The sequence below is a fragment of the Callithrix jacchus genome, chromosome 7, assembly GCF_049354715.1.
Source record: "Callithrix jacchus isolate 240 chromosome 7, calJac240_pri, whole genome shotgun sequence".
NCBI classification, from domain to species: Eukaryota; Metazoa; Chordata; class Mammalia; order Primates; family Cebidae; genus Callithrix; species Callithrix jacchus.
Genome location: NC_133508.1, coordinates 129,485,595 through 129,612,170, shown reverse-complemented (window position 1 = coordinate 129,612,170; position 126,576 = coordinate 129,485,595). Strand labels below are relative to the sequence as shown.

General features: G+C 44.7%; 1 protein-coding gene and 1 non-coding gene across 10 annotated transcripts; one reads left to right on the top strand and one right to left on the bottom strand.

Moving 5' to 3' along the window:
• The first annotated feature begins 15,256 nt into the window (after window positions 1-15,256).
• Window positions 15,257-118,422, top strand: LOC144577046 (von Willebrand factor-like). Of its 9 annotated transcripts, none has more exons than XR_013520262.1 (6): window positions 15,545-15,952; window positions 79,470-99,145; window positions 99,347-99,443; window positions 100,325-104,231; window positions 104,439-104,555; window positions 117,798-118,422. XR_013520262.1 is itself a non-coding variant. In XM_078332418.1 (5 exons), exons 2-5 carry the CDS (start codon window positions 104,175-104,177, stop codon window positions 117,803-117,805), a joined length of 324 nt encoding a protein of 107 aa, XP_078188544.1. In that variant the 5' UTR covers window positions 15,545-15,952; window positions 79,470-104,174; the 3' UTR covers window positions 117,806-118,422. The 9 variants fall into 9 exon arrangements, 1 of the variants encoding a protein (XP_078188544.1); XR_013520261.1 differs by having other exon boundaries at window positions 79,470-99,443; window positions 100,325-100,413; window positions 100,493-104,231; XR_013520255.1 differs by having other exon boundaries at window positions 15,545-15,733; window positions 15,866-15,952; window positions 79,470-104,231.
• On the bottom strand, window positions 89,364-89,464 carry LOC118143535 (small nucleolar RNA U13). The gene has a single exon (XR_004727733.1). It is a non-coding gene; the product is annotated as a small nucleolar RNA U13 (small nucleolar RNA).
• Window positions 118,423-126,576: the final 8,154 nt, after the last annotated feature.

Sequence of the window (126,576 nt, the reverse complement as noted above, 5' to 3'; positions counted from 1 at the left end):
CCCGGGAAGCAAGACTTACTCCAGCCCCCTAACTTCAGCGAGTTGGACCCCTTTCACCAAGCCGGCCCCCCGGAGAGCCCAGCTCTGTTTAAGGGGCCACCAGACCTCCCAGCTACTAAGGGCTTTGACCATTATTCGCATAAAGCTAGTGAGTCCCCCAAGCTCTCCTACCCCCAGAGAGCCCTTATCTCTCTGGTTTCTTTTCCCATTGCCCTTAGCAAAGGATTCCAGGGAGTGGAGTTCATGGGGTGGGGTGGGGGACTGTAAGTTCCCAGCATTCTGAGGGCCAGGGAAGTGAAGCAATAAGCTGGTATGAATTGAGGGATCCTCTGTGCCTAGCCTTGCACCCAACATGGTGCCACGCTGCTTTGAACTTTGCTGCTGCTAATCCATTTAATACAACTCAGAGGTAGAGTCTCATTGTCCCCTTTTTGCAGGGAAGGAAACCGAGGCACAGAGAGGTTAAAGTTTGCACAGCCGGTGGGTTGTGAAAAGGGGAGTAAAAAGACAGCGAAGAATTGGAGAGGCCACATCTGCGAAACTTCAAATTTCCTCTGGGGTTAGATAGGACCAGCAGACCTGCTGAGACAAATATAACAGATCAAGCTGGGCATGGTGGCTCTTGCCTGTCATCCCAGCACCTAGGAGGCTGAGGCAGGAGGATTGCTTGAGGCCAGGAGTCGGAGACCAGCGTGGGCAACATAGCGAGACCCCCATCTCTAAAACATAAAAAAAATTAGCCAGGCCAGGTGAGGCGGCTTATGCCTGTAATCCCAGCACTCTGGGAGGCCAAGGTGGGAAGAGTGATTGAGCCTAGGAGTTCAAAGGTTCGGTGAGCTTTGATTGTGCCACTGCAGCCTGGGCAACAGAGTGAGACTCAGTCTCTAAAACATAAATTAATTAATAACTAAAAAAATAAAAAATAAATCACACATCAAGACTACCACCGGAACAAGCTTCGGAGTCAAATAAGCCTGGGTCAGAGTCAGCTCTGCTACTTCCCATTTGTGTGGCCCTGAGGGAGGCAGATCCCCTCTTGGTGCCTCAGTCTGCTGTTCTCTGAAATGGGGACAGTACGGCCTATGTCCTAGAGTTGTTATAAGGATTAACTGACAGTCCGTGCCTAGCAATGATTATGGACCCCAGGTCTCCTAGATGCCAGGACCCACTCCCTGGGTTCAAATCCCAGCCCTTCCACTTATCAGCTGGGTAAAATCAGCCAAGTTACTCAACCTCTGGTCTTCAGCTGCTTTGTCTGCAAATCAATATGATAATTGCATCTACCTAGGGTCGTTGTCAGGATGAAAGGAGTTGAGAATTATTAGGTATTCCAAAGAGTGCTTGGCACATTTTTGTGTAAATGTTAAAGTTCCAAAAAGTTGCCTGACCCCCTGGGCAGGTGAGCTGGGGACTTCTGCCTTCTACCATCCTACACGTCCTCCTGGTGTTCCCTCAGGTCTGGAACCATGTTCCCGGACAGGACAGTTGATAGCTACCATAACCTGGCGTTTTCCAAAACATACCATGTAGACTCTTGGATACACAAGGTAATTTTAGGGCCACATTAGGATGAACCTTTTAAAAGTCATGCATTGATTTTTATGTTTCCCCACTGGCTGTGTTATAGAACAATTTCGTAAGTAACACGTATTTGCTTTAGTGTGTTGAATAAGCACCGGCATTCCTAGTGTGAGATTTTCTGCTCATCCATCCTCTTCTACTCCATGCTTGTAGGCTCTAAAGAATGTTCTTCAGGCTGGGCACAGTGGCTCAAGCCTGTAATCCCAGCACTGTGGGAGGCCGAGGCTGGTGGATCACGAGGTCAAGAGATCCAGACCATCCTGGTCAACATGGTGAAACCCCGTCTCTACTAAAAATACAAAATATTAGCTGGGCATGATGGCGCGTGCCTGTAATCCCAGCTACTCAGGAGGCTGAGGCAGGAGAATTGCCTGAACCCAGGAGGTGGAGGTTGCGGTGAGCCAAGATCGCGCCGTTGCACTCCAGCCTGGGTAACAGGAGTGAAACTCCGTCTCAAAATAAATAAATAATTAATTAATTAATTAAAAAAAGAATGTTCTTCAGAGTTCATTCCTTCTTCTGCCATTGTGTTAATTTTTACATTATCACCCACCCCCAACCCAGGGGTTCATAAACTTAAAGAGCCGAGCGGCCCATAGTACTTGAGGTTTTGTCAGCCACGCAGGCTTCCTTCCAAACACTCAGCTCTGCTACTGCAGCATGAGCACAGTAGTCACAACCATAGGCAACAGTCATAACTGTGTTTCTTTCTTACTTTTTGAGATGCAGTTCCACATTTGTCACCCAGGCTGGAGTGCAATGGCATGATCTCAGCTCACTGCAATCTCCACTTCCTGGGTTCAAGTGATTTTCCTGCCTCAGCCTCCCAAATAGCTGGGATTACAGGTACCCACCACCACACCTTGTTATTTTTTGTATTTTTAGTGGAGATGGGGTTTCACCATGTTGGCCAGGCTGATCTCCAATTCCTGACCTGTGTTTGGGCCAAGCAGGGCCAGTAGGACCCAGAACCTGATGTGGACCAGTAAGGCCAGAGCCTCTCTAGGTTGCTCAAAAAATCTGTGTTCAGGTCCTTGGTCTGCAGGGAGGACCAAATTCCCATCAATGACCGCATGAAAACAGAGTTAGGGAACCCACAGTGTGAAACAGCTTGAGAAATAGAATCTGTGTCATATCCAACATTATTCACACTCATGATTGCGGGACTGGGCCACCTGAACAGGAGGAACGAGAAGAGTACCCTCTTCACCTGCGTATCCAGGTCCCCTTTGGGTCACTGAGGGCATGGGGTGTCTGGGATAGGGGCAGGCTATGGTAAGGGGCAGTGGAGCTGGTGGGCACTGGGCAGTGGGGGTAGTGGTGGTAGTGAAAGGTCTGGGGCAGGGCAGAGATCAGGAGGAACAGCATTCCAGCAGGGTTCAGAGACAGTCAGTAGGTCGGCAGACGCAGGAACAGGTGGCCTGGGACTCAGAGGAGCAGTTGGTGTTGGAGGAGAAGGGCTCTGTTTTCCTCCAGTCTTCCTCTGTTTGGTGCTGCATTAGTACCCCACTGCACCCCCAACCACTGTCTCTCCCCTGCCCTTACTCCTGAGTCTTAGAACCCCTTCCTTATCTTCAGTACATACCCCCCCCTTTTTTTTCTTCAGTCAGAGACTCACTTTTGCCCAGGCCGGAGTGCTATAGTGCAATCTAAGCTCACTGCAACTTCAACCTCCCAGGTTCGAGCGACTCTCCTGCCTCAGCCTCCCAAGTAGTTGGGATTAGTGGCACATACCACCACGCCTGGCTAATTGTTGTAATTTTAGTAGAGACGGGGTTTCATCATGTTGGCCAGGCTGGTCTCCAACTCCTGACCTCAGGTGATCCACCCGCCTTGGCCTCCCAGAGTGCTGGGATTACAGGTATGAGCCACCATGCTGGCTGCAGCATGCACCTTCCTATTCAAGCTATTGCCATGCCTCAGCCTCCTGAGTAGCTGGGATTACAGACATGAACCACCACATCTGGCTAATTTTTGTATTTTTAGTAGACACGGGGTTTCACTGTGTTGGCCAGACTGGCCTTGAACTCTTGACTACAAGAGATTCACCTGCCTTGTCCTCCTAAAGTGCTGGGATTACAGGCATGAGACACTGCACCCAGCCCATTGATTTTTAAAAAATATTTATTTGTTTATTCAGGGTTTTGTGCTGAAAAAATATATATATTTATTTGTAATGTATTGAGGGTGTATAAGTGCGAGTTTCTCACATGCCTGTGTCGCATAGTGGTGAAGCCTGGGTAGTTCATTGATGTGTGTTATCAGAAACCTGTGTTCAAGAGGGCTCCTTAGCGTTTTTTCCATAATAGGCAAATTTGGGGGCAGGGCTCAGTGGCTCATGGCTGTAATCCCAGCACTTTGGGAGGCTGAGGCTGGTGGATCATGAGGTCAGGAACTCAAGACCAGCCTGGCCAACATGATGAAGCCCTGTCTATACTGCCACCAATTAGCTGGGCATGGTGGCAGGCACCTGTAGCCCCAGCTACTTTGGAGGCTAAGGCAGAAGAATCGCTTGAACCCAGAAGGCAGAGGTTGCAGTAGAGTAGGTGTTCAGCCTAGGTGACAGAGCAAGACGCTGTCTCAAAAAAAAAGAAAAACAAGAAAAAGAAAACTTGGACTATTGCTGATTACGAATTTTTTTTAGTAGAATTCAAAATGGTAACTGTGGATGATGGAAACAGTAGTTATGACAAGAACTGATGAAAGTTCCCAATTCACAAGAAAATTTAATTTCTTATTTTCTGTGCAGTATTTTAAGACAGTAACCGAAATCATGACTGACAGCATCACATCAGGACTACCAGACCATTTTTTTTTTACTTAATTTAATTTAATTTAATTTATTTTTTTATTGCATTTTAGGTTTTGGGGTACATGTGCAGAACATGCAAGATAGTTGCATAGGTACACGCATGGCAGTGTGTTCTGCTGCCTTCCTTTCCTTCACCCACATTTGACATTTCTCCCCAGGCTATCCCTCCCAAGCTCCCCTCTCCCGCTGTCCCTCCCCTATTCCCCCCAATAGACCCCAGTGTGTAGTACTCCCTTCCCTGTGTCCATGTATTCTCATTTTTCATCACCCGCCTATGAGTGAGAATATGCGGTATTTCATTTTCTGCTCTTGTGTCAGTTTGCTGAGAATGATGTTCTCCAGATTCAACCATGTCCCTACAAAGGACACAAACTCATTGTTTTTGATGGCTGCATAATATTCCATGGTGTATATGTGCCACATTTTCCCTGTCCAGTCTATCATCGATGGGTATTTTGGTTGGTTCCAGGTCTTTGCTAGTGTAAACTGCGCTGCAATGAACATTCGTGTGCATGTGTCCTTATAGTAGAATGGTTTATAATCCTTTGGATATATACCCAGTAATGGGATTGCTGGGTCAAATGGAATTTCTATTTCTAAGGCCTTGAGGAATCGCCACACTGTCTTCCACAATGGTTGAACTAATTTACACTCCCACCAGCAGTGTAAAAGTGTTCCTATTTCTCCACATCCTCTCCAGCATCTGTTGTCCCCAGATTTTTTAATGATCGCCATTCTAACTGGCGTGAGATGGTATCTCAATGTGGTTTTGATTTGCATCTGTCTAATGACCAGTGATGATGAGCATTTTTTCATATGATTGTTGGCCTCATGTATGTCTTCTTTTGTAAAGTGTCTGTTCATATCCTTTGCCCATTTTTGAATGGGCTTGTTTGTTTTTTTCCTGTAAATCTGTTTGAGTTCTTTGTAAATTCTGGATATCAGCCCTTTGTCAGATGGGTAAACTGCAAAAATTTTTTCCCATTCTGTTGGTTGCCGATTCACTCTAGTGACTGTTTCTTTTGCCATGCAGAAGCTGTGGAGTTTCATTAGGTCCCATTTGTCTATTTTGGCTTTTGTTGCCAATGCTTTTGGTGTTTTGGTCATGAATTCCTTGCCTACGCCTATGTCCTAAATGGTTTTGCCTAGATTTTCTTCTAGGGTTTTTATGGTACCAGGTCTTATGTTTAAGTCTTTAATCCATCTGGAGTTAATTTTAGTGTAAGGTGTCAGGAAGGGGTCCAGTTTCTGCTTTCTGCACATGGCTAGCCAGTTTTCCCAACACCATTTATTAAACAGGAAATCCTTTCCCCATTGCTTGTATTTGTCAGGTTTATCAAAGATTGTATGGTTGTAGATATGTTGTGTTGCCTCTGATGCCTCTGTTTTGTTCCATTGGTCTATATCTCTGTTTTGGTACCAGTACCATGCTGTTTTGATTACTGTAGCCTTGTAGTATAGTTTGATGTCCGGTAGTGTGATGCCTCCCACTGTGTTCGTTTTGCTTAGAATTTACTTAGCTATGTGGGCTCTCTTTTGGTTCCATATGAAGTTCATGGTGGTTTTTTCCAGTTCTGTGAAGTAGGTCATTGGTAGCTTGATGGGGATAGCGTTGATTCTGTAAATTACTTTGGGCAGTATAGCCATTTTCACGATATTGATTCTTCCTAACCATGAACATGGAATGTTTCTCCATCTGTTTGTGTCCTCTCTTTTTCCGTTGAGCAGTGGTTTGTAGTTTTCCTTGAAAAGGTCCCTTATGTTCCTTGTAAGTTGTATTCCTAGGTATTTTATTCTTTTTGTAGCAATTGTGAATGGCAGTTAGTCCTTGATTTGACTCTCTTTAAGTCTGTTATTGGTGTATAGGAATGCTTGTGATTTTTGCACATCGATTTTATATCCTGAGACTTTGCTGAAGTTGCTTATCAGTTTCAGGAGTTTTTGGGCTGAGACGATGGGGTCTTCTAGTTATACTATCACGTCGTCTGCAAATAGAGACAATTTGGCTTCCAACTTTCCTATTTGAATACCCTTTATTTTTTTTTCTTGCCTGATTGCTCTGGCTAGAACTTCCAGCACTATATTGAATAGGAGTGGTGAAAGAGGGCATCCTTGTCTATTACCAGATTTCAAAGGGAATGCTTCCAGTTTTTGCCCATTCAGTATGATACTGGCTGTCGGTTTGTCATAAATAGCTTTTATTACTTTGAGATACATTTTATCAATACCGACTTTATTGAGGGTTTTAGCATAAAGGGCTGTTGAATATTGTCAAATGCCTTCTCTGCGTCAATAGATAATCATGTGGTTTTGTTTTTGGTTCTGTTTATGTGGTGAATTACATTACAACTTGCATGTGTTGAACCAGCCTTGCATCCCCAGGATGAATCCTACTTGATTATGATGGATAAGTTTTTTGATTTGCTGTTGCAATCGGCTTGTCAGTATTTTATTGAAGATTTTTGCATCTATGTTCATCATGGATATTGGCCTGAAGTTTTCTTTTCTTGTTGGGTCTCTGCCAGGTTTTGGTATCAGGATGATGTTGGTCTCATAAAATGATTTGGGAAGGATTCCCACTTTTTGGATTATTTGGAATAGTTTCAGAAGGAACGGTAACAGTTCCTCTTTGTGTGTCTGGTAGAATTCGGCTGTGAACCCATCTGGACCTGGGCTGTTTTTGAATGGTAGGCTCTTAATTGCTGCCTCGACTTCAGACCTTGTTATTGGTCTATTCATAGTTTCGGCTTCCTCCTGGTTTAGGCTTGGGAGGACACAGGAGCCCAGGAATTTATCCATTTCTTCCAGGTTTACTAGTTTATGTGCATAGAGTTGTTTGTAATATTCTCTGATGATGGTTTGAATTTCTGTGGAATCTGTGATTTCCCCTTTATCATTTTTTATTGCATCTATTTGGTTGTTCTCTCTTTTCTTTTTTATCAGTCTGGCTAGAGGTCTGTCTATTTTGTTGATTTTTTCAAAAAACCAGCTCTTGGATTTATTGATTTTTTGAAGGGTTTTTCGTGTCTCTATCTTCTTCAGTTCTGCTCTGCTCTTAGTTATTTCTTGTCTTCTGCTAGGTTTTGAGTTTTTTGATCTTGCTCCTCTAGCTCTTTCAATTTTGACGATAGGGTGTCAATTTTGGATCTCTCCATTCTCCTCATATGGGCAATTATTGCTGTATATTTTCCTCTGGAGACTGCTTTAAATGTGTCCCAGAGATTCTGGTATGTTGTGTCTTTGTTCTCATTGGTTTCAAAAAACTTCTTTATTTCTGCCTTCATTTCATTGTTTATCCAGTCAACATTCAAGAGCCAGTTGTTCAGTTTCCATGAAGCTGTGCGGTTCTGAGTTAGTTTCTGAATTCTGAGTTCTAGTTTGATTGCACTATGGTCTGAGAGACTGTTTGTTATGATTTCAGTTGTTTTGCATTTGCTGAGGAGTGCTTTACTTCCAATTATGTGGTCAATTTTAGAGTAGGTGTGATGTGGTGCTGAGAAGAATGTATATTCTGTGGATTTGGGGTGGAGAGTTCTGTAAATGTCTATCAAGTTTGCTTGTTCCAGGTCTGAGTTCAAGTCCTGGATATCCTTGTTAATTTTCTGTTTGGTTGATCTATCTAATATTGACAGTGGAGTGTTAAAGTCTCCCACTATTATTGTGTGGGAGTCTATGTCTCTTTGTAAGTCATTAAGAACTTGCCTTATGTATCTGGGTGCTCCTGTATTCGGTCCATATATATTTAGGATTGTTAGCTTTTCTTGTTGTATCGATCCTTTTACCATTATGTAATGACCTTCTTTGTCTCTTTTGATCTCTGTTGCTTTAAAGTCTATTTTATCAGAAATGAGAATTGCAACTCCTGCTTTTTTTTTTTTTGCTGTCCATTTGCTTGGTAAATCTTCCTCCATCCGTTTATTTTAAGCCTTTGTGTATCCTTGCCTGTGAAATGGGTTTCCTGGATACAGCACATCAATGGGTTTTGGTTTTTTATCCAATTATCCAGCCTGTGTCTTTTGATTGGTGCCTTTAGCCCATTTACATTTAGGGTTAATATTGTTATGTGTGAATTTGATACTGCCATTTTGATGCTAGCTGGCTGATTTGCCCGTTAGTTGATGCAGATTCTTCATTTTGTTGATGCTCTTTAGCATTTGGTATATTTTTCGAATGGCTGGTACTGGTTGTTCCTTTCTATGTGTAGTGCCTCTTTCAGGAGCTCTTGTAAAGCAGGCCTGGTGGTGACAAAATCTCGGAGTACTTGCTTGTTTGCCAAGGATTTTATTTTTCCTTTACTTATGAAGCTCAGTTTGGCTGGATATAAAATTCTGGGTTGAAAGTTCTTTTCTTTAAGGATGTTGAATATTGGCCCCCACTCTCTTCTGGCTTGTAGAGTTTCTGCCAAGAGATCTGCTGTGAGTCTGATGGGCTTCCCTTTGTGGGTGACCCGACCTTTCTCTCTGGCTGCCCTTCGTATTTTCTTTTTCATTTCAACCCTGGTGAATCTGACAATTATGTGCCTTGGGGTTGCTCTTCTTGCGGAATATCTTTGAGGTGTTCTCTGTATTTCCTGAACTTGACTATTGGCCTGCCTTGCTAGATTGCGGAAATTTTACTGAATAATATCCTGAAGAGTATTTTCCAGCTTGGATTCATTCTCTTCATCACATTCTGGTACACCTATCAAACATAGGTTAGGTCTCTTTACATAGTCCCACATTTCTTGGAGACTTTGTTAATTTCTTTTTGTGCTTTTTTCTCTAATCTTGGTTTCTCGTTTTATTTCATTGAGTTGATCTTCGACTTCTGATATTCTTTCTTCTGCTTGGTCAATTCGGCTGTTGAAACTTGTGCATGCTTCGCGAAGTTCTTGTGTTGTGTTTTTCAGCTTCTTCAATTCATTCATATTCCTCTCTAAGTTATTCATTCTTGTTATCATTTCCTCAAATCATTTTTCAAGGTTCTTAGTTTCTTTGCATTGATTTAGAACATGTTCTTTTAGCTCACAGAAGTTTCTCATTACCCACCTTCTGAAGTCTCACACTCATTCTCTGTCCAGTTTTTTTCCCTTGCTGGTGAGGAGTTTTGGTTTTTTGTAGGAGGCAAGGTGTTTTGGTTTTGGGTGTTTTCCTCCTTTTTGCGCTGGTTTCTTTCTCTCTTTGTGGGTTTATCCACCTGTCATCTGCGTAGTTACTGACTTTTTGATTGGGTCTCTGAGTGGACACCCAGATTGTTGATGATGAAGTATTTCTGTTACTTAATTTTTCTTCTAACAGTGTAGCCCCTCTGCTGTAGGACTGCTGAGGTCTACTCCAGGCCCTGCTTGTCTGGGGTACACCTGTAGCAGCTGCAGAACAGTGAGGGGTGCTACCAGTTTCTTCTTCTGCTGTCTTTGTCCCAGAATGATGCCCACCAAATGTCAGTCTGATTAGTCCTTTTTGAGGTGACTCTTTGGATATACAGGGGTCAGGGAGCTGCTTGAGGAGGTGGTCTGTACTTTATAGGAGCTCAAGTGCTGAGCTATGAGCTCCGTTGATCATTCAGGGTGGTTAGGCCAGTACGTTTAAGTCTGCTGCAGCAGAACTCATAAAACCCCTTTTTTTCCTCAGATGTTCTGTCTCAGGGAGTTAAGGCTTTCTTTGTGAGTATCCGTTGCACCTTCCTGCCCGGCTAGCAGGCAGTCTAGTCACTATTTGCCTGTTGAGGCTCTGCCCTGCTGCTGCAGGCTCCACCTTGTTGGAGGAGTCTTTCTGTTATGGCAGGTTGCCTCGGCAACGGCAGGCTGTGTCAGCAATGGGAGTGTACCTCAGTAGGGGCGGTATGCCTCGGTAATGGCGGACGCCCCTCCCCCACCGAGCTGCACCGTCTCGAGCTGCACCAAAAAGAATCACTGCTGCCATGTTAACCTAGAGGAAAACAACCAGACAAGTGCCCAACAATACATAAAAATGTTATTTATTTATTTATTTGAGACAGAGTCTTGCTCTCTTGTCCAGGCTGGAGTGCAATGATGCGATCTTGGCTCACTGCAGCCTATGTCTCCTGAGTCCAAACAATTCTCCTGTCTCAGCCTCCCAGGTAGCTGGAACTATAAGCATGTGCCACCACACCTGGCTAATTTTTGTATTTTTAGTAGAGATGGGTTTTGCCATGTTAGCCAAGCCGGTATTGAACTCTTGACCTCAGGCAATCCTCCTGCCTCATCCTTCCTCCCAAAGGTCTGGGATAACAGGGGTGAGCCACTGTGCTTGGCCTAAAGGTAACTTATTTTCCTGCAAAATTTAGGCTGGGTGTGGTGGCTCATGCTTATAATCCCAGCATGTTGGGAGGCAGAGGTGGGTGGATCACTTGACGTTAGGAGTTCAAGACCAGCCTGACCAGTATGGCAAACCTTGTCTCTACTAAAAATATAAAAATTAGCCAGGCATGGTGGTGCATGCCTGCAATCCCAGCTAGTCAGGATGCAGAGACAGGAGAATTGCTTGGACCCAGGAGGCAGAGGTTGCAATGAGCTGAGATTGTGCCACTGCACTCCAGCCCGGACACAGAGCAAGACTCTGTCAAAAAAAAAAAAAAAAAAAAAAAAGACAACAACAAAACTATCCTGCAAAATTTGAAAAGAAAACAAATCAGCAGCTTCTAAACTATTTTTAACATGACTCATAATAAATAAATTCTATATTACATATATATGTTCTTTATTTCTCAATAAAAGACAACAAAGTCATATTTACAACATGTAACACATATTTTTTATTCTTTTTTTTTTTGAGACAGAGTTTCGCTCTTGTTACCCAGGCTGGAGTGCAATGGCGCGATCTCGGCTCACCGCAACCTCTGCCTCCTGGGTTCAGGCAATTCTCCTGCCTCAGCCTCCTGAGTAGCTGGGATTACAGGCACACACCACCATGCCCAGCTAATTTGTTATATTTTTAGTAGAGACGGGGTTTCACCATGTTGACCAGGATGGTCTGGATCTCTTGACCTCGTGATCCACCCACCTCAGCCTCCCAAAGTCCTGGGATTACAGGCTTGAGCCACCGTGCCTGGCTTTTTTATTCTACTTTATTTGTTTTGAATGCTCTTTGCAGTCTACAAAAAGTTCAATAGTAGTAATTAAATTGCTCATTAAATTGAGCATTATCTTGCCATTTAGAATGATAATCTCAAAAATCATCTTTTGTTTTTGAGCTAAGAATATTTCAACAATATACTATTTCAGAGAAAAACACTGGCTATGAAAGAATATAAATAGTTTATTATTTTTCGAGACAGAGTCTCACTTTGTCACTCAGGCTGAAGTGCAGTGTTGTGATCTCAGCTCACTGCCACTGTTGCCTCCCTGGGTTCAAGTGATTCTCCTACCTCAGCCTCCTGAGTAGCTGGCATTACAGGTGCACACCACCATGCCTGGCTAACTTTTGTATTTTATAGTAGAGACAGGATTTCACTGTATTGGCCAGACTGATCTTGAACTTCTAACCTCATGATCCACACACCATGGCCTCCCAAAGTGCTGGGATTGCAGGTGTGAGCCACTGTGTCTGGCCCATAGTTTTATCCTATTTGTTTAAAAGTAAAGATTGAAAGAATACATATGCAAATAATTTACATTTCTCTTTTTATAATACTTTGCTGCACTGTCTGGGTATTGGCAGTCAATATGCATTCTGAAGCTACATGGCTAATGGCAAGTACTCACTGTGTGTGCCAGGCTCTGGGCTCAATGCTCTACATGCATTTTTTATTTCTTTTAATTCTCTCCACAACCTGAGATAATATAGCCAACCCATTTTATAGAGTTGAAACTGAGGCTCAGTGACTGAAAGTTAAATGCCTGAGGTTGCAGTTAATAAGAGGCAGAGCTGGAACTGAAATTTACATGTGTCTTACAACCAGCTTATGTTCTGATGGTAGGCTAGTCTGCTTCACAAAGCATGGAATAGCTGGTGCGTGCCTGCTAGGTTGGACCAGGTATCACTGTAGGTAATAAACAGCCCAAAACAATGGAAATTTACAACATTGAAGGCTCTTTGTCTGCTTGTGCTGCATGTCCTCCATGGCTCTCCTGGGCCCTGTGCTCCACATTTCCTCATCTGCCACCAGAATAAAGGAGCAGCCTCCATATCAGACCTGTCAGTGGCTCTAAGTGATGAAGGAAAGGGTGGCCAGTCTCAATGGCTCCCAACTCTTTTGCCTTGAGGTGACACACTTCACTTCCACTCACATCTCCTGAGTCAAAGCAAATCCCATAACTACCTCCACCTTCAAGGGGCCCAGAGGAGAACCTGAAATACTCGGTGGACTCCATTAAGCCCACCATATGGTGTCAGCCTGTGCAGAAGACTGTGGAGGGGCAGAGGAGGAGAGTGGGAATTGATGGGAAATGACAGTAGGACTGAGTCACTGTGCATTTGCTTTATCCTCAACCAGGTGGAGTTTGTCCCAGAGCTGCACAAAATCATCAGCAGCATGATCAAACAGGGTCAACTTCAGAAAAAGTTTGTTCAGATGTGATCAGCAGTGAACTCAGAAACTGGGTGGCATCAAGTCTGTAAATCTCTGACTACCTCAGTTACCCCATATGACAGTGGTGAAGATGGGAGCATTGAGAGAGTTGATTTTGAAGGATATCAGGAGTGTGAACATTCAACATTTTAGTTCCTTTAGATTAAATCCAGGCACTATCTTTCCTGCAAGTCTCCTGTTTCTTCCAGATTGCACAGGTGAGAGTGCTCAGATTGGGGCTGGAGGTCATAAAATATTGGCTCCCACAGCAGAAGTTCCCCTGTGTCATGCATGGATTCTGTGCATTTTTCTGTGCTAGCCACGGTCCCAAAACATCGTGGGGCCTGATTATTCCTCCTTGTTCCAGTGGCCCAGGGTGACTCAAGTGCCCATTCGATGACCAGGACACAGAGGTCTTAGAGGGATGCTCCATGAGGCCCGAGGTGCCAGCTGCTGCCCTGTCAAAGTGTGAGGCAAGGGACAGGGCATCGTCTGTGGGGGCAGTGGTCAGCCAGACTTGGTGACTATTTGGTGGACAGATGATCGTACACCTGCCACCTCCGATGGATCCATGGCCTCTGTGCCTGTTTGTCCTGCTGATGCTCCAGTGGCTACCCCAGCATTCCAGCCTAGGCCCAGTGACTCTGAAGACAGACCTGGCCCCTGGTGACCCAGGAGACTTACAGGACTCACTGAGCTGTCCCCAGGAGTCCCCAGACCCTCATTCTTATCAAGGACCTAGGAACCCTACCCTCTGGCCCTCCCTCAAAAGCTGTAAATGATGATTTACTGCTGTTATCATCATTACTGTCTTTAGTGGCCAAGGACCTTCTAAGATGCCAGCTCTGGAAGGAAAGATGTCCTTGGGAGGTGATGACACTCGGTACATAGGTGTTCAACATGTTGCTTCCTCCTATCCTCAGACAGTCTTTGACACAGCCATTGACAATCCCATTGTGTGGAAGGAAACCAGCCCAGAGTCACACAGCTGGTAAGCAGCACAGCTGGTCTCAAACCTAAGGTGCCTGGCCCTGCCTCCATGAGGGACCTCCCTGCAAAGGAGGTTGATCTTGGCTTTGGGGAGTCTTTCCTCAGCTGCATGAATCACCTCCCTGGCTGGAGGTGCAAAACTCTGCTCACATCTCCTTCCTTGCACTGTCTCTGCTCGGGCTATAATCAAGGTGACCCCAGCAACCCTTCATGGACATCATGGTACTCTCTGCCATTCACTTTTGGGCTAATCTGACTTTGACATCCACTTACATGGTCTCTCCTTTTACAACCAAGACAACTCAAATCTGGGGCTCTTTGTGCAGCTGACAGCATGTGAATAGAATTGAATGCCACAGTTGTGTTATCCCTGTTTTGTTTTTGTTTTCCTTGTGTCGCAGGGTTGTTTTTTATTTACGGTAAAGGCATTGGCCTTCCATTTGTAGCATGAATAGGATATTTGCAGTTTACAATAACTTTATGCCATAGTAAATTGTAAGGAGATTTAAAGCAGTGGTTTTCAGCTGTGAGAGGCCTGAGTATGTTTAAGCACACTCTGTGTGACTAGGCAGAAGCAGGCCTTTGGGAAGTGTAGCTGAGGATGGGTCCACAAAAGATAATGGACAATGGGGGTCTGACCTGGTCAGCAAACCCCTGGGTCCTGCTCACCAGCTTGGCACTCCCTAGCTATCATTCATGATGCTTCCAAACCCTCTGGGTATTGTGGCCAAATCCCCCAGGAGAGAGGCTGATGAACTTTGTCTCTTGAAATGCAGATTCCTTGGACATCCCTGGGAGCTCAACCATGACAGTCAACTTGGTTTTCTCCCCATCATTAGGGGAGAATTAAAAGTCCACCTTCACAGTAAGATAATATAAATAAGTGACACCATCACCCTGTTTCAGATGTTAATCTGTCCAGGTGTGTTAGGGGTGACTTACAACCTTGTGCCACATGATGGAATTCCCGGACCAGAGAGAGACATTGGATTGCCATGTTATGATCTCACTGAGTGTAAAGCCAGTCTTGTTTCACTTTGGATTCTTTCTTCTGTTGATATCTTATAAGGGCACTTTGAATTTCCAAGCATATAATAATTTTTGGTTAGCTTTTATTCTTTGATTTCTAGCACAATTCTGTGATCAGAAACCTCTGTGTGATTGGATTTGTCTGAAATATATTGAGATTTGCTTGATGAACAAAATAAGTTCATCAACAGATGGCTCTATGGAGGTGATGAAGGTGGTTACTATTGAAACTTTCCATATTCTTCTGATGTTTTGTTGCTTAGAATATAAATGGCTGAGAGGGGGCTGTGGAGCGCCCACTCTGCTTGTGTGTGAGGTTCTTCCTGCCATCCTGCCGTCATTTCTTTCTTATGTTTTGCAGACAAGACTGACCATGAGAAATCCTGGGAGCTCAGGAAGGAAGGAGCCGCCCAGAAGCAGGAACAGGGAGTTGGTGGGGAAGACCAGAAATCAGGTCTGTGAAGGTTCCAGAGAGCCTTGGCAGGTGCGTGGGGGGCTGAGATGGGGGAGGGGCATTGGAGGAAGTGGGTGCTCTGTGGAATGTCCACTGTGATGTACCATGTTCCAGGGCTGGGGATTGGTGGAGAGGGAGTATAAAGCCCCAGGGTTGCTTAGGCAGCGCCCAGGCAGGAGAAGGTGTGCTGGAAACCAGAGCCCTGGTCTCTGTCTAATTGCTCCTGTGCCTCCCACTTTCTGGCCCTGAGTGTCCTGTGGCTTCCCTGATAGACTTTCTCCCTGACTTGTAGCTGAACCTCCCACTCGCCCTTGAAGGCTTGGTTTGAACCAGATATTTTCGCAGACCCCCTCCTCCAGGTGCCCAACATATCCTGTTTCCCTCCCTCCCTTTCCCTCCCATCCTCCTCCCCAACTCAGAACCCACCCCATCCCCATCCCCTTCCCTCCCCCAGCCCTAAGCCACCCCCACCTCTGTCCTGGCCACCTCAGGGCACCCTGTGAGGACCAGGACATGCGGGTACAGTGGCTGCTCTTTTGGCTCCTCCTGCTGAAGTTTTCAGCCATCAATCCACCCATGTGAGTAGACGCTGGACCCGTGGGGTTTCTTCCTTGTTATTGGGCGTGTCACATGGCAGAGTACACAGTGCAGGCCTGTAATATCAGTGCTTTGGGGGATTAAGGTGGGCAGAGCACCTGAGTCCAGGAGTTTAAGACTAGCCTGGACATCAGAGACAAACCCCATCGCTACAAAAGATTCCAAAAAAGATTAAGTGGATGCCCACTCTTGTCTCAAACAGAATAAACCGAAACAAAGTGAAATATCATTTGAGTTTTGTGTCATCTGGTTTGATGACCTTTTAGGAACTTCTGAGTCATCCGTGTCTTCTGCTTTTGGGGGCTGCCTCTAGGGAGTCTGTGTCCAGTCAGTGTGGTGGGAGTTGAGAAGCCCATCAGATGGAGAGGAAAGGGCTGCACCTGCTGGGAGGTTTGCAATATGGGAGTCACTAGGAGTGACATGACCAGAATGTGAAAGAGGGCTGTATTGTCCTTTGTTTTGTAAAGTGTGTATGGTGCAGATCATTGATTGACCCAAAGGAGAAAGGGTCTTAAAGTCCTTATGTTATCCAAATATAAAGAAGTGACAGGCCAGGCGTGGTGGCTTATGCCTGTAATTGGGAGGCTGAGGCCGGCAGATCAGTTGAGTTCAGGAGTTCCAGACCAGCCTGACCAACATGGTGAAACCCTGTCTCTACTAAAAATATACAAAATAGCCAGGCATGGTGGCAGGCACCTGTAATACCAGCTACTCAGGAGGCTGAGGCAAAAGAATGGCTTGAACCCACGTGGCAGAGGTTGCAATGAGCCAAGATTGCACCACTGCACTCTAGCCTGGGCAACTGAGCAGGACACTCTCAAAAAGAAAGAAAGAAAAGAATATTTTTGTAATTTTTTTTTTGAAACAAAATTCTCCTGTTGTCTCCCAGGCTGAAGGGCAATGGCATGATCTCGAATCACTGCAACCTCCACCTCCCTCATTCAATCGATTCTTCTGCCTCAGCCTCCTGAGTAGCTGGGATTCCAGGTGCCTGCCACCACACCTAATTTTTGTATTTTTGGTAGAAAAGAGGTTTCACCATGTTGGCCAGGCTGGTCTGGAACTCCTGATCTCAGGTGATCTGTAGCTTCAGCCTCCCAAAGTGCTGGGATTACAGAATGAGCCACTGTGCTCGGCCTTTTTGTGATTTGTTTAGATATCAGCTATTGATAGTGTTAATGTATTTTATGTGTGGCCTAAGACAAGTTTTCTTCTTTTAATATTGCCCAGGGGAGCCAAAAAATTGGATATGTGGATATGCCTGTTTACGTCAAAAAAAAAAAAAGACTGTACATTTGGAATGCCTAAAAGCACTACCAGCCATGCAGAAAACATGAGACTGGTAACTTCCAATCTTTTTGAAGCAGTGGAATCCCCTGGTGATATCTGAGGGGTGTGATACCTCTTGGAGGGGGTTGATGATTTCTAAAGATTATCATTTTTACTGAAATATTGTAAATGTCACTGACCTTTTCATTATTTCAACTATTATCATTCCAGGTGATCATTTTTCCACCTGATTATTTGTATCCCGGGCCTGACTTTCTTGGCATTCTGTGGATGCTTATCACTATTGTGTTTCTGGGAGTTTCTACAGTTGGTCTTTTCCTCTGAAAAATTAGCCTGTGTGAGAGTATACTAACTTCCTGTAGAGTCATACTTATAATCACACATAAGCAGAAATTATTTAAAACAATTCATGGGTCTGGACTTCATTATGGACATTGGGTTTTACCAAAAAAACAAAAAAAAAAACAGAGAAATGTTTATTAGCATAAGAATTATAAAAATGAGAGGGGGGACTCAAGATGGCGCTGTGAGAACAACCCAGGATTGGAGCTCGCGTTGAATCCGCAAACGGTGAGTCAGAGCTGCATTTCCAGACTGATCTTTGTTGCCCACAGAACGGGGAAACTCCCAAGTATAAAAAGACATGGGACGCCAGGCAGTAGGTCTGCTTGGCGAAGCCGGCAGCCGGGGCGGCGGCGGCCGGCCCTACCCAGCAATCCCCACAGGGAGCACTTGTCCGGGTGCCTTGTTGAACCGGCAACCTGAGACTTGAGAGGGCTGGACTTGAGACTGAACAAGACTTGGACAGTAGCCCAGCCCAGGGGATTGCAGGGACAGATCGTTTGGGATACCCAGTGGGACGAACAAAACCGCGATTTCAAACTATCCCGAGCAGATGTTCCGAGACGCTCTGTGGGGGAGGGGCGTCCACCACTACCGAGGCAACCCGCCCCAACTGAGATACACGCCCACCGCTGACGCAGCCAGCCATTGCCGAGGCAACCCATCCCTACTGAGATACACGCCCACTGCTGACGCAGCCTGCCCTTGCTGAGGCAACACGCTACAACAAAGAGACTCCGACGCAGGGCGTGGCGGAGACCACAGCAGAGCCTGCAGGAACAGGGCGAATCACACAACAGCAGGGCGGAGCCTCGGCAACCAAACAGTGGCTAGTCTGCCTTCTAGCTGGGCAGGACACCTCATCGAACATCCAAAAATAAAGCCCAAACCCCTCAACACAGAGCATTTGAGAAAAAAAAAAGGGGGGGGTTTTAATGAGCTCTGTTGCAGCAGAATCAAACATAGCAGCCTAACAGCCCTGAAGGAACAACAGAGTGCACAGCTCAGCAATTAAACCCCTATAAAGTACAAACTGTCTCCTCAAGCAGCTCCCTGACCCCTCTATATCCAAAAGACTGACATTAGGCAGGCATCATCCTGGGACAAAGATAGCAGAAAAAGAAACTGGTAGCATCCCTCGCTGTGCCACAGCTGCTAGAGGTGCACCCACGACAAGCAGGGTCTGGAGCAGACCTCAGCAGTCGTACAGCGAAGGGGCTAGACTGGTAGAAGGAAAACCAAGCAACAGAAATTCTTCATCATCAACATTCTGGGTGTCCACTCAGAGACCCAATCGAAAAGTCAGCAACTACGCAGACAACCAGCGGACAAATCCACAAAGATGGGAAGAAACCAGCGCAAAAAGGAGGAAAACACCCGAAACCAGAACACCTCACCTCCTAGAAAGGACCAAAACTCACCAGCAAGGGAACAAAGCTGGACAGAGAATGACTGTGACGAAATGATGGAATTAGACTTCAGAAGATGGATAATGAGAAACTTTTGTGAGCTAAAAGATCATGTATTAAATCAATGCAAAGAAACTAAGAACCTTGAAAAAAGATTTGAAAAAAGATTTGAGGAAATGATAACAAGAATGGATAACTTAGAGAGGAATATGAATGAATTAAAGGAGCTGAAAAACACAATACGAGAACTTCGCGAAGCAAACACTAGTTTCAGTAGCCGAATTGACCAAGCAGAAGAAAGAATATCTGAAGTCGAAGACCAACTCAATGAAATAAAACGAGAAACCAAGATCAGAGAAAAAAGCGCAAAAAGGAATGAACAAAGTCTCCAAGAAATGTGGGATTATGTGAAAAGACCTAACCTACGTTTGATAGGTGTACCAGAAGGGGACGAAGAGAATGAATCCAAGCTGGAAAATACTCTTCAGGACATCATCCAGGAAAATTTCCCCCACCTAGCAAGACAGGCCAACACTCAATTGCAGGAAATACAGAGAACACCACAAAGATGTTCCGCAAGAAGAGCAACCCCAAGGCACATAATCGTCAGATTCAACAGGGTTGAAATAAAGGAGAGAATACTAAGGGCAGCCAGAGAGAAAGGTCGGGTCACACACAAAGGGAAGCCCATCAGACTCACAGCAGATCTCTCGGCAGAAACACTACAAGCCAGAAGAGAGTGGGGGCCAATATTCAACATTCTTAAAGAAAAGAACTTTCAACCCAGAATTTCATATCCAGCCAAACTGAGCTTCAGAAGTGAAGGAAAAATAAAATCCTTTGCGAACAAGCAAGTACTCAGAGATTTTGTCACCACCAGGCCTGCTTTACAAGAGCTCCTAAAAGAGGCACTACACATAGAAAGGATCAACCAGTACCAGCCATTCCAAAATCACACTGAATGCTAAAGAGCTTCAACATAATGAAGAATCTACAACAACTAACAGGCAAAAGAGCCACTTAGCATCAAAATGGCAGTATCAAATTCACACATAACAATATTAACCCTAAATGTAAATGGACTAAATGCACCAATCAAAAGACACAGACTGGCAAATTGGATAAAAATCCAAAACCCATCAGTGTGCTGTATCCAGGAAACCCATCTCACATGCAAGGATACACAAAGGCTCAAAATAAAGGGATGGAGGAAGATTTACCAAGCTAATGGAAAGCAAAAAAAAAGCAGGAGTTGCAATTCTCATCTCTGATAAAATAGACTTTAAAGCAACAAAGATCAAAAGAGACAAGGCCATTACATAATGGTAAAAGGATCAATACAACAAGAGGAGCTAACGATCCTAAACATATATGGACCCAATGCAGGATCACCCAGATACATAAGGCAAGTTCTTAATGACTTACAAAAGGACTTAGACTCCCACACAATAATAGTGGGAGACTTTAACACTCCACTGTCAATACTAGACAGATAAACCAGACAGAAAATCAACAAGGATATCCAGGGCTTGAACTCAGACCTGGAGCAAGCAAACCTGATAGACATTTACAGAACTCTCCACCCCAAATCCACAGAATACACATTCTTCTCAGCACCACATCACACCTACTCTAAAATTGACCACATAATTGGAAGTAAAGCACTGCTCAACAAATGCAAAACAACTGAAATCATAACAAACAGCCTCTCAGACCATAGTGCAATCAAGTTGGAACTCAGAATTCAGAAACCGACCCAGAACCGCACAGCTTCATGGAAACTGAACAACTGGCTCTTGAATGTTGACTGGGTAAACAACGAAATGAAGGCAGAAATAAAGAAGTTCTTCGAAACCAATGAGAATGAAGACACAACGTGCCAGAACCTCTGGGACACATTTAAAGCAGTCTCTAGAGGAAAGTATATAGCAATAAGTGCCCATATGAGGAGAATGGAGAGATCCAAAATTGACACCCTATCGTCAAAATTGAAAGAGCTAGAGGAGCAAGATCAAAAACCTCAAAACCTAGCAGAAGACAAGAAATAACTAAGATCAGAGCTGAGCTGAAGGAGATTGAGACACGAAAAACCCTTCAAAAAATCAATAAATCCAAGAGCTGGTTTTTTGAAAAGATCAACAAAATAGACAGACCACTAGCCAGATTGATTAAAAATAAAAGAGAGAACAACCAAATAGATGCAATAAAAAATGATAAAGGGGAAATCACCACAGATTCCACAGAAATTCAAACCATCATCAGAGAATATTACAAACAACTCTATGCACATAAACTAGTAAACCTGGAAGAAATGGATAAATTCCTGGACTTCTGTGTCCTCCCAAGCCTAAACCAGGAGGAAGCTGAAACTATGAATAGACCAATAACAAGGTCTGAAGTTGAGGCAGCAATTAAGAGCCTACCTCACAAAAAAAGCCCAGGTCCAGACGGGTTCACAGCCGAATTCTACCAGACACACAAAGAGGAGCTGGTACCATTCCTTCTAAAACTATTTCAAACAATCCAAAAAGTGGGAATCCTTCCCAAATCATTTTATGAGACCAACATCATCCTGATACCAAAACCCGGCAGAGACCCAACGAGAAAAGAAAACTTCAGGCCAATATCCATGATGAACATAGATGCAAAAATCTTCAATAAAATATTGGCAAGCCGATTGCAACAGCAAATCAAAAAACTTATTCATCATGATCAAGTAGGATTCATCCCAGGGATGCAAGGCTGGTTCAACATACGCAAGTCTATCAACGTAATTCACCACATAAACAGAACCAAAAACAAAACCACATGATAATCTCAATTGATGCAGAGAAGGCATTTGACAAAATTCAACAGCCCTTTATGCTAAAAACCCTCAATAAACTCGGTATCGATGGAACGTATCTCAAAGTAATAAAAGCTATTTATGACAAACCAACAGCCAATATCATACTGAATGGGCAAAAACTGGAAGCATTCCCTTTAAAATCTGGCACTAGACAAGGATGCCCTCTCTCACCACTCCTATTCAATATAGTACTGGAAGTTCTAGCCAGAGCAATCAGGCAAGAAAAAAATAAAGGGTATTCAAATAGGAAAGGTGGAAGCCAAATTGTCTCTATTTGCAGACGACATGATAGTATACCTAGAAGACCCCATTGCCTCAGCCCAAAAACTCCTGAAACTGATAAGCAACTTCAGCAAAGTCTCAGGATATAAAATCAATGTGCAAAAATCACAAGCATTTGTCTACACCAACAACAGACTTAAAGAAAGCCAAATCAAGAGCGAACTGCCATTCGCAATTGCTACAAAAAGAATAAAATACCTTGGAATACAACTCACAAGGAACGTAAGAGACCTCTTCAAGGAGAACTACAAACCACTGCTCAACAAAATCAGAGAGGACACAAACAGATGGAGAAACATTCCTTGTTCATGGTTAGGAAGAATCAATATCGTGAAAATGGCTATACTGCCCAAAGTAATTTACAGAATCAATGCTATCCCCATCAAGCTACCACTGACTTTCTTCACAGAACTGGAAAAAACCACCATGAACTTCATATGGAACCAAAAGAGAGCCCGCATAGCCAAGTCAATTCTAAGCAAAAAGAACACAGCGGGGGGCATCACACTACCGGATTTCAAACTATACTACAAGGCTACAGTAATCAAAACAGCATGGTACTGGTACCAAAACAGAGATATAGACCAATGGAACAAAACAGAGGCACCGGAGGCAACACAACATACATACAACTATACAATCTTTGATAAACCTGACAAAAACAAGCAATGGGGAAAGGATTCCATGTTTAACAAATGGTGTTGGGAAAACTGGCTAGCCATGTGCAGAAAGCAGAAACTGGACCCCTTCCTGACACCTTACACTAAAATTAACTCCAGATGGATTAAAGACTTAAACATAAGACCTGGCACCATAAAAACCCTAGAAGGAAATCTAGGCAAAACTATCCAGGACATAGGAGTAGGCAAGGACTTTATGAACAAAACACCAAAAGCCAAAATAGACAAATGGGACCTAATCAAACTCCACAGCTTCTGCACGGCAAAAGAAACAGTCACTAGAGTGGATCGGCAACCAACAGAATGGGAAAAAATTTTCGCAGTCTACCCATCTGACAAAGGGCTGATATCCAGAATTTACAAAGAACTCAAACAGATTTACAGGAAAAAAACAAACAAGCCCATTCAAAAGTGGTCAAAGGATATGAACAGACACTTTATGAAAGAAGACATATATGAGGCCAACAATCATATGAAAAAATGCTCATCGTCACTGGTCATCAGAGAGATGCAAATCAAAACCACATTGAGATACCATCTCACGCCAGTTAGAATGGCGATCATTAAAAAATCTGGAGACAACAGATGCTGGAGAGGATGTGGAGAAAAAGGAACACTTTTACACTGTTGGTGGGAGTGTAAATTAGTTCAACCATTGTGGAAGACAGTGTGGCGATTCCTCAAGGCCTTAGAAATAGAAATTCCATTTGACCCAGCAATCCCATTACTGGGTATATATCCAAAAGACTATAAATCGTTCTACTATAAGGACACATGTACACGAATGTTCATTGCAGCACTGTTTACAATAGCAAAGACCTGGAATCAACCCAAATGCCCATTGATAATAGACTGGATTGGAAAAATGTGGCACATATACACCGTGGAATTTTATGCAGCAATCAGAAATGATGAGTTTGTGTCGTTTGTAGGGACATGGATGAATCTGGAGAACGTCATCCTCAGCAAACTGACACAAGTACAGAAAATGAAACACCGCATATTCTCACTCATAGGTGGGTGATGAAAAATGAGAACACATGGACACAGAAAGGGGAGTACTAAACACTGGGGTCTATTGGGGGGAAAAGGGGAGGGCCAGTGGGAGGGGGAGGTGGGGAGGGATAGCCTGGGGAGAAATGCCAAATGTGGGTGAAGGGGAGAAGAAAAGCAAAGCACACTGCCATGTGTGTACCTACGCAACTGTCTTGCATGCTCTGCTCATGTACCCCAAAACCTAAAATCCAATAAAAAATTAAAAAAAAAAAAAAAAGAATTATAAAAATATCTGCCATTTACATGATGAAAATTAAATAGGTTGGTGTTTGTTTAATAGCATGTCAACAGAGCTTTGGGTCAAAAACAAGTTTGTTTTAACTTTTGTGCTCTTTATCAGAAATAGAGCATGAAGTTTTGGCACTTAAATGGGAAATTCTGTCTAAACTTTTCTGCTTTATAATTCTATTGTATGGCTGGAAGGAAAGCTTTCACTTCCCTCTCTAAAGGTTCACTGCAGAAATGAACCAACAACAGCTTAACAGGAGAAGAAAAACATAGAACAGGCGTAAACATGGGAGCCAGCTGAAAAATGAGACTGCAAGAAGGGTCAGATGGTTGATGCTTAAACAGTGCTGTCTTTTCAGGAGAGAGGGAGATGGAGATGGAGGCAACTTAGAGGGGGAGTAAGTGATTTTTTTGGGGAAATGAAAGAGCCCAAGGAACAAACAGTTGGCCTGAGATGAAGTTTCTCTGAGATCACAGGGAAGAGGTGACAAACTGCAGGAAGGTGAAGGGCAGAGCTGCACTGCCTCTCATGATGCAGAGAAAGCCCCAGAGAATATGTTAGAACCGCCCTTCAGAGAATCAATGAAGAGTGTGTCTGGGCAGGGTAATTTCGAATGATGTCACTCAAAGTGCATGTTCTTGGTTGTAAGTGGAGAGAGATCAGTATGTCCTGTACTTAATAGGAATTTGGCTGCTAAGTTTTGTCATCATTTGAGCCTTTTTGTCCATTGGGTAAATTGAGCGGTACATTTTCTTTTGCTATTCATGAAAGTAAAAATGTGGTTGTCTGGAGGCTGACCCTCCTTCTGAACAATGATCCAAGAAAAAAGCCTTAATCCCACAATGCTGTTTTATATTCAAGGGAAGAGGAAATATGTTTTATTTTTACAACCTAGATAATTACCCACCATTTGGGACTGCCTTTCAAGATATGTAGAAAACAGAAAATAGATGACGTATGAAGAATCTAGGCACATTTAACAGTCTCTCCTTTTTTTTTTTTGAAATGGAGTCTCACTCTCTGGCAAGCGGGAGGAGGAAAAAGAGGGTGGTGAGCAGGGAACAGGGGGTTGAGCAGGAGGGAGAGAAGATTTGCAAAAACACAGTTGGAAGAAAAGAAAGACAGGGAAAGAAGATGGTGGTTAAAACGATTTTGGGTAGATGGAGGTGGCGGGGAAGAGAGTGGCAAGTGGGAGGAGAAAAAGGGGTGCAGAGAGGGAGGGGGAAGAGAGTGGTGAGCAGGAGGGAGAGATGATTTTGTGAAAAGATGAGGAGAAACATTTTTAAGTAGATGGAGGGGGAAAAGAGTGTGCCAAGCGGGAGAAGGATAAAGGTGACGAGCGGGAGTGGGGAAAGAGGGTTGGGAAAAAGATGATGGGGAAAATAGTTTGGGGTATCTGGAGGACAAATAGGGTGGCAAGCAGGAGGAGAAGGGTTTGTGAAAAGAGGATGGGTAAATGTTTTGGGGTAGATTAGGTGGCAAGGAGGGAAGGGGAAAAGACGGTGGGGAAAACAGTTTTTGGTATATGAAGGGGAAAAAGAGGTGGTGAGAAGCAGGAGTGGGGAGAAGGCTTTGAGGAAAGATGGGGGAAGTGTTTTTGTGTAGATGAAGGAGCAAAAGAGGGTGATGAGAGCAGGAGGGGAAAGAAGGTGGCCAGGGAAAGAAAGAAAAGATGGTGGGGAAAACCAGGGAAGAAAAGTTTTTGGGTAGATGAATGGTGAAAACAGTAGTGAGCGGGAGCATAGAGAAGGCTTTTCAAGATGACAGTGGGGGAAAATGGTGAAAAGTTTTGGGGTAAATGGAGGAAGTAAAAGGGTGGTAAGAGGGAGCAGGCCAAAGGCAGTTGGGAAAAGAAGATGGGGAAATAACAGTGGGGAACAAAGGTTTTGGATAAATCTTTTTCTGATTTTTAAATCAGATTATTTGTATTTTTGCTTTTGAGTAGTTTGAGTTCATTATATATTTTGTGTATTAACTGCTTGCCTCATGCATAGTTTGCAAATACTTTCTTCCATTTTCTGGATTGTTTCTTCATGCTACTGATTGCTTCCTCTGCTTTGCAGAAACTTTTACATTTAATGTAATTGTATTTGTCTATTTTTGCTTTCGTCGATTGTGTTTTTGATGTCTATTTGAAAATCTCTTGTCCTAACCAATTACATGAAGCATTTATTCTATTTTTTCTTTGGTAGTTTCGCAGTTTCAGGTCCTACATTTAAATCTTTATTTTGAGTAGATTTTTGTGTAGTAAGATAACAAGTCTAGATTTATTCTTCTACATGTGAGTGTTGTGTTTTCCTGGCAGTTTATTGAAGAGACTATCCTTCCTGAAGGTTTCTTCTTGGTGCCTTTGTTAAAAATGAGTAAACAGTAAATGCGTGAATTTATTTCTGAGTTCTCTATTCTGTTTAATTTGTCTATGTCTGTCTGTCATTTGTCTATCTCTATCTATCTCTGTTTCTCCCTGGCCCTTGTTTTGTGCCAGTTCCGTGCTGTTTTGGTTACTATAGGTTTGTAGTGTATTTTGAAATTAGGTAGTGTGATGTTTCCAGCTTTTTTCATTTTATGCAAGATTCTTTTGTCTGTGGTATTTTGCATGTCCATGTACATTTTAAGATTTTTTTCTATTTCTATGAAGAATGTCTTTTGTAATTTAACAGGAATGTCCTCATTCTGTAGATCCCACTGGGTGATATAGATATTTTAACAATATTCTTTTAGTGCTTGGACATGGGATATGTTTCCATTGACATGTATCTGCTTTAATAGCTTTTATCTATGTTTTATAGTTTTCATTGTGGGATCTTTCACCTTTTGGTTACGTTCATCTCTAGGTATCATTTTTGGTGGAGGTAGTAGCTACTGTAATGAAGTAGCTTTCTTGATTTCTTTCGTAGGTGTTTCACTATTGGCACATGGGTGTGCTACTCATTTTTGTATATTTCTATTGTGTCTTTCAACTTTAGTAAATTTATTTATTATTTCTAGTAGGGTTTTTTTGTAGAATCTTTAGGGTTTTCTCTATATATGTATGTGATCATTTCACCTGCAAACAGAAAATTTGACTTTCTTTTTTTCCAATTTGGGTGCCTTTTATTGCATTCTCCTGTCTAATTGCTCTTCCAGTACTGTTGTACTGGCGTGAGCATAGAAAGTCAACACCAAGACAAAAGTATGACAAATTTCAGGGTCTTTATTGCTGGCGGCCATGGAGGACTCGTGTTTCTTCAACTTGTGGCACCGAAAGGAGGGTGTCAAGACCTTTTATACCCGTAAAACCACCTCTGGAGTGAGGGTGAGGGGCAGGGGTGGGGGTGAGGGGCTCTGGACATTCCAGTGGATTCCTGGGTGAAGATGAGGGTGAGGGGCTCTGTACTCTAAGAGGGCCAGGGGACTTTTTGACATTCTGATTGTTACTTAAGTGGTTCACAAAAGTCAAGATTAGCATTTGTTTACACATTGTCTGGGTAGGGTGGCGATTACAGTCCTTAATTACTTATTCATATTTGGGTTATAGATAGCAGTTTCAACAGAAAGCGGAGGTATGGTTGAGGTATGCAGTTTCATGGGGCTTTTACCATGTCACAGTACTATGATGAATAAAAGTGGTAAAAGTAGCCACACTTGTTCCAGATCTTAGAGGAAGAGCTTTTTTTTTTTTTTTGAGACGGAGTTTCGCTGTTGTTACCCAGACTGGAGTGCAATGGCACGATCTCGGCTCACTGCAACCTCCGCCTTCTGGGTTCAAGCAATTCTCCTGCCTCAGCCTCCCGAGTAGCTGGGATTACAGGCATGCACCACCATGCCCAGCTGATTTTTGCATTTTTAGTAGAGACGGGGTCTCACCTCGTTGACCAAGATGGTCTTGATCTCTTGACCTAGTGATCCACCCGCCTCGGCCTCCCAAAGTGCTGGGATTATAGGCGTGAGCCACCGCGCCCGCTGAGGAAGAGCTTTTTAACTTTCCCCATTGTTTATGATGTGTTTTTGTCATATATGGCCCTAACAGCGGAGATGGTTTTAGTTATGGGTTTGGCATAGAGGCTGATTGCGGTGTTAACAAAAATTCCCATCCCTAGTTTGTTGGGTGTTTTTATGATGAAATGGTGTTGACTTTGTGGAAAGTACTGTCTGCATCTATGGAGATGAGTAACTGGGTTTCTTCGTTCTGCGTAGTTGATGTTTATTTGCAGGGATGGCTTTAGTATGCAAAAACCAGCTTGATTTTCTGAGAAAAAAATGAAGTGATCATGGTCTGTAATCCTTCAAATATGTCTTAGTATCAAATTATGATGATTTTGTTAAGCATTATTAATTGTATAATTATGCTAGACATTCATCTATGCCTTTCTGTTCTTGTGATTTCATTTCCTAGTGTAATTTAGTATTAAATTGGGGATGGGATTGCCTATAGGTTGGTTTTGTATTTAGAGTATTAAGGGTTAGAAGTTTGGAGGATAAAATTTAGCAGAAATGGGACATACCTGAGGGATTGTGGGGAAGAGTGGCATGAGGTCAGGGTCTGTCAGGGTTTAGGGTTAGCAAGAGAGTGCCTGTAGCTTTCATCAACAGTAAACTTTATCAGTCCTTTTAATCCTGCAAACCAGGCAGGCAAAGATACTTCAGTGTTTTAATTAGCACTTCCTTGAGTTCCTTGTTGAGACTCAAACTCGGCAGGAGTACCTGGAAAGAAATTAGAACACAGAAGTGAGAAGGGGGGCCGGGCGCGGTGGCTCAAGCCTGTAATCCCAGCACTTTGGGAGGCCGAGGTGGGTGGATCACGAGGTCAAGAGATCAAGACCATCCTGGTCAACATGGTGAAACCCCGTCTCTACTAAAAATACAAAAAAGTTAGCTGAACGTGGTGGCGCATGCCTGTAATCCCAGCTACTCAGGAGGCTGAGGCAGGAGAATTGTCTGAACCCAGGAGGTGGAGGTTGCAGTGATCCCTGTCCAACCTACCCTCTGCGGGAAGACTGAGCTCGTTCGGAAAAAACCGGACCGTAGGCTAGAGGAAATTCCTTAAGTTCAGGCTTTATTGAGAGGAAAGAGCCTCCGGGCGGACCAGCCGGGACGAAAAGGAAAAATGGCTGCGCCGCTCAGAGGGGCAGGGTTGTTTTATAGGGGGCTGAAGAAGCCGAAAGCCGAGGTGGTGGGCAACTGTTGGTCAGTTTGAACTGCTGGGCGGGAAGCTGGGCTGCGGGAAGCTGGGCAGCGGGAGGGCTAGGGCCGGTATGTAAAGTGAGAGATAAGGGAGCCTCTTTGTGGGGGAGGGAAAGAGAGAGAGAGAGAGAGAGAGAGCTTTCGCGGTAGGGGCAGAGTTTTCCAAACAATCCCAGATTGTGCCATTGCACTCCAGCCTGGGTAACAAGAGCAAAACTCCATCTCAAAAAAAAAAAAAAAAAAAAAAAAATAGAAGTGAGAAGGTTGGAGTGCAGCTTTGCAACAATGCATCAGCCAGTGACTGAGCTGCAGAGGTTCGAATTATTTCAAATTTTGATGAAAAGTAACATGCTTTATAATGTTATCACACAGAGAAACTGGACTTTTTCAAATTTATATGGTTAATTTTATATATTTTTGGGTTAGAGAATATAATCTTCTAGCTTTCCCTAATATTTCCCTAATATTTTGCCAACCACCCTGAGTAAATAAATCCCAGCACATGGTGAAAACCACATTTGGAGTATTTCAGCTGCTGGCTGTGTAGAAAATCACCTTCACCCCCAACTTTCAGCTATAAAAAGACAAGTATTTATACTGAAGAGCACAGAATTTTGTGACTATGATAAAAGATAATACGTGAGACTCCTGGCAAAATTTGACTTATGAAAATGCTCATATGTAGATTGCAGACAAATATATGCACATGTTAATGGAAGTGCCAGTCACAGGTTGGATCTTGTAATCAAGAGGCCCTCATCACACCCTGTGAACGTGAGAACCTAGTTCCAATTCAGCTATTGCCAACAAAGCTTGGGTCATGCATGTGCTTGGTCACAGCCTCTGCTAGCCTCATAGTCTTTGTTTTGTCTTTTTATTTTTATTTTTGAGACGGAATCTTGCTCCGTTGCCCAGGCTGGAGTGCAGTGGCGCGATCTTGGCTCACTGCAACTTCCACCTCCCGGGTATTGAAAATGTGTGCTTTGAATGAAGAGACCCCCCCCAAACAGGTTTTGTGTGAGCAACATGGCTGTTTGTTTACCTGGGTGCAGGTCAGCTAAGGCCGAAAAGGGTATTAGCAAAGGGCAGTGGGATAGGAGTTGGTTTTATAGGTTTGGGGTGGGCAGTGGAAAGTTACAGAGAGTAAGATCAGTTACAATGGTGGGGGTAGGGGCAAGGAGTATACATGACCATAAGTTTAGTTACAATGGCGGCTGTGGGAGCAGTTAAGATGACAGGATAGGTCAGAAGTATTCACATTATCATAAGAACAGTTAAGATGGCAGGGTTGGGTGAGGGGCTTGTCCAGGGAAGCTCTGCTGGGTGATCAGGGACAATGGTGAATGCAGGTGGGGGGGGAGTGGGAGAGAATCAGGAAGCAAGCAGGACTTCAGACTTTCAGGCATCAGGTTTGCATATGGAGACCTGACACCGGGTTCAAGCAATTCTGTGCCTCAGCCTCCTGAATAACTGGGATTATAGGTACTAGCCACCACACCTGCCTAATTTTTGTGTTTTTAGTAGAGACAGTGTTTCACCATCTTGGCCAAGCTGGCCTTGAACTTCTGACCTCATGATCCACCTGCCTCAGTCTCCCAGAGTGCTGGGATTATAGGTGTGAGCCACCATGCCTAACCACCTCATAATCTTTGTCTGAAATACAGGGGCAGAGGTATTCTTCCCAGGGCTGTCCAGGATTCAGTGAGATGAGTTATGCAGGTCTATTAGCAGAGTGACTTGGACAAGGGAGAGGCTCCATAGTTATCTTCTTTTATTTTTTATTTTTTGAGATAGAATTTCATTCTTGTTACCCAGGCTGGAGTGCAATGGTGCAATCTCGGCTCACTGCAACCTCCACCTCCTGGGTTCAGGCAATTCTCCTGCCTCAGCCTCCTGAGTAGCTGGGATTACAGGCACGCACCACATGCCCAGCTAATTTTTTGTATTTTTAGTAGAGACGGGGTTTCACCATGTTGACCAGGATGGTCTGGATCTCTTGACCTTGTGATCCACCCACCTTGGCCTCCCAAAGTGCTGGGATTACAGGCTTGAGCCACCGTGCCCGGCCTTTTTTTTTTTTTTTTTTTAAAGATCGGGTTTCACCATGATTGCCAGTCTGGTCTTGAACACCTGACCTCAGGTGATCCACCCACCTCAGCCTCCCGAAGTGCTAGGATTACAGGCGTTAGCCACCGCACCTGGCCCTAGCTGTCTTCTTTCCACAGTTGCTCAGAGCGATTGTGAGTGAGACTGGAAAGTAGCCCACGTGGGAGAGTGGGGGTGTGCAGGCAGGAGGTGACCTGGTAAGGAAAGAGACCCAAGCATTTAAAATCACCTCCCCCTTGACTTTCACACTGCATTTCAATAGAAGTAAAGGCGGCCAACTGGGCGCCACCTTAATCGCCGTCCTATAGATCACAGGCATGGTGTGTGGGAATCTTTCCAGAAGGCATTGTTTTAACTTAAACAAGTTCAAACCCCCACCCCATGCCTACTCCATGGGCCAAGACCCTTTCACATGTGATTTCTACAACTGTAAACCCAAGACCCTTTCACGTGTAATATCTTGAGTTGTAAGCCTATATAAAGGTGGGGCTTCTGTTTGTTAGAGGAGCTTGGCTATTAGGCAGTTATGCCATCTTGCTCCAGCGCGCCCTCTGCTGGTGGCTGGGGGCACTGCAGAGCCCTCGCGCTCAAAGTGCTGGTGAAAGATGCGCGCCCTCTGGTGGCCGTCCCGCTGCATCACTTAAAGTCGGAGTACAGAGTGTTCAGTGCCATCATTCTGGAAAGGCAAACTCACACGGAGCCCCGTAGCTCTGTGTTTCTAAAAAGGAAGAAGGGAAAATTAATTGGAAACCATAGAAATGAAATAAACATGGATGCACATTTTACAACTTATGGAAAAATTCACTCAACATAGTCTTCACACTTAAAATGCAAAACTGTCAGAGGCTTCTTAACCACAAGACTTTATTTTAAATAAAAGCTTTAGAAAAAGTTAAATTTGGGCATGATGCAGCACTCATGAGTGTAATCCCAGCCCTCTGGAAGGCCAAGGTGGGAGGATCACTTGAGATCAGGAGTTCAAGACCAGCCTGGGAAAATAGTGAGACCCTCATGTCTACAAAAAATATAAAAATTAGCTGGCATGGTGGCATGTGCCATGGTCCCAGCTACCCAGGAGGCTGAGATGGGAGGATCGCTTGAGCCCAGGAGTTTGAGACTGCAATGAGCCAGCTATGATCGCACAACTGCACTCAAACCTGGGGGAGACAGAGTGAGACACTGTCACACACACACACGCACACACACACACACACGTTAAATTTGTTGGATTATATTTTTAGGGGTTAAACACCTTTGGTTATAAAATATTTATGGTTTCAGGAACAAGTTAATAACTAAATAAAGACCCAAAACTTATAAAAATGTACCAGTACTTTAAGCAAAAAGCATTCTTAATTTAGGTACTTTTATGAGCCCCTTTAATCTCTAAATTAACGGTATTTAACCAGATTGTCAATAAAATTAATTTTAGCTGTAAATTCTGATGATCTTGTGTGATTTCCTAAAACAAGCACAGGATTATTCAAGTATTGGACTCTGATAAAAAATGTGCAATGGCTTCCAATTTCCCTGGGGTTTAGACTGGCATTTAAATATATTTGACTGATTTTCCCCCGGTCTTCTATTCTAGCTTACTTCCTACCATTTCTCAATACAAATCCTCCACTGATTCAGTCTCCTAGTTATACCACAAACAACTTGTTTGCTTCTCTTTTCATCCTGTGTGCTTTCTCCTTCTTTCGATAATGCTCATTTTCTTATCCAAACACTACACAGTATTTTTATTTTAGAGCCACGTTAATCTTTTTGCTCTTTAAGAAGACTGGGACTTCCCAAAGTGAGAGGATCTTTAGTAGCTTAGCCACTTTGGACCAGTTATTTACAACTTCTGTAGGCTTTAATTTCTTCAAAAAGGGGCTCAGGCCGGGTGTGGTGGCTCATGCCTCTAATCCAAGCACTTTGGAGGCCAAGGCAGGTGGATCACCTGAGGTCAGGAGTTCAAGACCAGCCTGACCAACATGGTGAAACCCCATCTTTAAAAAAAAAATGAAAAAGAAAAAGGGGGCTCGTAAAAGTACCTGGATCATAAAGATCTTGTGAGGTTGCCTCAAAAGCACTTAACATGTTGGCACACAGTAAACATTCAGTGGATGATGGTGTTGAGAAAGATGATGAATATTGGCTTATACAATTGTGTATTTGGTCTTTGTCAGGATAGACATGGCTTATGTTCTAATTCATATCAGTGGGAAAGATCTGGGGGTCCACTATATTGTTAAATTTTTCTTCCTATACACCACTGTGTGATTTTTTTTTTTAATTTCCAAATGTCACCTTCCACCTTTGTGAGAAAAATAAGCTAACTCTATGAGAAAGGAACCCTCTTAGTGTTTGAGAGAAAGCAGCCAATTTCAGAACTGCAACTTCTCTGGCTGTCTCCTTAGCTGTGCTTTATTTCTCAGAGTTTTTAGTCCATTCCACTTTCTCTTCAATCCTCCCTGGCTCCCAGTAGTAAACTGAAGCATACTTTATATTAAAGTAAAATGAAATAATTATATCATGCTTCTTACCTGCAAGCACATGAGTTTTGATGCCTTTCAAAAGGAATATATTAGATGGGCAGCTGGTTGGTAATCAGCATACTCTGTCTCATTGGGTGACATTTAAATAATCACACTCAAATCTGCAGTAACTAGAGAGGAGCATTTCAAGTGAATTATTGAGTATTTACTTTATACTACAGTTTAGTGATTAGGCATACAGTTAAATAAGGGAATATTTTCATGACATCTATACTATTGAATGCAGTGACCATCTAGAATGCAACTTGATTTCTAAAAATTCCTACAGCTACCAGTGAATAAAAAGAATACATGTGAATGAGGAAAACGTCAATTCTTTTTCAGGTTTAAGTTTTCTTGCACCTTATTTTTAGAGATATGTAGAACACTGAAATAATCGATGATTCATAGGAAAATTCTTTTTTGACTTGGTAATTATGTCCACAATAACTGTTTGTAGAGTTAAAAAAAAATTAACCTGGACTACTAGAATATTTTCCCTGAAGATCTCTCAGTAGAATGGGGCAGACATTTTTATTTTTAGTAATTATTTATGTGGGTTCTATTAATATTCACCACATTAAAAATTAATACTGAGAAGTGTTTAAAATATGTATATAGTTATCTTAATGTAATTTATATTTTAACAGTTTCTATGAAAAATCATTTTATTTATTTATTTATTTTTTATTGCATTTTAGGTTTTGGGGTACATGTGCAGAACATGCAAGATAGTTGCATAGGTACACACAAGGCAGTGTGTTTTGCTGCCTTCCTCCCCTTCACCCACATTTGGCATTTCTCCCCAGGCTATCCCTCCCCATCTCCCCCCCGTGCTGTCCCTCCCCTATTCCCTCCAATAGAGCCCAGTGTGTAGTACCGCCTTCCCCATGTCCATGTGTTCTCATTTTTCCTCACCCACCTATGAGTGAGAATATGTGGTATTTCATTTTCTGTTCATGTGTCAGTTTGCTGAGAATGATGTTCTCCAGATTCATCCATGTCCCTACCAAGGACATGAACTCATCATTTTTGATTCCTGCATAATATTCCATGGTGTATATGTGCCACATTTTCCCAGTCCAGTCTATCATCGATGGGCATTTGGGTTGGTTCCAGGTCTTTGCTATTGTAAACAGTGCTGCAATGAACATTTGTGTGCATGTGTCCTTATAGTAGAACGATTTATAGTCCTTTGGATATATACCCAGTAATGGGATTGCTGGGTCAAATGGAAGTTCTATTTCTAGGGCCTTGAGGAATCGCCACACTGTCTTCCACAATGGTTGAACTAATTTACACTCCCACCAACAGTGTAAAAGTGTTCCTATTTCTCCACATCCTCTCCAGCATCTGTTGTCTCCAGATTTTTTAATGATCGCCATTCTAACTGGCGTGAGATGGTATCTCAATGTGGTTTTGATTTGCATCTGTCTAATGACCAGTGATGATGAACATTTTTTCATATGTTTGTTGGCCGCATGTATGTCTTCTTTTGTAAAGTGTCTGTTCATATCCTTTGCCCATTTTTGAATGGGCTTGTTTGTTTTTTTCCTGTAAATCTGTTTGAGTTCTTTGTAAATTCTGGATATCAACCCTTTGTCAGATGGGTAAACTGCAAAAATTTTTTCCCATTCTGTTGGTTGCCGATTCACTCTAGTGACTGTTTCTTCTGCTGTGCAGAAGCTGTGGAGTTTGATTAGGTCCAATTTGTCTATTTTGGCTTTTGTTGCCAATGCTTTTGGTGTTTTGGTCATGAAGTCCTTGCCTACTCCTATGTCCTGAATGGTTTTGCCTAGATTTTCTTCTAGGGTTTTTATGGTGCCAGGTCTTATGTTTAAGTCTTTAATCCATCTGGAGTTAATTTTGGTGTAAGGTGTCAGGAAGGGGTCCAGTTTCTGCTTTCTGCACATGGCTAGTCAGTTTTCCCAACACCATTTATTAAACAGGGAATCCTTTCCCCATTGCTTGTTTTTGTCAGGTTTATCAAAGATTGTATGGTTGTAGATATGTTGTGTTGCCTCCGATGCCTCTGTTCTGAAAAATAATTTTATTTTTTAGTAATAATGATTAGTAATATTTTTATTGCATAAATATAAGGTGTACAACATGTTTTCGTGTACATCTCCATGGTGAAGTGCTTATAACAGTCAAATACATTAATAAATTACTATACTATCTTCCATAGTTACCTTTCCTTTTTGCATTTGTGTGTGTGTGTGTGTGTGTGTGTGTGTGTGGTAAGAGAATCTAAAATTTATTGTTTTAACAAATTTCCAGTATATACAATGCAATATCATCAACTATGGTGCTTATGCTGTATCACGTATTCATCCTGTGTAAATAAAATATTCATACACTTTGGCCTACATCTCCCATTTCTCCTGTACCTTTCCCAACTACTATTCTACTCTGCTGCTTTGTGTTTATTATATGTTTTTAAGATTCTACATATAAGTTAATTCATGTAGTATTTGTCTTCCTATATCTGGCTTCTTTTACTGAACATAATGTCATGTAGGTTCATCCATGTTGCTGAAAATGGCAGGATCTTCTTTTTAAAGGCCAGATAGTATTCTGTTGTATATGTATTTCATGGTTTCTTTATCCATTCCTCTATCAGTAGACACTTAGGTTGTTTACCTACCTTGGCTCTTGAGAATAATTCTACAATAAGCCTGGACATGCAAGTATCCTTATAAGGTGGTGATTTCATTTCCTTTGGGGATATATCCAGAAGAGGGATTACTAGGTCATATGGTAGTTCTGCGTTGAATCTGTTTTAAGAAGCTCTGTGAAGTTTTCCAAAGTGGCTACATAAATCTGCATTCCTATCAACAGTTTAACAAGTGTTTCCTTTTCTCTACACCCTCACCACCACTTATCTCTTGTCTTTTTCATAATAAGCATTTCAACAGATGTTAGGGGAAAAATTGTGTTTTTGATTTGAATTTCCCTGATGACTAGTGATGTTGAGCACCTTTTCATATACTTGTGGGTCATTTTTATGTCTTCTCTGGAGATAAGTCTGTTCAGGTCCTTTACCTATTTTTAAATCAGGCTATTATTTTGTTTTGCTATTGGGTTGTTTGAATTTCTTACATATTTTAGGTATTAAACTTTTAAGAGAGACTATAGTTGGTAAATCTATTCTCACAGTATTTAAGTTGTCTCTTCAGCCTCTTTACCATTGTTTCATGACAGAAACAGTGTTGAGACAGGGATAAATCCAACTTGGTCATTATGTGCCATTTTTTTGATGTGTTCTTTAGTTCATTTTGCTGGTGTTCTAGTGTTGATTTTTCCATCTATGTTCATCTTAGATAGTGGCCTGCAGTTTTCTTATTGTATCTGGCTTTGACCTAGGAATGATGCTGGCCCCAAAAATGGGTTTTACAGTATTCCCTCTAGTTCTAAACTTTAGAAAAGTTTAAGAAGAATTTGAGATATGTTCCATCAATATCTAGTTTATTGCGCATTTTTAACATGAAGCGATGTTAAATTTTATCAAAGGATTTTTCTACATGTATTGAGATAGATAATCATGTGGTTTTTCTCCTTGGTTCTGTTTATGTGGTATGTTTATTGATTTGCATATGTTGAACCAGCCTTGCATCCCAGGGATGAAGCCAACTTGATCATGGTGGATAAACTTTTTGATGTGCCTCTGGATTCAGTTTGCCAATATTTTAGTGAGGATTTTTACATTGATGTTCATCAGGGATATTGGCCTGAAATTTTGTATTTTTTGTTGTGTGTCTGCCACATTTTGGTATCAGGATGATGCTGGCCTCATAGAATGAGTTAAAAAGAAGTCTCTCCTTTTCAGTTGTTTGAAATAGTTTCAGAAGGAATGGTACAGGCTCCTCTTTGTACCTCTGGTAGAATTGGTCAGTGAATCTGTCTGGTCCTGAGTTTTTTTTGGTTGGTAGGCTATTAATTACTGCCTCAATTTCAGAACTTGTTATTGGTCTATTCAGGGATTTGAGTTTTTCCTGGTTTATTCTTGGGAGGGTGTGTGTGTCCAGGAATTTATCCATTTCTTCTAGATTTTCTAGTTTATTGGCATAGAGGTAATATAGTATTCTCTGAGTTTGTATTTCTGTGGGTTCAGTGGTGATATCTCCTTTAATAATTTTTTACTGTGTCTGATTCTTTTCTTTTTTCTTCATTATTAGTCTAGCTAGGGTTTATCTATTTTGTTATTTATTTATTTATTCAAAAAACCAGCTTCTGGATTCATTGACTTTTTTGGAGAGTTTTTTATGTCTCTATCTTTTTCAATTCTTGTCTGATCTTAGTTATTTCTTGTCTCCTGCTAGCTTTTGGATTAGTTTACTCTTGCCTCTCTAGTTATTTTAGTTGTGATGTTGGGTTGTCGATTTGAGATCTTTCTAACTTTCTTATGTGGGCATTTAGTGCTGTAAATTTCCTCTTAACACTACTTTAGCTGTATCCCAGAAATTCTGGTATGTTTTCTCTTTGTTCTTGTTGGTTTCAAAGAACTTCCTTATTTCTGCCTTAATTTCATCATTTACCCAGGAGTCATTCTGGAACAAGTTGTTCAATTTCCATGAAACGGTTTTTTTTAGTGAGTTTCTTAATCCTAAATTTTAATTTGATGACACTGTGGTCTGAGAGACTGTTATAATTTCAGTTCTTTTGCATTTGCTGAGAAGTGGTTTAATTCAATTATGTGGTTGATCTAAGAATAAGTGTCATGTGGCACTGAGAAGAATGTATATTCTGTTGATTTGGGGTAGAGAGTTCTGTAGACGTCTACTAGGTCCACTTGATCCAGAGCTGAGTTTAGTCCTGAATATCCTTGTTAATTTCTGTCTCATTGATCTGTCTAATCTTGACAGTGGGATGTTGAAGTCTCCCATTGTTATTGTATGGGAGCCTAAGTGTCTGTGTACGTCTTAGGCTCAAGAACTTGTTTTATAAATCTGGATGCTTCTGTTTTGGGTCCATATATATTCAGAATACTTAGCTATTCTTGTTGAATTGTTTCCTTTAGCATGATGTGATGCCCTTCTTTGTCTTTTTGATCTGTGTTTAAAGTCTGTTTCATCAGAGACCAGGAACTGCAATCCCTACTTTTAATTTTTTAAATTGGCTTTCTATTTGCTTCATAAATTTTTCTCCATCCCTTGGTTTTGAGCCTATGTGTGTCTTTGCATGGAACATATCTCAAAATTGTAAGAGCTATTTATGACAAACCCACGGCCAACATCATACTGAATGGGCAAAAGCTGGAAGCATTTCCTTTGAAAACTGGTACAAGATAAGGATGCTCTCTATCACCACTCCTATTCAACATGGTGTTGGAAGTTCTGGCCAGGACAATCAGGGAAGAGGAAGAAATAAAGGTATTTAAATAGGAAGAGAAGAACTCAAGTTGTCTCTGTTTGCAGATGACATGATTTTATATTTAGAAAACTCCATTGTCTAAGCCCCAAAACTTCTTGATCTGATAAACAACTTCAGCAAAGTCTCAGGATACAAAATCAGTGTACAAAAATCACAAGCCTTCCTTTATACCAATGATAGGCAAGCAGAGAGCAAAATCTTGAATGAACGCCCATTCACAATTGCTACAAAGAGAGTATCTAGGAATACAGCTCACTAGGGATGTGAAGGACCTCTTCAAGGAGAACTACAAATGGCCACTCAAGGAAATAACAGAGGACACCAACAAATGCATAAACATTCCATCCTCATGGATAGGAAAAGTCAATATCATGAAAATACCATACTGCCCAAAGTAATTTTTAGATTCAATGCTATTCTCATCAAACTACCATAGACATTTTTCACAGAATTAGAAAAAAAACTATTTTAAAATTCATATGGAATCAAAGAAGATCCTGTATAGCCAAGATAATCCTAAGCAAAAAGAAAGCTGGAGGCATCATGCTGCAGCAAGCATGGCTGCGGGAAAAGGATCTCTCAAACACCAGATAAAGGAGGGAAGAGTTTATTCGGCCAGGAGACCAGGCAGTAATTTGTCGAAAGCCCAGCTCATTTAACAAAGGAAGATTCTGCCTTTATATAGGCTTATACTTTAGATGTTACACATGGGAGAATCTTAGGTTTATAGCTTTAGAAATCACATATGAAAGGGTTCCAGTTTACAGTTTTAGGACTCACATGTGAAAAGGTCTCTGGCTTGATCTTGTTTTAAGTAAAAATAGTGTCTTCCAGAGAGTTTCCCCAAGACCAAACATGTTATTTTCAGGAAGGAGATTCAGGAGGCGCCAGCTGGCCTGCTCTCTCTTTTATTGAGCTGCACAGTAGATGACAGATGGGGAGGGAATTCCAGATGCCTGGGTCTCCTTTCTCAATGCTACCTGACTTCAAACTGTACTGTAAGGCTATGGTAACCAAAACAGCATGATACTGTTACCAAAACAGACCCACAGACTAACGGAGAAGAGAGGCCTCAGAAATAACACCACACACCTACAACCATCTGATCTTTGACAAACCTGACAAAAACAAGCAATCGGAAAAGGATCTCCTAATCAGTAAATGGTTGCTACTTCAACTTTGTTTGTTAATGGTTTGTTGAATCTTTTTGTTTCTTCTTGATTCAATCTTACTAGGTTGTGTGTTGCTAGAAATTTATGCATTTTCTCTAGCATATTTAATGTTGGCATATGACTGTTTATAATAGTCCCATGTGATCCTTTTCATTTCTGAGGCATCTGTTGTAAGGTCTCCTCTCTAATTTGTGGTTTTTTTTTTTTTTTTTGAGACTGAGTCTCTCATTGTTGCCCAAGTTGGAGTGCAGTGTTGCCATCTTGGCTCACTGCAACCGCCGCCTCCCAGGTTCAAGCAATTCTCCTGCCTCACCATCCTTAGTAGCTGGGACTCCAGGGTGCACCACTACACCTAGCTAATTTTTTTTATTTTTAGTGGAGGTGGGGTTTCACCATGTTAGCCAGGATGGTCTTGATCTCCTGACTTCAATACCGCCCACCTCGGCCTCCCAAAGTGCTGGGATTAGAGGCGTGAACCACAGCACCTGGCCCATTTATTTGAATCTTCTGTCTGCCTTAGTTGGTCTAGCTAAGGGTTTTTCATTTTTGTTTATTCTTGCAAAAAAAAAAACCTGCCTCTTTGTTTTATTGATATTTTTCCTACAGTTTTTCTATTCTCATTTGATATGTTTCTGCTCTGATACTTACTGTTTCCTTCCTTCTGCTAATTTTGGGCTTAGTTTGTTGTTCTTTTTCTAGTTCCTTTATGTGTAATGTTGAGGTGTTTATTTGTGATCTTTGTTCTTTTAGATGTACTTGTTTATTGCTATAAACTTTGGTTTTACAACTGCTTCTGCTGTGTATCATAAATTTTGGTAAGTTTTGTTTCCACTTTTATCTCTATATATTTAAAATTTTTCCTTATGATTTCTTTCTTTTTTGGGGGGCACATTAGCTGTTCAGATGCATGGTTTTTAATTTCTTTTATTTGAGAATATTTCAGGTCTTTTTTTCCTGTTATTAATTTCTACTTTTATACCATTGTAGTCAGAAAAGATTTTGATATATTTTTAATCTTAAATTTGTTAAACTTGTTTTGTGATCTAACATATGATCTATCCTGGGGAATGTTTCATGTAGGCTTGAGGAAAATATGTATCCTGTGACTGTTCTACATATATCTTTTAGGTCCATTTGATTGAAAGTATAGGTGAACAAAATGTATAGGTGAAGTCCAACAATTTTCTTATTAATTTTCTCCTGGATCATCTTCCTATTGCTGAAAGTGTGATATTGATATCTCTACAATTATTGTATTGCTGTCTATCTCTCCCTTCAGATCTGTTAATATTTGTTTTATACATTTAGGTACTCTGATGTTGGGTAGTGCATATGTATTTATAATTGTTATATATATTTTTTACAGTTTTGAATATAAAGGGTATTTTATCTGATAAATACCTACTCCTGCTCTATTTTGATTTCCATTTGTATGGGAATTGTTATATTTTCTTTTTTTACTGTTTTGAATATACAGGCTATTTTATCTGGTAAATAGCTACTCCTCTATTTTCATTTCCATTTGTATAGGATATCTATTTTCATCATTTCATTTTCAGTCTATGTGTTTCTTTACAAGTGAAATGAGTCTTTTTTAGAAGGCATGTAGTTTGGTACTGTTTTAAATTTATGTAGCTGCTCTGTTTATTTTATTAATTTTAGACCATTTACATTTAAAGTAATTCTTGATAGGGAAAGATTTACTATAGATATTTTATTTATTGTTGGCTGGATATTTTGTAGATTATTCCTTTCTTTCTTGCAGACTTTCTCTGTAATTATGTAATTTTCTGTAGTAGTATGCTTTATTTTCTTTTTCTCTATTGTGTATCTACTATAGATGTTTGCCTTGGGGTTACCATGAGGCTTATGTGAAACTTCTCATAGTTATATCCAACTTAACTTGACTCACATAGAAGAGGTGGGAATTTCTAAATGAAGCTTACAACTGGGACATCGGGTGTTTGTGTTTTAGAAATCTTCAAATTTATGAGATCTCTAGAGCTGTAGGTGCCACTGTAATGAGCTGAAAGGATTCATTTCCTGCCAAAGGGTAGCTAAATCATCTCTTACAGGACCCAACGGTAACTCAAACATTCAATCATTTCTCTGGTCGTTCATTTACAAAAGATTCATTAAACTACTGGGTGTCAGATACTGCTCCATGGCTTAGTGATACCAGTGTAAACAAAGCACATTTGCTCCAATTGTAGCAGTTGTATGGTGGTATAAAAGCCAAACATGATATTGGAAGCTTTTCAGAATTAAAACTGTGTGATCTTGGGCAAGTCCAAACCTCTCTGCTATTAGTATCCTCAACTATAAATCTGGATAATATCCATCCCAAATAAATTGTCTTTAGATGATCATATATGCTAATGCATGCTAATGCATGTGGTTAGGAACATAGAAGTGGGGGGAAATATGTAAATTAAATTTTTACTTTTTAATGGAAATTTTTTTCAATTTGCTTTTTTAAAAAAAAAAAAAACATGGACAACTGGTTAAATAACATTTCTTCTCAAGTGTGCAACTTGGTAGAGAACCATAATGACCAGAATGTGAAAGGGTTGCACATGTCTTATGAGTTTTAAAACTAGATTCACCACTAGAACTGTTGCCAAAAGAAAGCACAATGACAATACTGAATTTAAGATCTGTCAAAACACAAGTGATAAAAAATTCATCTTCACATTTTTAATGCTCTTAGTAGGAACTTTTATTTTTCCCAAATGAAACATGGTTTTACATCTTTATAACTGTCTAACTTTTAATATTATCCAGCATGTTTCTGAATTTAACAGGTTTTAATTTCTAAGTTACTCTCTACCTTTCCATGTATTGCAACCTGGAAGCAAATATGAAATCCATGAATACACAGTAATATTTTCAGCTATTTATTTGTTTCCTGACTAACTTGTTCTCTCACTGGTAACATATTAAAGTAATATATTTAAAAATACTTGTACAGCTTGGTAAATGAAGGAGTATGAATAGATCTGACCCTAGGGATATTCTTGCAAATGTCCAGTAGAATAGGAAGAAATATGCTGGCAGAAAAGTATGCTGGCATAATGTATCTGGTGATAAGTTATTACAACCTTCTTGTCTGGATTAATTATTGTGTGAATAAATTTTAAAATGTCACATAAGTAATGTGTCATGATGAACTGGTATAATTAAAATGTAGTTTACCAGTTCCTTTTCTCAGATTATAAATTATTGACATTGTGATTGTATTAGTGCAACTTTGTTAATTTCTCTCATGTTTAATGTCTGCCCACAGGAATAGATTTGCTTATAATATTAAGGAACAAAAAGATGGATGGTGAGAGTTCATTGCCATGGTTGATCTGATTTGTAAAAGGCTAATACGGTTATGTGAGTTCAATGTTATGTTTATTTCTCTGTTCTGTATCATCATCTAGTAGCTAAACAGAGTGGAAGTCCCTTTTGGGGTCAGTGCTCCCATAGAATAGCAAAGCTGTAAATCAGTCATGCATTGAGATTAAAATGGAGTGGTTAGGAACATAGAAGTGGGGGGAAATATGTAAACAGAAAGAGTATGAAAGAGTGGAAACAGTTAGTCACATGAAATCAGTTTTGGAAGAAGGTTTCAGGAAGATATGGCATTTGCGTAGGTGAGATCCTGCCACTTCCCAGGGTTAGCCGATCTCATAGTTATCATATCCATGCCTAACTGACTGGGTTATATTGTATGTGTGCTTTTAATTTATAAGAATGAAAGTATAAACGGCCAACAGGTCTATGAGAAAAATGCTCAGCATCACTAATCATCAGGTTGTCATCTTTCCCAGTTAGGAGAGCTATTACTAAAAAGACAATAAATGCTTGCAAGGATCCAGAGAAAAGGAAACTCTTACATACTGTTAATGGGAGTGTAATTTAGTACAGCTATGAAGGTAAAGAGCATAAAGATTTCTCAAACAACTAAAAATGGAACTACCATATGATCCAGAAATCCCACTCCTGGGTATTTATCCAAAGAAAAGGGAATCAGTGTATCAAAGGGAGACCTGCAACCCCGTGTTTATTGCAACACTGTTCATAATAGCTAGAATATTGAGTCAACCTGTGTGTCCATCAGCAGATGAATGGTAAAGAAAATGTGGTATATATACACAAGGGAATTCTATTCAGCCAGAAGAGAGAATAAAAATCCTTTCATTTGCAGCAATATGGATGAAACTGGAGGCCATTAAAGTAAGAGAAATAAGGCAGACCCTGACAAATACCACATGTTCTCACTCATATGTTGGAGCTAAAAAATGCTGACCTCATGAAGGTAGAGTGTAAAATGCTGGGGTCCTAGAGACTGGAATGGGTTTATGTGTGTGGGAGGGGATAAAAAGAGGTTAATCTAATGGTTGCAAATATTAGTTAGAACAAATAAATACCCATGTTCGATAGCACAGTAGGGTGATGATAATTAACAATATGTATTTCAAAATAGAAGATTTGAAACGTACCCAACACAAATAAATGATAAATATTTGAGGTGATGAACATCCTAAAAACCTGATCAACAACCTGATTTGATCATTATACATTCCATGAATGTATCAAAGTATCACATGTATGCCATAAAAACATACAAATATTGGTCAAAAAAATTACAAAGAATTATGTATAATGACCAACAAAAATAAAAGATCAAGGAAAAGTAATTCTTTAAATCATGCAGGGGAATCTTCCAGTGAGTTCCTTCAATGAACAGGAATGGCCTTTCCCTCATGCCTTTTAAAGTGTCAGCATCTTGCTAAGTGAAGTGGAATTTTGTATTTAAACACAGCACTGATTTGAATAATGTATTACCTTAAATGAAAGCCAAACACTTCATAGTGATTCATTCAAATGCTGGAGAAAAAAAACAGCAATGAGGCATTTTTGAGATACATTTCCTTTTTTCTTATCTGGTAAGATTTGCAAGAGTATTATCAGTGACCTATATTTTTATCTTCACCTGATAGACTAAGGTTAGAACCTAACCCAGGAGTAAGCTGTGACTCCATTGCATTCTCCATTAAGAAGAAATAAAATTTACCCAGGCCAAGGAGTCTAAGGCAGATACTGGACACTGCTAGATACTGCAGGACTAGGCAGCAGCTGCCTCAAGTCAGAAGAGCTAATAAAGAGGCAAGTGCATCCAGGGTGGTAGACAGGTTTCAGAGATAAAAAAAAAACAGTGGGTAGGAAAGTACAGCTACTGGGATTTCAGCCTTAAAAACAGATTCCAGAGATGAAGAGATGAGTAAATAAAGGGAGAAGAAAACCAGAAAGACAGGCTAGTAAATGGTATTACAATCTGATCAGAGTACAGAAGTCACTTGATTTCTGATATTTTGGATCAATCTCATGTTATATGCCAATTAAGTACAATTAACATTTTAGCCATTTCTTTGCTTCAGATACCAAAATATTTTATTCCATAATCAAATTTTCTTTTTTTCTGTTTGTCTTAACATTGTTTGGCCATGTTAAACATGTATTTATATTGGAGGAATCAAAGATGTCTTATATATTTTAAAATAATTTTGTATAGTACAGCTCTTGTTAGGGTATAAACACATTTGATTGAAGAATTTATTTTGCTCTTAGAAGAAGTAAGAGAAAAAATACTGCAAAACTATACAAAAAAATTATGGCCCAAGTAAAATAGCAATATTAACTTTTTGCTGTTGGTATGCCAGGGATACTTAAAATTTGTTGTAGATTGTCTACCACAGAAAACAGACTCAGATGGAAATGAATGTGAAGAATGTTTCTTAGGGAGTGGACTTGGGCTCAGCACTTGGGGTGTGGGGAAAGGAAAGAATTAGGGTTGGGCATAGGAAGAACTGGGGCTGTGATGCTTCACAACAGGATGCAGCTGACTCCAAAGGGAGCCCTGAAGCTTGGGTAGCTTCACAGAGTTGTTCCTCTTTGGGGAGAGGAGCTGGTTGTTTATCCCCAGTACTTGGGTAGGGATTCACTGGAGAAGAGGTAATTTCTTTCAGTGAAGTCATACCCAGCTAGGGGTATATGTCCTTGCATCTTGAAGAGAATAGGGCAGAGAGATCTGGGCACTGCAGTATTTATAACAATTCCTCCATATTTCTGTGGCTGTTTAACTCATATAAGTTCTCAGGGTGGCTCCTTTAGGACTCTGGTGGGACTTTCTCTTTGGAGAAACTTGTAAGGTTATAAGGGAAAAGGTTAGTAGACAAATTGCAACCCCAGCTGCTACTGTGGAGGCAGAGCTCTAGGCTAAACTCTGACTCATTCTAGAGCCCTTTACCTTAGTTCTTATAGTGGTAGAAGGATGCTAACTTTGTGGATAGCCCACACCTTCCTTCCTGTGGGGACCAAGTTTATGTTTACTTTTCTTAGGCTATGGCTATGGCAACTATGGGTTTATGATTAAAATTAGATGATGGAATACTAAGGTATGCCAACCACCTTGGTGTTAAGCTGATTGCTCACTTCTCAAATGTGTAATAGCAGCTTTCCTCCTGATGATTAGGCCATGTACCTTTTCCAGGATGGCAATTATCCCTAATCCATTTTTTTGTTGTTGTTGGCCCTGGACACAAGGTGCCCAAAATGTTGAAGTGGCAGCTGTATTTTCTATCTGCTGGTAGGAGAGTTCTCTACACCCGTGGTGCCCAGATTGTGGAAATGGAAAGCGTGCATTCCCGAAGTGGGTTCCTGGGGGAGATAGTAACAGGAGCCATTGTGGCTTCCATGCCTTCATTCTGAGACCCATATATTTTTTCTGTCGGGGATAGTGCATCAAATAATGGTCATTGATTTAGCGTGCACATTGTATACTGGAGGATGGTGCCCCATTGTTAATTTCTAATAATGTTTAGAAATTTTACAAATGTTTCTAAACATAATTAGAAATTAATGTCAATGCCACTCAGTTTGTGAACACTGCTCTATGTACATATCATCTAATGGAAGAACGCTAGGAAAAATTCCCGAGAGTATAAACATCTTAAACAGAACTTGCCATTGTGTATAAAAGACTCTGTTAATGATGTAGTTTCCCAGTACAAAAAATACATATGATTTGTCCTCAACCTTTCAATCTGGGTTTGCTCTACAGTAGAATTAGAATTTAAAACACCATGTCAGCCAACTCAGTGAAGTTCAATTGTAAGTAGAATTTCTGCTTCTGAATTCTTATAGTTTAAACAATGGCCTGTGTGTTGTAAGCTCCAGAAACTTCTTTGAAAACGTGTGGGCAAAAAATGTTCCTCTAATAGCTATTGAAAGAATGCAGTCTTACTAAAGGGAATTAGACTAGGGGATATAGATTTAACTTCACTCACTTTGATTTAAAGCAAAATACAGTAAGAATTTGATAAATTTATGAACCCAAACTAACCAGAATCCTCAATTAACTTAATTTTTGTTGTTGTTGTTGCTATGAGTAGAAACTAGTTCACACTCAAGATTTGTGTCCCTCCAAAAATCATGAGTCCTATACAGATTCAGTCCAATGCATGAGTCCTATATAGATTCAATCCAATGTTGACATCACATGTTTACAATTCCTGTGCAGAGGTAATGATGTTTAAAATAATGACTCAGAAATATTGCAAAATGTAAAATGATCAAAGGAAAATTCAGTAATGTTCTGGAGACTGTGCCTATTTGGGAAAGAAAATTTGCCTATGTACTTTAAAAAATCACACACATACAACTGAATAGACTGACAAGTGTTTCAGATTAACTCAGAGTTAATCAAATAATCAATTTCCAAAGCATTCTACTCACCAATAGTCCTACTCTGTTTGATTTAACCCTCACTTGGTGGCATCTATGTCCTCAGTAGTTTAGGCAATTTTTTCTCAAAGCCCCATGTCATCAGCAGTGCAAGGTTAGAGGTGTCCTTGTTCATATGTGTGTGTCTTTCCACATGTCGGACTTCTATTGAAGAAGAACTCATCCTAATTCTCTGAGTTCTTCAGAGAATTTCTAATCACAAAAGCCATGCATGAGCTACATGGAGTTCCCAAGGAGACAGTTCTCCTTAGCATTTCCCATTTACTCTGTAATCAGAGCCATGGGCAACACAGACTCAATCCATTTAACAAGTCAGTCTATACTGCATACCATACATAATAATATATAAATATTATAGGTTAAATATTCCACAAAAAACAAGGTAGCACTTAACATCAAGAGGAGAAAGAGATAGGAGAAAGGGCAACTGATCAAGTCCCAGTGCGAGTGAAGAAGACAAAAGGATTCCTGGTCTGGTCCATTGGTCTCCGACGGAGGAGTCTTTGATGTGACAGAGGCTTTAGAGGTGGATGCCAACTGCTTATCATGGCTGACTGCAAGAATGGGTTGATTAAGGCAGCTGTTTGGAGAGGCTGAAGTCTGCCTTTTTTTTTTTAATAGTCACAGAGTCCTCTGGTGAGAACCTGTAGTAAAAGAGTGTGCTTGTTATGTCCTTACCTGGTTGGATGCAATCTTCACATTTTTATTTGTTTGTTAAGCAAAATATCCTTGTTGGCAAAGTCCCATATGAAATACAAAATGCAGTATTTTTCTAAGATGGAGTTTAATGAAGGGGTGCTCTATAAACCTCAATTTCATAGTTTTGGGGTATTTCTGGATTTACTTCCTCAGAGTTTACTCTCCTATTTCTGGGGGACTTTTCAATTTCTGTTGCTACCTGGTTGCCAAATATTACTTTTTTCCAGAATTCATTAAAAAAGTATAATCCAGCAAAAATATAAAGATTTTTGTGGGTTTTGAAAGAAAAGTCATATTACAAAAAGAGTCAATGGAAATCTTCTTGGCCTAGTATAATTTCCACCCTTCCTCTTGTGGCCATTCTTCATCCAAAACATTCTGGGCTTCTAGCAAAGTGTCTCTCCCCAGTGAGTGCAGCCCCTGGGTCTTAGAAAGGAGTGATTCCCTGAAGCTGATGATAATTTTTAGCTCTCTCTTGGTCTCCTCTCCCTGTGTCCCATTGAATTCTAATAAATAATATTCACATCACATTAAATTTTTATTTCCTATGAAATTGTTCCAAATTGCCATCTTGTCTCCCAGTCCTTAAAGAATAAATAGCCCTTCATCTTGCAGATCCAACAATCTTAATTCAGTTCAGCTGCCACATTTGATAGATGAGGAAACTAAAGCTCAGAGAATGGAAGTGATTTACCAAAAAATATTGGGGTTATTTGGAAGCAGAGCTGAAGCCGTAACTCTGGTCTTCTTCCTCTTAGGCCAGTGCCCATAACTACTTGTGTCATTTTTTGCTGTATTCCAGGTTGGGAAGATTGTAACAATAAAAGACGAAAGGGTTGCTTATGCACCTTGTATTCTTGTCTATTATAACTATAAACCTGAATATATGTTTCCCAGAATAGTTAATTATTGAATAGAAGAAGATAGTGTGATTTCTTGTCCTGTAAATCATGAAAAAACACCTCCTGTATCTTCTATTAATGTTTGGTATATTGTTTTTCAGGCCATAAGGAATTGGCCTCAGTGTAATTGTGTATAAATACTGCCTGTTGGTCTCTCCTTATTAGAGGCTGACATTACTAGGTAATCATTGGTTATACTGTATTAGGAGAATAACAGTTTATAACAATATTACTTGCCAATAAACTTCATACTTTCTTTTCCTATTCAGTAAAGCAATTGTTTGGCTTTATGACTACATAGACAGTTTTTCTTTCATAGCTAAGTTTATTTTAGTCATAAGGCAATCAGGTGGCACAAATGTATTAAAAACTACAGGAAACCAAGATCTAGCAAATAAATTTGAAGATTATGTTCACCCTGAATAAACAAGTGCCTTAAAAAAAATTCTTCCAACTTTTGGCCGGGCACGGTGGCTCACGCCTATAATCCCAGCACTTTGGGAGGCCAAGGCGGGTGGATCACAAGGTCAAGAGATCAAGACCATCTTGGTCAACATGGTGAAACCCTGTCTCTTCTAAAAATACAAAAATTAGCTGGGCATGGTGGTGTGCACCTGTAGTCCCAGCTACTCAGGAGGCTGAGGCAGGAGACTTGCTTGAACCCAGGAGGCGGAGGTTGCGGTGAGCTGAGATCCTGCCATTGCACTCCAGTCTGGGTAACAAGAGCAAAACTCTGTCTCAAAAAAAAAAAAAAAAAAAAAAAATTCTTCCAACTTTCAACTTCAAACACAGAAAAGTTGAAAACGAAGTACCGTAAAGACACATGTGCCCTTTATTTAGATTCACAAATTCTTAACATTTTCTGTGATTGGCATTGTGTGTCTCTATGTCTCTTTTCCTCTTCACATACACACTCATTTTCTCTCTTACACACATGTACACATACATGCACACACTCACATTTTGGGGAGCTCTGAATGGCTTGAAAGCAAACTGCAGACATCAAGATTATACAAAAATGCTTAAGGGATTTTTCCAAAATTATCACATTCTTTCATATTACTACAATAACAATCACAAGACATTTGCTACTGATAATTAATATTATGTAGTATACAGTCTAAATTTCAATGTCTTTACTTGCTTTCAAACATTCTTTATATTAGTCAGGGATCATATATTGGATTTTCTTTTGTCATGTTTCTTATTTTCATCAGTCTAGAATATTGCTTCCCCTCCACCCTTTTCCCTCATCTTTTACAACCTTGACATTTTTGAAGAGTCCAGACTAATTGTCTCATGGAATGTTTCTCAAACTGGATTCATCTAACTGTTCTTCTGGATTAGATAAAATGTTTAGGCAAGTATTATGTTTCCCACTGCATTACATCGGGAAGTATAATGTCACTGTATCTCAATATTTGTGAAGCTAAGTTGCATCTCTTTATTTTAAATTCTGTACTTAATAAACATTTGAGTAATAGAGATATATGAATGTCCTTTTCCTAACAATATGTTAGTGTATAGTGTTAGGAGTAATTTCATGCCAGAATCTCATATTACATTGGTGGTATTTGAAAAACGGTGATTTTAAAATTCAGGCATTTTTCTAGATCAGGGGGCCAGTATATTTTTTTAGTAAATAGCCACATTCTGAGTATTTTAGACTTTGTGGGCCACATATGGTCTCTGTTACATATTCTATTTCTTCTTTAGCTGTGTAAAAATTATTAGCTCATGGACTGCAGGAAAATAGTCTGCAGCAGGATTTGGGCCATAAGTAGTAGTTTGTCAAAGTCCTGTTCTGTGTTATAAAGAAGAGCTTTCCTTTTCCTTGTAACGTGTGTGTGTGTGTGTGTGTGTGTGTGTGTGTGTGTCAGAGGGAGAGAATGAGATTCTTTAATAACTTTAATTTTTTATAGAGTTGGTCTGTTTAAGCTTTTTTTTTTAAATAAATACTCTTGGATTTAAGTTTAGTAAGTAACATTGTCTTAAGAAAATTTCAATTTCATCTTCTATGCTTTCTGACACAACACCCACTAGCTGCATGAGACTATTCAAATTTAAATGAATTATAATGAAATTATAATTAGAAATTAAATAAATTAATAATTAGAAAAAATTCCGTTTCTCAGTCACATGAGCCACATTTAAGTGTATAGGTATTCACTCAACACACATAGCTAGTGGCTACATATTGAACAGTGCAGATGTAGGGCATTTTTATGATTTAGAAGTTGTATTGGATAGTAATCAATGTGGATTTCAAATGTATTTGCATAGAGTTGTGCAAAATAGTCAGTTATAATTAGAGTTAACAAAATTTTTTTCTAGTCTTTTTGGCTTTTATGCTTATTTCCTTTCTTACTAATTTGCCTATTTCCTTTTTTACAAGATACCAAAGTATTTATTATATCTACTATTTTTCTGTTTTTATCTCACATTTTCCTTTCCTTCTGCTTTCTTTTGATTTATCAGTTTTTTTTTTTTTTAACTTTTATTTTAGGTTCAGAGGTACCTGTGCAGGTTTATTATATAGTTGTCACTGGGGATTTGTGTACAGATTATTTAGTCACCTATGTGGTAGGCACATTACCTGCTAGGTAGTTTTTCAGTCCTGACCATCCTCCTTCCCTCCATCCTCAAATAGTCCCGGTGTCTGTTGTGTCCATGTGTACGCAATGTTGAGCTTCTACTTGTGAGAATATGTAGTATGTGGTTTTCTGTTCCTCTGTTCATGAAAGATCATGGCTTTAACCTTCATCGATGTGGCTGCAAAGGACATGACCTCATTCTGTTTTATGGCTCCATCATATTCCATGGTGTATATGTACCACATTTTCTTTATCAGTCTGCCATCGATGGACATTTAAGTTGGTTTTGGTTCTTTGCTATTGGGAATCATGCTGCAGTGAGCATATGCATACACATATCTTTTTCTTTTCTCTCTTATCTTCCCTCCCTCCCTCCCTCCTTCCTTCCTTCCTTTTTTCTCTTCCTTTCTTCTCTTTCTTTCTCTTTTATCTTCCTTCTATTCTCTCTTTTCTTTTTCTTTCTTCCTTTCTTTCTCTTTGTCTTTCTTTTTATCTTCCTCCCTCCCTATCTCCTTCCTTCCTTTCCTCCCTCCTTCCTTCCTCTCTTTCTTTCTCCCTTCCTTTTTTCTCTTTCTCTCTTCCTCTTTCTTTCCTTCCTTTTTTTCTCTCTTATATTCCTTCCTTTCTCTCTCCTTTTCTTTCTTTCTCTTTCTCTTTTTTTCTTCCTCCCTCCCTCCCTGCCTCCTTCCTTCCTTCCTTCCTTCCTTCCTTCCTTCCTTTTTTCCTTCCCTCCCTCTCTCCTTCTCTCTGCTTCTGTCACCCAGGCTGGAGTGCAGTGGCACCATCTTGCCTTATTGCAAGCTCCACCTCCCAGGTTCAATGATTCTCCTTCCTTAGCCTCCCAAGTAGCTGGGACCACAAGCGCCCACCACCAGATCCAGCTAATTTTTGTATTTTTTATTAAAGGCTGGGTTTCTCCATGTTGCTCAGGTTATCAGTCTGGTCTTGAACTCCTGACCAAAGGTTATCTGCTCACCTTGGACTCCCAAAGTGCTGGGATTACAGGCATGAGCCATCACACCCGGCCTCCCCCCTCCCTTTTGTATCCCCCAACTCACACCTTGCCCATGCCACTCATGGATACCCCCTGACTTGCCCCACAGTCATTTGTGAGTCCTGCACTAAATGGCCTTCAGTCCAGAAACCAGACATCAGACAGCAATCTGGACCTCTTCCTTGATTGGAGTTGAGATCTCCAAAAGAGGAAAACGCCTGCTTTGGAGCCTGCAGGCTGAACACAGTGACTCTCTGGGCAAACAGCTAGAACAGAACAGAGTAAAATCTCCAGCCAGAAAGAAAACTTCACAGTCAACTCTTCCCTGACCCCATTTTACAGATGGAAACACTAAGGCTCAGAGGAGAGGAAACAGAGCAGACATTGGAACCATAGACTCCTGGCTCCAAAGCCAAGTCCTGTCCCCCCAGTTAGGCTCCATCCTTCCTTCTATAAATGTTTATAAAAGTATGTGCTGGGCACTCTTGTTAGGATCTTTTACACATATCACTAAGTCTGCTTTTACCATTCATTTGACAAGTGTTTATTGAGCTCCTACTGTGTGCAGGAGCTGGACTCAATACTAAGGACATCTTGGTAGAAAACTCAGGCAACGTTTACCCACTTGGGGTTCTAACAAGACCAAGAGAGGGTTGGCACCATGGGAAAGACTGTGAAGGCAATGAATGAAATGCTGGGGTCAGACAGGAAGGGTGGTCAGGGATGCTCTCTGCATGGAAGGGGCATCTTCTTGGCTTTGAGACCCAAATGCCAAAATACCTGTGAGCAACAGGCCATGCCCACTCAGTAACAGAGCTGAGCCACAACCCTCCATAGATGCCAAACCAAACACCAGATCAGGCCAGCAATGAGGGACAGAGACCATGGCCTGGAAGGTTTTGCCACCTGAGCTCACAAGGGGATTTTTGTTATGCTTCTTCTTTTATTATTATGGTGGGGTTGGGGGTCCTTAGAGCACAAGAAACACTTTAGGAACCATAAGTCAAGGTCTAGGCTCCAATCGCTGCTCTGCCCTTGCTGTGTGACCTCAGGCTGCTATCGTCACCTCTCAGAGTCTCAGCCTTTTTCCCCTTCTGTAAAACGGAGAGTCTAATAATACCCCCCTGGCAAGGAGGTCCAGGGAAGTCACTGAGCTTCTTCATGTAAAGAGCTGATGTCTGCATGTGGCCCCAGGTTACAGATTTGTAAGGGGGATTGAAATTACTGACAAGTGGCCAGGCATGTTGGCTCACACCTGTAATCCCAGCACTTTGGGAGGCCGAGGCAGGTGGACCACCTGAGGTCAGGAGTTTAAAACCAGCCTGGACAGTGTGGCGAAACCCCATCTCTAATAAAAATACAAAAATTGGGGATGGTGGTGTGTCCCAGCTCCTTGGGAGGCTGAGGCAGGAGAATCGCTGGAACCCAGGAGATGAAGGTTGCAGTGAGCTGAGATCATGCCACTGCATTCCAGCCTGGGCAACAATAGTGAAACTTTGTCTCAAAAGAGCAAGCGAGCAAGCAAGTAATTACTGACAACCTCACAGATTGTCAGAGACACACAAGGGACTCAGAGGGGGGAACCACACCCATCCTCTCACACACAGAGAGGGGAGCAGTCTACCTACCCAAGACCACACAGTGACTGACCGTCTGCAGCTGCATTGCCCCAGCCTCTCCATTATTGCCCCTGGCTTCTGACCTGCCCTGGATGGGCCCTTGGCCTCCCCCTACCACCTCCTCTCCCTTCCTCACTTTAGCTCTTCTCTGTGGTCCCTGATTATGGCCAAAGCGTGGGGATCTTATGAGTTTGAGGCAGGCTGAGCATCTGTCTGTGCTTTCACTGAGAGCCAGAGCACCAGGCACCATGCACATTATCTATGATTCTCCATCAGTTCAAAACCACCTAAGGGCTGGCTGGTTATGTGGGGCATGGGGTAGGGGGGGGATGCTGTTCTTCCATCAGGTTGACAACATGATAGATTGAAAAGTACCTAGGAGGCTGGGTGCAGTGGCTCACGCCTGTAATCCCAGCACTTTGGGAGGCTGAGGCGGGTGGATCACCTGAGGTAGGAGTTCAAAACCAGCCTGGCTGACATGGTGAAACCCCATCTCCTAAACATACAAAAATTAGCTGCGTGTTGTAGCATTTGCCTGTAATCTTAGCTACTCAGGAGGTTGAGGTGGGAGAATCTCTTGAATCCAGGAAGCAGAGGTTGTAGTGAGCCGAGATCACACCACTACACTGCAGCCTGGGTGACAGAGTGAGACTTTGTCTCAAAAAAAAAGAGAAGAAAAGCACATGGGCTCTGGAGGCAGAGAGATGGAACTGAATCTCAGCTTTTACTTCTCAGCTGTGTGCCCTTGGACAAGTTCGCTTCCCTAAGCCTCAGTTTTCTCATCTGTGAAATGGGAACAACATTTGGCTTGCTGGGGGTCTTAGGATGACTGGGGAGTGCCTGGCACATAGTAGGTGCTCAATGTGTGTGCTTTCGCATGGCCATCTAAGAGGCCTCAGGGCTGCCTTCCTGCCCCTCCCCCACAACTCCTGTGACTGCCTCTTAAATGGGTACTCAGGGTAATAAGGAGGAACAGGTGAGGGAGCCAGGCTGGATCCACACCCACTCATGCCCATTGTTAGGAAAACAAGCTTTTAATGCCTGGTCCTTCTGGTGGCTGAGAGTATAAAATGGGACCCAGAGCCAACTTCTCCTTTCCTCTAAGGCACACAAAGCCAATAGTGTATAAAAGGAAAGGAGGCTGTGGCATGGAGGCTCCAGAGACTGAGCTCTTCCTATGGCAAGAAGGGAGCCAGTGGGGCCCACTGATGAGGGCCATCTGGCAGGTGTTCCATTCTACCTTCCTCCTGGGGCACACAGCCTGTTCATCAGTGATGTCTTCAGGTTCACTGTCCGCAAGCTGCTTAGGTGAGTCCAGACTTCAGGTTCTCTGCTAAGGCTGGTGGTCTCTTAATGGCATCCCTTCAGGGTCAGGGGCTTCAGCTCTCCTGCCTCTGCCTATAGATCTGGTGCTCCTGACACTGGGGAATGGGTGAGAAGGATACTGAGAAAGGGAAATGATTAATGAGAAAGTGACTGTCCCCCACAAAGGCAAGTAAGCAAGCTCTTACCTGACTGCATCAATTAGCTTTTGCTGTAAAATGTCCCAAAAGTGAGTGGCTTAATATTACAAGCATTCATTTATTCAGATCATGGTAATGTGGGCCAGTAACGTGGGCTGGGCTCAGCTGGGTGGTTCTTTTCTTGGCTGGGTTTTCTCACGTGTCTGCAATTGTGTGTCTGAAGCTGAGATGGCTTTCTGTTCCATGTGGGTTCCCATCCTCCAAAAAGTTAGCTCAGACTTGTTCATGTGGCTGCTTGGGAGGGTTCTAAGCAATAGGCCAAAAACTGCATTTTCTATTGAGGCTCAGAGCTGGCATAGCTTTACCTCCACTCTACTCTGTTGGTCACAGGTGGTTTTGTGGCCAGCCCAGATTCAAGTGGCATCTGCTCAGCTGCCATAACAGAGCATCACAGACTGTGTAGCTTCAATGACAGAAATGTATTTTTCTTATGATTCTGGAGGCTGGAAGTTCTAGATCAGGTATCTGTAAGTTTGTTCCATCTGAGACCTCTGCCCTCGGCATGCAGTTGGCCACCTCCTTCCTGTGTCCTCATATGGTCTTTCCTCTATGTGTGCCCTGGTGCCTGTGTGTCTACATTTCTCCTCTATAAGGACCCCAGTCAGACTGGATGAGGGCCCAGCCTTTAACTTTATGGCCTTTTTAAAGGCCCTATTTCCAAATACAGTCACACTCAGAGGTACTGGGGGTTGGGGCTTTGACATACAAATTTTGTGAGGACACAATTTAGCTCATAACAAGGGGGGACAAAACACCATTTCTTGATCTTGAGGAGCTGCAGTCAGATTGAAAAGAAGCATGGACAGTGGGAGAAATAACCAAGATCATGATTGTGAAAAAGTCAAGCATGCTGACTGATCCTCTACACCTGGCCTGGTTTGGGCAAAGGCAACACACATGGGCACCTCCTCTCACCAGCTCTACCTTCTCCCTCCTTCCTCTGTAAGCCTTTTCCTGGAGTTTGTGGGTGATCCCAAGCCTCCAGCCTGGAAGGGCTACCTCCTTGCCATGCTGATGTTTCTCTCAACCTACCTGCAAATGCTGTTTGAGCAGCAGAACACGTACCAGCTCAAGGTGCTGCAGATAAGGCTGCAGTCAGCCATCACTGGCCTGGTGTACAGAAAGGTGAGCCCCAAGGGACAAGTGCAGGTCTTCCCAGTTGGGAAAAGCAACATCACTGAGCCGATTGGTAGTAATGCTATCAGCAGCTGAGAACACGTTCAGTCCTTATGTATTAGAGTCACTCACGATATATTCTCACTTCCTCTGTTATTTCTCTTTATTTGTATGTATTTATTTTTTTGAGAAAGTCTTGCTCTGTTGCCCAGGCTGGAGTGCAATGCTGTACTCTCAGCTCACTGCAACCTCTGCTTCCTAGGTTCAAGCGATTCTCCTGCCTCAGCCTCCTGAGTAGTTGAGATTACAGGCATCTGCCACCACACCTGGCTCATTTTTTGTATTTTTAGTAGACAGGGTTTCACCATGTTGGCCAGACTGGTCTGGAACTCCTGGCCTCAGGTGATCTGCCCATCTAGGCCTCCCAGAGTGCTGGGATTACAGGTGTAAGACACCTCACCTGGCTCTTGTAAAGTGTTTTAATCATCCTGTTTTACTCTTTTGGAGCTGGGGTTGTGATCTCAGCCCTGCTTCTCTCCGCTCCTGCTAAGGGAGTCCAGACCCCACCTCTATCCAGGAGACAGCACACCTGGAAGTGAAGTTGGGTCAGTCCTGCCCCAGTGCTGCTGCTCTTTTAGGTAAATATCCTATGGGGTCAAGAAAGAAAATCCCAAGTGTACCTATGGAAGACCATGGGCATCCCCCAACTCAGGACAGTGGGAGATGGGGTGTTGGAGGGAAAGTGAACCTGGAAGCCACTTAGCCCAGCTCTGTCCCCTGCCCTGACTTTTTTTTTTTTTTTTTTTTTTTTGAGATGGAGTCTTGCTCTGTCACCCAGGCTGGAGTGCAATGATGCGATCTTGGCTCACTGCAACCTCCACCTCCCAGGTTCAAGCGATTCTCCTGCCTCATCCTCCTCAGTAGCTGGGACTGCAGGTGAGTGCTACCACATCTGGCTAATTTTTGCATTTTTAGTAGAGCTGGGGTTTCACCATGTTGGCCAGGCTGATCTCCAACTCCTGACCCTAGGCGATCTACACACCTCGGCCTCCCAATGTGCTGGAATTCCAGGTGTGAGCCACCACGCTCAGCCAAATCCTTCTCCATTTTAATCCCACCACCTGTGAAAGGCTTCTGGAAGCTCAGAGAAACAATGGCCCCAGTATGACGGCTCCCACTCCCTTGTTCCCCAAGTGCTGGGGCCCCACAGTGAGGAGTGATTGTTTTCCTCACTCACCTGGTTGTGATATGATGTGATGAGCCTGGTCAAAGAAGTTTGCTGTTGCTGACTTGCACCTGGTCAGGCCCCTGCCCTGTGGAAATTGCCCCCACTGAATCCTCATGCCTCAGTTTACTCAGCTAACTCAGCTCTCCAGCCCTGCCCCAGGCTGGGTTAGGGTCCTCCCTGTCATGCCATCTGGGAATCTCCCTTGTGATACTTTATTGATTGATTGAGATGGGATCTCACTCTATCACCCAGACTGAAGTGCAGTGGCACGATCTCAGCTCACTGCAACCTCTGCCTCCCGGGTTCAAGTGATTCTCCTGCCTCAGCCTCCTGAGTAGCTGGGATTACAGGCACATGCCATCACTCCCTGCTAATTTTTGTATTTTTTTTTTTTTTTTTGGGACGGAGTTTCGCTCTTGTTACCCAGGCTGGAGTGCAATGGCACGATCTCGGCTCACCGAAACCTCCGCCTCCTGGGTTCAGGCAATTCTCCTGCATCAGCCTCCTGAGTAGCTGGGATTACAGGCACGTGCCACCATGCCCAGCTTTTGTATTTTTAGTAGAGACGGGGTTTCACCGTGTTAACCAGGATGGTCTCGATCTCTTGACCTCGTGATCCACCCACCTCAGCCTCCCAAAGTGCTGGGATTACAGGCGTGAGCCTGGTGCCCAGCCAATTTTTATATTTTTAGTAGAGACAGGATTTCTCCATGTTGGTCAGATGGGTCTCAAACTCTTGACCTTGTGATCCACCCACCTCAGCCTCCCAAAGTGCTGGGATTACAGTTGTGAGCCACCGCGCCTGACCCGTGTGACACTTTAATGAAGTCAGGTGCGTAGGTGACGGCTGCCTGATTATCTTCCCACCACGGAGCAGGGCTAGGGGCTGTGTCATCTGGAAATTCCTCAGCTCTTTATGCTGGTAAGGGAAGAAGGAAGAGGGGGTGCTAGAGGGATATGCCCGAGGTTTGGTGGGGATATAGCTCACCAGATTGTACTTGGTGTTCCCATCTAACTTGTAACTGTTCTCATAGAAGGTGGCCTAGAACCGCAGGGAGTGGGGGTTGCTCATTATCACCTAGGGGTGGGGGGAAGAGAAGCTGAGGCTGTACAGAACCAGCAGGCAGGAGAGGGCAACCAGGGCCAGGTGAGTTGGCTCACTCCTGTAATTCCAGCAGTTTGGGAGGCTGAGGCAGGTAGATCATTTGAGGTCAGGAGTTTGAGACCAGCTGGCCAACATGGTGAAACCCTGCCTCTACTAAAAATACAAAAATTAGCCAGGCATGGTGGCAGGAGCCTGTAATCCCTGCTACTTGGGAGGCTGAGGCAGGATAATTATGTGAACCCAGGAGGCAGAAGTTGCAGTGAGCCGAAATTGCATCACTGCACTCCAGCCTGGGTGATAGAACAACACTCCCTCTCAAAACCAAAACAAAAAACTGGCCAGGTGCGATGGCTCACACCTGTAATCCCAGCACTTTGGGAGGCAGAGGTGGGCAGATCATCTGAGGTCAGGAGTTCGAGACCAGCCTGACCCACATGGTGAAACCCCGTCTCTACTAAAAATACAAAATTAGCCAGGCATGCTAGTGCATGCCTGTAATCCCAGCTACTCAGGAGGGTGATGCAGGAGAATCGCTTGAACATGGGAGGCTGAGGTTGTGGTGAGCCGAGATTATGCCACTGCACTCCAGCCTGGGCAACAAGAGCAAAACTCTGTCTCAAAAAAGAAAAGAAAAAAATGAACTTGCTCTGCAAATGTGGCTGCAGGTGCAATCCCTGATATGTTCCCCCTGCCCTGCTCCTGCCCCAACATCACCTACAACCCCCAGCTATGGTTTCAAAGCCCTGCAATGCAGACAGCGTGGATTTGCAGGGCTGTGAGCCTGGGGCCTGTCCTGCAGCAGGAGACACAGAGGAGGGAGCCCTGGGTTTGAGCCAGAGGCAGCCTGCGGTGTCCTCTGCAGGCCCTGGTCCCCCTGTATTTTGTGACACTCCCCTATATCCTCACATAAGCCACCCCATTTTCAGCATAACAGATGCTCCTTGACTCATGACGGGGTCATATCCCCATAAATCTATCATAAATTGGTAATAGCAGCCAAGTGCAGTAGCTCATGTCTATAATCCCAGCACTTTGGGAGGTCAAGGGGGGAAGATTGCTTGATCCCAGAAGTTCAAGACCAGCTTGGGCAACACAGCAAGATCCTGTCTCTCCAAAAAAAAAAAAAAAAAAAAAAAAAAAAAAAAAAAAAGTTGAAAATATTCTAAGTTGAAAATGCATCTATTTATTATTTTTTGAGACAGAGTCTCACACTGTCATCCAGGCTGGAGTGCAATGGTGCAATCTTGGCTCACTGCAACCTCTACCTATCAGGTTCCAATGATTCTCCTGCCTCAGCCTCCCGAGTAGCTGTGATTACAGTCAGAAGCACTGGCTAAATTTTGTATTTTTAGTAGGGATGGGGTTTCACTATGTTGGCCAGGCTGGTCATGAACTTTTGACCTCAGGTGATCTGCCTATATCAGTCTCCTAACGTGCTGGGATTACAGGTGTGAGCCACCATACATGACCTATTTATTTTTATTTTTGGAAGTGGAGTCCAGCTCTGTTGCCTGGGCTGCAGTGCAGTGATCCCATCTTGGCTCACTGCCTGCAAACTCTGCCTCCCAGTTTCAAGCAATTCTCCTGCCTCAGCCTACCAAGTAGCTGGGACTACAAGCACCCTACCACACCTAGGTAATTTTTGTACTTTTAGTAGAGACAGGGTTTCACCATGCTGCCCAGGCTGGTCTTGAACTCCTAAGATAGGCAGTCTGCCCACCTTAGCCTCCCAAAGTGCAGGGATTACATGTGTGAGTGACCATACCCGGCCTGAAAATGCACGACCTACCCTACCAAGCATTGGAGGTTGGCCCAGCTGACTTTAGGTTGAGAACAAACCAAGCAGTACTAAAAAAACAACAAAACCCACTCACCCTTCCCCACCTTGGATCCTGACTTTGACATTTCAGGGGTCCAGCCTTTGTGAATGTTTGTAAAAATAGATAATAAACTTGGATAAATGTACCACCTTCAAGTGTACAATTCAGTGGCATTTGGCAGGTTCACAGTATTGTGCAACCATCGCCACCATCTCTTTCTAAACTTTCTCATCATTCCAAACAGAAATGCTGTCCTCATGAAGCAATAGTTTACCTGCTTTTAAATTTTTTATTTACTTATTTATTTATTTTGATACTGAGTCTTGCTCTGTCTCCCAGGCTAGTGTGCAATGGCGCAATCTCGGCTCACTGCAACTTCTGCCTCCCAGATTCTAAGCAATTCTCCTGCCTCAGCCTCCCAAGTTGGGATTACAGGCACATGCCACCACACCCAGCTAATTTTTGTATTTTTAGTAGAGACAGGGTTTCACCATGTTGGTCATGCTGGTCTTGAACTCCTGACCTTGTCATGATCTGCCCACTTCGGCCTCCCAAAGTTCTGGGATTACAGGTGTAAGCCACTATGTCTGGCCAAAATTTTTTATTTTTTAAGAGATGAGGTCCAGCTCTGTTACCCAGGCTGGAGTACAGTGGCATGATTATAGTTCACTGTAGCCTCAACCTCCTGGGCTCAAGAGGTCCCTACTGCCTCAGCCTCCCAAGTAGATGGGATTACAGGTGCACATGACTGCATGTGGCTAATTTTTATCTTTTTTATAGAGACAGGGTCTCACTATGTTCCCCAGGCTGGTCTCGAACTCCTGGGTTCCAGCGATCCTCCCACCTCAGCCTCCTGAAGTACTGGAATTAAGGGCATGAGCCACTGTGCCTGGCCATCATGCAATTTATTGAATACTATACTAACAGTGAAAAACAGAAAGGTTGTATTGGTACTGGAAGTACAGTTTCTACCAAACGTGATTGTTTTTGTTCCAGTGTAAAGTCAAAAAATTGTGTGACCATCTGTACTTGCAACTAATGCTAGGCTTAGACACTTGGATTTTAGATCCAGAAACATCCAAACACTTTCTACTGCATGGAGGAAGGTCTTAGGGGTCAGAGCTCTCAGCTGCTAGCAAGAGAAGCCCACTTAGCCTGAATTTAAAAATTGAGGGTAGGCACTGTGGCTTATATCTGTAATCCCAGCATTTTGGGAGGTCGAGGGGGGTGGGTCACCTGAGGTCAGGAGTTCAAGACCAGCCTGACCAACATGGTGAAACCCTATCTTACTAAAAATACAAAAATTAGCCAGGCGTGGTGGCACACATCTGTAATCCCAGCTAGTTGGGAGGCTGAGGCAGGAAAATCGCTTGAACATGGGAGGCAGAGGTTGCAATGAGCCGAGATCATGCCACTGCACTCCAGCCTGGGTGACAGAGCAAAAGTCCATCTCAAAAAAAAAAAAAAAAAAAGAAAGAAAATGAATTTATGGGCAGCTGAGAAGGATGGAGGAGGCACAGAGACAGCATAAAAGATTACAGGTGGCCAGCTGGACAGCCACAGCCTCATCGAGCCCAAACATGCAGAGGCTGGCCTAGGGGAATGACACAGAAATAGCTGGGCACAGTGGCTCACACCTGTAATCCCAGCAATTTAGTAGTCCTCGGTGAGCAGATCACTTGAGACCAGGAGTTCAAGACCAGCCTGACCAATATGGCATAACCCCGTCTCCACTAAAATCACAAAATTAGCCAGGTATGGCTGCAGGTGTCTGTAATCCCAGCTACTTGGGAGGCCGAGGCAAGAGAACTGCTTGCACCTGGGAGGTGGAAGTTGCAGTGAGCTGAGATCATACCAGTCTGGACTACAGTCTGATCAACAGAGTGACTCTGTCTCAAAAAAAAAAAAAAAGAAAAAGAGACACATAGGGACAATTTCTATGCAGAATCATGAGTGAGCATCTCTCCTTTTGTGGGGGACGCCAGGGGATTTCCAGAATCTGGGAGTGGGCACTGAGCATGTGGCTGAGAATCCTGGACAGCAGAAACATCCAGATGTACTTAGCAGAGGAATCAGGAATGTGCCTGGCTGGGGTACCAACAAAGCCGTCAATTCCAGCTGGCTGTTCATGTTGATGCTATACATCCTGTATTTAAATTCTCCTGTCAGAAACTAGATCTAGTTAGAAAGGCAAAGAAGAAAGAAAATCATGCTCTTGTTCCCCAAAGGAAAGGGCAAGGAGGTGGGAAGGTGGAAGGAACTTCCTGGTGCTGCAGCCTGAATCTCTACTCGTGCTGCTGTCTTCCCCACTAGACTCTGTACTTCCAGAAGGGGCTGGAGATGGGCACAATGCCAGTCCCTCTCTTCTCTCCAGAAGTATTCCCCAACCCTGACATTCACAGTAATTGCTTCTTTCTGTTCCTTTCTTTTTTCTTTTGAGGCAGGTTCTTGCTCAGTCACCCAGGCTGGAGTGCAGTGGTGCGATCATGGCTCACTGCAGCCGACCTCTTGGATTCAAGTGATCGTCTCCCCTCAGCCTGCTGAGTAGCCAGGACTATAGGCATAAACCACCATTCCCAGCTACTTTAAAAAAAAAAACAAAAAACTTTTTTTTCCCCAGAGACAGGGTTTTACTATGTTGCCAGGCTGGTCCCAAACTCCTGGGCACAAGCAATCCTCCCTTCTCAGCCTCCCAAAGTGGTTGGTGTGAGCCACCACACCTGGCCTCTTTCTTTTTCTTTAGAGTAGAGCTGCCCTAGTATGCATCTCTAGCCCATAACTCTTCCCCAGCACTGTTATGTCTTTTAAGCCTCTTTCAATCTCCAAGTTTGTTGGCTGGGTGACTGCTCACTCCTGTAATCCTGATGCGAGGGAATCATTTAAGTTCAGAAGTTTGAGACCAACCTGGACAACACAGGGAGACTCCTGTCTCTACAAAAACTAATTTTTTTTACTCCACCCAGGCTGCAGTGCAGTGATGTGATCTCAGCTCACTGCAACCTTTGCCTCCTGGGTTCAAGCCATTCTTCTGCCTCATCCTCCCAAGTAGCTGGGATTACAGGCACATGGAACATGCCCAGCTAATTTTTGTACTTTTAGTAGAGCCAGGATTTTACCATGTTGGCCAGGCTGGTCTCAAACTCCTGACCTCAGGTGATCTGCCCACCTCAGTCTCCCAAAGATTGGGATCAGAGGTGTGAACCACCATGCCCAGCCAAAAACTAAAATTAAAACACACACACACACACACACACAATCTACAGGTTTCTCCTCTATCCCTTTTCCTTATTCTTATTTTTAATTTATTTTTCCTTAATTTATTTTTATTTTTTTCTGAGACAGAGTCTTGCTCTGTCACCCAGGCTGGAGTGCAATGGCACAATCTCAGCCTACTGCAACCCCTGCCTCCCAGGTTCAAGTGATTCTCTTGCTTCAGCCTCCTGAGTAGCTGGAATTACAGGCACGTGCTACCACACCTGGCTAATTTTTGTATTTTTGGTAGAGATGGGATATCTCCATGTTGGTCAGGCTGGTCTCAAACTTCTGACCTCATTGAGGTCACCCAGCAAGAACCTGCCTCAAAAGAAAAAAGAAAGGAACAGAAAGAAGCAATTACCGATGCCAGCATTTTTTTTTAGACTGACTGTTGTTTTGTCACCCAGTCTGGAATGCAGTGGTGCAACCTCTGCCTCCTGGGTTCAAGCGATTTTGCTGCCTTAGCCTCCTGAGTAGCTAGAATTACAGGTACCTTAGCCTCCCAATGTGCTGGGATTACAGGCATCAGCCACCTTGCCCAGCCTATCCCTTTTCCTTTCTATGGATTTTGGAAGACTCCATGCTACTGGTCCTGTAGCATTTTTTATGGGTTTACCCTGGTGCAGGTGCCTTTTGTATTTGTGGCATATTTGCAGCTGAATTGATGCTCGCCCCATCAGATTAGAGTTTGATCACGTTGGCAAGATTCAGTGGGTGATGTGATTGATCTCTTATTGATGATGAATACTATCCTATTGTCTCTCTTGTTTTGTTAATTTTTTTTAAGTTAGTTTTTTAGAATTAGGGGTCTCATTTTGTCATCCAGGCTGGAGTGCAGTGACTCCACCATATCTCCCTAAAGCCTCAAACTCCTGGGCTCAAGCAATCCACACACTTCAGTCTCCTGAGTAGCTGAGACCACATACCACCACACCCAACTGTTTTTTTTTTTTTTTGAGATGAACTCTCACTCTGTCACCCAGGCTGGAGTGCAGTGGTGTGATCTCAGCTCATTGCAACCTCCGCCTCCCAGGTTAATGCAATTCTCCTTCCTCAGCACTCCAAGAAGGTGGAATTATAGGCGCCCACCACCACAGCCAGCTAATTTTCATATTTTTAGTAGAAATGGGCTTTCACCATGTTGGTTAGGCTGGTCTGGAAATCCTGACTTCTTGTGAGCTGCCTGTCACAGCCTCCCCAAGTGCTGGGATTACAGCTGTGAGCCATGGCACCGCACCTGGCCGATGCCAGCATTTTTTTTTAGACTGACTGTTGTTTTGTCACCCAGTCTGGAATGCAGTGGTGCAACCTCTGCCTCCTGGGTTCAAGCGATTTTGCTGCCTTAGCCTCCTGAGTAGCTAGAATTACAGGTACCTGCCACCATGCCTGGCTAATTTTTGTATTTTTTTAGTAGAGACAGGGTTTCACCATGTTGACCAGGCTAGACTTGAATTCCTCACCTCAGGTGATTCGCCCTCCTCGGCGTCACAAAGTGCTGGGATTGCTGGCATGAACCACCATAGCCAGCCAGTCAGCATATTTAAAAAAAATTTTATTTTAGAAAGGGGTCTATGTTGCCAGGCTGGTCTTGAACTCTTGACCTCAAGCAACCCTCCATCCTTAGCCTCCTGAGGGTGGTACCATACCCAGCTTGAATTTGTCTTTTCAAAAAAGAGTGCATTGAACATTGGTGTAAACAGGATCGCATACATTGCACCTCCCAATGTGGAATTCAGGATGCATCAGAAGCGCCTGGATATTCACAAGGCACTTCTGGAATCAAAAGCTGAAAGGCTGCATCCTGCAATGGGTATTTCCACCATCCCTGGGCTCCTGAGCATCAGGGCCACCTCCCACCACGTGGGTTGGTCTGCAAACTAAGAAGAAAGTGATTTCTGAGATCCAGTCATTCTAATTGTTTTTTTGAAGATTTAAATTTTGTTTCATGATGCAGATTTAAAGAACGTAGAGAGAAGAAAGAAGGAAAGAGAAAGGGCCAGGTGCCTGCCTCACGCCTGTAATCTCAACACTTTGGGAGGCCGAGGCGGGTGAAATCATGAGGTCAGGAGTTTGAGACCAGCCTGGTCAACATGGTAAAACCCCATCTCTATTAAAAATAGAAAAGTTAGCTGGGTGTAGTGGTGGGTGTCTGTAATCCCAGCTATGCAGGAGGACCTGGGAGGTGAAGGTTGCAGTGAGCCAAGATTGTGCCACTGCACTCCAGCCTGGGTGACAGGGCAAGGCTTCAACTTGGCGGGGAGGGGAAAAGGAAGAGATTAAGGGAAGGAGAGAGGGCTGGGGGAAGGAGGAAACAGTCATAAGGACAACAACTTGTGATCTAACTACTCTTCAGCATCATTCATCCTTTGGTAGTTATTATTATTTTCTGTTTTTGAGATGGAGTCTCTGTGGCCCAGGCTGGAGTGTAGTGGCACAATCTCGGCACACTGCAACCTCTGCCTCCCAGGTTCAAGTCATTCTTGTGCCTCACAAGTAGCTGGGATTACAGGTGCACACCACCACGCCCAGCTAATTTTCATATTTTTAGTAGAGATGGGGTCTTACTATGTTGCCCAGGCTGGTGATGAACTCCTGGAACCAAAGTGCTGGGATTTGCAGGAAGGAGCCACTGTGCCTGGCCAAAATAATTCTTTTATTAAAATTTTTGTTAGTTTTCAAAATTATTATTATTTTAAGAGACAGAGTTTCATGCTGTCACCCAGGCTGGAGCACAGTGCTGCAACCATAGCTCACTGAAACCTCACTCAAGCTCAAATGATCCTCCTGCCTCAGCCTCTCAAGTAGGTGGAACTACAGGTGTGCACCAGCACACCCAGCTAATTGATTGTTTTTTGTTTTTTGGTTTTTTTTAGACAGAGTCTTGCTCTGATGTCCAGGCTGGAATGCAGTGGCTCAATCTGGGCTCATTGCAACCTCCCCTCCTGGGTTCAAGCAATTCTTTGTTTCAGCCTCCTAAGTAGATGGGATTACAGAAGCCCACCACCACATCCGGCTAATTTTTATATTTCAGTAAAGATGGAGTTTCACCATGTTGGCCAGACTAGTCTTAAACTCATGACCTCAGGTGATCTGCCCGTCTTGGCCTCCCAAAGTGCTGGGATTATAGGCGTGAGCCACTGTGCCCAGTCAAAATTTTAAATTATTTTTCTAGAGACTCGGTCTCCCTATCTTACCCAGTCTGGTCTTGAACTCCTGGCCTCAAATAGTCCTCCTGCCTTGGCCTCCCAAAGCTCTGGGATCACAGGCACATAACCTAATTTTTTTTTTTTTTTTTTTGAGACCGAGTCTTGCTCTGTCACCCAGGCTGGAGTGCAGTGGCGTGATCTCAGCTCACTGCAACCTCTGCCTCCTGGCTTCAAGGGATTCTCCTGCCTCAGCCTCCCAAGTAGCTGGGACTACAGGCACCTGCCACCACACCCAGCTAATTTTTGTATTTTTAGTAGGGATGGGGTTTCGCCCACCCTGGCCTCCGATAGTGTTGGGATTACAGGCATGAGTCACCATGCCTGGTACCTAATTCCTATTCACTGGTCGTGGATGGGAGCTATGGAATCTTTTCCTAGAAAACATGCTGGCCCCATCAGAACATCAGGGTTAAGCTTCTAAGAGATAGTTCTTCTGTTTGTGCTCCACACCCAAATAATCCATCTCAGTCCACTGTCAGACAACTTCCAGGAATAATGGTGGCTGTAGTCTAGCTGGAAAAACACTGAAGTAGGAGTCAGCAGACCCCTGGGACTCTTTTGACTCAGCCACTAACAACTTAGTGTGGCCTTGGGAAAGAAAGAAGCTGGAGTGACCAGGCCTGCAATTCCAGCACTTTGAGAGGTCAAGGTGGGAGGATTGCTTGAGCCCAGGAGTTTGAGAGCAGCCTGGGCAACATAGCAAGACTTCATCTCTACAAAAAAATTCAAAAAATTATCCAGGTGTGGTGGTGTCACCCATTAGTCCCAGCTGCTTGGGAGGCTAAAGTGGGAGGATCACTTGAGTCCCAGAGGTCAAGACTGCAGTGAGCCAAGATCATGCCACTGCACTCAAGCTTGGGCTTCAAAGTGAGACACTGTCTCAGAAAAAAAAAAAAAAAGCTGAAGCTTTTGTTTTCTCATTTGTAAAAGGTGGATGATATTATCTCCTTCACGGAGTTACTGTGAGGATGGAAATACAATTTTTTTCTCCCTCTCCTTTTAGAAATACAATTAGATAGGCATAGTGGCCACACAAGGTGGATCATGCCTGTAATCCCAGCACTTTGGGAGCCTGAGGCAGGTGGATCACCTGAGGTCAGGAGTTCAAGACCGTCCTCACCAACATGGTGAAACCTGGACTCCACTAAAACTACAAAAATTAGTCTAGCGTGGTGGCACATGCCTACAATCCCAGCTACTTGGGAAGCCGAGGCAGGAGAATTGCTTGAACCCGAGAGGTGAACGTTGTAGTGAGCAGAGATCATCCCACAGCACCCCAGTCTCGGTGACAGAGTGAGAATCCATCTGAAAAAAAAAAAGCCAGATGTGGTGGCTCACACCTGTAATCCCAGCACTTTGGGAGGCCGAGGCAGGTGGATCACCTGAGGTCAGGAGTTCAAGACCAACCTGACCAACATGCAGAAACCCCATCCCTACTAAAAATATAAAATTAGCCAAGCATGGTGGCACATGCCTGTAATTCCAGCTACTTGGGAGGCTGAGGCAGGAGAATCGCTTGAACCTGGGAAGCGGAGGTTGCAGTGAGCCAAGATTGCACTCCAGCATGGACAACAAGAAGGAAACTCCATCTCAAAAATAATAATTAGATAGGCATAGAGCACAAGATAATGTCAGGTGACACCTGCACCACCACTTAGTACCATGTAGGTCTCTGTGCCTCAGTTTTTCCACCTGTCAAATAGAAACCATATGAGGATGTACTCGTAAGATGATGCTCAAGGCTAAATAATGTAACCCGTGAACATGCCTAGACCAGCACCTCCTGCATTTTAAATACTCTTCCCTTTTGGCTGCTGTTGTTACTATTTCACTAACTGGAGTGCTTTCTAGCCTGCAAAAAAAGGATCAGAAGTTTGTGAACAAGACCATTATTCCTTACCAACTGATTCACAACCCCACTTTTTCTTTTTCTTTTCTTTTTTTTTTTTTTGAGACGAGTCTCACTCCCACTCCCAGGCTCAAGTGATTCTCCTGCTCAGTCTCACGAGTAACTGGGATTACAGGTACCCACAACTAGGCCCGGCTAATTTTTGTATTTTTAGTAGAGATGGGGTTTTACCATGTTGGCCAGGCTGGTCTCAAACTCCTGACCTCAGGTCAAGTGCTGGGATTATAGGCGTGTGCCACCCCACCCGCCCATAACCCCAGTTTCTTTCTTTCTTTTTTTGAGATGGAGTTTTGCTCTTGTTACCCAGGCTGGAGTGCAATGGCGCAATCGCGGCTCACCGCAACCTCCGCCTCCTGGGTTCAGGCGATTCTCCTGCCTCACCCTCCCAAGTAGCTGGGATTACAGGCACGCGCCACCATGCCCAGCTAATTTTTTGTATTTTTAGTAGAGACGGGGTTTCACCGTGTTGACCAGGATGGTCTCGATCTCTTGATCCACCCGCCTCGGCCTCCCAAAGTGCCAGAATTACAGGCTTGAGCCACCGCGCCCGGCCTCTTTCTTTCTTTTTTCTTTTCTTTTCTTTCTTTCTTTCTTTTTGAAATGAGGAAATCATCTGCAGGCAATGATTTTTTTTTTTTCTCAGAAAGTTTTATTTATTTTTTAATTGCATTTTAGGTTTTGGGGTACATATGAAGAACGTGCAAGATTGTTGCATAGGTACACACATGGCAGCGTGATTTGCCGCCATGTGCATACCTATGCAACAATCTTGCACATTGCATAAAAAGAAACCCCAGTTTCTTTTCACCAACTTTGATTATGGAACTTGGCACGATGCCCAGATTCCCATAATGCAAATTGTCTTCCCCAATTATAACTGTCAGTTTTTTTTCATCTAAGAAAAACAAAACAAGACAAAACAAAAATTGAAATGTTGGTCATTTCTGTGGATAAAAAGATAAGTATGGCCAGGTGCAGTGGCTCTTGCCTGTAATTCCAGCACTTTGAGAGACTGAAGTGGGCAGATCACTTGAAGCCAGGAGTTCGAGACCAGCCTGATCAACATGGTGAATCCCCCTCTCTACTAAAACTACAAAAATGAGCCAGGTGGGCTGGCATGCACCTATAGTCCCAGCTACTCAGGAGGCTCAGGCAGGAGAATTGCTTAATCCAGGAGGCAGAGGTTGCAGTGAGCAGAGATCATGCCACTGCACTCCAGCTTGGGCAACAAGATCAGAACTCCATATCAAAAAATAAAAAAAAGTAATGTGACTGCTATTTTCTGGTTATAATCATAGAGTTCATATGGAAAAGCTAAGCAATATGAAAAAATACAGAGTTAAAGTTTTTAAAAATCACCCCAAATTGGAGTAATTTTTTTTTTGGAGTAAATTGGAGTAAAACTTTTTTTTTGTCTCTTGAGACAGACTAGGTCTTGCTGTTGCCCACGCTGGTGTGCAGTGACACAGTCACAGATGACTGGAGCCTCGACCTCCTGGACTTGCTCTGTGCTCCTGCCTCCCAAGGAGCTGGGACTACAGGTGCATACCCCTACACCCAGCTAATTTTTTTAAATTGTTTTTGTAGACGTGAAATCTCACTATGTTGCCCAGGCTGGTCTTGAACTCCTGGCCTCAAGTAATCCTCCCACTTCAGCCTTCCAAAGTGCTGGGATTACAGACATGACCTTATTTGGAGACTGGGTCATTACAGAAGTCATCAAGTTAAAATGGGTCTTGAAGGTGGGGCCCTGATCCTATATAACTGGTGTCCTTACTAAAAGGGAAATTTGTTGCCTGTGAAAGAAAAAGAAAGAATAAAATATTTTTTTCTTGAGACAGGGTCTTTTTCTTTCACTCAGGCTGGAGTGTAGTGGTGTGATCACAGCTCACTGCAGCCTCAATCTCCTGGGTTCAAGTGATCCTCCCACCTCAGCCTCCTGAGTAGCTGGGACTATAGGTGTGTTCCACTTTGCCCAGCTAATTTTCTGTATTTTATGTAGAGACAGTATCTCAATATGTTCCCCAGGCTGGTCTTGAACTTCTGGGCTCAAGCAATCCTGCCTCGGCCTCCCAAAGTGCTGGATTATAGCTGTGAGCCACTGTGCCTGGCCAAAGGGAAATTTGCACACAGAGGCAGACATGCATAGAAGGATGATGGCTACTATAGGTCAAGGTATGCCTGAGCCAGGAGAGAGGCTGGGACAGATTCTTCCCTAGAGCCTCCAGGGAGAGCCCGGCCTGCAGACACCTGACTTTACACTTCCGGCCTCCCAACTGGGAGACAATAATTTTTTATTTTATTTATTTATCGAGACAGGGTCTCACTCTGTCACCCATGCTGGAGTGTAGTGGTGTGATCTCAGCTCACTGCAGCCTCATCCTCCCTGACCTAAGCAATCCTCCCACTTCAGCCTCCTGAGTAGCTTGGGAACACAGGTACATGCAACCATGCCTGGCTAATTTTTTTTTTTTTCTGAGATGGATTCTTGCTCCGTCCTCCAGTCTGGAGTGCAGTGGTGCAATCTCAGCTCACTGCAGGCTCCACCTCTGGGTTCAAGCAGTTCTGCTGCCTCAGCCTCCTGAGTAGCTAGGATTACAGGTATGCGCCACCACAGCCAGCTAATTTTTGTATTTTTAGTATAAATGGGGTTTCACCATATTGGCCATGCTGGTCTCAAACTCCTGACCTCATGATCTGCCTACCTCAGCCTCCCAAAGTGCTAGGATTACAGGTATAAGCCACCACTCCTGGCCTTGTGTTTTTTTCAGTAGAGACAGGGTTTCATCCTGTTGGCCTGGCTGGTCTCAAACTCCTGACCTGAAGTGATCCTCTCACTCATGCTCCCAAAGTACAGGGATTACAGAATGAGAAATGGCATCTGGCCTGAAACACAAATTTGTCTTATTTTAAAGCCACTTAGTTTGTGGCACTTTGTTACAGCATCCCTAGCAAAGTTATACCCAAGGAATAATCCATTTCATTGTTAAAGGACACAGAAGCTCATGCCCTCAGTCATTCATGAATGTGTAATTAGGTTTTGGCCAGGAGCTGAGGCTCATGCCTGTAATCCCAGCACTTTGGAAGGCTGAGATGAGAGGATCACTTGAAGCCCAGAGTTTGAGGCCAGCCTGGCCAACATGGTGAGACCCCATCTCCACACACACACAAGTATTAGTTGGGCATGGTAGCATGCACCTGTAATCCCAGCTACTCAGGAGGCTGAGGTGGGAGGATTGCTTGAGCCTGGGGGTAAGAGGCTGCCGTGAGCTATGATTGTACCCCTGCACTGTAGCCTGGACAACACAGGAAGGCCCTATCTATCTCTAAAAAAGGGGGGGGGCTGGGGTTTGATTTTGTGTTCTTGTTGTTACTGTTGTTTTTTGAGATGGTGTCTCATGCTCTGCCTAGGCTGGAGTGCAGTGGTTCAATCTTGGCTCACTGCAACCTCCACCTCCTGTGTTCAAGTGATTCTCCCACCTCAGCTACTCATCCCGAGTAGCTGGGATTACAGGTGTGCACCACCACACCTGGCTCATTTTTATATTTTTAGTAGAGATGGGGTTTCACCATGTTGGCCAGAATGGTCTCAAATTCCTGACCTCAGGAGATCCACCCACCTCGGCCTCCCAAAGTGATGGGATTACAGATGTGGGTCACTGCACCCAGTCGATTTTATATTTTGGCTGGGTTGGGTCTGGCAGGTGTATGGTTAATAAACCAGGTCTAAATATTTCCAGGCTACTGGTGGGTCAGGCACGCACTGACAACAATGTTGTGGATGGTGATATTGGCTTCAAACATACAATTAAACAAGATCTGGTCTCCTTTTTTCACCCAGACAGTGTTGATGAGCTGACCTAGGAGATAACAGGACAGGTACATAAGGCCTCATGTACATCCTGGGAAAGGGGATGCCAACTGCTGGGACCCCAGCCGCTCTACCACCACCACCCAGCCCACATGGCCAGTGGCTCTTCCATGTTCCTTACAGCTTTTGAGAGATTTACTATTCAAAGGAGGATGAATCAAGGAAAGTACAGGGCTGGGGCACAATTTTGTTAAACATGACAAGGAATGTGCTTTGGTTAAAGAAAACCAATGGCTAGGCATGGTGGCTCATGCCTGTAATCCCAGCACTTTAGGAGGCCGAGGTGGAAGATCACTGGAAGTCAGGAGTTCAAGGCCATCATGATCAACATAGTGAAACCCCATCTCTACTAAAAATACAAAAATTAGCCAGGTGTGGTGGCACATGCCTGTAGTCCCAGCTACTCAACAGGCTGAGACCAGAGAATCCCGGGAGGTGGAGGTTGCAGTGAGCTGAGACAACACCATTGTACTCCAGCCTGCGTGACAGAGTGAGACTCCGTCTAAAAAATAAAAAAATAAAAATAAAATGAGAAAACCTGATCCTTCTGTCAGGCATGGGGGTGCATGTTTGTAATCCCAGCACTTTGGGAGGCTGAGGTGGGCAGATCACTTGAGGTCAGGAGTTCAAGATCAGCCTGGCTAACATGGCGAAATCTTGGCTCTACTAAAAATGCAAATATGAACCGGGCATGGTTGCATGTGCCTGTAATCCCAGCTACTTGGGAGACCGAGGCAGGAGAATCGCTTGAACCCCAAAGATGGAGGTAGCAGTGAGCTTAAATCACGCCACTGCAGACTCCATCTCAAAAGAAAAAAGAAAAGGCAACTCGACCCCCACAAGTCTTCTCTATAAGCAGGCTCAGAGGGATGGCTGTGGAGTTTTTGGTCAGCCAGGGGCTTGAACACAACGGAATGTCTTCTAATACAGGTAACTACTATAAGCAACAAAACAGGTTGGGTTTGGCAGCTCTCATCTGTAATCCCAGCACTTTGGGAGGCTGAGGCTGGAGGATCACTTGAGCCCAGCTGTTTGAGACCAGCCCAGGCAACTGGGTGAAAGCGCATTTCTATAAAAAGTAAGTTAGTCTTGCATGGTGGTGCACCTGTGGTCCCAGCTACTGGGAGGCTGAAGCAGGAAGACTGCTTGAGCCTGAGAAGTGGAGGCTGCAGTGAGCCACAATTGCACCTGGATGCAGTGGGCCTGGATGACAGACTGAGACCCTGTCTTCAAAAAAAAAAAAAAAAAATCCGTTCATAAGGATAAAACAGACTGAGTACAGTGGCTCACAGCTGTAATATCTGGACTTCTGGACTTTGGAAGGCTAAGGCAAGGGGACTGCTTGAAGCCAGGAGTTTGGGACCAGCATGCATAACATAGGGGGACCCAGTCTCTACAAAAAGCACAAAAAAATTAGCCAGGCATGGTGGCACTTTCTTGTAGCCAGCTACTCTGGAGGCTGAGGGGGGAGGATTGTTTGAATCCCAGAAAGGTGGAGGCTGCAGTGAGCCATGATGTCACCTCTGCACTCCAGCCTTGGTGCAGTAGTACAGTCAGAGCTCAGTGCAGCCTGCACCTCCACAGAGTGAGACCCTGTCTCAAAAAAAAAAAAAAAAAAATGGCTGGGGCTCATGCCTGTAATCCCAGCACTTTGGGAGACTGAGGTGGGAAGATCATGAGGTCAGGAGATCGAGACCATCCTTGCCAACATAGTGAAACTCCATCTCTACTAAAAACACAAAAAAATTAGGTGGGCACGGTGGTGCATGCCTGTAGTCCCAGTTACTTGGGAGGCTGAGGCAGGAGAATTGCTTGAACCCAGAAGGCAGAGATTGCAGTGAACTGAGATCGAACCACTGCACTATAGCCTGGCATTACAGGTGTGTGCCACCAGATCTGGCTAATTTTTGTATTTTAGTAGAGATGGGGTTTCACCATGTTAGCCAGGCTGGTCTCCAACTCCTGACCTTAGGTGATTCGCCCACTTTGGCCTCCCAAAGTGCTGGGATTGCAGGTGTGAGCCACCGTGCCCAGCCTGATTTTTTTCAAGTATTTAAAAATATAAAACCAATAAACATTCTTGGGCAGCTCATGGGCTATATAAAAACAGGTGGTGGGATCTCTATGTCTCCTGTGTAGATTCTATATGCCATGGTTTTCAGAGCCCTGGCTAGATGTTTGTTTGTTTGAGACACAGTCTCTCTCTGTTGGCCAGGCTGATGGAATGGTGTGATCTCAGCTCACTGCAACCTCCACCTCCCAGGTTCAAGCAATTTTCATACCTCAGCCTCCCTAGTAGCTGGGATTAGCGGCACTACCACACCCTGCTAATTTTTTTGTATTTTTAGTAGAGATGGGGTTTTACTACATTGGCCAGGTGCTCTCAAGCTCTTGGCATAGGTGATCCTGGCTAAGTACATTTAAGTACTAAGTACATTTAAGTACTAAGCCCTGGCTAGGTACATTTAAGGTATAATGGCATATGGAGGCTGAGGTGGGAGGATCACTTGAGGCCAGGAGATCAAGGCTAGCCTGAGCAACATAATAACCAGAGAGATCCTATCTTCAAAGAAAAATTTTTTTAATTAACTGGGCATGTTGGTAGTGTGCACCTATAGTACTAACTACTTGGGAGGCTGAGGCAGGAGGATCCCTTGAGCCCAGGAGTTCAAGGTTACAGTGAGCTATGATCACTATATTCCAGCTCTGAGAAGGAGCAAGACCCTCTTTCTAAAAATTATAAAAAATGTTTTATTTTCTTGAGACAGAGTCTTACTACATCACTCAGGCTGGAATGCAGTGGTACAATCTCAGTTCACTGTAACCTCCGCCTCCTGGGTTCAAACAGTCCTCCAGCCTCAGCCTCCTGAGGAGCTGGGATTATAGGCATGCACCATTGGATTTGGCTCATTTTTGTATTTTTAGTAGATACCAGGTTTCCACCATGTTGACCAGGCTGGTCTCCAACTCCTGACCTCAAATGACACACCCATCTTGGCCTCCCAAAGTGCTGAGATTACAGCTGTGAGCCACTGTGCCTGGCCTTGTGAAAAATGTTAGCAGCATTTTTATTATAATTGGATACTTGAAAAAAATCAAATGTACATGCATATGATTGTTATTGCCAGGACTAGGGGCCATGACCTTTTCTAATTCCTTCACCTTGTATTCCAGAGCCTTGCAAACAATAAGTGCTTAGCAAATGCAATAGAAGGCACTCAGACAGTGCTTGACGCGCACTGCATACATGTCATCATTAGGAAGAAAGAGACGGAGACAGGAAAAACATAGGAAAATTCAGGGCAATTGATCAGGTTGACACCATCATTGCTAAAATCAGAGAAGACCAGGCTGTGCGTAGTGGCTCATGAGTAATTTCAGCACTTTAGGAGGCTGAGACCGGTGGATCATTTGAGGTCAGAATTAGAGACCAGCCTGGACAACATGGCAAAACCTGATCTCTACTGAAAATACAAAAATTAGCCAGGCGTGGTGTGGCAGGCACCTGTAATCCCACCTACTAAGGAGGCTGAGGCAGGAAAATCACTTGAACCCGGGAGGTGTAAGATGCAGTTAGATGAGATTACACCACTGCACTCCAGCCTGAGCGACAGTGCAAGACTCCACCTAAAAAAAAAAAAAAAAAATCAGAGGAGACCAAGATATCCACAGATAATGCACTGTGTCACTTTCCCTGTGCACTTTTCCTGCCTCTTTGTGGACAGCTCCTAACATCACCATGAGATCCTGGTGAAGGAGGGGTGGATACTGGGGTTGCTACAGTTTAATGAACCATTTTTTTTCCCCCAGAGAGAGATGCACGTCTTCTGTCAGATTCCTTCCAGTGTTTTTCCAGTCCCTACTGGGCTGTTTACCCTCAGGGCACTTCTCCATGGAGCCACCAGGTGGTGTCATTGCTGCATAAATGAAACAAACTGACTCAAGATTAGAAAATAGTGTTCTATTTCTTTTAGCTGGTGGGGTGGGTCAAACCTGTAATCCCAGCACTTAGGGAGGCTGAGGTGGGTAGGGAGGCTGAGGTGGGTAGATCACTTGAGGCCAGGAGTTCGAGACCAGCCTGGCAACATGGTGAAACCCTGTCTGTGCTAAAAACACAAAAATCAGTCAGGCATAATGATGCATGCCTGTAATCCCAGCTACTTGGCAGGGAAGAGACAGAATTGGTTGGGAAGTAGAGGTTGCAGTGAGCCAAGATCATGACACTGCACTCCAGCCTGGGTACCAGAGTGAGACTCCATTAAAAAAATAGCATTCCTAAGGACTGAGAAGGGAAACTGAGGCATGCAGACTGGAGTTGGGGTGGGGCTTGGTGAGTGAATGGGTTCAAGTAACCTGTGAAGGACTCTCAGAAAGTCACAGCAACTTAAAAATCATTTATTCTACCTCCCACTTCCACATTTTCCAGATATAGAAACCAAAGCTGAGATGGGGGAGATAACTATCCCAAAAGCATCACGTCAGTGGGGAGCAGGGTTGCCAGAGAAAACACAGGACATCCAGTGAAGTGTGAGTTTCGGACTCAGTGTGTGTCCCAAATAATGCACGAGACTTAGACTGAAACCTTATTCACTCTTTGTCTTCAAATGTAACTGGGCATCTGTATGATGACTTGCTAAGTCTGACAACCCTCATGAGGGTAAAATAAAGATTAGGAAAATAATTAAATGTAATAAGCAAACATGCAAAATGAGGACAACTCTGTTCCCATTGCGCAGACAAGGGAATTGCTCATTAGGGAGGCAGCTTGCCCCAAGGCCACACTCACAAGTATCAGAGTCAGGATTTGAACCCGGTCCTGATTCCAGAGGCCTCAATTTCACTGTTGTGGCCAGGAACACGCTGGAGTCCTCCTTGAGTGTGCATGTTCTGTCTTAAATATAACCCTCTCCCCATCGTGTAAGTGGGCCATTCCCTTCCCTGACATTGAAGGACCCCGTATTCAGCAGGCACCTCCTGACCCAGCAGACCCCCATGAGCCCAGATCCCTGGGACTTGGTGGCTGCCCTTATCACATTCCCTGACTCCACATCTTAGGACCCAAGTCTGACCCCCTTCAGGATCTGCAACTGTGTTATAGGAAAGGGGACCCGATCCAGGCCCCAAGGGAGGGTTCTTGGATCTCATGAAAGAGACAACTCAGGGTGAGTCCATAAAGTGAAAGCACATTTGTTTGTTTGTTTGTTTGAGATGGAGTCTCACTCTGTTGTCCAGGCTAGATAGAGGGCAGTGGTGCGATCTCAGCTCACTACAACCTACACCTCCCGGGTTCAAGTGATTTTCCTGCTTCAGCCTCCTGAGTAGCTGAGATCACAGATGTTTGCCACCACACCTGGCTAATTGGTTTTTTTTGTTTTTTGGTTTTTTTTTTAGAAAGAAAGAAAAAGGGAATGAAGAAGAGGAAAAAAGAGGAAGAGGGAGAGAGAACGGGAGTGTTGCTTTATTGCCCAGGCTAGAATGCAGTCTAAAAATGGGTATTGAAAACCTCCCTTATACCATCAATTGTGCTTAATAATGGCCAACCAATGTTTCATTTAAACCTGTGAGTATGTGTGATGTGGTACTGATAAGAGTGCATATCTTGCGTGTTTAAAGTGGAGAGTTCTATAAATGTTTATTAAGTTTACTTGTTCTGGATCTGAGTTCAAGCCCTGGATATCCTTATTAATTTTCTCTCTCATTGATCTATCTAATATTGATGTTGAAATCTCCCACTACTACTGTGTGGGAGTCTGAGTCTCTTTACAAGTCTTATGTATCCTGTATTGGGTGCGTACACATCCAGGATCATCAGCTCTTCTTGTTGCGTTGATCCTTTTACTATATGTCCTCTTTTGATCTTTGTTGCTTTAAAATCCATTTCATCAGAGGTGAGAATTGCAACCTCTGCTTTTTATTTATTTATTTTTTCTCTCCATTTGGTTGGCAAATGTTTCTCCATCCCTTTGTTTTGATCCTTGCATGTAAGATAGGTCCAGATACAACATACTGATGGGTTTTGGCTGTATCTTTTGATTGGGGGATTTAGTCAATTTAAATTTGGGATTACTGCCATTTGATGTTAGCTGGCTGTTTTGCCCATTAGTTGATGTAAATTCATTATGTTGATGCTCTTTACCTTTTGGTATATTTTTAGAAAGGCTAATACTGGTTGTTCCTTTCTATGTGTAATGCTTCTTTCAGAAGCTCTTGTAAAGCAGGCCTGGTGGTAATGAAATCTCTGAGTACTTGCTTGTTCACAAAAGATTTTATTTTTCCTTCACTCGTAAAGCTTAGTTTGGCTGGATATGAAATTCTGGGTTGAAAGTTTTTTTCTTTAAGGATGTTAAATATTGACCCCCACTCTATTCTGGCTTGTAGGGTTTCTGCTGAGAGATCTGCTGTGAGTCTGATAGGCTTCCCTTTGTGGGTAACCTGACCTTTCTCTTTGGCTGCCCTTAGCATTTTCTCCCTCATTTCAACCCTGGTGAATCTGATGATTATGTGCCTTGGGGTTGCTCTTCTTGAGGAATATCTTTGTGGTGTTTTCTGTATTACCTGGAGTTGAATATTGTCCTGCCTTGCTAGGTTGGGAAAGTTTTGCTGAATAATCTCCTGAAGAGTATTTTCCAGCTTGGATTCATTCTCTCCATCACATTAAGGTACACCTATCAAACATAGATTAGGTCTTTTCACATAGTCCCATATTTTTTGGAGACTTTGCTCATTCCTTTTTATCCTTTTTGTTCTATTCTTGTCTTCTCATTTTATTTCATTAAGTTGGTCTTCAACCTCTGATATCCTTTCTTCTGCTTGATCAATTCAGCTGTTAAAACTTATGCATATTTCATGAAGTTCTCATGTTGTGTTTTTCAATTCCATTAATTCAGTTATATTCCTCTCCATATTGTCTATTCTTGTTAGCATTTCATCAAACCTTTTTTCAAAGTTCTTAGTTTCTTTACATTGGGTTAGAACAAGTTCTTTTAATTCCCAGAAGTTTCTTATCATCCACCTTCTGAAGACTACTTCTGTTAATGGAACACAGTCTTTCTCCATCAGGCCTTGTTCCATTGCTGATGAGGAACTGTGATCCCCTGTAGAGGGAGAGGCATTCTGATTTTGGATATTCTCAGCCTTTTTAGGCTGGTTTCTTCTCTAAAAGAAGAAACACCCTCCCATGGAGGAGAGATCCAAGATGGCTGATTGTTAGCAGCTCAGGATTGTGGCTCCCAGTGAAAGCGCAGAAAACGAGAGGACGCAGCACTTTCAGGTGAATTTTTGTTGCTCACAGACCAGGAGATTCCCAGCAGAGGAGCCCCACAGGTTGCCAGCGCAACTTGTGGCTGGTGCAGCGGTTTTGCTGGCACCTTGGGGCAGAGTAAATGGGACTGGTTCCCCTTTTGGCCAATGTTTGGAGCTCCGGGAAGGCAAAGTCACCTATTCAGCTGATTGAAGGATGGACTCAAGAAGGAAGCCAGACCAGAGATTCCCAGGCAGAAAAGCACCATCAATATTAACACAGCTGTTTTAGCTGGCACAGTGGGTTGCTCAGATTCCAGCACTGGGAATCAATAAATTGGATGTCCACTCAGAAACCTAATTAGAAAGATGGTAATTACAAAGAAGACAGATGCACACCTGGCTAATTTTTATATTTTTAGTAGAGATGGGGTTTCACCATGTTGGACAGGCTGATCTCGAACTCTTGACTTCAGGTGATCCACCTGCCTCTGCCTCCCAAAGTGCTGGGATTGCAGGTGTGAGCCACAGAGGAAATTTATGCTTTCCTAAACAAGCAAGTTTTTTAGGAAAGTAAAGATAGAATGGCTACTCCATAGAGCAGCCCAGAGGGCGCTGGTGCCCATCTTTTTTGTTTTTTGAGACGGAGTCTCACGCTTGTTACCCAGGCTGGAGTGCAATGGCGCAATCTCGGCTCACGGCAACCTCCGCCTCCTGGGTTCAGGCAATTCTCCTGCCTCAGCCTCCTGAGTAGCTGGGATTACAGACACATGCCACCATGCCCAGCTAATTTTTTGTATATTTTTTAGTAGAGATGGGGTTTCACCATGTTGACCAGGATGGTCTCGATCTCCTGACCTCGTGATCCACCCGCCTTGGCCTCCCAAAGTGCTGGGATTACAGGCTTGAGCCACCGCGCCCGGCCACTGGTGCCCATCTTTAGGGTTATTTCTTCATGACATGCTGAATGAGGGATAGATTATTCATGACTCCCCTTTTTTAGATCATACAGGGCAACTTTCTGATGTTGCCATGGCATTTGTAAACTGTCATGGTGCTGGTGGCAATGTAGCAGTAAGGACGACCAGAGGTCACTCTCCTGACCATCTTGGTTTTGGTGGGTTTTGGACTGGCTTCCTTATTGCAGCCTGTTTTATTGGCAAGGTCTCTGTGACCTGTACCCTGTGCTGCCCTCCTGTCTCATCCTGTGACTCAGAATGCTTTCACCGCCTGGGAATGCAGCCCAGTAGGTCTCAGCCTCCTTTTACCCAGCTCCTATTCAAGATGGAGTTGCTGTGGTTCACACACCTCTGGCAGCTGGGCTCCTTGGGATCTCCTGACATTCTGTGCCCTCTGTCCCCAGCTTCTGGGCTCCTCCACCCTCACTGCCATCGCTGTCTTCCTGAGCCTCCTCCCTCTGAATTTCTTCATCACCAACAAGAGGAATTACTGTTAGGTTCGGCTTTTGGGAAAGGGACAAACCAGGCAGGCAATAGGGAGGGAGACACAGACCCTGGTGTGGGCGATGGGGAGGAGAGAGCTGAGTGAGAGCTGGCGGGTCTGGCTTTGTTCTTGTCTCTGTGAGTCACCCATTTTGCAGACCTGCCCCGCTCATTCCCCATCGAAATGGATGGCGGCTCCTCCCTCTAGTGTTCAGACTCCAGGCCCTGGGTCAGATCAATGCCTTTTTCTCCTGCACCCCATCAGTCAGCAGATTTGCTTGAAATCACCTTGAAAATGCATCCAGCAGCAAGACCCTGGATCACTCCCTACTTCTGCCCCAGCCTCTCTCCACTCCCAGCCACAGGAGACCTGTGTGGGCTGAATCCATTGCCCCCTCCTCTGCTCAGACCCACAGCAGCCCCATTTTCCTCAGTCTGAGCCAAAAGCCCCACAGTGGCCCACCAGGCCTGCTCTGAGCTGCCTCATTGCCTCCAGCCTCACCTTCCACCAGTCTCCCTCCCTTCCCCACCTACCTGCCTTCCCTGATGTTCACACATCTCTCCAGGCATCTGCTTTAGCTGTTCCCTCTGCCAGGATCACCCTTCCTCCAGGAGACCCTTGTCCCCTCCAGCACCCCCTGCAGTCAGGGCAGCCTCCAGCCTCCCTCACCACCGTAAGGACATGGCCCACCCATCCCTCTTTTCCCAGAAGCTCCCTTCCTTGGCCTGTCCAGTGTTCATTTTTGCTTTTCTCCCAGCACTTCCCACTTCCTAAAGGGCCCTGCAAGAAGTGCCCAGCAGGGACTGATGGCCTCACTCTTCTTAGACTAGAAGCTCCACAGCAGCACGGGCCACTCACTGTGGCAGACTCAGTATCTAGTTAGTGCTCAGCATGCAGAAGGTGCTGGATAAGTGTTTGAGAACTATGGAAAAAAGAAGGGAGGGGAGAAGGGAAGGAGAGAGGAAGGGAAGAACAGAGGGATGGGGAGAAAGGAAGGAGGGGAGGAGTGAAAAGGAGGGAGGCAAGGACACATAGGAAAGGATAGGACAGATGGAGGGAAGGAACGAGTTGAAAGAGGAAGAGAAGGAATGAGGGAGGAAAGGAAGAGAGGGAAGAAAGAAAGGGCAAGAGAGCAAAAGAAAGGAGTAGGGAAGAGAGGAAAGAAAGGCAAGAGAGAGGGAAGGAAGGTAAAGGAAGGAACTTATTTCCTCTCTTGGCTCAGCTGTCCCAATGTTCATCTGTCACTTGGACTGTTTCTCCAGCAGGCACAGTGGCTCATGCCTGTAATCCCAGAACTTTGGGAGGTTGAGGCATGCGGATCCCCTGAGGTCAGGAGTTCAAAACCAGCCTGGCCAACATGGCAAAATGCTGTTTCTATTAAAAACTACAAAGATTAGCTGAGCATGGGGGCAGGCACCTATAATCCCAGTTGCTCCAGAATCTCAGACAGGAGAATCAATTGAACACAGGAGGCAGAGGTTACAGTGAGCTGAGATTGTGCCACTACACTCCAGCCTGGTAACAGAGCAAGTCTCCATCTCAAAAAGTAACAAAAACCCTTCTCCAGGCACCTGCCTTCTGATGATGCCCCCTCCCCCAGTGAAGCACAAGAGACCCCAAACTCCTGCCGGACCCTAAAGTGCCATGTGACCCTGCCCACGCACTCCTCTGGCTGCACTGTGTCCTCCGAGTCATGCTGTTCCCTGTCTCAAAGACTCCCCTCTATCTTCCAGGCTTCATCCCCCCATCCTCTGCCTGCCCAGCACCCACCTCCTGGTCATTTAATATATAGCTCAGGCTGTAATCCCAGCACTTTAGGAGGCCAAGGGCAGAGGATCACTTGAGCCCAAGAGCTTGAGGCCAGCCTGGGCAACATAGTGAGACCCCCCCCTCCAACTCCACCAGAAATGTGAAAGAAAGAAAAAAAGATGTAGCTCAGGCATTAACCACCTCCAGGTAGCCTTTCTGATGGTTCCATATGCAGGTGGGCTCAGGGGCAGCCTCTGTTCTCTGGGAATCAGAAGCTGCCTCCCTGGGGAAATGCTCCTGGGTCAGCTCCTGCAGGAGCCCAGGCACAGGATGACAATGGATGGATCAGGACTAAGGGCCAGAGATGTGGAGAGGCAAACTGCTTCGGGACGCACTTAGTGAGATCAGTGGGATTTGCTGCAGGGTGGCTGTCAGGGTGCAGGGGAGAATTCTGGACCAGCCCTGTCTTCTCTCTCTTCCCTCCAATCCCAGGAAGAGCAAATGAGGCAGAAGGACTTGTGGGCTTGGCTCTCTAGCTCCATCCTCAGAAACTCAGGGACTGTCAAGTTCCATGGCTGGGAGGGAGCCTTTCTGGACAGAGTCCTGGGCATCCGGGGCCAGGAGCTGGGTGTCTTGTGGAACTCCGGCCTCCTCTTCTCCATGTCGCTGATGTCCTTCCAAGCGTCTATATTTCTGGTGATGTCACTCTAGTCTCTAGGCCGAGCAGGACTGGGGAAGGAGTGTGAGGATCGTGGGTGAGCGGGGGAGGTAGATGGAGTCTCCCAGATCCTACCACCCTGTGCATCAAAACCCACACATTCTGGATCCTGTTCTCTCGGGGTTCCTGCTGTCTTCTGAATGAAAGAATTAATCACGTCATTCTGGTGAAGGCAGTGGCTGATGAGGTCTGCTGTTCTGAGAGTTCCAGGCTTCTACTGAAGTGGAGGAGGGTTCAGGTACAGGTGGGCTGCAGAGGTAGAATCCCGGGTCTGAGTGGCTTCCCTGCTGCTGGCCAGCAGATGTCCATAGCCACTCTGCCGCTGACGTGATCCTTGTCTTGCCATTCTGTAATTTATTTCGGATGGCTGTCAGAACAGGCTGCCTAAAGCACAGCCTTCGGAAGAACGTAACAATGTTGATACATAGGCCCGTCACAGTGACTCACACCTGCCATCCCAGCTCTTTGGGAGGCTGAGGTGGCTTGAACCTGGGTGGTGGAGGTTGCAGTGAGCCAAGATTGTGCCACTTCACTCCAGCCTGGGCGACGGAGCAAGACTTCATCTCAAAAACAAAACAAAACAAAACAAAAGGATCACAAATGGCACCAACACCTAGAGCCCTCCAGTGCTGCTCTCCCCCGGAGTCCCCAGACTCTATCTATCACCTTCACAGAGAGGCCTTTCCTGACCACCTTCTCCACCACCGCAGCACCCCTGCTCGTGCTAATGCACTCTACACCTGCACCTGATTTCTCTTTTTTATTTTTGCTCTGTTCCCCAGGCTGGAGTGCAGTGGTGCAATGTTGGCTCACTGCAACCTCCAACTCTGAGTTTGAGCAATCCTCCCACCTCAGCTCCTGAGTAGCTAGGATTACAGGCAGGTGCCACCATGCCTGGCTCTTTTTTTTTTTTTTTTTTTTTGTACTTATAGTAGAGATGGCATTTCACCATTTTGGCCAGGCTGGACTTGAACTCCTAACCTCAAGGGATCCATCCACTTCAGCCTCCCAAAGTGCTGGGATTACAGGTGTGAACCACCACACCTGGCCACACCTGCTTTAGTATTTGTTCTTCATTTGTTCCACTTGATGTGCTGTCTGTGTTAATGGTTTTTTTAATGGATCGCCTGTCTCTTTCCCCCTCGTTAGAATGATAAATCCATTAAGAGAGCAGCAACTTTGTTTTGCTCATTGCTGTTTCCCCAGAGCCTGGAACACCACCAGATAGATGATAACCAGGCAGTAGTTATTAGTGGAAGGAATGAATGTAAGAAAGAATGCCGGGTGCTGTGGCTCATGCCTGTAATCCTAGCACTTTGGGAGGCTGAGGTGGGTGGATTGCTTGAGGTCAGGAGTTCGAGACCTGCCTGAACAACATGGTGAAACCCCATCTCTACTAAAAATACAGAGGTTAGCTAGGAATGGTAGTGCAGGCCTGTAATTCCAGCTACTCAGGAGGCTGAGGCAGGAGAATTGCCTGCACCCAGGAGGTGGATGTTGCAGTGAGTCGAGATTGTACCACTGCACTCTAGCCTGGCAGAAAGAGAGAGACTGTCTCAGAAATAAATAAAAATAATTTTAAAAAAAGAATTAATGAAAGACAAGAAGGCCTAGATAGAAGGAATAAGTTACAGTAATCAATAGTGCACAAGGGAAATTACAGTGAATGAAAATTTATTTGAATATCTAAAGATAGCTAGAAGAGAAGGATTTTCATGTTCCCAGAACAAAATATTTGAGGTGATGACTGTCTCAGTTACCCTGATTTGATCATTACATATTGTCTACACCTGGGGTCCCCAACCCTCCTGGCCACGGATCAGTAGCAGTCTGTCGCCTGTTTTTGTTTTTGTTTTGAGACAGAGTCTCACTCTGTGCGGTGGTACCATCGAGGGTCAATGTAACCTCCACCTCTGAGGTTCAAGCAATTCTGCCCCAGCCTCCTGAGTAGATGGATTACAGGCATGTACCACCACGCCTGGCTATTTTTTGTATTTTTAGTAGAGACAGGGTTTCACCATGTTGGCCAGGCTGGTCCCAAACTCCTTGTCTCAAAGTGCTGGGATTACAAGTGTGAGCCATCGTGCTCAGCCTTCTTTTTTTTTTACGCAGAATTTCACTCTTGTTGCTGAGGCTGGAATGCAATGGCATGATCTTGGCTCACTGCAACCTTCATCTCCTGGATTCAAGCGACTTTCCTGCCTCAGACTCCTAAGTAGCTGGGATAACAGGTATAAGCCACCACACCAGGCTAATTTTTGTATTTCTAGTAGAGACAGGGTGTCTCTATGTTGGTCAGGTTGGTCCCAACCTCAGGTAATCCACCTGCCTCAGTCTTCCAAAGTGCTGGGATTACAGGCATGAGCCACAGCCCCAGTTCACCTGTGAGGAACTGGGCAAGTAGCACAGCAGGTGAGCAGCAGGAGGGGGAGGGAGGCTTCATCTGTTTTCACAGCCACTCCTTATTGCTGGCATCACCGCCTGAGCTCCACCTCCTGTCAGATCAGTGGTGGTGGTGTTAGAGTCTCATAGGAGCGCAAACCCTACTGTAAAAAGCCCATGTGAGGGAGCTGGGCTGCGTGCTCCTTATGAGAATCTAATGCCTGTTGATCTGTCACTGTCTCCCGTCACCCCCAGAAGGGACCGTCTAGTTTCAGGAAAACAAGCTCAGGACTCCCACTGATTCTACATTACGGTGAGTTATGTAAGTATTTCATTACATATTATGATGTAATAATAATAGAAGTAGGCCGGGCACAGTGGCTCATGCCAGTTATCCTAGCACTTTGGGAGGCTGAGGCAGGCGGATCACCTGAGGTCACGAGTTTTAGTCCAGCCTGGCCAATGTGGTGAAACCCTGTCTCTACTAAAAGTACAAAAGCTAGCTGGGCATGGTGGCAGGGACCTGTAATCCCAGCTACTTGGGAGGCTGAGGCAGGAGAATTGCTTGAACCCAGGAGGCAGAGGTTGCAGTGAGCCAAGATTATAGCATTTTGGGAGGCTGAAGTGGGCAGGTCACCTGAAGTCAGCAGTTTGAGACCAGCCTGGCCCAGTGGTGAAACCCGTGTCTAATAAAAATACTAAAATTAGCTTGGTGTGGTGGTAGGCACCTTTTGAGCTACTCGGGAGGCTGAGGCAAAAGAATTGCTTGAACCCAGGAGGTGGAGGTTGCAGTGAGCTGAGATCATGTCCCTGCACTCCAGCCTGGGTGACAGAGCAAGATTCTGTCTTAAAAAAAAAAGGGCATGCCAGTTACCAGTTACAATGGCTTATACTTGTAATCCCAGAACCAGAATGTTGGGAGGCCAAGGTGGGAAGATCACTTAAGGCTAGGAGTTCCAGATAAACTTGGGCAACATAGCAAGACCCCATCTCTACAAAACATTTTTTTAAAAATTAGCCAGGCACAGTGGCATGTGCTTGTAGTCTCAGCTTCTCAGGAGGCTGAGGCAAGAGGATGGCTGGGGCCCAGGAGGTGGAGGCTGTGGTGGTGAGCCATGCTTGTGCCACTGCACTCCAGCCTGGGTGACAGAGTGAGATCCTGTCTCAAAAAAAGAATTCAGAGTAGAGAAAGGTATGAATTGTAAGTTCAAGAATGCCACATCCCAAATTTTCTGCAGAAGTGTTGATGCACACCCCAAGAAATCTGCATTTATTTCCCAGCACTTCCTTAGCAATGTACCCTAAACTGTGGCCTCAACCACAGAGGTTTATTCTCAGAGTTCTGGAGGCCAGGAGTCTGCAATCAAGGGGCTTTTTGTTTGTTTGTTTTTCCTGTGAAGGCTGTGAGGGAGGGTCTGTCCCAGGTCTCACTTCTGGATTCTCAGAACCTCCAGAGTTCCTTGTCTTGTAGGTGGTCTGCTGTCTCTGTCTTGACATTGTCTTCCCTTTGTAGGTGTCTTTGTCCACACATCCCCTTTTTATAAGGACACCAGGCACACGGGATTAGGATTCACCCTCATTACCTCAGCTTAGCTTGATCTCATGTGAAGAGCCTATTTCCAAATAAGGTCGCATCCACAGACCCTGCGGCATAAAGCTTCAGCGTCTTTTGGGGAGACACAGGACAATGCATAACGCTATAGATTTGCAAGTATTTTTAGTTTGAGTTTCTGGGTTTTATTTTTTCTTTTTCACATCAGATGGGTGATGCAATGATATCATAACAAGTTTTGAGGAAGGCATATATCATACAATAGCATGAAAACAACCCAGTCATCATGCTGAGGTTTTGGTTTTTTAATTCTAATTTTTCTTAAAGCAGGGTCTTGCTCTGTTAGGTTGGAGGGCAGTGGTGCAAACATGGCTCACTGCAGCCTCGACCTCCTGGGCTCCAGCTATCTTCCCACCTCAGCCTGTCAAAGTGCTAGGATTACAGAAATGAGCCACCATGCCCACCTTTTTCCTATTTTTTGTTTGTACTTTGCTCTTTTTACTCAAAATGACACCTTTTCAGCTAGGCATGCTGGCTCACCCCTGTAATTCTCAGCACTTTAGGAGGCCAAGGCAGGTGGATCACTTGAGGTCAGGAGTTCAAGACCAGCCTGACCAACATGGTGTAATGCCTTCTCTACTAAAAATACAAAAATGAGCTGGGCATGGTGGTGCGTGCCTGTAATCTCAGTGACTCAGGAAGCTGAAGCAGGAGAACCACTTGAATCCTGGAGGCCGAGGTTGCAGTGAGCCAAGTATACTACTGTACTCCAGACAGCGTGGCAGAGTGAGACTCTGACTCAAAAAATATGTATATATATATATACACATACTTATATACAAACACACACACACACACAAACACACACCTTGGCAATCTTTTTATATATCAGCATTCACTGGTACGATTTAAATTCTATTGTAGAATTCATTTAGATTAATACAATCTAAATACTAGTCTATTAAGTTCTACAACAAAAAAAATAGGCCATGCATTTAAATGATTCAAAGTTCAAAAGCTATGAAAGAGTATAGAACTGAGTCTCCCATACAGCAGCCAGTGGCATATGTGTTTACTGAAATCTAAGTGAGGCGGGGCATGGTGGCTCATGCCTATAATCCCAGCACTTTGGGAGGCCGAGTCGGGTGGCTCACCTGAGTTCAGGAGTTTGAGAGCAGCCTGACCAACATGGTGAAACCCCTTCTCTACTAAAAACACAAAAAGTGGCCAGATGTGGTGGTGAGCCCCTGTAATCCCATCTACTTGGGAAGCTGAGGCAGGAGAACAGCTTGAACTTGGGGGACAGAGTTTGCGCTGAGCCAAGATCACACAACTTCACTCCACCCTGGGCAACAGAGCGAGACTCTATCTCAAAAAGAAAAAAATCTAAATGAATTAACATTAAAGAAAATGAAAGATTTGGTTATTTGGCTGCATGGGCCATATTTCAGGTGCTCCACAGCTGCAGAGGGACCCGAAACATGGTTCTCATTGCAGAAAGCTCTATTGGTTGGTGCTGGTGCAGCCTTAAAGCCACTCTCCCAACCCGCCGAAAGCCAACTACTGTTAGGGTTGTTTTGGTGTTTCCTTTCTGAGATGATCTATGCACACAATCAGCACGTGGAGTTAATGTATCCGCTTAAAAAAAATCAGTGTCTCCCTTGTAGTGTGAATGACCATGTAATAGTCCATGGAATGGAAGGTATTCAACTAGGTTAATAATGAAGTGCCCTTGAGTTTTTCCCAGGTTTCCTCTCTTACAATTATTCTGTGGTGAACACCATTCTCTCTGCAGAGTAAATTCTTAACAATAGAATTCCCTGCCCACGAGGTTTATATGTTTTTCTCATTTTTTTCTCTTTTCTTCCTTTTTTCTTTTCTTTCCTTTCTCTCCCTCACGTTATTTCCTCTCTTTTCCTTTTCCTACCTCTTTCCCTCCCTTTCCCCATGTGTTTTCCCCTTCTCTTCCCCCCTTTTCTCTCTCCCCCACTTTTGTATTTCTTTTACAAGGTCTTCTATGCAATGGCTTAATCCTAGATCACTGCAGCCTCAAACCCCTGGGCCCAAACAATCCTCTTGCCTCAGCCTCCCAAGTAGCTGGGACTAAGGCCTGTGCCACCATGCCCTTCTATTTTTTTCTTTTTTTGTGTGTGGAGATGTGTCTTACTGCGTTGTCCAGGCTCATTTTCATCTTAGTAGGTGCTTTTCAAGAGTTCTTACCCAAGGGTGCCTGGATGGACCTTAGTGAGTCACTTGAAGAGCCCTTGTCATTGTGTTGAAGTTTTGTGTCTGTCTCCTCCATCCTGGGGAGAAGATTTAGAACCTCTATCCCCTTTTCAAGCAGATAGGTGACTTCCAAAAGTATACAAATGTTGGAAGCCTGAGGCGGGAGGATCACATGAAGTCAGGGATTCTGAACCAGGCTGGCCAAGAAGGTGAAACCCTGTCTCTACTAAAAATACAAAACTTATCTGGGCGTGGTGGTGCACACCTGTAAACCCAGCTTCTCAGGAGGCTGAGGCAGGAAAATTGCTTGAATCTGGAAGGTAGAAGTTGCAGTGAGTCAAGATCACGCCACTGCACTCCAGCCAGCGTACAAATCTCAGCTTTAGACTTGATCCCTCCAGGCATGACCACTGGGCACATTCAGCAGTGGAGCTCCTGATTCTGCCTCAGTTTCCAGTGTCTTCTCAGAGAGGCCTGGAGTGGAGCATCTGAAGCCAGGGCTGGATGTCTTGCTGCATAAATACTCTCTCCATTTCCACCTGTGCCATCAGCCTGGGTGGGAAGAAGACCCATGTCAGGGGAGAGCCGTCTTCCTCCTAAAGCCCCATCTGAGACTTCTACCTCACTTCCAGAACTCCCAGGGGCCCTTGAACATCTCATTATTTGCTAAATGTGCAAGCACAGACTGCCTGTACCTCCCCTCGGACCTTCCTGCTGCTCCCTACAGAGCTGTCTGAAGCCTGGAAATGCTTATTTGCCTTTGGAGAAATTCTAGTTCCATCCGCCCCAAACTCATCACAATTACAGTAACAGCCGGCGCTCTGTAACTTTCTGGAGCCTGTTCCAGCAGACAGGAGATCCCTTCTTCAAGTCCTCTTTGTAACTCCATACAAGATGGGGAAACTGAGGCAGATGAGCTCATGAATACAAAGTGCCAGAGCTTGGGTTCAAGTTGTCTCAAAGTTTATGGGATTTAAGGTTGGTGTGGGAAGTGTTTTGTTCGGCACCCCCTCCCCCGATGTGTGAGGGTTGGGTCCTGGGTTGCCTGGAGAACCCCAGTTTATGCCTGTTGACCTGACACATTTGTAACTAGTGTTCTCTTTAACTGCAAAGCGTTGTGGTTTGGGAGAGAAATTCTGTGCTCACCCTGTTCACGTGCACCCTGAGGAAGCTCTGACACCACCGCGCAGCCTCTGATACACACTGGAGAAAGCCGGTGCTAGGATGTGCCTGTCAGCAGGAAAAGCTGCGAGCATCTACATCCACGTGTAGACATATCTGTACACATACATTCATATACACATATCCATATATATACATGTCTTTACACACATCCACACACATGGCTGTACACCCACACATACACACGTCTACATATAGACACATCCATGTACACATACATTGCTGTACACACATATCCATGTATTTCTGTATATCTGTATACCTACATATCTACACACATCCATGTACAGATACATCTGTACACAGATGCACCCATGTCGGTGGAGATCAGGGAAACACAGCACTAAGTAGTGACGGTCTGGTAATAGCGAGTATTGTTTTGACATCTTTTGGGTGAACTGACCAGCTAGTGGCTATCAGAGGGGTGTGTGGTGTGTGTCCGCAGGTTGGCGGGGCCATCAAAGATGATATTTGTAGTTGCTCATGGCTTTTCTAGAGGATCTCCCATGTGGGGCCTTGGAGTGTAGTGAGCTGTCCCCATGGCCCACCTGCCAGTATCCACACCAGTGACCAACAAAGTTCTGGCTTCACTGGCCTCCTCAAGGACTTCGGATTGTATTGTAAGAAACGCTAGTGTGCCATCATTTTATTGTCTGGTCACCACGTGGAGATCAGTTGCTAGCGGTGGGATGGGAGCTGGGAGCTGGGAGGATGTTGCAGTGAGATAGGCACAATGACCAGAGCTGGAGCTGGTGCACAGCAGAGGTGACAGATGGGGTTGATTCTAGTCACATTCCATAGTGACGGTCGACTGAGTTCCTGATGGATCCAATGAGGGGGTTGTCAAGGAGAGAAGAGAAGTCCTTTGTATTTATGTCTGAGTTTGTAACACAGGTTTCTAATTTTGAGACATCTGGAGTTTAAAAAATTGAGGAAGGGCTGGGCACAGTGGCTCACGCCTGTAATCCACCTGTAATAAACGGGCAGATCACTTGGGCTCAGGAGTTTGAGACCAGTCTGGCTGACACGGCAAAACTCCATCTCTACTAAAAATAGAAAAATTAGCTGGGCACTGTGGTGTGTGCCTGTCATCCCAGCTACTTGGGAGGCTGAGGCAGGAGAATCACTTGAACCCAGGAGGCGAAGGTTGCAGTGAACCAGGATCCCTCCACTGCACTCAAGCCTGGGTGACAGAATGAGACTCCATCCCAAGAAAAAACAAAAATTGGGGAAGGATCGGCATAGAAAGCCATTAGCTGGGCTGCTTCCTGCCCTCTCTTCAGTCCCAGCTTGTGTGGTCATGACCGGGCTTGCTGGCCAAGCCTGTCATTCCAGGTGACACCAAGGCCTTTTCAGGGTTAGAGTGACCTGCAGTCACACATGGTTGGCAAGGCTGAGGGGTTCCAGATGCAGCTGGAGATGAAACTGGTGATGGGGGCAGCCGTGTCACCTTTACAGGGAACCTCACGTGGCAGGTGGGCAGCAAGTTGGCCTCTTCACATCGCTGAGCCCTCTGCTGAGTGACCAGGCCTACATGACAGGTAGGAGATGAGACCCCTTGTGCCCTGTCTCCTCCGTGGCCAGGCTAGGGTGTGGGCCAAATGCCTCCCGATGGTCCTCATTACCCCAGCCTCTCAATATCAACATCCCATCCAAGGACAGACACAGGGTCTCAGTGAGTCCCCAGAACCTCCCCCAACCTCCAACTGCCCCCATAAACCTTAAAATAGCAGCTTTTGTGCTGTTTTTATTCTCACCCACGATAAGAAACACATGTAACATTTTGACCTAAAATATACTGGGCATTTAAAACACACACACAAGCTGAGCAGGTGCTGGCCCTGTGTCAGAGCCGGGGTGGTGGTGCCTGGGTGTGTCATTTATGGGTTCTGAAAGATTCCAAGGTAAGGACAGGAGCTGGGGCTGGGGGCACTAGGAACAGTGGCTGTTGACCACCTCATGTGGGTGTTTGGGAGTCATAACAGCTGGCCCAGTTCCACCTGTGTGTTCTGGATGACCTTCAGTGTTGTGGAATCAGAAACTTCAGAAGGTGAAATTTACCCGACAACCAATAATGTAAGGTTAATTCTTTTGTCATCTGTCATATTTGATTTTGTTTCCTTCTCCTTTTTTTTTTTTCAGATAGTCTCACACTGTAGCTGGGACTGGATGCAATGGTGCAATGTTGGCTCACTGAAGCCTATGCTTCCTGGGTTCAAGTGATTCTCCTGCCTCAGCCTCCCGAGTAGCTGGGATTACAGGTGCCTGCCACCACACTCAGTTAATTTTTTTATTTTTAGTAGAGACGGGGTTTCACTATATTGGCCAGGCTGGTCTCGAACTCCTGACCTCAGGAAATCTCCCTGCCTTGGCCTCCCAAAGTGCTGGGATTACAGGCATGAGCAACTGCACCCAGCCTCATTCTACTTTATTTTTGGGCCAAGCACAGTGTCCCATGCCTGTAATCCCAGCACTTTGGGAAGCCAAGGTAGGAGGATTACTTGAGCTCAGGAGTTCAAGACTGGCCTGGACAACATAGTGAGACCCGTTTCTACAAAACAAAAACAAAAATTAGCCAATGTGGTGGCACATGTCTGTAGTACCAGCTACTTGGGAGGCTGAGGTAGGAGGATCGACTGAGCCTGGAAGGTCAAGGCTGCAGTGAGCCATGATCAGGCCTGTCTGTGGCCTGTTGTGCAGGGCACAGATGTTGGCTCTTTATGAAGACCCCAAGCCCCAGGCCACTGGGGCATTCCCAAGTCCCCTTTTTCCCTGGGGCTGGGGGTGTTGGTCCCTGGGGGCTGACCCTTTCACCTGCCTGCTCTGTCCCTGCAGCACTGTTGGAAAGGAAGGAGGAGGATGGATGCTGGGTGGCCCCTCTGAGTGCCAAGCTCTTCATGCCAGGGCTGGTGGGGTTGCGTGCCCTTGGCCTGCTGCAGCAGTGGGGCTGGCTCTGGACCAACTCCCTGAGGATCCAGTACAGCCTCCTGGGTAAGGTACTGCGTGCCTGGCTACAGGGCAGGTGGAGGTGGCAGAGCCTACCCTATTTCCTGCAGCTGTGGCTCTGCGAGCTAAGATACGCTGTCACCACAGGATTTTCCATTAGTCATTCTGTGGGCTCTGAGTAGGACTTAGTACCTGCTCATTAAAAAAAAAGGTGTGCTTGTAGAGGGGACATTCATTCATCTCTTAACACCTCCCCATGGACGAGTTCTAATGGAGTGACAGGTGAAGGAGAACAAAGGGCCAGGGGGACATGGCCGAGGCCAGGCTGGGCTGGGCCCTCCTCCTCTTGGAGCCCTGGTGGAGGGCTGCCTGGCAGAGGAGCTTGATCAATCCTCACAGCTCAGGCAAAGCAGCCAGTGCACAAGTGCAGCACCAGCCAGAGGTACAAACACAGAGCAGCTCAGACAGCGCCTAAAGGCTGGAGCTGGGCCATGAGCTCCACTGCACACAGATCCTGGCCTTCAGCCACAAGGTGGGTGCTAGGCCAGCTGGGACATCAGAGAGAGCACCAGAGTCAGGCAAGTGGTGATCAGAGTACCCTGAGCTCATCCCCAAAGAGATGAACTTGCTCCCAATAGCATAGCCATATAGAATGGATCCAGGGCTGGCACTTCAGCCTCAATCTTCTGTCTATTCATCCAGGGGTTCTTGAGCCCAGGAGGCAGAGGCTGCAATGAGCAAAGATGGTGCCACTGTACTCCAGCCTGGGCAACAGAGTGAGATCTTGTCTCTAAAATAAATAGTAAATTTAAAAACAAACAAACAAAAAAAACCAAGACCTGGTGCAGTGGCTCACGCTTGTAATCCCAGCACTTTGGGAGGTTGAGGCAGGTGGATCACGAGGTCAGGAGTTCGAGACCAACATGGTGAAACCCCATCTCTACTAAAAATAAAAAAAATAGCCAGGTGTAGTGGTGGGTGCCTGTAATCCCAGCTTTTCTGGAGGCTGAGGCAGGATAATCGCTTGAACTGGAGGCAAGCTATGGGAAGCACTGGGACGAAAGCAGCAACAGAGGCATCTCTGTCAGTCAGACCTTCAGGAATGACTAAGGGCCCACACCGAGCAATCACTTCATGGAGCTGTGCCCCGTGAGTCCAACATGGACGGTGGAGCTAGGGAACCCCTCATAGCCCTCTGGTCCTGGCTGCAAGGATGCAGGCAGTTGAAACCCAGCCTTGGTGACTTTCCTTTCTGCATCTCCAACCCCACATCCCCAGGGGTGAGAAACGCTTGTCACAGTGCCAAGGACTGGAAGGAGGGCTTGGGAAACAGATTTCCAACTGTAAAAATGCATTTTGGAAACAGCAGTTCGCTTTTAGTTTTTCCTGGAGGGTGGGTTCTTTTGCCGAGTTAGGAATGACGGTGTGCTCAGCTGCTGAACAGGTGGTGGTTCTTTGACAGCACAAATTTCACCTTGTACATTTTTTTCCCCCTTTTCACAACCAGTCCTGCAAATGATGGTGTGTTTTTTTGTTTTTGTTTTTGAGATGGAGTCTCACTCTGTCGCACAGGCTGGAGTGCAGTGGCATGATCTCGGCTCATTGCGACCTCTGCCTTCTGTGTTTAAGTAATTCTCCTGCCTCAGCCTCCCAAGTAGCTGGGATTACAGGCATGCACCACAATGCCTGGCTAATTTTTGTATTTTTAGTAGAGACAGGGTTTCACCATGTTGGCCAGGATGGTCTTGATCTCTTGACCTCATGATCTGCCCGCCTCAGCCTCCCAAAGTGCTGGGATTATAAGTGTGAGCCACCATACCTGGCCCAACCTTCCTTTTTTTTTGTGGTCTGCTGTCTCATTCTTACAAGGTCTCCAAGCTAATATTCCTTATGCCTGCTGTAGGTTTCTTCAGTCTTCCGCCTGCTTTGAGTGTACAGCCTTGTTTCTGTGAAGCTCACTGCCCCAGGGTCACTTTCTGGTTCCATGATGAGCTCTCTGTGGCCATGTGGTCATTAAATGCTCACAGCGCTGCCCCAACTGCCCTCCTGGCAGGACTAGGAACTTGTGGCCTCTCCGCCATCTGGAGCTAAGACCCTGCCCAGTGCCAGGGAGGGCATCCCCCTGACTGGCTGTTGAATGTCACTTCTGCATTGTCTCTGCTGTGCCAGAGTCCCGTGGCCACCCAAAGAGCAGTGAATGTCAAAGAGTGCTCCAGGACTCAGCACACAGTGCTGTTCGTGGCTGTGATGGACCACAGTGAGAGGAGGCAGGAGTGTCAGTGCAGGGAAGGGGGCCAGGGCGGAGTCCAAGGGGAACTAAGGCCAGCACCAGTGTCCTCTCCGAATCCCAGCGCCTTCACACAGGATGCACTTGGCTGTTCCAGCACCATGTCACCCAGGGTGTTTAGTGGGGGCTGCCACATTTGCAGGTGCTGCTTGGCACAAACCACACTGTCAGACTCCTAGGAGGCAAGCAGGGGTTCAGCATAAACCACGTTTGTACAAACAGTGCAGGTGCAGAGAGCCTCGTGTCACTTCTAGGATTGGTGGGAACCCTCCCCCAATTCAAGTTCCCAGACAACCTATGAGCAGGCCTTGCAGAGGCAGCTCAGGTCTGCTGTGACAACTCGCCTGCAATCTCCAGTGCCTGCTGCTCTATTCCTTTTCCCCCACACCCCCCACCATCTTAATCCCAGGAACAAGCCCTGTCTCAAAGCCTGGACTGGGCCTCTGAGCTGCCCAGAGGCCTCATGGTGGGTGGTGACTGCCCATTGCAAGGCCCCTGGCCACACTGAAGGACACCTACCTGGAGGTTATGCTCTGGCCCCTGGAGGAGGTGTGGCAGGAGTGGGCAGAGGAGGCCATGTGGTGGCTGCACACCTGGGTGCCTGGGATTCCAGGCAACGAGGGTCCCAGGCCCATCAGGATGGGGCGTGGCTGGCAGTTGAGGATGACTGAGACAGCTCTCACTGTCCCCTCCCTCTCCAGGTGGCCCACCAGATGCTGTCCTGGGTTCAGGCCACGTTCTCATGGGCACTGAAGAGGCTCTGCAAACCCCTGCTGGACCTGTAAGGCCCCGCAGCAGGTAACGCAGGGTTAAGAGTGGTGCGTCTGATGTTCCTGCCACATCTCAGGTGCAGTGCTGAATGCTTCGACACACTGACTCACTGACTCCTCTGACTGCCCTGCACAGAGGTTTCTTCACTCCCCATTTCACAGAAGAGGAAGCTGGGATTTCTTCCACACTCCACAGAGACCCTGTGAGCATGGTCGTAGTGCAGGCAGGATTTTAGGAGATGCTGCAGAGGAGTGAAGTGGGCGAGGCTGACCCTTGCCTTCAGGAAGCTGTTTTACTCAGAGACAGACATGAAGCATGAGCTATCATCTACAGCAGGGTGTGCACGGCTCCCTGCAGAGCACCTGAGATTCACCTCTTAAGCAGGCCATTCCGCTCTGTCACATTTCCTTGCTTTTGTTTTGTAATCATCCTTTTTTTTTCTTTTTACAGATGGAGTCTCTCTCTGGTGCCCAGGCTGGAGTACAGTGGTGTGATCTCAGCTCATTGCAACCTCTGCTTCCTGAGTTCAAGTGATTCTCCTGCCTCAGCCTTCCAAGTTGCTGGGACTACAGGTGTGTGCACTATTGCACCTGGCTAATTTTTTGCGTTTTTAGTAGAGACAGGGTTTTGCCACTCCAGGCTGGTCTCAAACTCCTGACCTTTGATGATGCAACCCCCTTGGCCTTCCAACATGTTGGGATTACATGCATGAGCCACCACACCCTCCCTGTTTTGTAATCTTTTAAACACACAAAAGCCCTTTTTTCTTGCAGGCCATGCAGAAGCCAACCATGGGCTGGGTGTGGCCCACTGCTCATTTACCACCATTGAGCCATACATTAGGTGGCAAATGCTAGAGAAGGAACATTGGTGAGATGGTGGGCAGGGGATCCTATGGTGTGGGCATGGCCAGCTTTGAGGAGAAGATACAGTTTGAGCAAGAGTCATGGGGCCAGTGTAGAAACAGAGTGCCAGGTGGGGGCACCACTGCACAGAGGCCTGGGAGAGGGATGGGCCTGGTCTGTTTGTTTTTGAGATGGAGTCTCATTCTGTCACCCAGGCTGGAGTGCTGTGGTGTGATCTCAGCTCACGGCAACCTCTGCCTCTCAGATTCAAGTGATTCTCCTGCCTCAGCCTCCCAAGTAGCTGGGATTACAGGCATTCACCACCATACCCGGCTAATTTTTGTATTTTTAGTAGAGATGGGGTTTCACTATATTAGCCAGGCTGGTCTCAGAATCCTGGGCTCCAGAGACTCGGTGCTGGGATTATGGGCATGAGCCACCATGCCTGGCCTGTTTGAATAGCAAGGTGGCAGGGCTGATGCAACTGTGAGGGACTGGGAGGTCCCAAGGCTGGGGGGTTGGGGGGAGGACTCTGGCTTCTGCTCTGACCTAGGATGGATGTGATCACCCTTTCACTTCAAAAGGCCCCTTTGGTCCCTGTGTTGAAAACACGGGGGTGGTGGATAGAAGTGGAGAACCAAGTCTAGAGCAGGGGCCTGGGGACCCAGTATCCTTTTCCCTCACAAGCATGAGGCCCACCAGGAACTGGGCTCCAAGCAGGGTGGGGCAGCCCCCTTCTTCCATGCTGGTAGCCTTGCAGAGCGTCTGGACTTTGGCTCTGCCTCTAACTGGGATTCCCCTACATCGGCTATATTCTCAGTTTCCCCAGCTGTAGAATAGGGACTAAACCCACATCATGGGGAAAAGGCTCCATGTAATACAAGTTCCTGCTCCTTCTGCCTTGAGGTCAGAATGTAGGCTGAGGAAGGGAAGAGCTCCCAGGACGGGGCTTTGGCTTGGTTGAAGAATCACCTGCCTGGTTATTCACCTACCTGGTGAGTGGGATCTAGTGGGGGGTGCCAAAAAATGGATTCAACTGGCAGAGAGGGTACTGAGGCTGCTTTCTGCCCCCAGCTGTAGGGCCTCTGGGCTCTCTAGAAGGTACATGAGGCCACCTGCCATCCCCCCACCACCAGCCAAACAACAGTCATGTTCCTCTTCCTACTACACCCCCAGGTGAGTCAAGATCTCCTAATCATTCAGGTCTCACATGCTTGACCCTACTCTACATATTGAGAAATGTCCTAGACCTGTTGGTCGGGCACAGTGGCTCATGCCTGTAATCTCAGCACTTTGGGCAGATCACTTGAGGTCAGGGGTTCGACTCCAGCCTAGCCAACATGGTGAGAAACCCTGACTCTACTAAAAATACAAAAATTAGCTGGGCATGGCAGTGAGTGCATGTAGTTCCAGCTACTCCAGAGGCTGAGACAGGAGAATCATTTAAACCTAGGAGGCAGAGGTCACAATGTCAAGATAGTATCACTATACTCGAGACTGGGAAACAGAATGAGATTCTGTCTCAAAAAACAAAATTTCCTACACCTTTCAGCTCCTGTCCTTGGCATTCCCACACACAGGCCCCATGCTGCCCAAGACCCAGGGGACAGATGAGACACATAAGACATTTGTGTCCTGAAAATAGGGCAGCTTGTTTCTGTCCCGGCCTCATCCCCTACCCCCGCTGTCATGCCAGCCTCTGTCCTCCACCTCATTATGGGATTTCCTAGAACAAGGACAGCCCCTCCCAGAGAGGCACCCCCATGCTCTCCATGGCAGAGCTCTTCATGTGGACGTATGAGCTCCTCCTCTGTAGCCAAGGGAAGCAAGACTCAGCCAGGCACAACGACTTGTTCTGTGCATTTCTTATAGGAACTACTCAGTGGTGGTGACACTGCCACTGCCGCCCCGGGGGGGATGAGACCCCGGATGTGGCCCAGGTGACCAGCTACCTGGTGGAGGAGAAGCTGCTGTAGCAGCTCTGATAGCTGTCCAGGACCAATGTGCTGGCCGAGTTCTACTGGCTCAGATGCCTCTTGCTGCAGGGTCCCTGGGAGTGTGAGTCCTGCCCCGGGCTGTGTCACCCTCCTCCCTGGAAGCCCCCTGCCCCATGGGAACAGCAGTAGTGCCATGCAGGGGCAGGTACTGTGGGGGCACAGGGAAGCCTGCAGAGGCTCGTGGCATCACAGTGCCAGGCCCAGAGCTTACTGAACTTCCCAAGGTCCTATGGGACTAGGGCTGAGGCTGTACATCCTGCTTTTGTCCAGAATATAAGGCCTGGCCCAGCAGAGGAGTATAGTGGGTGGTTTAGGGCTTCAGGCTGGAGCAGAAGGCAGACCTCCCATTACAGCTGGAAAGGCACTAATTGAGTCCAGACTCGCTGGTCAGGGGCAATCTGCAGCCAAGGGTGGTGCTGGGATGACCAGCTCTGGGCTCCTGGGGAGCTTGAGTGTGGCTCAGGTGAATCTGCTAACCTCTGTGGACTTGGATTGATTGTTATCTGCACTGTGAATTGCAGGTAACAACATGGCTCGCTCACATGGGTAAGGGGCACGTACGGTTCTTAATACACGAGGGAGCCCCTCATGTCTGTGGGGGAGCCACAGTACCCAGGCTTGACAAAAAGTGGTTTATCTGTGTGGGACTCACACAGAGGCCTAGGGCTCCCTAGAAGTATGGGTGCAGTCATGTCTCAGCAGCACGCTGATGTTGTAGAAAACAGCTTGGTCTTCAAGTTCTGTGTATGTAACCATGGGCTTCTCTGTGCCCCTCGGTTCTGATAGCTGACCACAGGGCTGGGAGTGCCTCCCTCAGTTTGCTGGCCCTGGCCATCGGGTGCCTGGCTGTGCACCATAAATGGTGCTTCCCTGCCATGGGCACGAGCACCCCCAAGGCACAGCTCAGGGGCCACACTGGCTGGACTGGTCAGACCTGCTCCTTCACTGGCCATCTCTTCCCTGCCCTCAAGAGGGCAGGTCTGCAGGACACTGCTGTCATGTTTGAGGGAACCATTGGCCATCCACTTAAACAGTTTTTTTTTCCCCCAGTAGCTTCCTTGAGATTAAATGGATGACTTGTATGATCTGTTTTTTGTTGTTGTTTTGTTTTGGAGACTACGTCTCTGTTGTCGTGGTTGGAGTGCAATGGTTCAATCTCGGCTCACTGCACCCTTGACCTCTTGGGTTCAAGTGATCCTCCTGCCTCAGCCCCACTAAGCACAGGGATAGCTTAGCACCACTGTGCCTGGCCGATCTGTGAATTTTAAGTGCATGATTCAGTGGCTTCTAGTTTATTCAGAGTTGTGCATGCCTCACCACAATTGATTTTAAAACGTTTTTATCATCCTAGAATGAAACCTGCAGCTACCAGTCTGCCTGCTGTGTCCATGGCTGTGCCTGCTCTGACATCTGATGTAAACAGAAGCATAGAAAACGTGGCCTCTGAGCCAGGCTTTGTTACTTAGCCCAGCATTTTTGTAGCGGGTCTCAGGACTCCATTTCTTGTTAGGGAGGAATTGGCTGTAGCCCTTCAGCTCATGTCATCCTGAAGCTGGTCGGGGATCGCTGGGCCTCTGGCTGCTGCACCAGGAGAGGGGGACTCCTGGCGTCAGGGCAGGCTAAGCAGGGTCTCTAGGCATCAGGGTGCCCAGCAGGCATTGGGCTTCCCCTGCAGTGGGTGGAGCTGGCTCCATTCACCCTGCCTTTGGGGCTGCTTCTCCCCATACCATGCCCTGGTGGCTGGGGCCCAGCACGTGGTGACTTTTGACAGCTGGGTGTGGGACCTCAGTGCCCAGTGCAGCAGTGTCCTTCTGGCCCAAGACTTTGCTCACAACACATTCTCCTTGATGCCGAGTCAGACAGGCTTGGGGCTCCTAGCCCTGACTGTGGAGCTGAACCACATGACCCTCATCTTCTACCCCAGCCTGCAGGTGAGCAGAAGAGGCCTGAGCTTCCCCTGGAAACCTGTGCCTGTGGCAGGTTACCTGGGTCATGGCCCTTTCAAGTTTGTCCCCTGGCTGTGGGTCAGCCCTCTTGCCCACCCACTCTGGCCCACAGGCCCACAAGCTGTACAACTCCTCCATGCTGGGGGAGAGCTGTCCAAACCTCCAGCTGCCTCCTGCCATGACAAGGAAGGACATCCCAGGATTGAGCTAGCCAGTGAGGAAGGGGTCTCCATCTCCTGTGACGTGACCACTGGCCTCTCCAGCCTGATTCTGGACCTCTGGCACCACGGTGAATCTGGGCCCCAGTGGGGTTGGCCCCAATATCAAGAGTCTCTTTGGGATGCACCCTTCTCAGCTTCCAGTGCGACAGGTTCCCAGGCTGTAGGCGGCAACTGTGGTTGAGATGATGGCACTGAGGCCCAGGGCTTTCTGCTCTCATCCCTAAGATATGTGGCTCCAGGGTGGAGTTGGCTCTTCTGTGGTCCCTCTGCCAAGGAACACAAAGGGCAGACCTGGATTCTGGCCACTCGAGCTGAGGATGTGGGGAGTCTTTGGAGGGACACACTCTGTCCTCAGTCCCTGTGTTTCTCTCCCTCCTCTGATAAGGGTTTGGAGCTAGAGCCCTGGGCTCCAGGAGTCCAGAGTGGAGGTGGCAGGATTCTACTGCTCCTCGGTGTACCTCAGGCTTGTCTCTCATACAGGTCCCCTGGGGGAGGATGATGGGCTCTCAGGACCTCCTTAGCTTCCCTCCTCCCCACAGGCATATCCACCAGCCTTCTGGACACCAACGACAATGAAGCAGGCACTGATCTGATGTTGCTGGACAGCTCTGTGGCCCACAGCCTGGAGGAGCTCAGCCTGGCCTGGCAGGTGAGCAGGTGCAACTTCCCTGCCTCCCTCCGGTTGAGGCTCCTTGAGGGCTGCTCACTGCAGAGTCCCAGGAGAGGCAGGTGGCCTGCTGGCTCTTCAGAGGTCTTTGCAGGCCCAGGGTTGGGGGGAGTCTCCTGCTGAGGCTGATGTATGTGGGGCAGCCACATGGTCCAGTGGGAGGCCTGAGTCTTGTGTCTGTCCCACCAGGTGGATGGTGACTGCAGGGCCACCAAGAAGACTCAAAAGCCCTGCCCAGGACAGAGCTCCACCAGCTGGGCCTTCCTCCAGGACCCCTGCTCCAGCTTGGGGAATTGCTTCTGGGTGGTGAGTGTGAGCCTGGCCCCTGGGGCACAGAAAGCTCTTTCCCCCATCTAGCCTAGTCTCCTCCTCCATGCCACTTCCCAGGGTAGGGACAGTGACTGAGTGGCCCTGATTTCAGGTGGACCCTGCACCATTCCTCAGCCTGTGTGTGCAGGACCCCTGTGGCACCTGGGAGCTCCAGCCTGCCTGCACTCTGGTGGCCACCTACATCCACCTGTGTGCCCACAGCTTTGTGTCCCTGGCCTCTCCTCCACAGTGCGGTAAGCTGCCCCAGCTGGCCGGCACTCTGCTGTCTGGCATCTGCTTTCCAGCAGAGGGAAAACCCATCTCTCCCTCTATTGCCAGGGAGGAAAAATAATTGTCATTCAAGGAGCTAAGAGTCAAAAACAGAACATTTACAGCCTGACACAGATTGGATGTGTGTCCCCTCCAAATCTTACATTTGTTAGAGGGTGTATGTCCCTCATGGATGGTTCAGCACCCTCTGTTTGGGGAAGTGTGAGTTCTTGCTCTATTAGTTCACATGAGAGCAGTTTGTTTATAAAGAGCCTGGCATCTCCTCCCTCTCTTTGCACCCACTCCTGTTTCTGCCATGATTGTAAGCTTCCTGAGGCCTTGCCAGAAGCCAAGCAGATGCTGGAGCTGTGCTTGTACAGCCTGTAGAACTGTGACTTGATTGTCTCTCTTATTTAAGAACTGCCCAGGCCAGAGTGTAGTGGCACAATTTCGCCTCACTGCAACTTCCACCTCCCAGGTTCAAGCAATACTCCTGCCTCAGCCTCCCAAAAATACAGGCAGGTATTTTTGTAGAGATGGTGTTTTGCCATGTTGACCAGGCTGGTCATGAATTCCTGACCTCTGGTGATCCTCTTGCCTTGTCCTCCCAAAGTGCTGGGATGACAGGCATGAGCCATCGCGCCCAGCCTCAGCAGGGATTTGAATGTCCACCGCCATTTAGGGAAAATGCTCAGCCCCTGTTTTTCCTCTGCTCTCATACCACAAAAATCATCATCAACACAGAAGATGACTTCTGTGAGCCAATGTGTGGGGGTTTGTCCCGACTACCAGGGCGGACCTCTAACTCAGTTCTAACACTAGCTGTCTTGAGATTCTTCAGCCAGTGCTGCATATGATTGCCACAGCCAAAGCCCCACTAAAAGGGCATAGAATTCAGTGGCAACAAGAGGAGTGGACCTCCAAGAGCTTAAGATGTTAGAATTAGTGGCTGCCATTCACAGACATTTAAACTTAATGAATTCAATAGCTGAAGAGAAAATTAATCAATTGGAAAATATGACAAATGGAAGATGAAAAGAGAGGATCCAACATGTCTCAAAGAAATTCCAGGCCAGGTGTGGTGGCTCATCCCTGTAAGCCTAGCACTTGGGGAGGCCAAGATGAGTGGATCACCTACAGTCAGGAGTTCAAGACCAACCTGGCCAACATGGTGAAACCCCATCTCTACTAAAAATACAGAAATTAGCCGGGCTTGGATGTGTGCACCTATAATCTCAGCTACTTGGGAGGCTGAGGCAGGAGAAATGCTGGAACCCAGGAGGTGGAGGTTGCAGTGAACCTAGATCTCGCCACTGCCCTCTAGCCTGATGACAGAGTGAGAGTCTGTCTCAAAAAAAGAAAAATCCCAGAATGAAAACAGAGACAGGACCCAAGACCCTTTAGAGTCAGGAGGCACAATCCCCAATACAATAAATCCATCCATACCCAGACCCATCAAAACAAAACTGCAGAAAAGACAAAAGGTCCTAAAAGCTACTGAGGAGGCGGAAAGAAGGAAGAACATGATGACAATTGCTTTCCCACCAGCAGCAAGAGAAGACAGTGTAGTAAGAGAAAGTAAGGATGAGGGTAGAGTTGATCCCCAGTGCAACTATTACCTAATGAAATAATCTCTCAGCACTGATCTATCTAGATATCTCTTTACCACAAATGGACACTTACTCAAGGGATACATCCACATGTTCATTTACGTACTGTCTGTGTCTGCCCTCCTGATACAGTGGCACAGTATTTGCAAGGGAGACCACATTTTTGCTCTCTGAAAGACTCAATTAGGAAGATGGAAAGACAAGCTACATATTGGGCAAAACATTTACAAACCACCTATCAGACCAAGGACTCATTTCCAGAGACTCATCTTTAGAATATATAAAGCACTTAAAGCTCAAAAGTAGGCCAGGTGCCGTGGCTCATGCTTATATTCCTAGCTCTTTGGGAGGCTGAGGCGAGATGGTTTGAACCCAGCAAGTCAAGGCTGCAGTGAGCCATGATTACACTCCTGGCTGCAAGACAGAGTGAGACTTCGTCTTACAAAACAAAACCTCCAAAGTAACAAATGGGAAACAAATACATGAACAATGTTTGCACTCCCAGCCATAGAGAAACAAGGTAGTGCTACACACCTGAGCTGCAGTGAGTTCCAACAGGGGTTGGTGAGTTCCAGAGGCCCTGCAGCATAAAGCATTAGTTGAACATCCAAATGGCCAGGTTGTGATTTCAGCATCCACTTATAAGTACACTATAAAAAGCACTCTTCTAGTACCAAAAAGGCTGTGGCTGCTGAGAATAAAGCTAGGCTTAGAGGCAGGAATCAACGTCATAGTCTACCAACCAGATCTGCTCGGGAAGCAGCCTTGGACTCACAAATGCCAGGACAGGAGGTGGTGTGGCTCCACGGGAAGCTTGGGGAACCTGGGAATTGAGAAGAAGCACTCATTGTTCTGACCGTGAAAATGAAAAACTGTCAGCTACTACGGCCATCAAACAGAACATTCGGGAGGACAAGCAACTCAGAAGATTTATAACCACAGGGTAAAAATGGACTATTATCTGCAGTCAAGGTCCTCTCCCTTCTGCTTAGGGTTTATTTTTTATTTTTATTTTTACTGTTTGAAGCAGAGTCTTGCTATGTCACCCAGGCTGGACTGCAGTGGCACAATCACGGCTCACTGCAAACCTCCACCTCCCGGATTCCAGCAATTCTCCTGCTTCAGCCTCCTGAGTAGCTGGGATTACAGTCATGTGCCATCATGACCAGCTAAATTTTTGGGTTTTTAGTGGAGAAGGGGTTGCACCATGTTGGCCAGAATGGTCTTAAACGTTGGACCTCATGAGCCACCTGCCTTGGCTTCCCAAAGTGCTGGGATTACAGGTGTGAGCCACCGTGTCCAACTGGGTGTATTATTGTTATTTTTTAATCAAGGGCTAAATTCCTCCCCTTTCTTGGATACCAGTGAAGTATTTAAGAAAAGCAGTCACCAATTGCATTAAATTTTGAAGGACAAATTAAAAGGTGGTTATAAGTTTCAACATAAAGTCATCTTATGAACTCTCATAAGAAAAAGAGAAGAAATTAAGACACTTTTTGTTATCTTTTTGAGACACGGTCTTGCTCTGTCCTCCAGGCTGGAATGCAATGGTGCAGCCTCCCAAGTAGTTGGGATTACAGGTGTCTGCCACCACGTTTTTATATTTGTAGTAGAGACAGGATTTCTCCATGTTGGCTAGGCTGGTCTTGAACTCTTGACCTCAAGTGAACCACCTAACTTGGCCTCCGAAAGTGCTGGGATTACAGGCATGAGCCACTGTGCCTGGCCCAATATCTCACTTTCAATAATAAATACAACACCCAGACAGAAGATCAAGAAGGAAACAGAGGGCTTGAATGATACTATAGATGAATTGGACCTACCATACATACGAGGAGTTCACCCAGCAGGAGAATACACATTCTTCAAAGTACATGTGGAATGTTCTCTGGGAAAGATCATATATTAGGCCTCAAAGCAAGATTTAATATATTTTAAATGACTGAAATCATAATAGCAGAAGGAAAACTGGAATATTCACAAATCTATGGGAACTCAACAACATACTACAAAACTATGGATCAAAGAAAAATAAGAAAAATTAGAAAGTGTTTTGAGTCAAAATGTATCAAATTTTATGGGATGCAGCAAAAGCAGTACTATGAGGGAAATTTATAGCTATACATACTTACATTTAAGAAAGCTGGCCAGGGACGGTGGCTCACACCTGTAATCCCAGCAGTTTGGAAGGCTGAGGCAGGCAGAAAACCTCATGTCAGAAGTTCAAGACCAGCCCAGCTAACATGGTGAAACCCCGTCTCTACTAAAAACATAATAATTAGCCAGGCGTGGTAGCAAGCACCTGTAATCCCAGCTACTTGGGAGGCTGAGGCAGCAGAATCACTTGAACCTATGAGGAGGAGGTTGCAGTGGGCTGAGATTGCACCACTGCACTTCAACCTAGGCGACACAGCTAGACTCCATTTCCCCCAACCCTCCCCCCCCACACACACACAAAGCAGCAGCAGCGAGGCATAGTGACACTGTTCTATAATCCCAACTACTTGGAAGGCTGAGGCCAGAAATTGCTTGAGCAAAGAAATAGTTTGAGACTAACTCAGCAAGTGGCAAGACCCTCTGTCAAATAAAAGAAAAAGGAAAAACTCTCAAACCAAAATCCTAACTTTGTACCTTAAATTATTAGAAAAAGAACAGCCTAAACCCAAAGCTAAGAGAAGGACGGAAATTATAAAGATTAGAACAGAAATAAATGAAATAGAAGATGGAAAAACTAACCTATAACTACCAAGGAGATTGAACCAGTGACCAAAAACTTGACAAGAAAGAAAAGTACAAGAACAGATGGCTTCATGGGTGACTTGTACCAAACATTTACAGAACCAATACCAATCCTACTCATCTTCCAAAATCCTGAGGAAAGAATACCTCCAAACTCATTCTGTGAGGCCAGAATTACTGACACCAAAGGCAGACAAAGCAGAAGAAAACCCACCACTATCCCTGATCAATACAGATGCAAAAGTGCTCAAGAAAATACTAATAAGGAGAATTCAACAGTGTTATCAATGAATTATACAACATGATCAAGTGAGATTTATTTCTGGAATGTAAAGGTGCTTACCATATAAACATCAATGTAAGATATCACATTAAGAGAATGAAGGAAAACACATGACAATTTGTTTCAATTAGTACAGAAAAAGCGTTCAATGAAGTTTAATATTCTTTCAGGATTAAAAACATACTGACTAGAAATGAAAACAACCTCAATGTAATAAAGGTCATATGAACAACCTCCAGCTAATATCATTCTCAATGATGAGAGAGAACGTTTTCCAAGATGAAGAATAAAACAATGATGCTTGCTTTCATAATACTGGAAATTCTAGCCAGAGCTATTAAGAAAAAAAGGAAAAAGAAAAGGCATCCAAATTGGAAAAGAAGAAGTAAAATTTTCTCTGTTAACAAAGACATGATCCTCTTTGTAGAAAATCCTGAAGACTGCACAAAATAAACTGTAAGAACTAATAATTTGTCCAAGTTTCAGGATTACAAAATCAACATACAAAAGTCAGTTGCATTTCTACACACTAACAGTCAACAATGACTTTGGGATAGATCATCTTGTGGATTTTATTCCTGACAAATCCCTTGCTACCTACCCTTTTCTCTCCTCTGGTTCTTAGCCTCAACAAGTTCAAATCAGTCGTCCTTTTTAGCTCCCGTGGAACTGTTTTGTATCTGCCTCTTTACTAGTCTGCCCCAGTGCCATCCACCAGCTTTACTCTCTGACACACACACGCATACACACACAATTTTAACTTGTTTTTTTGTACATAATGTACATACTGTCAATTTTTTTATTAAAAGAAATATGCTTTGATGTGCTAGCATAACTGCTCTAGCTTCTTGTGTACCATAGTACTATGTGGCTTCAGATTTAGTACCTATGAACAGATGTACAAGACATTTATTACACTTTTTACCAAAGGGAGTTACCATTGTAGTACTTTTGTGTAAAACTTGTCTTCCCCTTTGCCCCCAACTTTTTTTTTTTTTTGGTAAATAAATAAAGCTTGGTTCTTAAAAAAGGAGAGAGATCCAAGATGGCTGATTGCTAACAGCTCAGGATTGTAGCTCCCAGTGAAAGTGCAGAGAATGAGAGGATGCCACATGAGCAAATTTTTGTCACTCATGGACCAGAAGATTCCCAGTGGAGGAGCCCCACGGGTCGACAGCACGACTCTTGTGGCCTGCGAAGTGGTTTTGCTGGTGCCGCCGCGCAGCAGCTCTTGGTGCAGAGTAAATGGGACTGGTTCCCCTTCTGACTGACGTTTGGAGCTCTGGGAAGGCAGAGCCGCTTATTACGAACTCAAGAAAAAAGCCAAACCGGAGATTCCCAGGCATACAAGCACCATCAGTATTAACGCTGCTGTTTTGGCCAGCGCAGTGGGTTGCTCAGATTTCAGCGCTGGGAATCAATAAATTGGACATCCACTCAGAAACCAAATTGTAAAGACAACAGATAGATACCTTTATAACAAAGGGAAGAAACCAGCCTAAAAAGGCTTAGAATACCCAAAATTGGAATGCCTCTCCCTCTACAGGGGATCACAGTTTCTCATCATCAACGAAACAAGCCCTGATGGAAAAGGACTGTGTTCCATTAACAGAAGTAGGCTTCAGAAGCTGGATGATAAGAAACTTCTGGGAGTTAAAAGAACTTGTTCTAACCCAATGTAAAGAAACTAAGAACTTTAAAAAAAGGTTTGATGAAATGCTAACAAGAATAGACAATATAGAGAGGAAAATAAATGAATTAATGGAGTTGAAAAACACAACACGAGAACTTAGCGAAATATGCGCAAGTTTTAATAGCCGGATTGATCAAGTAGAAGAAAGGATATCAGAGATGAAGACCAACTTAATGAAATAAAACGAGAAGAATAGAGAAAAAAGGATAGAAAGAAATGAGCAAAGTCTCCAAGAAATAAGGGACTATGTGAAAAGACCTAATTTACGTTTGATAGGTGTACCTGAATATGACAGAGAGAATGAATCCAAGCTGGAAAATACTCTTCAGGATATTATTCAGGAAAACTTTCCCAACCTAGCAAAGCAGGACAATATTCAACCCCAGGTAATACAGAGAACACCACAAAGATATTCCTCAAGAAGAGCAACCCCAAGGCACATAATCGTTAGATTCACCAGGGTTGAAATGAAGGAGAAAATCCTAAGGGCAGCCAGAGAGAAAGGTCAGGTTACCCACAATGGGAAGCCTATCAGACTTAGAGCAGATCTCTCAGCAGAAACCCTACAAGCCAGAAGAGAGTGGGGGCCAATATTCAACATCCTTAAAGAACAGAACTTTCAACCCAGAATTTCATATCCAGCCAAACTAAGCTTCACAAATGAAGGAAAAATAAAATCTTTTATGAACAAGCAAGTACTCAGAGATTTTATTACCACCAGGCCTCCTTTACAAGAGCTTCTGAAAGAAGCATTACACACAGAAAGGAACAACCAGTATTAGCCTTTCTAAACATACCAAAAAGTAAAGAGCATCAACATAAAGAAGAATTTACATCAATGAATGGACAAAGCAGCCAGTTAATATCAAATGGCAGCAATCCCAAATTTAAATCAACTAAATCCCCCATTCAAAGGATACAGCCAAAACCCAATGGTTTGCTATATCCAGACCCATTTCACATGCAAGGATACACAAAGACTCAAAACAAAGGGACAGAGAAACATTTACCAACCAAATGGAGAGCAAAAATAAATAAATAAATAAATAGCAGGAGTTCCAATTCTTGCATCTGATAAAATAGATTTTAAAGCAACAAAGATATAGTGGTAAAATGATCAATGCAACAATAAGAGCTAATGATTCTAACACCCAGATACATAAGACCTATAAAGACCATAAGACTCCCTAGACTCCCACACAATAATGGTGGGAGACTTCAAAATTAATATTAGATAGATCAACAAGACAGAAAATTAATAAGGATATCCAGGACTTGAACTCAGATCTGGAACAAGTAAACTTAATAAATATTTATAGAGCTCTCCACTTTAAATACACAAAATATACATTCTTGTCAGTACCATATCACACCTACTCATAGGTTTAAATGAAATATTGATTGGCCATTATTAAGCACAATTACTGGCAGAAAAGAGGTTTTCAATACTTATTTTTAGAATAAAACAACATTCCCGTTCTCTCTCCCTCTTTTTCTTTCTCTTTCTTCCTCTCCTCCACTACTTTTCTTTCTTTCTTTCCTTCTCTCCTTTAAAAAAAAAAAAAAAAAAAAAGCTGTTCCTTTCTTGCCCCCTTATTAATTTATTAAACAATGTCGCTGAGGATTCATAGTTTCTTATTCCGTGAGTTTAATAAGCCAGTATTACTATTATTATTAATTTAATTGCTCTTTTTTTTAAAACTATGGTCATTGGGAGCTCTTTCAGGCTTGTTTCTGCCCTTTCAATGTGACTGCATTTTTTTTTAAGCACCTCTTTATTTTATGACCCACAAGGTACTCCAAAGAATCTTGCGTTTTCACCTTCCCCCCTGGCCCCCGCCAAAAAAACAAAAAAAGTTTCTGCTGGGCTGGGTTGTGGAGTCCTTTAGTCAGCTACTTGGGATGCTGAGGTAGGAGAATTGCTTGAGCCTGGGAGGTCAGTGCTGTCAGTTTTTATAATGATTATGCCTGGGAACAGCCACTGTACTCTGAGACACCATTTAAAAAAAAAGAAAGAAAGAAAAAAGTCAGTTTACAATAGCATCAAAAAGAATAAAATAGGAATAAACTTAACCAGGAGGCAAAGAGTTTGGCAGGATTCAAAGTTCCAGAGACTGGTTGTGTAACGAATGTGAAGTCATCTCATATTTAGAGATTATAAGCCTTAGTTTCACTAAGATGTCAATACGACTTAAAGTGATCTTCAGGTTTAGTGTAATTGCTCTCAAAATCTCAGTGACATTTTTTCTTCAATTATAGAAAAATTCATCCTTATAAATTGTGCAAAGTTTATATGCAATTTCAAGGGATCCCCAATGGCCAAAGCAATCTTGAAAAAGAATAACAAAGTTGGAAGTCTTTTACTTCCAAATTTCAAAATGTATTATTGAAAGCTACAGTGGTCAAAAGTGTGGTACAGCAGTAGATACATACAGAGAGGCCAGTGGAATAAAACACAGAGTGCAAAAGGAAACTCTTGCACATATGGTCAAATGAGTTCAAGAAAGACGCCAAGACTATTCAATCAGGGAAGGGACAATCTTCCAACAAATGGTGTGGAATAACTAGATAATATCCATAGGCAAAAGACTGAAGTTAAACCCCTACTTTACATCATGTTTAAAAAAAAAAGAAAACCTCAATAATGAACCAAATACCCAAGTATAAGATCTAAACGGTATCTGGCACATAGCAGGCACTCAATTATTGCTGAGAAAAGGGGAAGAGGCTGGGCATGGTGGTTCATGCCTGTAATCCCAGCACTTTGGGAGGCTGAAGCGGGTGGATCAGGAGGTCAAGAAATTGAGACCATCCTGGCCAACATGGTGAAACCCTGTCTCTATTAATAATACAAAAATTAGCTGGGTGAGGTGGCACACACCTGTAGTCCCAATTACTTGGGAGGCTGAGGCAGGAGAATCACTTGATCCCAGGAGGTGGAGGTTGCAGTGAGCCAAGATCATACCATTGCACTCCAGCCTGGCAACAAAGCGAGACTCTGTCTCAAAAAAAAAAGGTGGGGGGTCAGCGAAGAACCATGGGATGATGCATGCTGCATGGGCTTCCCAGGCTTCCTGCTTTCACTCTTTACCTGAGCGTCAAAGCCTCATTATACTAAAAGCGGGAAGAGAGGCGGGGAACACCAACCATGAAATGAGAGAGGCGGCATTTTTAGCTGCTAAGAATCAAGTTCCAGTTGGGGCTTCCCCACCTTCAACTGTCACAGAAAGCAGGAAACACAATGCAACAACAAAAACCCAACTAACACAGTTCAAAAACGTGCAAAGGACGTGAATAGACAGTCCTCCAAATAAGAGATGCAAATGGCCAATCAGCACATAAAAAGATACCTACCTTCACTAATTATTAGGGAAACCAAACCACGTGGAGAGGCTGGGCATGCTGGCTCATGCCTGTAATTCCAGCACTCCGAAAGGCCGAGGTAGGCGGATCACTTGAGTCAGGAGTTTGAGACCAGCCTGGCCGACATGATAATACCATGTCTTTACTAAAAATAGAAAAGTTAGCTGCGTGTGGTGGCACATGCCTGAACTTTCATATGCTTGGGAGGCTGAGGCAGGAGAATTGCTTGAAGCCAGGAGGTGGAGGTTGCAGTCAGCCAAGATTGCACTGCTGCACTCTAGCCTGGGTGACAGAGTGAGACTCCATCTCAAAAAAAGAAAAAGCAGAAAACCTACATGGAGAGGCCACCTCAGACTCATTCGAATGGCTGTAATCAATGCAGAAAATAACAAGTGTTATTGAGGATGCTGAGCAGTTGGAACCCTTGTGTACTCTTACTGGGAGTTTAAAATGGAGCTGCAGCTATGGAAAACACTATGGCAATTCATCAAAAAGTTAGAAATAGGCCAGGTGTGGTGGCTCACACTTGTAATCCCAGCACTTTGCGAGGCCGGGGCAGGCCAATCACTTGAGACCAGGAGTTCGAGACCAGCCTGACCAACATGGTGAAATGCAGACTCTACTAAAAATTAGCCAGGCGTGGTGGTACAGGCCTGTAATCCCAGCTACTCGGGAGGCTGAGGGATAAGAATCACTTGAACTCAGGATGCAGAGGTTGCAGTAAGCCAAGATTGCATCATTGCATTCCAGCCTGGGTGACAGAGAGAGACTGTCTCAAAACAAAGAATTACCCCATAATCCAGCATTTCCACTTCTGGGTATGTATTCTTTACAATTCAAAGGGCCTCACACATTTACACACTGATGTTCATAGCAGCGTTGTTGAGAGCAAATTCTGACGTGTGTGAGAAATCATGTTTGCTGAGAAATCCTATTGAGAGTGGTGGCAAGGGAAACCTAGTTGGCCCCCCAAAGTGGAAAACTGCCCCCAAAGCAGAAAACTGCTCAAAGCATTATAAACCAGTAACCAACATAAATATGTTTCATGCCAGAGGAATTAGTTCCTTGAACACAGGATATGTGACCCTTTCCTTTGTTCCCTAGTAAAGAGCACTTTCCAGTTTGTAACCTATGTAAACACACACTAGCTGCCTGGGTAGTTTACCTTTAACCAATGAAAGGACGCAAAGCATCTGCTTGTAAAACGTTACTAGAAAGTCAAGAGTAAATACATAGGTCAGAGTCTGCTCTGGACTCTCAGTTGGAAATGCTGTGACCCCTGGTGCTCCGCACTGAACCCACGTTTTGCTATCTCTGTGTCTGTTTCTTAATTCCTTCAGCATGGCCTCATTTGGGGTCTCCACAGCTGAGCTGGTCTTGGCACAGTGTTATTCATAGAAGCCAAAAGATAGCAGCAACCCAAGTGCCCACCGACAGATAAACAAATGTGATCTCTCCATACAGTCAAACATTATTCAGTCTTAAAAAGGAAGAAAATTCTGACACAAGCTATCACACGGATGAACCTTGAGGACATTATGCAAAGTGAAATATGCCAGTCACAAAAAGAGAAATACTATATGATTCCACTTATGTGAAGGACCTAGAGTAATCAGATTCACAGAAATAGAAAGTAGAGTGGTGGCGGCCAGGAGCTGGGAGAGAGCAGTAATGGCTTCTTTAATGGGGACAGAGTTTCAGTTTGGCAGGATTTAGTGAGTTCCAGAGTTTGGCTGCACAAAAACATGAATGTACTCACACTGAAGTGTGTACTTTAAAATGGTTATGGTAAATTTTTTGTGTTTTACCACATTTAAAATTTTTTACATTGGAAATGTATATTTATTGAGCACCTCCATGCTGGGCATGATGATATAATTATGAACACCGTAGTTATAGAAAACACTCTTAGGGAGGTACATTTCTAAGTGTAAAAACTAGCCCAGACAGACAATAGTAGACACAGACCCACAGGACTCAGATAGTAGGCTTATGAGACAGAGATCATGGATTTCAGCAGGGAACTAGAAATTATTAAAATTACTGTTTAGTAATTAATTTAGCCAATCAGCTAATTTACTAATTACTGAAAAGTACATACTGAAAAAAAAAAAAAAAAAACAGAATGTAGTAGAAAAAGATGGCAGAAAAGTCCACCTAAAGTTCATCATTTAGACAGTTCTCTTAGCAGATGAGGGATCGAAGAGCACTTCCTGCTAGGCATGGTGGCTCATGCCTGTACTCCCAGCTACTCAGGAGGCTGAGGCAGGAGAATCACTTGAACCCAGAAGGCAGAGGCTGCAGTGAGCTAATATTGTGACACTGCACTCCAGCCTGGGCAATAGAGCAAGACTTCATCTCAAAAAAATAAATAGCAGGGTGCAGTGGCTCATGCCTGTAATCCCAACACTTTGGGAGGCCAAGGCGAGTGAATCACTTAAGGTCAAGAGTTGGAGACCAGCCTGGCCATACCCCGTCTCTATTAAAAAATACAAAAATTAGCTGGGTATGGTGGCAGGCATCTGTAATCTCAGCTGCTCAGGAGGCTGAGGCAGAATTGCTTGATCCCGGGAGGCAGAGGTGGCAGGGAGCCACTGCACTCCAGCCTGGGTGACACAGTGAGACTCCATCTCAAAAAAATTAAATAAAGCCCATCTTTTAAATAGTTCTCCTAGCAGATGAGGGATACAAGAGCGCTTCCTTACCCTGGTAGCTCTAAGTGTCCTGTCTGTGCCCTTGACCACCACACTCGATGGGGAAAGAGTAGAGCAGCCTCCACTGTAAGCTGTACTGAAGATCCCACCCACACAGTGAGAGTTCCCTTTAGCCTGCACTTTGGGTTGGGTGCATCCTGAGCTAAGGTTCTACCCTCCCCGGCTGGGAAGTATGTCTTGGTCTTCTGTCTCCAGCGTGCTGGTGGCAGAGCCTGACATGGAGTGAGCACTCCATAGATGCTTGTTCAATTTCCTAGGAACTCAGCAGGCTGGGCCTAACACCACTGCCTGCAAAGGCCTGGCAGGTGTAGGGACTCATCGACCTGTGCCTGCTGCTCTTACAGAAAGGGGAGAGGGAGATGGGTGGGAGTGGATGAAGAATTGTCCCTTTAATAAAGAGGGCCAGGGGCTCTAATTTATCTCAGGAAACAGCAGGGGCCCCTCTTCTCTGGGGCCCATAGCCTGGCCTTACTTCTCTCCTCTCTTCTTTACAGTTTGAGATTTCATCTAAGCTAGCACTAGGCTGCCAAAGACTTCAAACTCCTTCACTTTCTCCTCTAATTCCAGCTCCTTGACAAGGGCAAGATTCTTGGCTGGGACAGAATAACTAGCATGGAATGCTGGGAAACTCAGAACCACATGTGCTTCAAATGCAGGGAAAAAGAGTTGTTTGCCATTGTGCTCAAAATACTTCTGAAGACATGAAACTCTCCCACTGATCTGGGTAATTCTCCCTCTTCTTCCACACCTCCACTGTAAACCAAAAGACAGCATGGCCAGCGAGTCCCAGCCCTTCAGAGATTGCTCTACCTCGCTCCTGTTCATGCCCAAGGTATTTATTCACTTATTCAACAGCCATGTGGGAAGCCACTGCTTCAGAACACTGACTGTGCAGAGCTGGGGAACATGAAGCCAGGTTCTCAGCTGCCTGGTCCTGGCTTTCCCTGCCTGATCCAGGGGTCTCCTGAGGCAGGAGTTTCTTTGAGGGGAACTGATAGCTCTTCAGAAGAGCTGCTATCTTTGGGGTAGACACACTGGGACTGAAAGTTTTGGAGGGCCTCTGTTTTGGTAGCGGCACCTGTGAACTCGGGCCCCCAGGCTACAGCATTTAAAGTTTGTTTTACTTCCTTCTGGAACATAACCTTTTCCTTCGAGTTTTCAGCTGAAAAATAAAGCTAGCAGAATCAAAAAATGTGTCTCTGGATCGCTGGGGCTGATCATCTACTCAGGAGATGGGGAGACATGGGTAGCTACGGAATCTTCTCACTGATACTGGGTGCCCTTGAGCCCTCTTTGGGCTGAGCTTTTGGTAGGAGATTGTAGGGTTCAGATTCGAAAGCAAAGGACCAGGTGTCAGCCACAGGGACTGAGGCAAGCTAAAGGCCAGATGCCAGACTTGGCTGTCCCTGGCCTCCCCACCCCTGAATCCCTGGTGCACAGCAGGTGCTAGATGAAGTTTAGAAGAAAGAACTCCAGGGTCAATGGAAATGAGAAGGCTGGTCCTTCACATTCCCATGCTGGAGGGAAGAGAAGGGAGGGTGGCTGGGATCTGAGTGTTTGCTATGGTTACAGCCTAAAGACCCCAGAGCCCAGGCACTGCTCCAAGTGCCTTGAAAGATGTTTGATCTCAAACCTTACAATAGTCCAATGAGGAATGGATGATCTCCTCAATGAGGGAAGAAACAAAGGCTCAGAGAGTTGAGGGGATTTGCCCAAGGTCATATAACCTACAAATGCCCTGTCTATCTCCCAATGCTGCCCAAGCTCAATCACCCCCCCCCACCATTTCTGCTTTTGCAATAATAGCCTTATGCCACCTATTCTACCAGTTACTTTATGATAGAAAGTCAAGTAAACTTTAGCCATATCCCAAGCCATAATAGGTAGCTCCTGTTCAAAATACCCTGTAAATCAGGTCATGCAAGATGCACCCACGGGTGTTACACTGCTGTGCTAGCCACTGTTTTGGGGAACTCAGCCTAGGAACATGAGTGCAGAGACAACTCACAAAGCAAAGCAAATCACTGGCACACAGGGGGCTCTGAGCAATTCAGAGTCAGATGCAACTAGAGTGTGCAGCCACCTGACCTGCTGGTTTCCCAATATGCTTAATGGATCCACGATGTCAGATCCACAAAGGAAATGCAGAAGCCTTCCCTTCCTGCCTCCCACACTCTGTGGGTCAAGTATTTACCAAAAATACAGCAGTGGAATGGACACCAGCAGAGATACATAGAGGGAAAAACAGTTCTCCCTTCTCAAGGCAGGTTGGACAACATCAGTATGTTGTAGTTAGGGTGTGCAGGTGGAGTGTGTGTGCGTGCCCAGGATTTAAAGACAAACAGATGGGAGAGGGAATGATTCCAGCAGAAAGACCAATAAATATTCACATCTACAATTTTTTGTAGAGACAGAGCCTTACTATGTTGCCTAGGCTGCAGTGTACACTGAACTGCAGCCTAGGCAACATAGTAAGGCTCTGTCTCTACAAAAAATTAAAAAATTAGCCAGGCATGGTGGTACGTGCCTGTAGTGTCAGCTACCCAGGAGGCTGAGGGAGGAGGATCACTTGAGCCCAGGAATTTAAAATTACAATAAACTGTGATCACATCACTGCCCTCCAGCCTGGGCATCAAAGCAAGGCCCTATCTCTAAAACAAAACAAGATAAGACATTTACATAGAAATCAATATATGAAAATCCAAAATAAAATATTAACAAACAATCCCCACTGGGGCTTTAAAAAAAAACTTACCTAAACCAAATGAGACTTGTACAGTGTGGAAAGGATGGCTCAAAATTAGAACATCTTTTCATTTCATTTATATTAATATGATAAAAATCATAATCATCATAGATGTTGAAAAGGCATTTGATAAAATTTACTACAAAATTTGTAAAATAAACTTATCAAATTAGAAAGAGGGATACTTCCTTAAATTACACACAATAAAGGAAATTACACCCAGACACACAACCATCAAGCCAAAGCCCAGCATCATTTGTAAGGAATGGAAGCAATAGAAGCTTCCATCAACCTTTGGAACAAAAGAATGCCCTCTGTTGCCACTATTACTTCGGAGGCCCTAGCTGATGAAACTAGGCAAAGAGGAAAGTAAGACATTAAAGAAAAAAGCAGAAGGTGAAATAGTTATATTTACTCTGAAAAATGCGGCAGGCAGATTTTGCTAAGGAGTTAGGTACAAAAGTAACATATTAAACAGCCTTCCTTTTTCTTACTTTTTAAACTATACAGATGGGGCCAGGTACAGCTCATGCCTGTAATTCCAGCACTTTGGGAGACCAAGGCAGGCAGATTGCTTGAGACTAGGAGTTTGATACCAGCCTGGCCAACATGGCAGAACCCTGACTCTACTAATAATACAAAAATTAGCCAGGTGTGGTGAAACACACCTGTCATACCAGGGACTAGGGAGGCTGAGGCATGAGAATTGCTTGAACCTGGGAGGTGGAGGTTGCAGTGAGCTGGAACTGCACTACTGCACTCCAGCCTGGGTGACAGAGCAAGACTCTGTCTCAAAAATAAATAAATAAATAAGAGAGAGAGATGGGGTCTTACTATACTGACCAGGCTGGTCTCAAACTCCTGGGCTCAAGCAATCCTTCTGCCTTAGTCTCCCAAAGTGCCAGGATTACAGGCCTGAGCCACCAAGCCTGGCCTCAGACAGTCTTCCTATGTACAATCAAGCAGTTAGAAAAGAGAATAAAATATCCCATTTGCAACACCCCCAAAAAATAAAACTCTTAGAAATAAACATGTGAAAATATGAACACACAATCCATATAAAGAAATCTTTCAATGAAACCCTTTGAATGCAAAGAAAGCCATGCTGCATCTATTACCCAGAAAGGTTCAACATTTAAAAGATGTCACGGCCAGATATGGTGGCTCACACCTGTAATCCCAGCACTTTGGAAGGCCAAGGTGGGCAGATTACAAGGTCAGGAGTTCAAGACAAGCCTGAGCAGCATAGTGAAACTCTGTCTCTACTAAAAATACAAAAAACATTAGCTGGGCACGGTGACCTGCCTCTGGAGTTCCAGCTACTCAAGAGGCTGAGGCAGAAAAATTGCTTGATCAGGTAGGCAGAGATTGCAGTGAGCTGAGATTGCACCACTGCACTCCAGCCTGGGTGACAGAGTAAGATTCCATCTCAAAAAAACAAATTAAAAGATGCCACTATCAATATTAAGTGGGGTGTGTGGAAATGGAGACTTCACACATGCTGGGGGAACATAAGACAGCATGGCCACTCCAAAAGACAGTTTGGCAGTTTCTTAAAAGGTAAACATAAATTTACCTTATGGAGTCAGATGCAGTGGCTCAGGCCTGTAATCCCAGCATTTTGGGAGGCCAAGGCAGGTAAATCACCTGAAGTCAGGAGTTCGAGACCAGACTTGGCCAACATGGTGAAACTCCATCTCTTCTAAAAATACAAAAAAGTAGCCCGATGTGGTGTTGGGTGCCTGTAATCCCAGCTACATGGGAGGCTGAGGCGGGGGAATTGCTTGAAACTGGAAGGTGGAGGTTGCAGTGAGCTGAGATCATACCACTGCACTCCAGCCTCAGTGACAGAGCCAGACTCTGTCTCAAAAAACAAAAAAAAAAAAATCAGGTGTGATGGCGCATGCCTGTAATCCCTGCTACTCGGGTGGCTGAGGCAGAAGAATCACTTGAACCTGGTAGGTGTAGGATGCAGTGAGTAAAGATCATGTCAATGCACTCCAGCTTGGACAACTGAGTGAGACTGTCTCCAAACAAATAAATATACAAAAATAAAGTGTCAACATCAGTGGCTTTTTGTATACTCACAGAATGGTGCATCCATCACCATGATCAATTTTAGAACATTTTCATTTCCCCAAAAAGGAACCCTGTTATCCTTAGTCATCACCCCTCCCAATCCTTCCTTCCACCCCCAGCACTAGGTAACCAGTAATCTGCTCCCTGTCTCTCTGGATTTTCCCATGTGGGCATTTCTTATCAATAAGATCATACAATATGTGGCCGTTGGTGACTGGCTGCTTGGACTGGGCATAAAGTGTCAGGCTCACCCACATGTGGCTCATGTCTGTGCTTCATTCCTTTTCACTGCCCAATTGCCCAAGTGTTGTCATAAGTACTGCAGGTGAAAAGTTAGGGTGTGTGTTTTAATCCCTAGAACAATTGCTAAAGAGAGCATATATAGCTAAAAACATAGAGCAAAAAGATACAGCCAAAAAGCCACTAGAGATGAAAGGATACGTGAAGAATCACTCCATTCATCCAAAAGAAGGCAGGAAAAGAAGAACAAAAAACAAAAGAGAAATAGGCCAGGCACGCTGGCTCACTACTAAAAATACAAAAAAAAAAAATTAGCCAGGCACAGTGGCACACACCTGTAACACCAGCTACTCAGGAGGCCAAGGCCGGAGAATTGCTTGAATCTGGGAGGTGGAGATTGCAATGAGCCAAGATCATGTCACTGCACTCCAGCCTGGGCAACAGAGCAAGACTGTCTCAAAAAGAAAAGAAAAGAACACAATTGGCATAAGTTAGAAATTCCATTGAACTGTAAGTGAGCTAAACACTCCAAGTGAAAGTGAGATAGTGAGACTGAATTTTAAGAAACACAAACAAAAACATGACCCACCTGTATAATGTGTAGAAGAGGCACTCTTTAAATACAAAAACACAGCTAAGATGAAAACAGGATGAAAAAAAGATATCTATGGGGCCGGGCGCGGTGGCTTAAGCCTGTAATCCCAGCACTTTGGGAGGCCGAGGCGGGTGGATCAAGAGGTTAAGAGATTGAGACCATCCTGATCAACATGGTGAAACCCCGTCTCTACTACAAATACAAAAAATTAGCTGGGCATGGTGGCGCATGCCTGTAATCCCAGCTACTTGGGAGGCTGAGGCAGGAGAATTGCCTGAACCCAGGAGGTGGAGGTTGTGGTGAGTATCGTGCCATTGCACTCCAACCTGGGTAACAAGAGCGAAACTCCATCTCAAAAAAAAAGAAAGATATCTATGTAAACATTAGTTATAAGAAAGCTCTATTAACATTAGATAAATAGATAAGTAATATATGGGCTTTCTACTTCTTTGATGGAACAATTAAAAACTGAGAATATGAGGTTGGTGCAGTGGCTCAGGCCTGTAATCTCGGCACTTAGAGAGGCTGAGATGGGCAGATAACCTGAGGTCAGGAGTTCAAGATCAGCCTGGCCAACATGATTAAACCCTGTCTCTACTAAAAATACTAAAATTAGCCAGGCATGATGGCAGGTGCCTATAACCCCAGCTACTCGAGAGCCTGTCGTGGGAGAATGGCTTGAATCTGGGAGGCGCAGGTTGCGGTGAACCGAGATTAGGCCACATATTCCAGCCTGGGTGACAGAGCGAGACACCGTCTCAAAAACAAACAAACAAATATTGGAGAATGGTGCACTTTAAATTGCTGCATTTTGTGGTATGTGAATTACATGTCAATTTCTTAAACGACTGGTAGGAGAAGGAAGGCACTGCAAATGATATTTTTGTTTAGCAATTAAACAAGAGATCTATGCCTCTCTCCCCAAAAAAGTCCTCTTTCAGTTTTTGCAAACTTCCTCCTCCCTCCCCTATCCATCCACCCAGAAGAATTTTTCTGTTCCCACCCAACTAGATTAGAAGCCTTTGTTTGTCTTTTAATTTGAGGCCTGGTAGGTGAATTAGAGGTCCCAAGTCAAGAAAGAGAGGCGTCCCAGAACTCTGTTCCATCTGAGCCTCCCATACCCCATGACTCACTTTACCCTGCAACACACTTCCCTTCCAATTTACCATCTGAAAGAAAGAATAAACTTATTTTTCTCATTCACCAATAATTTATATAAATCTAAAATTGCAAACAAGGGTGTCCTTAGCAACCTGATCTCATTCTCTTCAAATACCAATTGCTCTCCAGTAAAGGGATTGTCTTTCCAGACAACATAAATTCACTTGGAAATCTCACTTAAAACAGAAAAGTTAAGGTCTTCAAAGGTTTGCCGTGGGCAAAGCATTTGCAAGAATGCATGGGGCTGAAGGCCAAAGGCAAAGAAAACAAGGTATAAGTTATTTTGCCTCATTTCATTTGACCTTGTACACCCATGGCTAGTGATTAGTAAGGTCACCTGGCTGTGACAAAAATCTGCTTTTGAAGGTTTTTGTTGTTGTTTTTGTTTTTGTTTTGTTTTGGAGACAAAGTCTTGTTCTGTAGCCCAGGCAGAAGTGCAGTGGCACAATCTCAGCTTTCTGCAATCTCCATTTCATGGGTTCAAGAGATTCTCCTGCTTCAGCTTTCTGAGTAGCTGGGATTACAGGCACCCATCACCATGCCTGGCTAATCTTTGTGTTTTTAGCACAGGCTGGGTTTCACCATGTTATCCAAACTGGTCTCAAACTCGCACAGGAGAAACGCCATGTGATCTGCCCACCTCGACCTCCCAAAGTGCTGGGATTACAGGCAGGAGCCACCTCGCATTGCCAGATCGATCGGTTTTCTCTAATGGAAGTAACAAAACAGGCATAATCCATAAATTAGATATATCAAAAATTTTAAAACAGTGTTAGAGGCCAGATGCAGTGGCTCGTGAGTGTAATCCCAACACCTTGGGAGGCCAAGGCAGGAGGATCACTTGAGACCAAGAGTTCAAGATCATCCTGGCCAACACAGTGAGACCTCATATCTATAAAACATTTTTTAATGATACTGGAAAATTCTAACTTGGGTAAGTGACAGTTTCAATGCATCATTGCCTGGCCTTCTGGCGTTTTGCTCTGAACCTTGTGACCGATGATTAAGTCATGTGTCTAAGCTCAGGGACTTCCTGTTGTACAGAAATGATGCTCCCTGGAGCACCCTCCAATCCCCCTCCCTTCAACTTGTCCTGGTATATCATATTCAGCCCAGACCAGGACAAGCCCCACTCATGTCATCAGCCCTGCCCAGGCCAACAGCCTAGAAAAGATCCTCCTCAACCCCTGCAAAGGGTAGGGTGACTCAGTTCACCCACATGGTACAGGCCAGCTGCCTGCCTTGCACTCTCTCCAAACCTGGGCCAGTGTAAAAACTATGCAGCCAGGGCCCTGCACTCAGAAGGATCCCTAACGCTTGCTTGAATGCTCTGCTGCTTGAGTCTTTTTTCTTCTTTTTTTTTGAGACATAAGTCTCGCACTGTCACCTAGGCTGGAGTGTAGTGGTGTGATCTTGGCTCACTGCAACCTCCACCTTCTGGGTTCAGGCAATTCTCCTGCCTCAGCCTCCTGAGTAGCTGGGATTACAGGTGCCCACCACCATGCCCAGCTAAGTTTTATATTTTTAGTAGAGACAGGGTCTCACCATGTTGGTCAGGCTGGTCTGGAACTCCTGACCTTGTGATCTGCCTGCCTTGGCCTCCCAAAGTGCTGGAATTACAGGCATGAGCCACTGCACCGAGCCCACTTGAATCTTACTTTCTGAAAATTATTTTCATTTTGTGCTGATCCTTGAAAATTAAGTGGCAGTTCCTACTTCAGAGCCACTTAATGAAGATTCTTGGGTGGCTAGAGTAGGCCGGGATTTAAAGTAAGGGGCTGGCCAGGCACAGAGCCCTTCCAACAGGGAGACCTTTCCCTTGCTCTAAAGTAACCCTCTCAGAGCCATTACCTAATGGAGCCTGAAACAGCCTGGTGACTGCCCTCAACTGTTTTAATCACTGGCTGTATCCCTCTTCAAGAGAGGGTACATTTCACATAAGTGAATAATTAATACTAACAAGAGGGGCTGTGCCCATGGGCTGGGGTCCTGTTATGGGCATTCTGTGTTCAGGGTCCCTGGGAGGCAAAGAACCAAGATCTGTCCTTAGAGTATGACAATAGATCATTCTACAGTGGCCTGTCCTGAGCAGGACAAGACCCAGCAACCCTTTTGGTCAACGCTGGAATGTCTCCCAGGCATGAGCAATGGTGGCATTGGCAGGATGGTTGGCAGCACTTGGCAGCGGGCCAGCTGTGCTTCAGTGGCTCTGGTGGTTCAAACCCACAACCCAGCCAACTCACCCTGGGCTCCAACCAACCTGGCTAACTGGAAACAGACATTCCCAGTTGCACTTAGGCATCTGAAAGACCCTTCCTTTCATGCACACCCTCTTGCAGGGTTTCAGGAAGGAAGTGGAAACAGTAAGGGGAAATCACAAACCCATATAACTCTAATAGCATCACCTCTTTGGTCCATAGGGGTGGGGGAGGGTGCTTCCTGTGTTGAATTTCATCCTGATGCCACCCTGGTGGGGGTAGGAGCAATGCCATTTGCTCCATCTTACAAACAACATTGCATCAGCC

What these genes read in the sequence shown, in the direction of transcription:
- LOC144577046 (XM_078332418.1), top strand. Translation starts at nt 104,175, where the DNA reads ATGTTGCTGGACAGCTCTGTGGCCCACAGCCTGGAGGAGCTCAGCCTG. An exon ending in AGCTCAGCCTGGCCTGGCAG is followed by an intron (nt 104,232 to 104,438) that starts GTGAGCAGGTGC and finishes CTGTCCCACCAG; the next exon opens with GTGGATGGTGACTGCAGGGC. An exon ending in TGGGGAATTGCTTCTGGGTG is followed by an intron (nt 104,556 to 104,670) that starts GTGAGTGTGAGC and finishes CCCTGATTTCAG; the next exon opens with GTGGACCCTGCACCATTCCT.